Source organism: Phyllobates terribilis, unplaced genomic scaffold (genome assembly GCF_046119375.1).
Source record: "Phyllobates terribilis strain yellow unplaced genomic scaffold, ASM4611937v1 Scaffold_2__4_contigs__length_985480577, whole genome shotgun sequence".
Taxonomy (NCBI): Eukaryota; Metazoa; Chordata; class Amphibia; order Anura; family Dendrobatidae; genus Phyllobates; species Phyllobates terribilis.
This window is the reverse complement of record NW_027362762.1, coordinates 438,441,895-438,586,073: the sequence shown is the minus strand read 5'-3', so window position 1 is coordinate 438,586,073 and position 144,179 is coordinate 438,441,895. Positions and strand designations below refer to the sequence as shown.

The following is a 144,179-nucleotide window of genomic DNA, read 5'->3' as shown; positions in this document are numbered from 1 at the left end:
TTTAGTTTGCTGGTCACATGACCATTTTGCCTATTTAATCCGGCTCCGCCCTCCTGGCTTTGCTGGACTTCATTTGTATTTACTACTGTTGAGCTAGCTTGTTACTCTATTGCCGTTCTCTGTTAGTTTTGCTAGGTCTTCTGACCTCTACGCTTTTTGTTGTGTGTTTGTCTTTGACTGCTTCTATTTCTGCTAGGAGGTGTCCAACTAATCCCAGTCCTTAGATCTTGTAGGGATCCCTCCCCCACATCTATAGGTCTGCGTTCAGACTAGCCGAGGACTTTAGCGGGTCTGATCGCAGGATCAGGTTCCCCGTTATATCGTAGGGATCTAGTTTAGTTCTATTGTAGGGACAGATCTCCTGCCTTTCCTTAGTCTCTGAAGCAGATCATAACAGTATTGGAGTGCCTCGAAATTTTTGTTATGCATTGCACTCACTGCATGCCCTATAACTGTGTAGCCGAACCGCTCCTTTTGGTACAGAAACATATCCTACAAGACATGTGTGGTTGACTGGCCTGATATTGATGTGAATGGTCCCTGTTCCTCCTGCTCTTTCTCCTTTGCCACCACCTCATCCATCATTCATCACCTGAAGCTTTGTTTTAACGGGAGTCATAGAACTGGGATAGTAGCAGGAAAACATCCAGCAATCCTCGGAGGAGGTAGGATATGCGCCAAAACGCTGACCACCTCAGGCCTAGCCGCTACTACATACATGCGCTTGCATTCCAAGAAAACAAAGCAGATGCTAGCTTCTATCATCATCATCATCATGCTCCTCACCTTGGCACTCTCAACTCCCCTTATCGAGAAGCTAGGGCCCACCGGAGGAGTCTGGTTCTATGGTGGGCTCGTCCAATGCTGCCCTAAAGCAGGCCAGGCTAAGAAAAGTGTGGGGGGGTGTTCCAAGGAGAAATAGGGGCGGCTGGGGACAGTTTATGGACACCCGGCCACTCCCAGGCGGCTGGGGACCGTGTGTGGACACCCGGCCGCGGGGCGGCTGGGGACCGAGTATGGACACCCCGCCGCCCCCTTGCGGCTGGGGACCGAGCATGGACACCCTGCCGCCGGGCAGCTGGGGACTGAGTATGGATAACAGGCCGCCGACACAGCCATGACATGGTGGCTGGCGTCTGCCTCGACATGCCTAAAAGGCCCAATTTCAAGTGCAAGCAAGCTAGCAGTATGGTATTGCAGCCTGGGGGTGGGTGGGTGGCAGGTTGCACACTTACGCTTGCATTCCAAGAAAACAAAGCAGATGCTAACTTCTATCATCATCATCATGCTCCTTACCTTGGCACTCTCAACTCCCCTGATGGAGAAGCCAGGGCCCACCGGAGGAGTCTGGTTCTCTGGTGGGCTTGTCCAATGCTGCCCTAAAGCAGGCTGGGCTAAGAAAAGAGTGGGGGGAAGTTCCAAGGAGAAATAGGGGCAGCTGGGGACCGTTTATGGACACCCGGCCACCCCCAGGCGGCTGGGGACCGTGTGTGAACACCCGGCCGCGGGGCAGCTGGGGACCGAGTATGGACACCCGTCCGCCCCCTCGTGGCTGGGGACCAAGCGTGGACACCCGGCCGCCGGGCGGCTGGGGACTGAGTATGGATACCTCGCTGCCAAAGCAGCCATGAGGTAGTGGCCAGCTTCGGCCTCCTCCAAACTAAAAGGCCCCATTTCAAGTGCAAGCTAGCAGTATGGTATTGCAGCCTGGGGGTGGGTGGGTGGCAGGCTGCATATTTGCGCTTGCATTGCAAGGAATGGGGGAGGTACAATTGAACACTGCCCTGGGACAAGGACTTGCACGGGGATAGTTGCAAGTCTGCATCTTTTGATGCGGCAAGGATCACTTCTGATGGGCACACTTTTAGGCAGTGACCTGGGTGTCAGAGATGCTTCCAGGGGTCGTCCCCATGCTGTTCTCATGTCTTTTCAGCACTGTATGCATGTGTCACACAGCACATGGCCGGATATTTTTGTAAAATGTTAAAATGACATTTTCCGTGAATGCCTTTGTCACGGTTGAAAGCAATACAAAAGTGCAAAAACGCATAAAAAATGCTACTTGTGAACATAGCCCAAGGTGTGGAGGAGTATTTTTGTTTTTGCTTATTTATTTTACCTTATACACAAGTCTTTACCCTGGAAAGGAAGTTCCTTAACATATTTCACAGGAAAACCATTTCAGTTTAGTTTTTGAACGTTTTATTTTGAGCCCATAAAAGTGGCTTAATACCATTGAATGTCCTGTCTGCTGCTGCTGTAATAATTACAGATATTTCTAGACATAGAAAGGCAATTTTTTTTTATCTTAATCCTGGTTATTTTCTTAAAAAGCAATTCAGAGTACCATTTTTCTGCTTCATTTGCTGGTTCTCACTGCAGAATAAAACCAGATCTGTTCCATATTTCAGCGATAAAAATCTAGAAATTTGAACTGAACATGGAAAATATTGGCCTCATTTTCCATTCTGTTGCAGTGTGTCGGTCAAGCTATTAATATTAGTAAATTACAGGCCTACTAATTTAAAACCGTGGTTCTCTGTCAGACATATCACCTCTAAGACTGTTCAAAAATCATACATTTCTTCCATTTTCATTCCGTTGCAGTGTGTCGGGGAAGCTATTCACACTAGGTCTCTATGTAGAACAATATTAGTAAATTACAGGCCTACTATTTAAAACTGTGGTTCTCTGTCAGACATATCACCTCTAAGACTGTTCAAAAATCATACATTTCTTCCATTTTCATTCCGTTGCAGTGTGTCTGTCAAGCTATTCACACTAGGTCTCTGTATAGAATAATGTTAGTAAACAGGGTTGGACTGGGCTGGCGGGGTACCGGGAATTTTCCCAGTGGGCCCCGACCCCTGCTGCAGAGGAGAGGGGAAGGAGAGAATGAAAAAAAATCCAAAACCTGCGGATTTAAGTGGCACGGTCCCTTTAAAAGCGCAGGCACAGTGTATGCAGGGACGCTCGCACGCGGTGTTCTTTACCTGAACCGCCGCAGCACACATCCCAGTGAAGCAGTTGAAGCTGCTCGTCTCCCTTTGCCGGCCAGCGTATGACGTCATCGTCATGCGCCTGCTGTGAAGAAGGCGCACAACTCAGCCGCCGGAGAAGGAGGACACCGCACGGGAGCGCAGGAAGGTGAGAGGTATCTGTGTGTGTGTGTGTGTGCACGCAGAATGGGATGGCTGGACGCAGAAGGGGAGGCCCAGCTGGACACACAAGGGGGAACCCTGGCTGCACACGCAAGGGGCAAGCCTGGCTGGACACACAAGGGGGGAGCCCGGATGGGCACATAAGGGGGGGAGCCCGGTTGGACACATAAGGAGGGGGAAGCCTGACAGGACACATGGGAAGGGGGGGCAGGATGGGTATATGGGGGGCAGCCTGGACACATGGAAGCCAGGATGGATATATGGGGGGGCAGACTGGACACATGAAGGCCAGGATGGATATATGGGGGGGTAGGCTGGACACATGGAGGCCAGGATGGATATATGGGGGGCAAGCTGGACATATAGGGCACTAGGATGGATATATGGGAGGGGGCAGGCTGAACAAATGGAGGCCAGGACAGATATATGGTGGGGCAGGCGGGAAACATGGAGGCCAGGATGGACATGTGGGGTGGGCAGGCTGGCCATATGGGGGCGAGGATGGGTATATGGGAGGGGGCAGGCTCGATACACGTGGGCTAGGATAAATATATGGAGGGGTCACACTGGACATATGAGGGCCAGAAGGGATATATGGGGGGTGTCAGGATGGATATATGCAGGGGGGCAGGATGGATATATGGGGGGCAGGCTGGCCTCATGGAGGCCAGGATGGATATGTAGGGGGGCAGGCTGGACACATGGAGGCCAGGATGGATATGTAGGGGGGCAGGCTGGACACATGGAGGCCAGGATGCATATCTGGGGGGGCAGGCTGGACATATGGGGCGCTAGGATGGATATATGGGAGGGGGCAGGCTGGACACATGGAGGCCAGGATGGCTATGTAGGGGAGCAGGCTGGACACATGGAGGCCAGGATGGATATATGGGGGGGCAGCCTGGACATATGGGGCGCTAGGATGGATATACGGGGGGGCAGGCTGGATATGTAGGGGGGATGGCTGGACACATGGAGGCCAGGATGGATATATGGGGGGGTGCAGGCTGGACATATGGGGCGCTAGGACAGATATATGGGAGGGGGCAGGCTGGTCACATGGAAGCCAGGACAGATATATGGGGGGCAGGCTGGAAACATGGAGGCCAGGATGGATATGTGGGGGGGCAGGTTGGCCACATGGGGGGCTAGGATGGGTATATCGGAGGGGGCAGGCTTGATACACGTGGACTAGGATAAATATATGGAGGGGTCACACTGGACATATGGGGGCCAGAAGGGATATATGGGGGGGTGTCAGGATGGATATATGCAGGGGGGGCAGGATGGATATATGGGAGGGAAGGCTGGACACATGGGAGGCTAGGATGGATATATGGGAGGGGGCAGGCTCGATACATGTGGGCTAGGATAAATATATGGAGAGGCCACCCTGGATATATGGGGGTGTCAGGCTGGACAAGGGACTTAATTACTGTTTGGTGGCCACATTGAGGAACATACTTTATTAGTTTATGGTGGCCAGTGGCGAACATTATTACTTTAGAGTCCAATTAGGGACATTATTACTTCTGTAATATAATTTACTTTTTAGGAAATTGTTTTCCATGGGATGGAACAAAAGAGGGGTCCTGTTACTGTGCAGGGTGGCACTATATCACTTCAACTGGTGTAGTGTAGAAGCCAGGGGAATAGTGGGAATGTGCTCTTGAAGAGATCAGTTATTGATAACTGTGTGTTATTTTCTGCAGAGATGATTCCTGGCTGGAAGAAGTGATGGCGGTCTGTGCCTGATGAAGAAGAGAAGTGAAGATGAAGGACTTCACCTGGAGACATCACTGGTGAGTCAGTGTAATACATGTACACTTACACTACACACGTGGTCAAAATTGTTGGTATCCCTCATTTAATGAAAGAAAAACCCAAAATGGTCACAGAAATAACTTGAATCTGACAAAAGTAATAATAAATTAAAAATCTTTGAAATGAAAGTCAGACATTGCTTTTCAACCCTGCTTCCACAGAATTTAAAAAAAAATAAAACTCATGAAATAGGCCTGGACAGAAATGAAGGTACTCTTGTTAACTTAATATTTTGTTGAACAACCTTTTAAGGCAATCACTGCAATGAAACGATTCCTGCAACTGTCAATGAGACTTCTGCACCTCTCAACAGGTATTTTGTCCCACTCCTCATGAGCAAACTGCTCCAGTTGCCTCGTGTGTGAAGGTTGCCTTTTCTAGACGGCATGTTTCAGCTCTTTCCAAAGATGCTCATTAGGATTTAGGTCAGGGCTCATAGAAGGCCACTTCAGAATAGTCCAATGTTTTCCTCTTAGCCATTCATAGGTGTTTTTAGCTGTGTGTTTTTGTAGCGCCGGCGTCCCTGCCCTCTGCTAGGCAGGGACGCTGTTCCCCTCACCCATCTGCTCTGAGCCCGGCGTCCTCCTCCCGCTCTGCTGGCAGCGCGCGCTCCTTCCCGGCCACTGTGCTTAGGGCGCGCGCGCTCCCTCCCTCTTAAAGGGGCCGCGCGCGCCGTCCTAAGGAGTCCCCGGCCAATGGCCGGAGGACTTCACCATATTTAAGGCACCTCCTCCACCTACTCTGCTTCAGCCCTCAGGTCCCGTTGCCAGTTACCTGCCAGTTACCTGCCAGATTCCTGCCAGTTTGCTGTCTGATTCCTGCCTGATATTCCGCTTACCTGCCTGCTAGCCTGAGGTCCGACGGTCTGCCTTCCAACTCCTGTCAGTCTGTCTATGGACCAGCTTGCCCGCTCACCTGGGAGCGCACATCTGCTACCTGCCTGCTAGCCTACCTGGAGGCTCCGCCGTCACGTGCTGTGACCACCCGCCTGTCCAGGGACACCTGCCCGCTCACCTGGGAGCGCTCATCTGCTGCCTGTCTGCTAGCCTACCTGGAGGCTCCGCCGTCACGTGCTGTGACCACCCGCCTGTCCAGAGACTCCTGCTCGCTCACCTGGGAGCGCTCATCTGCTGCCTGTCTGTTGGTCTACCTGGAGGCTCCGCCGTCACATGCTGTGACCACCCGCTTATCCAGAGACTCTCGCCTACTCACCTGGGAGCTCACGTCTACCATCTGCCTGCTAGTCTACCTGGAGGCTCAGCCATCACAGGTCGTACCAACCCTTTACCCAGAGACTGCCCCGGTCACTTGCCGTGACCTCCTGCCCGTTCACCCAGAGACTGCCCCGGTCACTTGCCGTGACCTCCTGCCCGTTCATCCAGAGACTGCCCCGGTCACTTGCCGTGACCTCCTGTCCGTTCACCCAGAGACTGTCCCGGTCACCTGCTGTGACTGCCTGCCCGTCTTCCCTGGTCGCCACCCGCTCCCTTACAAGGACCGCCCCCTTGTATAGTAGCTCAGAGGTTCCGCCTCCCAGACCCGTTACAGTTTTGGGTCATTATCCTGTTGCAAGACCCATGACCTGCGACTGAGACAAAGATTTCTGACACTGGGCAGCGCATTTCTATCTAGAATTCCTTGACAGTCTTGAGATTCATTGTACCCTGCACAGATTCAAGACACCCTGTGCCAGATGCAGCAGAGTAGCCCCAGAACACAACAGAGACTCTCCCATTTTACAGTAGGGACAGTGTTCTTTTCTTGATATGATTCATTTTTCTGTCTGTGAACATAGAGCTGATGTGCCTTGCCAAAAACTTCCATTTTTGTCTCATCTGTCAATAGGACATTCTCCCAGAAGCTTTGTGGCTTGTCAACATGTAGTTTGGCAAATTCTAGTCTGGCTTTTTTATGATTTTTTTCAACAATGGTGTTCTCCTTGGTCATCTCCCATGAAGTCCACTTTGGATCAGACAACGAAGGATGGTGCGATCTGACACTGATGTTCCTTGAGCTTGAAGTTCACCTTTAATCTCTTTAGAAGTTATCCTGGGCTCTTTTGTTACCATTCGTATTATCTGTCTCTTTGTTTTGTCATCAATTTTCCTCCTGCGGCCATGTCCAGGGAGGTTGGCTATAGTCCCATGGATCTTAAATTTCTGAATAATATGTGCACCTGTATCACAGGAACATCAAGCTGCTTGGAGGTGGTCTTATAACCTTTACCTTTAACATGCTTGTCTATAATTTTCTTTCTAATCGCCTGAGACAACTCTTTCTTTTGCTTTCTCTGGTCCATGTTGAGTGTGGTACACACCATGTCACCAAAAAGCACAGTGAGTATCTGTAGCCCTATATAAAGGCCCACTGACTGATTACAAGATTGTAGACACCTGTGATGCTAATTAGTGAACACAACTTGATTTAACACGTCCCTTTTGTCACATTATTTTCAGGGGTACCATCATTTCTGTCCTGGCCTATTTCATGAGTTTAATTTTTTTTAAAATTCTGTGGAAGCAGGGTTGAAAAGCAATGTCTGACTTTCATTTGTTGATTTTCAAAGATTTTTAATTTATTATTACTTTTGTCAGATTCAAGTTATTTCTGTGACTATTGTGGGATTTGCTTTCATTAAACGAGGGGTACCAACAATTTTGACCACGTGTGTATATAGTATATACAGAGCTCCTGTGTATGTCACTGGTAATCACTGTATTACCTATACACTATATACAGAGCTCCTGTGTATAATGTCGCTGGTGGTAATAACAGTGTTGTTAGTATTGTGGTTTGTAATCATGATCAGTATTGTAGTATTTGGTCACTTTGGGGTGGTAATATGTGGTCTGGTCATGGTGTGGCCGTATTTGTTCCTTGTATGTGGTATTATTCGGTCACTATGTGGTGGTAATATGTGATCTAGTCATGGTGTGGCGATATTTGTCCCTTTTGTATGTGGTATTATTGGTGTTGATATAGTGGACTGTGTTGTGTATGACGGTCATTTTGTTCTCGCTGATATTAACTCCGAAAAGATTTTTTTCCATTAGGCCACAGCCCCACCATCAGTATTTGGTCAGTATTTTTTCTCAGGAGTGGCTGCCAAAACAAGGAGTGGGTGATAAATGCAGAATTGGTGCAATTGTGTCTATTATACCCTTTCTCTGATTGTTCCTCACCTGGTTTTGGCTCCCACTCCTGAGAAAAAATACTGACCGAATACTGATAGTAGCGCCGTGGCCTTAGAGATTAAATACTTGGACCAGAGCTGCAGAGATGCACTTACAGGGGTTCTCCAGTGAAAACAAGTAATCACCTCTCCACAGGATCAGTGATAATATTGATTGGTGGGGGTCTGACTGCTGGCGCACAATTGGCAGAATGTGGAGCTTTACTCCCCATTAGACTGGCGCTGCATGGGAGATGCGACCACATTTTAAAATGGGGATAAGTGTCCTGTCAGGAATAAAACTTCCCCATTCTTCCGATAGGTGCGTTTTCCAATGTTCGGAGCCAAATGATCAATAAGTGATCACCTATCCTGTGTAGCCCATGGATCGGTGGTAACTTGTTTTAACCAAAGAACCCCTTTAATGCAAACTACAGTAATTGTACATCCCAGTTATAGTGTCGCACAGTAGATCTGCAGGAGCCGCCAGTCAATGCTCCACTATAACAGGGATAGCGGATAACAGATATTTGCATATACCTGTAGGTGGGCCCCTAGAATCAATTCCCCCTGTGGGCCCCAGACACCCCAGTCCAACCCTGTTAGTAAATTACAGGCCTACTATTTAAAACCGTGGTTCTCTGTCAGATATATCACCTGTAAGACTGTTCAAAAATCATACATTTCTTCCATTTTCATTCCATTGCAGTGTGTCATGGAAGCTATTCACACTAGGTCTCTGTGTAGAATAATATTACTAAATTACAGGCCTACTATTTAAAACCGTGGTTCTCTGTCAGACTTATCACCTATAAGAGTGTTCCAAAATCAGACATTTCTTCCATTTTCATTCCGTTGCAGTATGTCGGTCAAGCTATTCACACTAGGTGTCTGTGAAGGATAGTATTAGCAAATAACAGGCCTGCTATTTAAAACCGTGGTTTTCTGTCAGACATAAGACTTATAAGAGTGTTCCAAAATCAGACATTTCTTTCATTTTCATTTCGTTACAGTGTGTCGGTCAAGCTATTCACACTAGGTGTCTGTAAAGGAAATTATTAGCAAATTCCAGGCCTGCTATTTAAAATTGTGGTGGTTCTCTGTCAGACGTATCACATATAACTGCGTTCCAAAATCATCCATTTCTCGTGAACGTGGAAAATATTGTCCTCCATTAAAAATGGGCAAGGCGCAAGGCAAGGGACAGGGAACTGGACGTGATGGTGATGATGCATGCAGAGGCCGAGGATGTGGCCGTAGGCAAGCTGAAATTGTGCCACAACAAACACCCTCATCTTGTTGCTCGACCTTCCTGTCCCAATTACTAGGGGACTGCAGAACACCATTATTGAACACAGAGCAGTGTCAAAAGGTTATTGGTTGGATAGCAGATAATGCTTCCAGTCACTTAGCCACCACCAGCCTGTCTTCCACAGTCAAGTCTCAGTAGCCGTGAGTCTGGACCGCATATTCCTCACCCTGATCCTCCTTCCTCCCACCATGCAGAGTGCCCGGAGACAACTTATCCCATACTTGGACACTCAGAAGAGCTGTTCACTTTTCCATTTGAAATTCGGGCCTCTCGTCCGGCCAGCTACAAGCGAGTCAAGAGGAGAACGCATATAGCGATGCCCAACTATTGGAGCAGCCACGGTCACATGAAGGCGACGGTGATAAAGTTCAATTACTGTCGCAAGAGGTGGATGATGATGATGATGAGACACAATTGCCAGAAAGTCAGTAGGAGGACCAGGGTGCGGAAGTGGAAGACGAGGTGGTGGATGATATAGTAACTGATCCAAACAGTGGCAGTGGGACATACAGAGCGAGGACAGCAGCACACAAGGGTAGGAAGGCGTAGCACCACAACAGGCAGGAAGAAGCAGCGTGGAGGCCGCAGACACAAGGCGGGAAAGCGTACCTCGTAATGCCAACACGACGGAAGTTGCCAGTACAACTGTTAGGTCTTCCCAAGTCTATTTATTTTTTAAAGACTCTACAGATAACCCCAAAAAGGCCATTTGCACCACCTGCCAGGCCAGCATCAGCAGGGGTAGCGAAACTAGCAGCCTGACCACCACCAGCATGATTAGGCACATGGCAGCAAAGCACTCGACTAAGTGGGCCGAACCCCAGGGTCCAGCAACAGTGTCTGCGAGTGATACCACTGCTTGTTCCTCTGTTGTGCGTGCACACCAATTCCCTGTCCATGGTGCATGCAAAGATGCCTCCTGCCCTGCACCTGTCGTTGCACACTCTCAACTAGCACCATCAGCAAGCACGTCCACGTCCTTGTCCCAGCGTACCGTTCAGTTGCCCCTACCACAGTCCTTGGAACGCAAGCACAATACGCAGCCAACACCCCACAGGCCACACTACTAAATTCACACATTTCGTGAATGCTTGCACTTGAAATATTGTCTTTTAGGCTCGTCGAGACAGAAGCTTTTCACAACCTGATGGCGGTGGCCGTCCCTCTGTCCCCAGCTGCCACTATTTCTTCCTTTGTACCGTCCCCGCATTACACTAGCACGTGTCCCACAACATTAAATGTGCCCTCAACAATGCAGTTACTGGGAAAGTCCACCTAACCATGGACACGTGGACAAGTGCTTGTGGGCAGGGGCGGTATATCTCGCTGACAGCACACTGGGTTAATATAGTGGAAGCCGGGACCCAGTCGGACCTTGGGATGGAACACATCCTCCCGATGCCGAGGATTGTGGGCCCTGGGTCAGTCAGGGTTGCCCCCACATTCTACAGCTCCTGCACCTCCACCTCCTCCTCTTCAGCCTCCATCTCTGAAATGACCACATAAGTCGCAAGCTGTAAGCACTACATCACTGCCTCGGCCAAGCGGCAACAGGCCGTGCTGAAGCTAATATGCTTAGGTGACAAACCGCACAATGCTGAAGAGTTGTGGACAGCTCTGAAACAGCAGGCAGATTGGTGGCTGACACCGATGAACCTACAGCCATGCATGGTCATGTGTGACAATGGCCGGAATGTGGTGGCAGCTCTGAGGTGAGGGGAGCTCACACACGTACCATGCCTGGCCCATGTGCTTAACCTCGTGGTTCAGCAGTTTCTCAAAACCTACCCGGATCTCTCGGATCTGCTTGTCAAAGTACGCAGTCTTTGTGCCCATTTTAGATAGTCAGCTACAGCTTCTGCCACCCTTGCCGTGCTTCAGCAGCATTTGCAGCTTCCAGCTCACCGACTGATCTGCGATGTTCCCACGCATTGGAACTCTACATTGCAGATGTTGGGAAGGATTTGTGAGCAGAAGAGGGCAGTTGTTGACTACCAGCATCAACAAGGTCGTTGGTATTCAGGTCAGACTCCACATATAAGACCTCTGGAGTGGGCATAGATATCAGACATATGTACCATCCTCCAAAACTTTGAGGACTCCACCAAGATGGTGAGCGGCGATGGCGCCATAATTAGTGTCACCATCCCGCTTCTCTGTCTTCTGAAATGCTCTCTGCTCACAATTAAAGAGGATGCATTGCAGGCGGAGCATGATGAGATGGAGCAAGGAACCATACAGGGTGATTACACACAGCCCAGCGTCATCTCATCCCAACGTGGATTGGGTGACAATGAGTAAGAGGAGGAGGAAGAATAGGAGCTAGTTTCCTGTGCCATAGACGGTACTACCTGCACAACTGTCATAACGTCTGTTCAGCATGGATGGCCTGAGGACAGGGAGGAGGAGGAGAATTGATAAGGCAGCTTTATTCTTCGGGTCAGTACAGCGATACTACATTTATATAGTTTTTTTATGTTTTGGCGCTTTTACACAATAAAAAACTATGTTATAGAAAAAAAATTTTTTTTTGCATCGCTTTATTCTGAGAGCTATAACTTTTTTTTTTTTTGGCTGATGGAGCTTTATGGTGGCTTGTTTTTTGACAAGATGAAGTTTTCAGCTGTACCATCTTTATTTACATTCGTCTTTTTGATCGCGTTTTATTCCATTTTTTGTTTGGTGGTATGATGATAAAGCCTCGTTTTTTGCTTAGTTTTCTTTTTTTTTTACCGTGTCCACTAAAGGGGCTAACTAGTGGGATAGTTTTATAGGTCAGGTCGTTCAGGACGCGGCGATACCAAATATGTTTACATTTCTAATTTTTTTCACTTTCTAACACTTTTTTTTCACTTTTACATTTCGTTCCACTATGGGACTTTCATTTTTTGCAGGCTGATTGCTTGCATAGCATAGGGATGCAGCAGCATCTCTGTGCTATGCAGGCTGTCAGCTCTGCACTGGCACAAGTTAGATAGATCGTGCACTGAGCACGATCTATCTAACTTCCTGATGCCTGGTGACCCAGATGTCATCATGACGACATTGGGTCATCATGGCAATGATCAGAACCCTGTGCACACAGCGCAGGGACACCAATCCAAGGTAAGAGGGGCGTTCTTACCTCTGCTTGCTCCGGAAATGCAGCATTTTGTGGTTTAATGTGCCGTGTGGGACTGCTCCAGGCACATATTACCAGGTGTCAGCTGTGAGAATCAGCTGACACCCGGCAGCGATCGCGCCCGCAGCCTCTGTGCAGGCACGATCGCCGGGGCGTATTGATACATACCTGGTCAATAAGGCCCAGAGCGCAGGAACATATTATTACCAAGTCAGAATGGAGTAAAGGATAACAAAGTCAATGTTTTGGAGTGGCCATCACTAAGCCCTGATCTCAATCCTATTGAAAATTTATGGGCAAAGCTGAAAAGGCAGGTGCGAGCAAGGCGACCTACAGACCTGGAGCAGCTACACCAGTTTTGTCAGGAAGAATGCGCCCAAATTCCAAATTCCGACCAACTATTGTGAGAAGATTGTGGAAGGGTATCCCAAACGTTTGACCCAAGTCATTCAGTTTAAGGGCAATGGTACCAAATAGTAATGAAATGTATGTAAACTTTTGACTGCAGTAAGTAATAAAAATGCTTTAAAACATTCTCTCTCATTATTCTGGCATTTCGCAAATATTAAAAATTATGGTAATCCCAATTGACCTAAAACGGGAAAGATTTATTCTGATTTCATGTCCGATATTGAGAAAAACATGCATATGTGTCTTTTTATATAGTGTATGTAAACTTCTGGTTTCAACTGTATAACCTATTAATATGGGCATACAGGTGATAGAAATGTTAAACTAATCCTACCTGTATGCCTCATGTTAGCAATCTTGTTGTTGAGAAATCTTATTTTATTTCTTTATGCTAATGATTCCTTCCAGGCTCTGGAGCGTAGTATGCCTGGAAGAAATCCCCACCTCCTCTCTTCATTATAATACCACCCCCTCCCATGCATGTCACACTGTCCTGAGACCTGCAGTTCTGGCACCGGAATCCCGCACCTGCGGCCTGCACTCCCTCCACAATCCGTATCTTTTCATCCCTTCTATGGGCAGTGTATTCAGGGATCTACTGCGCCGGTGCCGGCGAGTCACTGCGACTTCCGCTCCAATGACCTCCGGTGACTGTAAGGTGCTCTCCCCACTTCCTGTATAGTCATTGCTAGGAACCATATGTATATGTGTGTGTATATATATGTAGCACACTGTAACACTGAGTATATAGATATGAAATATGAAATATGAATAGCATAACTGCTGTAGAAAATAGAAATAAATGAAAAAAAAATGTGAAAATTTTTTTTAGCGCATGTAAATATGAAGTATGAAAAATGAATAGCATTACTGCTGTAAAATAAATGAGAAATCTTAGCGCATAAATTGGCCAATTCATGTGTACCTGACAGCTGCGGTAAGGCGTTTCTCGATGTCAGGACCTAGCCATGTGAATACCTCTCTAAGAGACCTCCGTCTGCTTATGTGTGGGAAAGTCAGATCCTGATGCATTTAAAACCACCTGCGGCATGGGGGTGGAGTGCTCAGTCAATGCTAAATCTAGTAACAAAGAAAATGACGGCACTTCCACTACAAAAAATAGCAAAAAAAATAGCTTCCACTCCTGCAAAAGCAACATTTTCTTGAAAAGAATGAAAATTTTAAATATGACGACGTACAGTTATATGAAAAAGTTTGGGCACCCCTATTAATCTTAAGCTTAATGTTTTATAAAAATTGTTGTTTTTGCCACAGCTATTTCAGTTTGATCTATGTAATAACTGTTGGACACAGTAATGTTTCTGCCTTGAAATGAGGTTTATTGTACTAACAGAAAATGTGCAATCTGCATTCAAACAAAATTTGACAGGTGCATAAGTATGGGCACCTCACCAGAAAAGTGACATTAATATTTAGTAGATCCTCCTTTTGCAAAAATAACAGCCTCTAGTCGCTTCCTGTAGCTTTTAATGAGTTCCTGGATCCTGGATGAAGGTCTTTTTGACCATTCCTCTTTACAAAACAATTCCAGTTCAGTTAAGTTTGATGGTCGCCGAGCATGGACAGCCCTCTTCAAATGATCCCACAGATGTTCAATGATATTCAGGTCTGGGGACTGGGATGGCCATTCCAGAACATTGTAATTGTTCCTCTGCATGAATGCCTGAGTAGATTTGGAGTGGTGTTTTGGATCATTGTCTTGCTGAAAGATCCATCCCCTGCGTAACTTCAACTTTATCACTGATTCTTGAACATTATTGTCAAGAATCTGCTGATACTGAGTGGAATCCATGCGTCCATCAACTTTAACAAGATTCCCGGTGCCGGCATTGGCCACACAGCCCCAAAGCATGATGGAACCTCCACCAAATTTTACTGTGGGTAGCAAGTGTTTTTCTTGGAATGCTGTGTTTTTTTGCCGCAATGCATAACGCCTTTTTGTATGACCAAACAACTCAATCTCGGTTTCATCAGTCCACAGGACCTTCTTCCAAAAAGAAATTGGCTTCTTCAAATGTGCTTTTGCATACCTCAGCCGACTCTGTTTGTGGCGTGCTTGCAGAAACGGCTTCTTTCGCATCACTCACCCATACAGCTTCTCCTTGTGCAAAGTGCGTTGTATAGTTGACCGATGCACAGTGACACCATCTGCAGCAAGTTGATGCTGCAGCTCTCTGGAGGTGGTCTGAGGATTGTCCTTGACTGATCTCACCATTCTTCTTCTCTGCCTTTCTGATGTTTTTCTTGGCCCGCCACTTCTGGCCTTAACAAGAACTGTCCCTGTGTTCTTCCATTTCCTTACTATGTTCCTCACAGTGGAAACTGACAGGTTAAATCTCTGAGACAGCTTTTTGTATCCTTCCCCTGAACAACTATGTTGAATAATCTTTGTTTTCAGATCATTTGACAGTAGTTTTGAGGAGCCCATGATGCCACTCTTCAGAGGAGATTCAAACAGGAGAACAGCTTGCAAGTGGCCACTTTAAGTAGCTTTTCTCATGATTGCATACACCTGGCTATGAAGTTCAAAGCACAATGAGGTTACAAAACCAAAAAAAGTGCTTTAGTAAGTCAGTAAAAAGTAGGTAGGAGTATTTAAAACAAGAAAATGATAAGGGTGCCCATACTTATGCACCTGTCAAATTTTGTTTGAATGCAGATTGCACATTTTCTGTTAGTACAATAAACCTCATTTCAAGGCAGAAACATTACTGTGTCCAACAGTTATTACATATATCAAACTGAAATAGCTGTTGCAAAAACACCAATTTTTATAAAACATTAAGCTTAAGATTAATAGGGGTGCCCAAACTTTTTCATATAACTGTAATGTTACCAATTTCTGTGTACTACATGTGAGTTCAAAATGCTCACTATACCCCTGGATAAAATCCTTGAGTGGTGTAGTTTCCAAAATAGGGTCACTTGTGGGGATTTTCTGCTGTTTTGGTGCCCTAGGGGCCCTGCAAATGCGACATGGCGCCCACAATGTATTTCAGCCAAATTTGTGTTCCTAAATTCAAATGGTGCTCCTTCCCTTCTGTGCCCTCCTCAGGTTTCTGGCCACATGTGAGATATCAGCATGGTCAGAAGAAACTAGCTAACAAATTGTGAGGTCCATTTTTGTGCTATTCCATGTAAAAGTGGAAAAACTGGAGCTAATGCAACATTTTATAGCAAAAATAAAAAAAATGTTTTCATTCGACTTTGCATTAATTCCTGTGTATCACCTGAAGGGTTAAAAAAATTCCTGACAGCAGTTTTGAAGTATGTGAGGGGTGTAGTTGTTAAAATGGCATCATTTTTGGGGAATTTACAATATATAGGCCCCACACAGTACATTTAAACCTGTATAGGTTCCTAAAGAAACAGGTTTGGTAAAAAAAAAAATTTTAAAAATGAGAAATTTCTACTAAACTTTTAACCCTTCTAACATCCTAACAAAATAAAATGACTTTTGAAAAATAATTCAGATGTAAAGTAGACATATGGAAAATGTTATTTATTAATTGTTTTATACAGCATGACTAACTGGTTTAACCCCTTTACCCCCGAGGGTGGTTTGCACGTTAATGACCAGGCCAATTTTTACAATTCTGACCACTGTCACTTTATGAGGTAATTACTCTGGAACGCTTCAACGGATCCCGCTGATTCTGAGATTGTTTTTTCGTGACATATTGTACTTCATGATAGTGGTAACATTTCTTCGATATCACTTGCGTTTATTTGTGAAATATCCAAACAATCTTCCTGCTGTCTGGTGACCCGGATGTTGTCATGACGACATCGGGTCGTCATGGCAACACTCGGGAAGCCGCGGCAGACAGCGCTGGAGGCCGGAAGAGGAGGTGAGTATACCGATCACCTCCCCTTGCCACCGCAATGCTGCGGTCGACTTCGAAGTGTTCCTTATTTATTACCACTTAAAGTGACACTGGTCAGATTTCAAACATTTGACCTGGTAATTAAGCTCAAAATTGGCTCAGTCACTAAGGGGATAACATTTTTGTTTACAATATAAAAATGTGAGGCTGTTTAAAATAGCAAAATTATGATATGAAACATGCCTTAAAATTACAGAATGACTGCTCTTCCATTCAAAAGATACTTGCTCCAGTTTGTAAAGCAGAAGGGTAAATCTAGTATTTGGGTTTGGTCCTTTTTTATGTTTTATAATCTATGGATTTTATACCTTTTCATTAGGGTGATGCAATGATTTCAATACTACTGACCTGATGAATTCCAACACTTATATGATTGTATCCACTTCTAAGCTGAAAGGAGAACTGAGTATATAGGAGTTTGCTATCCTCAAATGTACGCAATAGTACTATTTATTCATTGGTAGCAAACAAATAGCTGAAGAATTACTGTAAAACGAAAAGTATATTAGCAGTAAAGCTTCATTTATACAGTGATTGAGCTTTATTTACGTTAACCCAGAAAACCTTTAATATACCGGTATGTAGAAACCAAGAATAGTGAGTCATTGTAGAACATAGTACAAAGTGAATCCTATCTAGATATGATCGAGTCATTTCATAGGACCCTGATCCAGCTGCCACATCAGTACACCGTGGCCGCTGGACAGGACACCTGCAAACCACCTGCTACATGCTTGAATGCTCTGCTCCTCTTCTGATTTGTAGACCTGGTGTGATGTCATCATTGCCTTATGATGCAGGCATGATGTCACGGCAGGCTTACCAATCAGAAGAGGCGCCGATAATGTCACGAAGTGGCAGGCGGTTTGCAGAACTTCCGTCTGGAGACCATGGAAAACTGACATGGACGTTGGACCAGGGTCTTGCAAATCGATTTGTTCATTTCTAATCAGCACACTGACAACAGTAAATGTTACTGAAAAACAGTAAAGGGGTGATCCACTACTAAAACTGCTGGAATCCCTGGCTGACTCCTGGCTTCATCTTTCAACGGGTGGCGTCAGGTGATCGTTGCTTACAAGCAGTGATCACTTTATGTCTGAACTGGCAGAAAGAGCAAGGAGACAGTATTTTCCTATTCAGACGGAATGTAAGCACTGCAGTCAATCAATGACCACTAATTAGCTGCTGCAGTCAACTGAAGGTACCCTGCCAGAAGAGAAAGCCAGAAGACAGATGAAGAGTGGAATAAGCAAGCGCCGTGTGCTCCAGTGGGGTAGTATGCTTTTGTCTTCTATTTTAGCACCCTCATGGGCCTAAATTTGAAAAGTGTTTAGTAGTGGACAATCCCATTAATGTTCCATGTAGCCTGTAGAAGTATCAGCAGACTCAACTTGGCTGTAACCTGCTGTTGTTTGCCTGTACTTTCCTCACCTGATTTTTATTGCTTGCTATGAAGTAATAAAGAAGATTTTTCCATGATGCGGTGATTGCCTTCCTCTTCTATTACTTGGGACTTTCAGTGACTTTGTGTATAATAACAGAGCACCACTGATTATCATGGCAGTTACAGTAGCTATGAATATGAACTATATCTGTGTATATCATCACGCATTTATGGGAGGAAGACCATAGTGGAAAGAGGATTCCTTTTTGCCTTTTCAGAATCCATTTAATATTACTTAATCAGCGTTGGGAATAGTTATGTTACAGATCAGCAGCAAAAGGTGTGGCAGCACTGTGAACCTTTCCCTGCAATTTAACATTGCTGTGCGATGATAGATTAAGTAGGTTTCATGTAAAACAGGTTTGACTACCTATTCATATACTAGTAAAAAGTAAAGCACCTTAATTGCAAGTTCATCAGTGTTTCCTATGATTTCAATATAGTGTTCAAGAGAAAAAGGCTGGAAGAAGACAAAGCGCAAATAGGGTTTCATCTGGGAAACAGATTTGGAAAAGATAGCGCAATTTCGCTCACCTGGTTTGGGTTGTGTGCACACAACTACTGAAAACGCTTGAGGCTGCTGCAGACCTACGAGGAGATAAAAGCATGAGTAATGGAAAAAACAAATGAGCTATTTCTGCACTGCCGTAGGAGAAAGAATGATGGATGCTAATCTAATTGTAAGTGGTTTGTTCGTCAACGCGTTTCGAAACATATAGCTTCTTCAGCAAGACAACCACAATTGGCATCTGTCATTCTTTGTCCTACGGCAGCGCAGAATTAACCCATTTGTTTTTTCTAATACTTATTCAACATAGTATTAAATCATTACAGTTATGGCCATTTTAGGCTGAGGCTACACAGTGACTTTGGCTGTGATACAAGTCGCGCAACCAAAGATAGCGCTATGCCACTGCTATATCGCAGTATAATGCAGGTTAATAGGGTTGCAAAGTACTGCGACCAGGACATGCAAGCTACAAAAAATCCAACAAATTATATTTTTTTCAGATTGCTTGTCACAGTTACTATACCTTAAGGGACACAGCACGACCCCATTTACCTTGATTAAATGCTTAAAATACTTAGAGTTAGTCCCATCTTCTTAAATGTGTAGTGTTGGATAGTACTTGTAAATATAAGCAATTTTTGGAATTGACTTGCTTATTAGATTTTTCAGCCATTTTTGTTCAAATGTTTCTATTAAGATTTTTTAACATGTTAACAGACAAATAAACAAAAATACAAATTATAAACCAGGTAAGAGGGGGAGGAGATATGGTGGGAGGAAGGAAAGCAAAGTTTTATTGGGAGGGAAAAAGGGGGAAGGAAATAGGATGCAAAGGAAAGGAAAAATTCCCTATATATATAGCAAGAAGACAAGTGCACATTATAGTGCTAACCTATGCAAATTAATCATAGTATGTAATATAGTTTAAAGATATTAACATTTTACTTTTGCTTACAGCTCATTGCTTTGGCAACCGACTACTGCTGCTAGACATCAGACAATGTGCAGTGCTTCATCCAGAAGATCATTTATGAGATCAGTCACTGAAGTTGTATGAAAGGTTCTGGCTTGCAAATTTTGTTCTAATCTATTCCAAAGGTGTGGGTGGAGATCAGGGCTCCATGCTGGCCTGTCAAGTTCTTCCATACCAAACTCATCCAACCATACGTTTATGGACCTTGCTTTGTGCAGAGGAGCACAGTCATGCTGGCACAGAAAATAGCCTTCCCCAAACTGTTTTCACAAAGTTGAAAGCAGACAATTGCTAAAATGTTATTATATGCTAAAGCATTACGATTTCCCTACACCGGAAATAGCGCCATCCCCTACAGATCAGCAACATAGCATTATACCTGCTCCAATAAACTTTACCTGTCTGATTGCATTGTGCCATCTGTAGTATTTTTCTGGCATTTATCAAACATAGACTTGGCCATCACACTGCCAAATAGTGAAGCGTGATCCATCATCTGACCCTTGCCATTGTGTTTGATGATGTAACGCTTGCTTGCAGATGCTCTGCCATGGAAACCCATGCCATAAAGCTCCCAACACACAGCTTTTGTTCTAATATTAATACCAGAAGAGGTTTGGACCTCCAGCTGCAGAAGAGAGGGCATGTGCACAAGCAAGCACTGTCAGTCAAGTTACAGGAAGGCGGCAAGACATGCTAATTGATGGGGCACAACGATGCACTGAACTCTTGGTCACATCAAGGGTACACCCTAATTACATATATTTCTGGAGTTCAAACTCTTTGAAAAGTACACTACAGGTATGCTTTTTATAGAGATAAGTCCCTATATGACTATGTTCTTAGTTTTTGGGGAGACAGACTACCTTTAAAGTAACGACATGCAATGCACTAAAGATTTAAATTCTTTAAGTTCCATAGCACTGTGGAAAGTGGTTTAAATACATAATACATAATGTAGCATTCCAGAGGAAGTACCAATTTAGCTATAAAACAACCCGCCAGCCTTCATTGACAATATGTGCGGTTTAGTTAGGGGCTCATCTGGTCCCAAGATCTCTTGTTCACAGTCTGGTCCATTGATTGAGTCCCTGGACAATATCTAAAACTAATTGAAGGGTTCAGTTGCTGGAAATAATAGCAACTTAAAGGCTCTAATTCATCAAGACCAGCATTGTTCATAACGGTCTTGGTGAGGGATTGTGTTGAAGTCACACACTCCTGATTCGCCTGTCTCTTAATCAGAAGCATCAAACAAAAGACGTGCACTTTACCACAAATCTTACAACAGTCAGTGCCTGTGTCGTTGCAGGGGATTTAATGCACTGAATCAGAAATTAAACTAAGACTGCAATCAAGATAAATCCTAGACGACATATAGTGGGAAAGGACAGCCACCATATTTATTATTATAGCGCCATTTATTCCATGGTACTTTACATGTGAAAAAGAGGGTTTACATAGCAAAAACACTTGCAATAATCGTGAACAAAATGAGTCAGCGACTGGTACAGGAGGAGAGAGGACCCTACCCGCGAGGGCTCACAGTCTACAAGGGATTGGTGAGGATACAGTAGATGAGGGTAGAGCAGTTCATGCAGCGGTTTGGTGGAGCAGTGATTACTGCAGCTTGTAGGCTTGTTGGAAGACGTAGGTCTTCAGGTTCCTTTTGAAGATTTCAACAGTAGGTGAGAGTCTGCTATCTTGGGGTAGAGAGTTCCAGAGTAGGGGGGATGCATGGGAGAAATCTTGTATGCGATTGTGGGAAGAGGAGATAAGAGGAGAGTGGAGAAGGAGATCTTGTGAGGATCGGAGGTTGCATGTAGGTAAGGACCGGGAGACTAGGTCACAGATGTATGGAGGAGACAGATTGTGGATGGCTTTGTATGCCAAGGTTAGGGTCTTGAAGTTGAGTCTCTGGGTAATGGGAAGCCAGTGAATGGATTGACAGAGGACAGGTGGATTAGTTGAGTAGCAGAGTTTAGGATAGATTGGAGGGGTGCAAGAGTGTTAGAAGGGAGGCCACAGAGCAGGAGGTTGAGGTAGTCGAGACGGGAAATGATGAGGGTGTGCACTATTGTTTTTGCAGAGTCTTGGCTGAGGAAAGTGCAGATCCGGGAGATATTTTTGAGTTGGAGTTGGCAGCAAGTGGAAAGGGCTTGGATATGTGGTTTGAAGGAGAGATCAGAGTCCAGGGTTACCCTGAGGCAGCGAGCTTGTGGGACTGGGGAGAGTGGGCCATGAGAAGGGATTGTCAGCTGTGAACTTCAACTGACACTCTGGAACAACCACTGGGATCAAAAAAGTCACTGATCTTGGCCTTTTAAAGAGGATCTGTCACCAGGTAAAAAGTGGCCAAGAAGAGCCAAGAGAAAAATACTGGCACGCCCAGCCAATAAAATAAAAAACCTTTATTTAGATACCCATAAAATTTGGTCTGGTGACGTATCGGTTGTTTAGGATTTTGATGAGTACCTAAATAGAAATGAATACAAGATGCAGTTTACTCTTGGACCGCTCAATATTCAAATACCTTTCCTTGACATTCAGACAATCCTGAAAAAGGCAGAGTACAGACATCTCTATATAGTAAGGATATGGCTGGGAACACCATTTTACAATCTACCAGTTGCCATCCACATCACACAACTCAGGCCATCCCATATGGTGAATTTTTACGTGCCAGACATACCTGTTCTGATGCTGCTGCTTTCCTTAGTGACGGTACCATCATTAGTAACAGACACCATGATAGGGGTTATGGTAAACATTTAATCAAACAAACATTTTACAGAGTTAGAGACAAACCCAGAAACATTGTTTTATATGATTATCCAGGAAATGCAAAGCCTCATTTTTCTGTTACTTTCACCATGCCTTTCAGCCCACAATATGGCCAAATAAAAAATATTTTCCTAAAATACTTACCAGTGGTGAACTCGGATGATGTTCTTAGGAGGATAATTGAAGTTAGCTGTAAGTGTGTGGTAAGGAAGGGTTATTCTTTGGGCAATATACTCTCAGTCAGTCTGTTCCACAAGACCACCTCTGAATCTCCTTGGATATCCATCAAAGGATTTTTTAAGTGTGGTGGCAGTCGTTGCAATGTGTGTGCTTTTGCCCAAAACAGAAAATTTAGTTTCTTTGTGCATAGTGGTGCGAATTGCGAAATTGATTCTTTATCAACTGCGATTTGTATGTCATTTATTGTATTGAGTGTAACGGCTGTCATATGTTTTACATAGGATATATTACCAGAAATCTTAAAAAACCTTTCTAACAATAAAATTGGAACATATTCGGGTGCGGGCAAGTATTTTTGTTAGCACACATAATGGTGACACTTCACATTTCATTTTTTTCACCATTGAAAAAGTGTGATACCCCATAAGGGGAGGTAGATGGCAGAAACACCTTGCATTAAGGGAAGCGTTTTGGATTCTGATACGTAACCCCAAATATCAACATGGTATGAACTACAGAAATGATTTGCTCTACATTTATTAGTTGATTCAGTATTAATTTGTTATGTTTGCTTTATGTTTGCTTTTGTAGGTGTATTGTTATATCATGGGTAGCTTTTTCCCATGGGTTTATGTATTCAAGTCTATGATTGGTTTCTCATCATTTAAACAGATTTACCATAGCCCCTTTCTACATCCTATGATTAAGGGCATTTGTTGCTCCAATAATGTGGCGCCCCTGCGGGTTCAGTCACCGCAGACGTACTGCATCTCACCCAGAGGTGTGATATCTCACTCTCAGGTAAGGAAGGAGTACTGCCCGGGACCCTAACACCTGCATCCAACACTACACTACTCCAGACGAGCAGGAGGGGCAAGATGCGTCGCTTCCCTGATGAGCCCTGTCCCTGGCTGGAGTGGGGGGAACCAAAGTAGGGGGAACCATATAGTGGGTGTGGGTGGAGGAAGAAGTTCAGGAGAGCACTTGTTAGGAATTGTATAAAAAGGGAAGCCATCTTGAAAGGACAGGTCAGTCTGAGAGAAGAAGTAGAGGGAGCCGGAGCTCTGTAGGAGCTCTGCTCAGAAGGAGGTCCTGGAGAGAGGCCCAGGACAGACTGAGGAGGAAAGGAGCAGGAGAAAGGCTCCAGGAATGTGGAAGGGATCCCAGGGGTACGGGCAGTGCTGGAGGCCACCCGTACGCCCGAATCTGCCAGGCGGTGGAGGGATCAAGCCGGAGAGGGGACCAGCCCCTAATCAGTGAGAATTACAAAGTTCAACAGGAAACCGGAGGCTTCTGTACTTTCAGGGTGCAGTTGCCAAATCCGCACTCAAGTCGCCAAAAAGGTAACCACATAGGATCCAGGGAACTCCAGGTTGCCCAGAAAGATCCGAGGATACCGGCTTGGGACATTGTTTGGTGAGGCGCAGGGCAAGAAGGGTGAGGGCCAGCGCAGTAAGACAGCTGAGAAGGGCATGTAGAAGGGGGTCCTGTCACGCACTCTTGAAACACCTGGGAGTTTGCTGAACCCCTGCCTGGTGAATTCAGCATGACGTGGGAGGTCGCAATCTGGAGAGTGTAACCTGAGGAACTTATCAACTGTGAGTAAACTCTGAAGACTGCACCCCACTGTCTCTGTGAAATTATTGCTGCCCCATCACCCCCTGCATTACACCGCAACATCTTTAACATCTACACTGCCCTGGAGCTAAGCTCTACCTGTGGAGAGCTAAACCAACTCTGCTGCACTGACATCAGCTCCAGAGGACCTGCTCCGCAGCAGCGGCTCCCTTTAGCCGCATACCACAGGTGGCGTCACGAACAATTCATAAAAATTATAAATCCCCTGTAAATATTCCCCTTTTGATTGACCACTCTGGGTCACGAACCGGGTCACCGCCACTGTGACATCTCCCCAAGCAACGACCGACCCGGCACCGAGTACCTCACGGCCCAGGGGGCGCATCATCTTTGGCGTCACGAACAGGATATGAACCAACCCGTTATCACCAGGTATTGTGCGCCTAGAGACTGTGTTCTATACTGTATGTGGCGCCCGCCCCAGAAGAATGGGCGCCATTATGTGCGTTATCAAGGACGACGAAGAACCTCCCATCGTGGGTCGGGTCCCAGAATGGTGCCAAAAGCGCAACCCGCCCCATGCGCCTGTGGCTATATACCTGGATCTGTCCATCAGTCTGGGGAAGCCGTCTCCGGGTGTGGCCGACAGCAAGCATCCATGGGACCGCCCCAGAAAGGGGAGAGGAGAGAAGAAACCTTTGAGACAGGGTGTGGTCTCCAGCAAACAAGACAAACCGCACCGGGCAGGCAAGATGGAGGGAGGTGAGCCTGGAACTCCTGCCTGTGGCATGCAGCAACGCGAGACACCTCTCACCCTGGAGGAGGTGGTCTACAAATTGTCCTTGGAGGATGCGGGGTTCCTCCACGCCGAGATGCAAGAACTCGGTCGGCAGGTGGTGAAGGCCCAGCAGGCAGCCATCGCCAGTTGGAAGGAAGAGATGCCGGGGAGGATGATGATCAGGCGGCAGCCAGTGCTGCGTTCCACCGGCAGCGCCTCAGCCCTGGCGGAGCCTGACCAGAACCGGGAGGCAGCGTGCAGCACAGGAGCGGCCGCGGGAGCAGGTAAGAGGAGTCTCCCTGTCCCGGGCGCTGACGCCGCTGACCTGCTCCTGGGCCTCCTGGCGGAACTGCCGTACCCGGACGCGCACGCCCCCGCTCTGCTCCTGGGCCCGGAGCCTTCTACCCTGGGCGCTGGTGAGGAAGACCTGCTCCTAGGCCCCCTTCAAGAGCCATTTGCCCCCACACCCGAATGGTTGTACGGGCACGGGCCTGGGACTGTTCCGCGGAGGTGGAGGACCAGAACCTCCCATTGCTGCCCGCTCCTGTGCCCCCAGTTGTCCACCAGGGAGAGGAAGATCCATTTCTGTATGATAATCAGGAGGGGGGGCCTTATGGTTTTCCCCGCGAGACCCGAAGGGAAGCTGCCCGACGGGAGGAGTACTGTCGGAGGGAGCTCCGGAAGCTAGAAAAAGAGCGGCACCTCCGGCGGGTGCACTGGGATGAAATGGAAGTGAGAAACATGGAAAAGACCCGGGCCCGCAAGGCAAAGTCGACCACGCCTGAGCCACGCGCAGAGGGGACCGTAGTGAAATTTGACTTAGAGGCCGGGTGGGGATTCATAAGAGAGCCCCACATGGCGCGGGACTTCTTCGTTAATTGGCGGGATGTGGAGTCCCATCTCCAGCAGGGACACCCCGACCGAAATTTGTACCCCGGTGACCGAGTCACTTACACCCAGCACAAGGGGGAACGGGGTTGGTACGCTCTCCGTGTACACAGGGTAGTGGAGGAGGAGGAGAGTGTACCCTCGCAGTCTGAGGCTGATGACCCGGCTGGGTCAGCCTGTAAGAACCAGGTGTTCCCCAGGAGGGGGCACCACTGCTGAACTGCTAAAATTGAGTAACGTGCATAGTTACCCGGAAGGGTACTGCAGCATTTAAGTGTGTGTATTTATCTAGTTACCCAGTAAGGGTATAGAGACATTAAGGTTATGGACGGTGTTTAACCGAGAAACTTTACTGTAAATAGTTGCACTTCTTAAATTGCCCCTTATTGGTTTTATACAACAAGTCTGACCTCAGAACAAAAACCCATTTGGCGTGGCCGTAGACGTGGTCCAACACCTGGATCACCTATGCCCTGGAGTCACGCCCAGGGCCTATGTTGAGGGTTTTCGGACGGGTCCCTCATGTTGCTCAAATTGCACCTTTACCAGTGAAAAGGACATTCGGCTGTAAATTTCACTGTATTTGATTGAAAATGTTTGATATAAGAAATGTTTATCTGCTTGAAAAATGTTTTATAAGTGTGAAGAAGAAAAATGTGTTCTTTAAAAAGTTCTATATGGTAACCTGCAACGTTTAAGTAATGTGCCTCCCATAAAGGGAAGAAAAAGTTTGTTCATCATCTTCTATGCGAATGCATTCTAAAAATATTGTATGTCTAAAATGTGTTTTTACTCTGTTCCAGCCCACGGACGTGCTGTGTTTTACCAGGGGGGTATGTGGCGCCCCTGTGGGTTCAGTCGCCACAGACATACTGCATCTCACCCAGAGGTGTGGTATCTCACTCTCAGGTAAGGAAGGAGTACTGCCCGGGACCCTAACACCTGCAACCAACACTACACTACTCCAGACCAGCAGGAGGGGCAAGATGCGTCGCTTCCCTGATGAGCCCTGTCCCTGGCTGGAGTGGGGGGAACCAAAGTAGGGGGAACCATGTAGTGGGTGTGGGTGGAGGAAGAAGTTCAGGAGAGAACTTGTTAGGAATTGTATAAAGAGGGAAGCCATCTTGAAAGGACAGGTCAGTCTGAGAGAAGAAGTAGAGGGAGCCGGAGCTCTGTAGGAGCTCTGCTCAGAAGGAGGTCCTGGAGAGAGGCCCAGGACAGACTGAGGAGGAAAGGAGCAGGAGAAAGGCTCCAGGAATGTGGAAGGGATCCCAGGGGTATGGGCAGTGCTGGAGGCCACCTGTACGCCTGAATCTGCCAGGCGGTGGAGGGATCAAGCCGCAGTGGGGACCAGCCCCTAATCAGTGAGAATTACAAAGTTCAACAGGAAACCGGAGGCTTCTGTACTTTCAGGGTGCAGTTGCCACATCTGCACTCAAGTCACCAAAAAGGTAACCACATAGGATCCAGGGAACTCCAGGTTGCCCAGAAAGATCCGAGGATACCGGCTTGGGACATTGTTTGGCGAGGCGCAGGGCAAGAAGGGTGAGGGCCAGCGCAGGAAGACGGCTGAGAAGGGCATGTAGAAGGGGGTGCTGTCACGCATTCTTGAAACACCTGGGAGTTTGCTGAACCCCTGCCTGGTGAACGCAGAGTGACGTGGGAGGTCGCAATCCGGAGAGTGTAACCTGAGGAACTTATCAACTGTGAGTAAACTCTGAAGACTGCACCCCACTGTCTCTGCGAAATTATTGCTGTGCCATCATCCCCTGCATTACACCGCAACATCTTTAACATCTACACTGCCCTGGAGCTAAGCTCTACCTGTGGAGAGCTAAACCAACTCTGCTGCACTGACATCAGCTCCAGAGGACCTGCTCCGCAGCGGCGGCTCCCTTTAGCCACATACCACAGGTGGTGTCACGAACAATTCATAAAAACTATAAATCCCCTGTAAATATTCCCCTTTTGATTGACTGCCCTGGGTCACGGACCGGGTCACCGCCACTGTGACATCTCCCCTAGCAACGACCGGCCCAGCACTGAGTACCCCACGGCTCAGGGGGCGCGTCAATAACACGTCAGATTTTTCAGCTGCTATGTATTCTTCCTTGCAGACCCTCTCCACTTCCGTCAGGTTGGATGGTGAACGTTGGTGGACAGCCATTTTCAAGTCTCTCCAGAGAAGCTCAACTGGGCTTAGGTCAGGGCTCTGGCTGGGTCAGTCAAGAATGGTCACAGAGTTGTTCTGAAGCCACTCCTTTGTTATTTTATATGTGTGCTTAGGGTGGTTGTCTTGTTGGAAGGTGAACCTTCGGCCAAGTCTGAGGTCCAGACTACTCTGGAAGAGGTTTTCATCCAGGATATCTCTATACTTGGCCTCATTCATGTTTCTTTTAATTGCAACCAGTCATCCTGTTCCTGCAGCTGAAAAACACCCCCATAGCATGATGCTGCCACCACCATGTCTCACTGTTGGGATTGTATTGGGCTGGTGATGAACAGTGCCTTGTTTTCTTCACACATACCGCTTAGAATTTTCACTAAAAAGTTCTATCTTCGTCTCATCAGAGAATCTTATTTCTCATAGTGTGGGAGTCCTTCATGTGTTTTTGAGCAAACTCTATGTGGACTTTCATATGTCTTGCACTGAGGAGAGGCTTCCATCGGGCCACTCTGCCATAAAGGCCCGACTGGTGGAGGGCTGCAGTGATAGTTAACTTTGTGGAACTTTCTCTCATCTCCCTACTGCATCTCTGTAACTCAGCCACAGTGATCTTTGGGTTCTTCTTTACCTCTCTCACCAAGGCTCTTCTCCCACGATTGTTCAATTTGGCTGGACGGCCAGGTCTAGGAAGACTTCTTGTGGTCCCAAACTTCTTCCATTTAAGGATTATGGAGGCCACTGTGCTCTTAGGAACCTTGAGTACTGCAGAAATTATTTTGTAACCTTGGCCAGATCTGTGCCTTGCCACAATTATGTCTCTGAGCTCCTTGGGCAGTCCCTTTAGGGTATGTGCACACGATGCAGAAATGAAGCAGAAAATTTCTGCATCATTTCTGCATCTCCCTGGCAGAAAAAACGCATGCAGATTGTGCATGCATTTTTTCCTGCAGAATACATGCGGATCCACATGCAGATTCACATGCGTTTCCGCATGCAGATTGACAAGCGCTTTCCAGGCGATTTTAGCATCACTTGGAAAGTGCTTGACAACTAGGTCACACTATATAAATCCATGCAAACAGCATGGATTTATATAGTGTGACCCGAGAGAGTGTATATACTTACCTCCGATGGCCCGCGCTGTCCTGCTTTACAAAGTTCCCGGCTGCCGGCAACTTTGAATTGAAAGACCTGCCGACGTCAGCGTCACGTGACCCGTCACATGACTCTGACGTCAGCGCAGGTCCTACAACTCACTGCAAGTGCCGGGAACCAAGCGGGAGCGCTGCGTGGGCCGACAGAAGGTAAGAATACATTTATTTTTTATTTTATTCTTTTTTTACAGCTTTTTTAATGGTACCTGGGTGTGGATGAGACTCTCCTCTCCTCCACACCCGGGTACCATCCGCATATTCGAACGCGCCAAAAGCGCAAGTACAGATGCTGTCTTGCGGAATTGGCGCGTTCTAATGCAAGTCAATGGCGGCGAAATCGCCGCATTTCCGCAAAATTAATTGACATGCTGCGGATTTTTGACCGCAGCGTTCACGCTGCGGAAAAATCCGCATCATGGGCACAGCACATGCGGATTTCCATTGGGGAACATTGCTTCCCTTCTACCATGCGTTTTTCATGCGTTTCCGCGGCGTTTACGCAACTGCAAAAACGCCGCGGAAACGCATGAAATACGCATCGTGTGAACTCAGCCTTAAGCTCATGATTCTCATTTGGTCTGACATGCACTGTGAGCTGTGAGATCTTATATAGACAGGTGTGTGCCTTTACAAATCAAGTCCTATCAGTTTAATTAAACACAGCTGGACTTCAATGAAGTAGTAGAACCATCTCAAGGAGGATCACAAGGAAATGGACAGCATGTGACTTAAATATGAGTGTCTGAGCAAAGGGTCTGAATACTTATGACCATGTGATATTTCAGTTTTTCTTTTTTAATAAATTTGCAAAAATTTCTACATTTCTGTTTTTTTCAGTCAACATGGGGTGCAGATTGTACTTTAATGAGAAAAAAATGAACTTTTTAGAATTTACCAAATGGCTGCAATGAAACAAAGAGCGAAAAATTTAAAGGGGTCTCAATACTTTCCATTCCACTGTACAAAAGAGAATAGTGCATGGTGTGATTTTTTTCCACACGGACGCTGGGTCCATGTGAAAAAAAATTAAGTACAGGGAGGGCTATTTATATGGATAAACCTAAATTAAATGGGAATGGTTGGTGATATCAACTTCCTGTTTGGGGCACATTAGTATATGGGAGGGGGAAAACTTTTCCAGATGGGTGGTGACCATGGCGGCCATTTTGAAGTTGGCCATTTTGGATCCAACTTTATTTTTTTCAATGGGAAGAGGGTCATGTGACACATCAAACTTATTGAGAATTTCATAAGAAAAACAATGGTGTGCTGGGTTTTAACGTAACTTTATTCTTTCATGAGTTTTTTACAAGTTTATGACCACTTATAAAATGTGTTCAAAGTGCTGCCCATTTTGTTGGATTGTCAATGCAACTCTCTTCTCCCACTTTTGACACACTGATAGCAACACGCCAGAAGAAATGCTAGCACAGGCTTCCAGTATCCATTATTTCAGATGCTGCACATCTCGTATCTTGATGATATAGTGTGGTATATGGGGTACAAAGGTAGTGGGGCCATTCTTCATCAATGAAGACCTCAATGCCACTGGATATCTGAAATTGATACATGATGATGTGTTGCCCTCTTTATGCACTGAAGATGGCACGTTCCCTGAGTTTTTCTAACAAGATGGTGCACCACCACATTATGGGTGTCAAGTCCAAGCATTCCTACATGAACAGTTTCCTGGAAAGTGGATTGGTCGTCATGGGCCAGTTGAATGGCCACCAAGGTCTCCCGATCTGACCCCCTTAGACTTTTATCTTTGGGGTCATCTGAAGGCAATTGTCTATGCTGTGAAGATACGAGATGTGCAGCATCTGAAACAATGGATACTGGAAGCCTGTGCTAGAATTTCTTCTGCAGTGTTGCTATCAGTGTGTCAAGAATGGGAGAAGAGGGTTGCAATGACAATCCAACACAATGGGTAGCACTTTGAACACATTTTATAAGTGGTCATAAACTTGTAAAAAACTCATGAAAGAATAAAGTTACGTTAAAACCAAGCACACCATTGTTTTTCTTATGAAATTCTCAATAAGTTTGATGTGTCACATGACCCTCTTCCCATTGAAAAAAATAAAGTTGGATCCAAAATGGCCAACTTCAAAATGGCCGCCATGGTCACCCATCTGGAAAAGTTTTCCCCCTCCCATATACTAATGTGCCACAAACAGGAAGTTGATATCACCAACCATTCCCATTTAATTTAGGTGTATCCATATAAATGGCCCACCCTGTATAGCAAAATACCACGGCTCTGCCAAATTCAAGAAGATATTGCAGTAAATGAAATAAATACAGTAAGTTTGTGCAGAAGAAAGGGCCAACATTTAGGTCTTACGACCTTGTTCACAGCGTATGCACGTCTGGCTCCCAGCTTGGCCGTGAACAAGGTCAAATGATCAAAACGTTGGCCCTTTCTTCTGCACAGACTTATTGCTGTATTGATTGCTCTGCCCTTTTTTATATTAAGGTCGATTGACGCAAGGTGAGCTTTTAATACTAGAAATAAGATCATCCCAATTGGGTATAACTTGTCACGGTGGGATGGCTTTAATGCTTTTTGGATCAAAATACTATTAACGAAGTACCCTATGTTATTTACATGTACTATTACTATTTACTTACTGAAGGGTATATGCTCATTTTGTTTTTTTTCTTTTAGTTTTGTCTGTGAAATGGCCACAGTGTGAACGTGTTCCTAGACATTGCATGCACACCAATTTATGTTCCGGCTCATTTCTTTGGTTTTGCACCCATAGACTTGTATAGGCGAGTCTTATTTGATATACAGAAAATAATAGTGTATGCTGTGATTTTTTTTCCACTCAGACACTGGGTCCATTTGTAACAGGTTCCCTTGAAGGGGATAATAATTAGTGTTGAGCGAGCATGCTTGTTTAACCCTTTAAACGCCTGTTTGTTAGGCAATCTCTGCATGTGTCACAGCTGTCTAACAGCCGCGGCGGCTCAAACATAGATGCCGAGCACGCCGAAACTACTCGGTGAGCACCCGAGCGTGCTTGTTTAAAGGGTTAAACGAGCACTCTCGCTCAACAATAATAATAATTAATAATGTATTCTAATCAGTCAGAAAAAGGAGAACACTGACTTAAAGACAGAGAGAAACAGGTCAAGGGTTTCGCCTTGGAACGAAAATAAAGGTTTCACATTTTTTCTAGAGAGATATTTTAGATGACTGGACAGGTTTGGTGACATTTCAATGGAGACAAAACAATGAGCAAATGCAAGCCTCTTGCTAACAGAGCACTAGTACAATGGCTTAAAGAGCAAAAACAAGTAGAACACGTTTACTATCAGCATGAATGGTGGGAATGTAGATATTTGAGGCATTTCTCCAAATATGCAGAGCTCTTCTATACTGAAAGGTGTTGGCATGTTTTTCTGAATTTAGTTGCAGTTACCTTAGTGGCTCTATTCATCGGCACCTCAAGCACCGAAGAGAGAACACCACCATAATGTCTTTAAAGATGCAACTGTGGCTGCTTGTTACATTATCAGCTGTTGCTGCAGGTAAGTGTATTATTATCATATTCTTATATGGCTGCTTGATGAATGAATGTTGAATAGAAATATATTTAAAGTGGTTGTCCAAAGAAAATAACTTGTATCACCTATCCAAAGGAAAGGTGAAAGCAGCTCACCATCTATCCAAAGGAGAGGTGATAACTTATTGATCGTGAGGGTTGCAGAATAGTGAATTTTTATCCCCTTCAGAGAACTTTCATCCCTTTATAAAATGGAGATGCAGGTCAGATACTCAAGGAATTTAAATGAGTAATATGGAAAATGGATAATATAACATAGGGAATGACTGGAGTGGTGGTCACTGCTGCTCCCTTCTATAATGGAGATAAAAGTACTCTGTTCTGCTGATCGGTGGGGGTCCCAGAGGTCGGGCCCCCACAATCAATAAGTTCTGAACTATCCTGCGAATAGGTAATAACTTATTTTCGCCAAACATCCCCTTTAATTTACTTTTATAATGCAGATGGTGTAGATTCAAATTACAAGAAACAGCGGAGTGTGAAATTGAGGATAATCTGGCAAGGGCCCCAATAATTTAGTGAGGGCACCCTTCCCAGCAATAGTAACATAATGCATGCATGAGTTACTCCTGTGATAATTATCCGTCTCTGGAAAGAGTTGGAGGAAAGCGAATGGTCATCTCGGGCAATTGCTCCATTTGGTTATCCCTAAGTGGCAGATTTACTAACACAAAAAGCAATGGATGGACTGTTTTTCAGTGCTTTTTGAGTGTATGATTTGCTTACAGCTTGTACTCTATGATGGCTATACTACACTATACAATACAAAAATGTACAGGTATGCCATGAATAATGTGGTGAAATTTCTCTTGTTGCTTTCAGAAGCTTGTATTGCTTTACTTTTGCATTGCGGTTTGTATTACATATATAGCCCAGCTATTTTGATGAACAAGCAAATGAATTGTAGATCAACTCACATGTCAACATGGCTCTTATAGCAGCTACCCTGAGGCACAGAGGTTTAGGCACTTTGGATCTTTGCCCCTTTTTGTGAGAGAAAAATAACGTGACATATTTTTTCTCTCTAGCTCTGTTATGTGGTTTACTACTAATAGGGCATGTTCACAAACAAAAAATATCCCCAATGACGCATTAGCATTGTAGATGAGATTTTATTAAATGTACACACAGGCATGGAGAACAACTACGCCCAATTGACCGACACTGTAAATTTGACATCTGCAACCTTTATGCTGTGGATTTTCAATTTTTTTTCCACATATTTTCCCCTATGAAATGCAAAACAAAATCTGCACAATTTGGAGTGAATTTTGCAGCCATGGATTCACTGTGAAATTCAGCTGTAGAAGCATTACGGGGGATGTGTCCCATGTGCACATACCCAGTCATGAGAAAGATTACGTCCTCGATTCATTAGGACTGGCGTTATGTGCATGTGCATAGACTTTGCGTTGTGCAAAAATTTGGCAACTTTTCAAAGTGTTTTATGACAGTTTTCTGGCATAAACACTCTGACGTATGGGTTCCTATTTTTTTTTTTTCATAAGCAGGTACAGTAGTAGGGACTGCTATATTGTACAACCAGCATTTAGGAGCACATCAAGCTAGAAAGGACAGTAGAGAGTATCATTGAGCAGAGCGCCCCATATGCTAACCACAGCTCCCAACCATTCTAGATCCAGTGGAATAGTCTTATATTGGAGAACATGTCCCTCTGACCCCAAAGGTCAGGGTTATGTTCTGAGTTCCACTTTCCATCTGCAATGTCTCCTGGCCATGTGGATTCATTCCATGTGTCACTGAGGAGCGGACGCGCTGCGATTGTTCAGTTCCTCCTCCAGTCTGGGGGTGGAGCCAACATCAGTTGTGCTCTGTACACATTTTACATATTTACATTCAATCATTTAATTAATTCTTCACTTGTTCAATTGTCTGTACCAGAATTCAAACTTAAAACCTATAGCATTGCAGGAAGCAAACTCTGTCTGAGTTGGTACAGTGGAACATGGTATAGGCCTCAGCCAGCCAGAAGCAGTGGTATCACCACAATACTAATGAAGGAGCTTATGAAGTGGGTCAGAAAGTGTGGGTGCTAGTCCCCATGACCCAAAAAAACTGCAGGCTGCTTGGACACGCCCATATCTCATCCACCAACACCTACATGATGTCAATTATGTTGTCATTGTGTATTATGCCAGGAAAAAGCAGAATGTTTAACATGTAATTATAATGAAGGCCAGCTATGACAGGGAAGCCTGTGTCCTGCCAAAGTGCAGTTTGCCAAATGAGGGGAAAATAGATGCCCTTGCAGATCTTGTGGCTGCCACCCAAGAGGTTGGGTCAATTGAGGATGTCCAGTTTAACCCGAAGCTCTCTGCGGACCAGAAAGTCCACCTGCACAAGGTAATCCAGCTCTTCCTACCCACTTTCACTGGGAAGTCCAGGAGGACCCAGCTAGCCATCCACCATATGGACACTGGGCAACAGCCTCCTATTAGGCAGCATATTTACCACATTTCTCTAGAGGTGCAGGCAGGTTTTAAATGAAAGACAAAATGCTAAGTTTGGGTGTAATCCGGAAATTGTAGAGTGCATGGACCTCCTCTGTAGTCCTTGGACTATAAGAGACTAAATGCCATCACTGTCTCTGATGCATACCTGATGCTTCACATAAATGAGCTTTTGGATCAGTTGGTCAATGAATGACCAGTACCTAACTACACTGCTCAAAAAAATAAAGGGAACACTTAAACAACAGAATATAACTCCAAGTAAATCAAACTTCTGTGAAATCAAACTGTCCACTTAGGAAGCAACACTGATTGACAATCAATTCCACATGCTGTTGTGCAAATGAAATAGACAATAGATGGAAATTATTGGCAATTATCAAGACTCACTCAATAAAGGAGTGGTTCTGCAGGTGGGGACCACAGACCACATCTCGGTACCAATGCATTGTGGCTGATGTTTTGGTCACTTTTGAATGTGGATTGTGCTTTCACACTTGTGGTAGCATGAGACGGACTCTACCACCCACAGGAGTTGCTCAGATAGTGCATCTCATTCAGGATGGCACATCAATGCGAGCTGTGGCAAGAAGGTTTGCTGTGTCTGTCAGCGTAGTGTCCAGAGGCTGGAGGCGCTACCAGGAGACAGGCCAGTACACCAGGAGACGTGGAGGGGGCCGTAGGAGGGCAACAACCCAGCAGCAGGACCGCTACCTCCGCCTTTGTGCAAGGAGGAACAGGAGGAGCACTGCCAGAGCCCTGCAAAATGACCTCCAGCAGGCCACAAATGTGAATGTGTCTGCACAAAAGGTTAGAAACCGACTCCATGAGGGTGGTATGAAGGCCCAACGTCCACAGATGGGGGTTGTGCTCACAGCCCAACACCGTGCAGGACGCTTGGCATTTGCCACAGAACACCAGGATTGGCAAAGTTGCCACTGGCACCCTGTGCTTTTCACAGATGAAAGCAGGTTCACACTGAGCACATGTGACAGATGTGACAGACTCTGGAGACGCCGTGGAGAGCAATCTGCTGCCTGCAACATCCTTCAGCATGACCGGTTTGGCAGTAGGTCTGTAATGGTGTCGGGTGGCATTTCTTTGGAGGGCCGTACAGCCCTCCATGTGCTCGCCAGAGGTAGCCTGACTGCCGTTAGGTACCGAGATGAGATCCTCAGACCCCTTGTGAGACCATATGCTGGTGCGGTTGGCCCTGGGTTCCTCCTAATGCAGGACAGTGCCAGACCTCATGTGGCTGGAGTGTGTCAACAGTTCCTGCAAGGTGAAGGCATTGAAGCTATGGACTGGCCTGCCCGTTCCCCAGACCTGAATCTGATTGAGCACATCTAAGACATCATGTTTCGCTCCATCTACCAACGTCATTTTGCACCACAGACTGTCCAGGAGTTGGCGGATGCTTTAGTCCAGGTCTGGGAGGAGATCCCACAGGAGACCATCCGCAACCTCATCAGGAGCATGCCCAGGCATTGTAGGGAGGTCATACAGGCGCGCAGAGGCCACACACAATACTGAGCCTTATTTTGACTTGTTTTAAGGACATTACATCAAAGTTGGATCAGCCTGTAGTGTGTTTTTCCACTTTAATTTTGGGGGTGACTTCAAATCCAGGCCTCGATTGATTAATAAATTTGATTTCCATTGATGATTTTTGTGTGATTTTGTTGTCAGCACATTCAACTTTGTACAGAACAAAGTATTCAATGAGAATATTTCATTCATTCAGATCTAGGATATGTTATTTGAGTGTTCCCTTTATTTTTTGAGCAGTGTATAATGGATTTTAATCTGAATTATGGGCAGATCCCTATGTGAGAGTAAGATCAGGAACGGTCTGCATTCATTACGCCTTTTGGATTGTATAAATCCAGGGTCATGTCCTTTGTCATAAAAAATGCTCCTGCCACTTTCCAGGGCTTGGTTAGCCAGCTGCTTGAAGTACCCTTGAAGGTTTGCAGTAATATACCTGGATCACATAGCAGTGTTTAATCTCACTTGGGAGGAGCACCTGCCCTATCTGTCTCAGGTGCTCCAAGCTGCTAGCCTGACCATCAATTCTGGAAAGTGTCACATAGGCATGATGGAGATGCAGTACCTAGAACAGTGAGTGGGTTGGGGAACTCTGAAGCCAGAGGCTGGGAAGGTAGATGTCATTGCAGCCTGCCTCCCACACCCCATTTCACCCCACTTATCCCCCACCCCCCAAAAAAAAAAAAAAAATAGGTTATATAATTTTTGGCTATAGTTGAAGTTGGGGGCTACCTATAGTGACTGTGTGCAGCGAGTTGGCAGTTTTTGTGACAATTCAATTGATCTGAAATACATGAAAAAATAAGCTATAATTTCACATTATATCTGGAGAAGAACGCTGATATGAACATATGAGAAGCAGCAATGGAAACTATAAAACAATGTTGTTTACCAACACAATTACCAGTAAAATCACCCACAGTTTAAAAAAAATCATGGACACATCAAAAAAATATATTTTTCTGGACCATGGGAAAAAGTTCCCTATTTTTACATATGGTTCAGGAATTTATAGAATATTAGTAACCATGATTATGGCTTTATTTGGTACGGTGCTTTAATAAGTATTCAGCTATAATAGAAGCCTAAAGAAGATCTATACAAATTACATACCGATAAATTCTCAGATCTGTGCAAAAACTTCAATAGTGCAATTGTGTTTAAAGTCTTGATCTTGGCTGATTTTTCTGATATAATACCATTATAATGAGTATTTTTAACAGGAGGTAAGATGTTTACATGTGTTTTGTTCTTTTTAGATTTTACCAGCTACATCCCACAACTGGCTAGCACAGCTTTGCAAGGAAGGTTGACAGCTACAACATTTATTCTGTCCAAACCAAAGTGTATCTTTAACTTGGCCACAACTAACAATGTATGGATAGTTGTTGCTAACAATGCAGGTAAATAATTATTGCACTCCTCAATAAGAATTGCAATGTTGTCATGAAAAAAAGTATTTTTTTCTAAATTTTAGTTCTTTTCTTATTGTCGCGTTTCCCTCCTTGCAGTACAATTGAGTGACAATGACTTGATAAACAAAGATGCTAAGTATTCTACATTTTCAACTTTGGGCTATTATCACACCCTTACCAACACTGAGAACTCATATTCCTGTGATAACATAGCTGAATACATTCAAATTGGTAATGACATGTCCTGTTTTGGCAACTCTGACAGCTGCAACGGACCATTAACTTCCACTGGCCCATACCGGTAAGTACAGACTGTCATTTCAGGTAACTCTTTGTAATGAGCTGTTGTGTATACAGGAACAATAACACTATTCCTGGCCATTATATCATTTGTATCCTGTATTTTTCAACCGGTTTCCACTCTTCAGGCTCTATCTCTAATTTTAGTTGTCTCTGTGCAAGTAGGCAGAGACTAGCTGTTATGATATCTCCCATATAATGCACACACTGAGACATGGATTCCTGCTCTTCTCTCTCTGTAGCACTTAAACAAAAACAGTAGAAGGATGGAGGAAAATAAACAGCATTACATTTTTTTTCCACCGACTGAATCTGGTTGTAAAAAAATTACAGCGTCCTCTAGTTTCTACTGTAAATCAGATGAGTCTTACCCATTCAAGTCTATGGGTGAGTTAAATAAAATCGGATGCCATATAGAGCCACAGTGTAGCAGCCAATTTTTATAAATACAATACAATAAGGTTGCGAAGGTATTGAGGCAGCTCACTGGTTTTACCCACCATAAGATGATTCTTGTACGGAACCTTGGTAAAGAGACACCTTTTTATAGGCCATCAGTTGAACCAGCTGATATTAATTTTCACTAAGTGGCAGGATAGCTTTCTAATTATTTAATTTTTATATATTTTATTCACTTATATAGCGCCATTAATTCCATAGCGCTTTACAGACATTATCGGCACTGTCACCATTGGGGCTCACAATTTAGATTCCCTATCAGTATGTCTTTGGAGTGTGGGAGGAAACCGGAGAACCCAGAGGAAACCCACACATACATGGGGAGAACATAATTACTGATAGATTTCAGCTGGTGTCATGACTTTCCATGACTTTTTGCACCTCTCTTTCTTCATCTGTTCAATACTTGTTCCCTGTGTCATTTCTCATTATTACACATAACTTAATTTATGGATATCTATGGTTTGATTTCTTTGCATGTGTGGATTGGATGGGTTCTTACTAGTGATGAGCGAGCACTAAAATGCTCGGGTGCTCGAAGCTCAGGACGAGCACATTGGAATACTCGGGTGCTCGACCCGAGCAACGAGCCCAATGTAAGTCTATGGGAAACTCAAGCATTTTTCTGGTGGTCCCCCCCAGCGGTCTGCAGAAGGTCAAAAATAACCCAAATCGATGGGAACGGTGCTCAATTAAACGTCAGGCAGGCAGAATATAAAGGCAGACAGGCAGGCAGGGTATATAGGAGGGTGCATGAAAAACATAGCAGGGCACTTGGAACACACTAGTGCCCTCCGATTTTCATGCACCCATCTCTTTAAAAAAGCCGGCCGGCAATTCATCAGCGGCATACACCGGTACCCGACAATTTAGAACAGAAAGAATAGAGCATCACATATAGATTAGATAGATAGAAACATGTCAGTCACATATATAATAAGTACAGTGACAGTGTTGGTTACTGTACTTGTTATTTAGTGTTAAAATAAAGGATTTATTAAAAAAAAATAATAGTGTTTTTGTCTCTTTAAAAAAGCTGGCCGGCAATTCACCAGCGGCATACACCGGTACCCGACAATTTAGAACAGAAAGAATAGAGCATCACACATAGATTAGATAGATAGAAACATGTCAGTCACATATATAATAAGTACAGTGATAGTGTTGATTACTGTACTTGTCATTTAGTGTTAAAATAAAGGATTTATTAAAAAAAAAATTGGCGTGGGGTTCCCCATAATTTTCGTCTCTAGCGGAGGTTAAGCAGATGGCTGGGGCAGATGTTTGAAGCCTGGGAAGGGGGTAATACCCACGGAGCTTCCCAGGCTACTAATATCAGCCCCCAGATGAATACCTAGCCTTTACTAGCTATTAAAATGGGGGACCCAAAAAAAAAATGACGTGGGGTCCCCCCTATTTTAATAGCTAGCAAAGGCTAAGCAGACAGCTGGGGGCTGATATTAATAGCCCAGGAAGGGTGCCATGAATATTGGCCCCCTCCCAGGCTAGAAACACCAGCTATCAGCCGCCCCAGAAATGGCGCATCCATAGGATGCGCCAATTCTGGCACTTAGCCTCGCTCTTCCCACTGCCCTCTAGCGGTGGCAGTGGGGTAATAGTGCTGGGGTTGATGTCAGCTTATAATGCCAGCTGACATCAAGCCCAGGTTAGTAATGGAGAGGCGTCTATAAGACACCCCCATTACTAACCCCATAGTCAAAGTTAAAAAAACCCCACAAACACCCAGAATAAAGTCCTTTAATTGAAATAAACACACAATTCTTTAATGTTCTAAATTAAACCATACTTACCATTACGCCCATTCCAGCTGAAGCCAACGATCTCCTGCAATAAGAATAAAATAATAAACCAACCTCATCCTTACCTTTCCATGGTTCCCAGGACAGCTTCAGCTCTGCTACATTCACATGAACGACGGGTGCATGAAAACACTATTATTTTTTTTTTTAATAAATCCTTTATTTTAACACTAAATAACAAGTACAGTAACCAACACTGTCACTGTACTTATTATTTATGTGACTGATATGTTTCTATCTATCTATCTAATCTATGTGTGATGCTCTATTCTTTCTGTTCTAAATTGTCGGGTACCGGTGTATGCCGCTGATGAATTGCCGGCTTTTCATGTTTCACTGTGAGCACTGTTCCCATCGATTTGGGCAATCACTGTAATGCCACAACCATCATGGCTGTGACATTACAGTGAGTGGTAGACAATCCCTGCATGATTGGTGCTCTAAATAGCGCCAATCATGCAGGACGGGGATCCGAGCTCCCGCCCGAGCATCTCGAAAGTATTCAGCGAGCTCCGAGCATCTCGAGTACTAAGATGCTCGGGCGAGTACCGAGCACTGGCGAGCATGCTCGCTCATCACTAGTTCTTTCCAACATCTGGTGAGAATTCCATATAGCAATAGTCAGTAGCACCTTTCGAAATATATTTACTTAGAAAATTAGTGATATGTGTTCAATACTTATTTCACCTGCTATATATATTTGTTATTTTATGAAACGGTGGTACTTAAAGGGTTTTACCATTTGTTCATCACTGGACAATCAGTTCTTTACAGCTCCACAGACCATCATAAAAAAAGAACTTCCTACTTACTTTCTATACTAATGCCATTTGTCTGTCAGAGCTGTGTCCCCCAATGGTCAGGTGACACTTTTATGCAATTTGATTACTGTAGCCAATCTGCAACCATGGATTGGCAGCAGGGTTATGTGACTTATGTCAATTGATCACTGGGGAACACAATGCTGCGATCGAGGGAAAGATGCTAGCCCAGGAGCCCCTGTGGAGCTGTTAAGAAGTGGTTGTCTAGTAGTAAGATAACCTCTTTTAGTACCACCTTTTGGTCAAATAGCCCAAATAGAAGTTTTCATTTTGATATTACCTGTCCTTTCAACAAATGTTATATAAATCAATAGTACATGCCAATATAAGAAACATTGTAAGATATCTTATCAGAGAAATCTGCACTACTGAACTGAACTGTAGCTTTTTTTAAAACGCATTTAAAGGCTGTTTCTACCTTTGCACCAAATGTTATTGGTTTGATACATCTAAAATACACAATGAAGCAGATTAATAATAGTCCTTGATGTAACATCTCTTGTCGTTTTTTTCTGTCCATAGCTCCTTTGCAGACCTATGAATGTCTATGGTTACAAACTACAAACAAACTTTGTTTAGTATGATTCTTTAGCCATGCTCTCTTCCTTATGTCCCCTAATTTATGCTAACATACGGAATGTATATTATCAAGAATTAGTGAATGGGTGATGTTTGACTGTGGAATCAAACTATATAAGGTTTGTTTGTAGTCTGTTACCATACAGCTACATAGCTCTACCAAGAGTTGTAGATACTATGGCTAGTGTTATAACCAACCTGTTATGCACGTAACACACTCACATATGGGTAAAGGGAGTAAGGAAGACTTACTATAGAGAGAAATCGCACCTACACCCAACTGGTCCCTGTACAAACTAGTCAATCCCTAACCGCACAACTTAAACACCACCTCGCACCTGACTCCCTAAAAGGTTGTGGAGGGGTTTCTCGTTCCTCCTGAGGAACTAGAGGGAAGGCCACAACACACTGCCAACAAAGGGAGAGGAAGGTGTGCAACTGGACATGAAGATTCATGGTGAGAAGCTTAAAACACATTCATAAAAGGGGAGAGAGGGAATACTAAGGAGAACTAAAAATAAATGAAACTAGAATAACTTCCCATAAACTTAAAAGTGGTAAAAGGAAATGGTGCTGGGTAGGTAGAAAAACAGACACACAGCAAGAATATAAGCGGTGTAAATCTAGCATGGTAAATCCCTTCGCTAAAGTACTGGAACTCCTTAGCACAAATCCACCTTGAAGTATAGTCAGCAAGGAAGTGCAGTGAAGGGTTAATATATAAAGCCCCATCCAGAACGTGATAGCGCAAACCAATATGGGAAAATAGAAAACACCTGGAAAGGAGTAAACCAAGATGGGAGAAAAAAGACAATAGAAAAAATTAGCATTTGGACAGGGAAGGAAAAGAGCAATAGCTCAACAGACAGAAGAAATGACCACAAAGCAACAGGTCTCTGGATCGAATCCCCAAACCGAGTCATGTCACAACCTAGAGGTATCTAAGCTATTTCCCTTGTAGCATGGCATAAAGCAACGCTGTCGATTTTCCCCCTATTATTTGCCATAAAGATTGAGCCCTCAGTAGTGGCAGTGAAACAGTTAGCATCCATTATGCGGATTCCTAGTGGGTTATTTACTACTAAAAATATTATTGTATGCCGACGATACCCTTGTCTACCTGGTGAATAATGGATGGTTATGCCTTGGTTTCGCTATTAGAATTAGTTAAGAGATTTTGCTCCTTTTCTAGGTTAAGGGTGATTTGGACTAAATCTGTCCTGTTCCCATTTGAGAGCCTGATGTGACGGCTACTAGTCTACTATTCTCGTGTGATCTGTTCCTTATGTTAATCAATTTAAATATGTAGAACACAAAAAACATGAGTACAAAATGGCATAAAAAGTTAAAGTTTTATTTATTCAATCTGTAAATGAGTTACATTAATATATTCATAATATAAATATAATCCATGACAAGAAAGTGCAAGTGCTTTTTGCAAGCGAAACGTGCATCGAGACACCTTTACCACCTGTCCTCCGCGTCCCCCTTGAACCCATATACAATTGTGGTAAGCATCTGGTGAACCTGGCTTTGGTTTAAACATTTTTATGTGCTCCGATTGGAATATATAGCCATATTTTATCCAGTATATCTCTGGAAAGATACCACACTATGTATATGGACTCTATCTTGTTAGCTTGGGTATGATATGCCCTTGCAGGTGGGACTGCGTTTTTCTTCCAGCACATTGCACTTTCTTGTCATGCATTATATTATGGATATATTAATGTAAGTTATTTACAGATTGACTAAATAAAACTTTAACTTTTTATGCCATTTTTGACTCATGTTTTTTTGTGTTCTAAATTCTATATGAGTAGGCTATTCTGGCTGACCTTGGATTTACCGGGGTTTCAGCCTGTAGTTTTCATACACTATATAAAAAGACACATATGCATGTTTTTCTCAACATCTGACATGAAATCGGAATAAACTTTTCCCGTTTTAGGTCAATTAGGATTACCATAATTTTTAATATTTGTCAAATGCCAGAATGAGAGAGAGAGGATGTTTTAAGGTATTTTTATTACTTACTGCAAAGTCAAAAGTTTACATACGTTTCATTAGTATTTGGTACCATTGCCCTTAAACTGAATGACTTGGGTCAAACGTTTGGGATATCCTTCCACAAGCTTCTCACAATAGTTGGTCGGAATTAGGGCCCATTCCTCCTGACAAGACTGGTGTAAACTGATCCAGGTTTGTAGGTCGCCTTGCTCGCACATGCCTTTTCAGCTTTGCCCATAATTTTCAATAGGATTGAGATCAGGGCTTTGTGATGGCCACTCCAAAACATTGACTTTGTTATCCTTAAGCCACTTTGTTACCATTTTGGCAGTATGCTTCGGGTCATTGTCCATTTGGAAGACCCATTTCCACACAAGCTTTAACTTCCTGGCTGATGTCTTGAGATGCTACTTCAGTATCGCCACATAATCTTCTTTTCCCATAATACCATCTATTTTGTGAGGTGCACCAGTCCCTCCTGCAGAAAAACAACCCCACAACATGATTATGCCACCCCCATGATTCACAGTTGGGATGGTGTTCTTAGGCTTCCAAGGTTCAATTTTAGTTTCATCAGACCACAGGACATGTCTCCAAAAATTAAAGTTTTTGTTCCTGTGTTCATTTGCAAACATTAATCTGGCTTTTTTTATGTTTCTTTTGGAGTAATGACTCCTTCCTGGCAGAGTGGCCTTTCAGCACATGTTGATACAGTACTCGTTTCACTGTGGATATTGACACAATTTTACCAGCTTCAGCCGTCATCTTCATAAGGTCTTTTGCTTTTGTCCTTGGGTTGATATGCACATGTCGGACCAAAGCACATTCATCTCTGAGACACAGAACCAGTCTCCGTCCTGAGTGGTATGCTGGCTGGACATTCCCATCTTGTTTGTATTTGCATATAATTGTTTGCACATATGAACAAGGCACCTTCAGGTATCTTGAAATTGTGCCCAAGGATGATCCAGACTTTTACAATTCTACAATTCTCTTCCTGATATCTTGGCTGATTTCTTTAGACTTTCCCATGATCCTACACAAAGAAGCAGTGTGTTTCAGGTGTGCATTAAAATACATCCACAGGTGTGTCTCCAATTAACTAAGATGTTGCCAAAAAAAAACTATCAGAAACTTTTGACTTTGCCGTAAGCAATAAAAATGCCTTAAAACATTCTCTCTCTCTCTCATTATTCTGGCATTTGGAAAATATTAAAAATTATGGTAATTCTAATTGACCTAAAACAGGAAAGGTTTATTCTCATTTCATGTTAGATATTGAGAAAAACATGCATATGTGTCTTTTTATATAGTGTATGTAAACTTCTGGTTTCAACTGTAGGCAGCTCAATCTAGTCCCCCTTATAAGCTCTACAAACAAAACTTGAAAGTGCAGTAATCTCTTTCCTTGTCACTTATATTGGTCACATAAATATTTACAAAATTGTTAATTTTCCTAAGTTTCTAGATCTACTTCATAACTGACCAATGCATCTAACATTATAATTTCCTAAACAGCTAGTAGGTGTCCTCCATTCCTTCTACTGGCAGGGTAAACCACTTAGGTTCAATCTGGCTACCCTACAGGCCTTAAAGGGACAGGGAGGGCTGGCAGCTTCTAATATGTACAACTACTTTTTAGCATCCCAGTTATTTTACCCACATTGCTGGTGAGACATTGTCCTTAGCAATGCTGCAACAGCCCTGTATGAGTCTCTCTGTGGGTTATATGAAGGATTAGAAAACTTCCTGTTTAGGTATAAGACTGCCATATCGCTCCTCTACTTCCCATTAACGATTAAGGGGGCAGAACAAGGAAGAGGGCTTACTCAAAGCTAGATAGTAATCTCTCAACCTATCCCGAAACTCCTGTTTTCCTCAATCTTAAAGGAGTAGTCCAATACATAATATGCCCTATATAAAAATCTACTTTTAAACCACACCCACTTTTGTAATTTGCTTTTTATGAAAATTGCCTATTGTAATCCTTATATAGCCAATCCCTATATCTGTTTTCTTTTTTTACTGCACTTCCTGTGACATTTATTTTGAGGAAATCTGAAAATTAAATCAAGTCACTGAGTATATTCTTTTGAGGGGCCCTGCAGTCTGTTCCCCAAAGCTTCTGTCATCTTCCCCCTTAAACAGGATGCTATCAGAAGGTGTCATTGCATACACTTAGCACAGCTTCTTTCACCACCGCCACACAGCATCTGTCATAACCCACAGCTTCTTTCACCTCAGCTACACTGCCCTGCAATTTCTATCACCACCGTCACACAGTTTCTTTCACTGAAACTAGACATCATCAGGGAACGGTAATAGACGCAGGATCAGTTACAGCAGTGCTGCCCCCTGATGATAATCCGTTTCAGGGAGCTGATGTCACTTACCCTGCTTCTATCACTGTTCCCTGATGAAGCTTGCTTATGAGGCAGATATCTCAGGTCAGGAAACCCAGTGGTGAGGCCGGGTGATTTGAGCATGGTACATCTTACACAGCGTGTGAGAAACTGGTCTAAGAATAAGGAGGCACTCTGGTAGCTTCACAGCAAAAGTTCTCTGGCGAATAAAACTAAAGGCGGATTAGGAAATAAAAAAAAACCAAATGATTTTCATCATTAGAATAGATAACAATGTTTTTTTTGTGTGTGTTTTTCAGAGTTATATTTGTTGTTATGGATTCAACTGGTGCATTTGTGGATAAAACTGGCTGGTCTGGCCCAATCACACTTCGCCAAGGTAATGCAAAATAAAAATTTTCGATAAATATGTCATATTCAATGTAAGGCTCTGTTCACTTCACATAATAACTCTGCATTTGGCAAAATGCTGGCAAAGCATTTTTAACATGTGCTCAGGAGTTACGTAAGCTGGAGCATGCCTACAAAGTGCTGGATCCTGGGCTGTGACGTGCGGTGAAACGCCGCCCGCAGCCCAGGCAATCGGGGGTACGTGCAACTGGGTCACACCAGGGTGATGCAAGGGAGTCCAGAAGTTGACGTGAATCAGCGGATGTCAGCAGCAGCTGCAGTCGGGGTCGCGTGATGCGGACTGAGCGAGAAGCGATAGCGCCGCTCACAGGCTCATATGGAAGCAGAAGATATTTACAAAAATACTTAGTTACAATGTTTAAATGGATGAGGGAATTATACAATGTAGTGACCCACCTCTTTAATGGGATTTTAGCAAAAAACATATGTTTAATTACAATCACTTTTGTTTTCTTTCTGCACTGAACAGGTAAGGCATCATCATTAATTGATACATGGCCTGGAAGACGGAGCGGTGGAATGATTGTCATTACCTCCATCCTTTCAGTCCTATTGGCTACCTTTCTGGTTTGTCTTATTGGGACATTTATTGTGGGAAGGTAAAGAACAACTTCATACTCAATAACACATTATATATTTCTATAGTGAAACTATGTTTCTTGTATATGGTGTCACAATTTTGTAGATATCACTTGGTACTGAGCTGTATATAATTCAAACTATAGATATATGGAAAAGCATTTCATGTGGTAGAAAGGCCTGTAAATCCCTCAAAACTGGATGTAGAATCTGACACGAATTTGTGGTTGAGACAAAAGACAAAATTACAGTTATATGAAAAAGTTTGGGCACCCCTATTAATCTTAAGCTTAATGTTTTATAAAAATTGGTGTTTTTGCAATAGCTATTTCAGTTTGATATATGTAATAACTGTTGGACACGGTAATGTTTCTGCCTTGAAATGAGGTTTATTGATTGTACTAACAGAAAATGTGCAATCTTCATTCAAACAAAATTTGACAGGTGCATAAGTATGGGCACCCTTATCATTTTCTTGTTTTAAATACTCCTACCTACTTTTTACTGACTTACTTTTTTTGGTTTTGTAACCTCATTGAGCTTTGAACTTCATAGCCAGCTGTATGCAATCATGAGAAAAGATACTTAAAGTGGCCACTTGCAAGTTGTTCTCCTGTTTGAATCTCCTCTGAAGAGTGGCATCATGGGCTCCTCAAAACAACTGTCACCTCCAGAGAGCTGCAGCATCAACTTGCTGCAGATGGTGTCACTGTGCATCGGTCAACTATACAACGCACTTTGCACAAGGAGAAGCTGTATGGGAGAGTGATGCGAAAGAAGCCGTTTCTGCAAGGACGCCACAAACAGAGTCGGCTGAGGTATGCAAAAGCACATTTGGAGAAGCCAATTTCTTTTTGGAAGAAGGTCCTGTGGACTGATGAAACCAAAATTGAGTTGTTTGGTCATACAAAAAGGCGTTATGCATGGCGGCAAAAAAACACAGCATTCCAAGAAAAACACTTGCCACCCACAGTAAAATTTGGTGGAGGTTCCATCATGCTTTCGGGCTGTGTGGCCAATGCCGGCACCGGGAATCTTGTTAAAGTTGAGGGACGCATGGATTCCACTCAGTATCAGCAGATTCTTGACAATAATGTTCAAGAATCAGTGATAAAGTTGAAGTTACCCAGGGGATGGATCTTTCAGCAAGACAATGATCCAAAACACCGCTCCAAATCTACTCAGGCATTCATGCAGAGGAACAATTACAATGTTCTGGAATGGCCATCCCAGTCCCCAGACCTGAATATCATTGAACATTTGTGGGATCATTTGAAGAGGGCTGTCCATGCTCGGCGACCATCAAACTTAACTGAACTGGAATTGTTTTGTAAAGAGGAATGGTCAAAAATACCTTCATCCAGGATCCAGGAACTCATTAAAAGCTACAGGAAGCGACTAGAGGCTGTTATTTTTGCAAAAGGAGGATCTACTAAATATTAATGTCACTTTTCTGGTGAGGTGCCCATACTTATGCACCTGTCAAATTTTGTTTGAATGCAGATTGCACATTTTCTGTTAGTACAATAAACCTCATTTCAAGGCAGAAACATTACTGTGTCCAACAGTTATTACATATATCAAACTGAAATAGCTGTTGCAAAAACTTTTTCATATAACTGTATCTGTCGCAGTCATATAATGGATACCCTGCAAGAGGAGATCTTTTAAAAAAATCTACAAGAATTGACAAACCTTATTAAAAAACATCACAACTTTTTATTAAATTATAAAGAGGCTTTATTAGTGGAAACCATTATAGCATGCATTGGCAGCTTGAGCTCCAATAAATGCTCACTTGTTTATCATGTTGGTACTCCCATTAAAGGGAATTTGTGAACAGGTTTTTGCTATATAATATGAGAGAAATATGATGTAGTAGCAGAGAGCTGATTCCAGTGATGTATCACTTACTGGCCTGCTGGAGTAGTTTTGATAGAATCCCTGTTGTCTCTGCCAAAGATATAGTAGTGGTCAGACTGCTGAGCTCTGTATAACCCGCTCACACCCATGATTGGCAGCTTCCCATGTACACTGCACATTATCAGCTAGTTGCCAATCAGTGGTGGGGGCGGGGTTAAATAGATTAGCTGGACTGCCTTGCATGCCACACCTAGTCCGGCAGTGATAATCTCCTGTTGAGTAACGCTGATTGTATTGAAATTACAATAAGCTGCTTAGCAAGTGACACATCGCTGGAATCAGACTCTCTGGCCCTACATTATGCTGCTCTCAGATTGAATAGTAAAAAGCTGCTGACAGATTTTTTTAAAGATATACAGGGCTTAAATGGGGAGAGCACTGACAATATAATACACTTCCCCAAAATGGTAAGAAGAAGACCTACAGATTGCCCTGCAAGAACAGGGCTGGCATCAGCATCCGGCACACCCGGGCAAGGGCCAGGGCCCTGGACCATCAAGGGGGCCCACTAGCCCTCGGGGCTCAAGCCGCTTCCCCAGCATCTGTGCAGGACCGCCGGTGCTGTTTGAGTGGTATCACTTTCCAGATATGGCCGCACACAGTGTGCTGTACGGCTGTGTCTGCTTAGCTAGTAATGACACGGCAGGGTCGACACTGCTCCTTTAATTGTGCTTGTGTGCCCCTGCCGCATCATTACTACCACACAGTGTACTGCGTGCGGCCATGTCTGGAAAGTGACAGCGCTCAAATAGCGCTGGCGGTCCTGTACAGATGCTGGGGGAGCGGCCGAGGCCCCGTTGGCGAGTGGGCCCCACTGATGGTCCAGGGCCATGTCTGTGATGGCCATCAAAGACACGCCGGCGGCCCTGCACAGCCACATGCCTGAGAAACTGAACGGGACACAGGCCGGGGGCAGGTGAGCGAGGCTTCCCCAACCCCCATATTAAAAATATTTCTAATGTGTGTGTGTATGTGTGCATGTATGAGGTGAATGTCTGTATGTCAGTGTGTATGACTGTGTATATATATATTTGTCTGTTTTATGTGTTTTTAAGAATTTGTGTTCAAATATGTACGTATGTCTGTATGTGTCTATCTGTGTATATGTTTGTGTATGTGCATGTCTGCGTATTGTATGTGTGCATATCTGTGTATGTGTGTGCATGCCTGCATGTGTGCACATGTCTGCATACTTTGTGTGTGCGCGCATGTCTGCCTACTGTGTGTGTGGATGTCTGCGCACTGTGCGTGTGCATGTCTGCGCACTGTGCATGTCTACGTACTGTGCGTATGTCTACATACTGTGCGTGTGTGTGCATGTCTGCATACTGTGTGTATGTGCGTGTGCATGTCTGCATACTGTGTGTGTGTGCGTGCATGTTTGCGTACTGTGTGCGTGCATGTTTGCGCACTGTGTGTGTGCATGTCTGCGCACTGTGCATGTCTACGTACTGTGCGTATGTCTACATACTGTGCGTGTGTGTGCATGTCTGCATACTGTGTGTATGTGCGTGTGCATGTCTGCATACTGTGTGTGCGTGCATGTTTGCGTACTGTGTGCGTGCATGTTTGCGTACTGTGTGTGTGCATGTCTGCGTACTGTGTGTGTGCATGTCTGCCTATTGTGCGTGTGTGTATGTCTGCATATGTGAAGGATGAGGGGGCAGGCTGGGCCTTGTGTTGTATACCTATATTTCTCCACCATATCTGTGCATCATGAATCGTGGTATGTGTTAAAGGGGCCCATGAAAACCTGGAGCCGGCCCTGTGCAAGAAACAAGCTTTTTGACAGCTCCATAGGAGGAAGATTAAAAAAAAAAAGTTGCGGCTCTTAGGATATGATGGCAAAAGCCAAAAGTTTTTTTCCTTATAAAAACTATTACAACATAAAAAGCCATGTAGTTTTGTATTCCTGCAATTGTACTGAGTGGCAGAATAAAGTTAATATGTCAGTGAAAGCAGAAAAAAAACAAAACCCAAAAAATAATGTTTCCAACAAAGATATTTTTTCCATTTCTAAGTACATTATTGGTAAATTACATGATGCCATAAAAATATAAGTCATTCTATAAAAAAAAAAAACCTCTCATATGAGTAAAAAATGATGGCTCTTGAAACACAGGGATAAAAAATATAAGTGAGTACCTGGAAAATAACTGTTGTGCCAATTGGTGAAGCTAAAATAAAAATGAGGATGAGGGAAATTATTTATTAGAAAAAAAAAGACTATGAGGTTTCATTTACCCAAGTGCTGACAAAATTATGGGGATTTTCTAGGTCAATTAGAATATTAAAAAAAATCTTATTGAAAATGTATTTGAATTCCGTAATTCTGTCATAAAATATTATTTATTGATGTCTTCATTTATGTTTATTTTTTTAGGCAAAACATAATTTGTTGCAAGAAGACTGAAAAAATAGAAAACACTGTTCCACAAGCACAAAATCTGAAGAATTATAAGACACATCATGCACCTGAAAATACTGAACTATACTCTCAGCCAATTGCCTAATCAGCAGCTCTACTGGCAATCCCTGAACCTTGGCAATGTTGGTTTCCAAATAGTGACCCAGTATATAATGTCATTTCATTATTATACCCAGTGTATAATGTAATTTCATTATTGTACCCAGTGTATAATGTAATTTCTTTATTATCCCTAGTATATAATGTCATTTCATTATTATACCCACTATATAATGTCATTTCATTATTGTACCCAGTGTATAATGTAATTTCTTTATTATCCCTAGTATATAATGTAATTTCATTATTATACCCAGTGTATAATGTCATTTCATTATTATACCCATTGTATAATGTCATATCATTATTATTCCTAGTATATAATGTCATTTCATTATTGTACCCAGTGTATAATGTAATTTCTTTTTTATACCCAGTATACAATGTAATTTCATTATTATCCCTAGTATATAATGTCATTTCATTATTGTACCCAGTGTATAATGTAATTTCTTTATTATACCCAGTATATAATGTCATTTCATTATTATCCCTAGTATATAATGTCATTTCATTATTGTACTCAGTGTATAATTGAATTTCTTTATTATACCCAGTATATAATGTCATTTCATTATTGTACCCAATATATAATGTCAATTCATTATTATACACAGTATATAATGTAATTTCTTATTACATCCAGTATATAATGTAATTTCATTATTATTCCTAGTATATAATGTCATTTCATTATTATACCCAGTATATTTCAGTTTTTACTACACCCAGTATATAATGTTATTTCATTATTATACGCAGTATATAATGTCAGTTTTTATTACACCCTGTATATAATGTCATTTCACTATTACACCCAGTATATAATGATATTGCTTGATATGATTCTGCATATCTTACAAAAGTATGAAATAGTGCTGGAGGATTTGTAAAGCAAAACTTGTGTTTTATTTTTAATTTGTGTTGAATGATCTGTATGTTCTACTACTTGACAGCAATGTATATATTAATTGTGGAAATAACAGATGTGATTTTGTGCCACTCTTATCACATTGGGAAGCTAAACACGTGACAAAGGAGGCAGAAGGGTGGCTGTCCTTCTATAGTGGCAATTTAATACAGGCAGAATTATTAGCTCTAAGTCATTTATATGGAAAAAAATGTGACTCCATTAATTGTTTTGGCTCTACGAGCTACTCTCATTTCCAAATAACAATTTGGGCTTGAAGAAGATTTAATAGCTTGAAAATGTATATAGTGAATCTGTCATCACTAATTTTACGTTGTGACAATAAAGTTGTTCTCCTTTTGCTGAGAATCCATCTACCATATGTAAAATTTATAAAACAGTCTGACTCATGGAGATATTTTTAAAAGGCAGTTACAGAATTGTGTGTGTCATTGTGCATGGCACATCATGATATCTCATTATGTGAATTTAGAAATGTGTACAAGGTTAATTCAAAGTTGGTGTTGGCTCATAAACGAAATAAAATTTGATGATGGGCACTGCCATAAGAACTATCACCTTAGTTATCCTAACTTAGTCGTACTCATAACATGATTTTTGGCAGATTCTGCCAATGTTGTCATCATTTTATGACAATCTAATATATATGTCTCCCGATTTCTATAAGGATACATTGCTAAACATGAGCAGAACAGGTGTCTTGCTGTTGTACCCCCTGTAATATAAAATGTAACCCATGTTAGACAGCTTTTGCAATACCCCACACAAAAACTATCAAACTTACCCTGTATGCATGTGTACTGTATGAATGTATGCTAAACAGGAGGCAATTAGGGGCATACCTGGCATATTTAGTAGTCATAGTCACCTGTGGGTAATAATGGATAAAATGCAGTATAAATGATTAGTCAGAGCTTATCTTTATAAACTACAACAATAAAATTATTGATGTCATTATCAAAATAGCATTCACAGCAGTAATTGCTCTCTTCACAATGTGGCATCATAACTATTTATTGGGATTCTCTTGTAAGGAATGCACTTCGTAGAGAAATATAAGGTAACCTATTATGTTTATGATATAAAGCTCTAGATGAGACCATGGATTGATATAAGGATACCAGGAGACCCATGCCTTTGATAAAGCAATGTACAAGTCATTTGTAAAGAGAGCTGTGACAAACAGTAGACATGTCACAGGAGAAGTAGATATTATAAAATTAATTTTACATTTAGGCAGATTAGCAAATTTTAGATTAATCCAGGGCCGCCGCCTACACCAGGTGAATCTGTGCAAGTGTCAGGGCAACGGTGCCCAGTGAGATCATTCTGCCCAGATTTCAATCTGTACATGTATAGCGCAGGTTCAGGAGCTGATCATGCACCAAATAGCATGGGCGCTGGCTGTGTTATAAAGCTGGCACCTGAGTCTAACAGCTACGATTGGAGCTTATGCTGATGACAGAAGTTTAACCTCTTAGATGCCGCTCTGAATTATGACAGCAGCATTGAAGAGGTTGGAAATGGTTGAAGGTGTCCTTTCAGAACCCCATTGGCCCCAACACAACAAGATTGTCATTGCAGATGGGGGCCTGATGATGACCTTTGTATTTGTGATGTTTGCTGCTACGCAAACATTTACAAAACTGAACATGAGGTTCTTAGTTTAACATTCTTGATCAGACTGTATGTGTAGAGAGATGGACAAGAGAGACAAAGTAACTGTAAGTGAACACCACCCTCTGCTAGAACAAACTGAAAACGAAAGTAAAACAAAATATTGTGTTAGCAGAAACCAAATGATGCTAGGAGATTTGCAAGGGGGTGACTTTGTGCGCTGAACCTGATCAGGTGACCCAGAGGGTTTCCCAGGTATAAAAGCCCTGTGTGCCAGATTGCAGGGGGGCTTTTGGTGCCAAGAGAGCGCAAGGTGCAGTTATGCATCGGAGAAGACGCTGCAGCCAGAGATTTGGCACCAAGCTGCAGAGCAGACGTGCTCTAGAAGTGCCGCAGAGCCCAGTATGACAGGCCTCAGGCACAGGCTTGCATCCCTAAATCCCTAAAGTGTCGGACGCCGCCTGATAAGCTCCGGACCCCTCACAGAAGTGCCCCGAGTTCTGCACATTCTGGTCAGAGCCAGGACCCGCACTCTGTACTGATTAAGTTCCCGGAACTCGACGTCGCCTGTCAAGAGCCGAGGTCTGGATCCCCTTACCCCAAATGTGAGAGACTACCGTCGACGGTCAAGCCAAGAAGAGCTGAGAAAGGACTGCAATAGGAGAGACATGCCAGCAGAAGCGGAGGAACCGGGCAAGTGAGCAGGGCCGTCACTTCCAACTTTCACCTACGGTATCGGGGACAGTTGAGATTAGGACTTCAAATTGGGAGGGGACCAGTTAGTGCATGAGAGGCTAAAAGGGATCTGATTAACTATATCCGGAAGAGACTTGCGGCCTAGCGGGAAGATCCGGCGACCTCTGCTAGACATAGAGAAAGAACTCACGAGGTGACTCCCACGACTGGGTGCATCACAATTTTGCAAAGAACTTAACTGTTACTTGCTGAAAAGACCTTTTATTGTTATTTCTAGTTACTGTTGATTCCAATTGTTACTAACCCTTTAAAATAATTGTTATATCTATAAAGTGGTTATATCAATCCCTGACTGTTTTCCGCCTCGTACAGTACTTCACGAAATATGGCAAATATATCGCTCCCCCTACTGGTGCGCTGTCACTTCGGTAGTGGTCGGCACATGGCGCCACACTTTTTAGGCTGGGGACCCAGTAAGAGTTGCACTGTGGTGATATGGTGGGCTTTATATGTAACACAGGTGCTGGAATGCAACGCACAGATACCACGAGGCGGAAAACAGTCAGGGATTGATATAACCACTTTATAGATATAACAATTATTTTAAAGGGTTAGTAACAATTGGAATCAACAGTAACTAGGAATAACAATAAAAGGTCTTTTCAGCAAGTAACAGTTAAGTGCTTTGCAAAATTGTGATGCACCCAGTCGTGGGAGTCACCTTGTGAGTTCTTTCTCTATATCTAGCAGAGGTCGCCGGGTCTTCCCGCTAGGCCGCAAGTCTCTTCCGGATATAGTTAATCAGATCCCTTTTAGCCTCTCACGCACTAACTGGCCCCCTCCCAATTTGAAGTCCTAATCTTAACTGTCCCCGATACCGTAGGTGAAAGTTAGAAGTGACGGCCCTGCTCACTTGCCCGGTTGCTCCGCTTCTGCTGGCATGTCTCTCCTATTGCAGTCCTTTCTCAGCTCTTCTTGGCTTGACCATCGACGGTAATCTCTCACACTTGGGGTAAGGGGATCATAGCACTCCTGCCCTTGAGAAAGCGGACGTTTGGGCCATGAAACGCGCGTTGGGCGCACTCTCTTTCTTTACCTGCCTTTATTCTTCCCTGGTAAGCATACTGGTATTTATATTGCTCCATGTACAGTCATGGCCAAAAGTTTTGAGAATGACACCAAAATTATATTTTCACATGATCTGCTGGCCTCTGGTTTTTATTAGTGTTTGTCTGATGTTTATATCACATACAGAAATATAATTGCAATCATATTATGAGTACCAATAGGTTATATTGACAGTTAGAATGAGTTAATGCAGCAAGTCAATATTTGCAGTGTTGCCCCTTCTTCTTCAAGACCTCTGTAATTCTCCCTGGCATGCTCTCAATCAACTTTTGGACCAAATCCTGACTGATAGCAGTCCATTCTTGCATAATCAATGCTTGCATTTTGCCAGAATTTGTTGGTTTTTGTTTGTCCACCCGTCTCTTGATGATTGACCACAAGTTCTCAATGGGATTAAGATCTGGGGAGTTTCCAGGCCATGGACCCAAAATCTCTATGTTTTGCTCCATGAGCCATTTTGTTATCACCTTTGCTTTATGGCAAGGTGCTCCATCATGCTGGAAAAGGCATTTTTGGGCGCCAAACTGCTCTTGGACGGTTGGGAGAAGTTGCTCTTGGAGGACATTCTGGTACCATTCTTTATTCATGGCTGTGTTTTTAGGCAAGACTGTGAGTGAGCCGATTCCCTTGGCTGAGAAGCAACCCCACACATGAATGGTTTCAGGATGCTTTACAGTTGGCATGAGACAAGACTGGTGGTAGCGCTCACCTCTTCTTCTCCGAATAAGCTGTTTTCCAGATGTCCCAAACAATCGAAAAGGGGATTCATCAGAGAAAATGACTTTGCCCCAGTCCTCAGCAGTCCACTCCCTGTACCTTTTGCAGAATATCAGTCGGTCCCTGATGTTTTTTCTGGAGAGAAGTGGCTTCTTTGCTGCCCTTCTTGAAACCAGCCCTTGCTCAAAGAGTCTCCGCCTCACAGTGCATGCAGAAGCACTCACACCAGCCTGCTGCCATTCCTGAGCAAGCTCGGCACTGCTGGTAGTCCGATCCCGCAGCTGAAACAGTTTTAAGATACGGTCCTGGCGCTTGCTGGTCTTTCTTGGGCGCCCTGGAGCCTTTTTGACAACAATGGAAGCTCTCTCCTTGAAGTTCTTGATGATGCGATAGATAGTTGACTGAGGTGCAATCTTTGTAGCTGCGATACTCTTCCCTGTTAGGCCATTTTTGTGCAGTGCAATGATGGCTGCACGTGTTTCTTTAGAGATAACCATGGTTAACTGAAGAGAAACAATGATACCAAGAACCAGCCTCCTTTTAAAGTGTCCAGTGATGTCATTCTTACTTAATCATGACTGATTGATCGCCAGCCCTGTCCTCATCAACACCCACAGCTGTGTTAATGGATCAATCACTAAAATGATGTTAGCTGTTCCTTTTAAGGCAGGACTGCAATGATGTTGAAATGTGTTTTGGGGGTTAAAGTTCATTTTCTGGGCATATATTGACTTTGCAAGTACAGTAATTGCTGTTAAGCTGATCACTCTTTGACATTCAGGAGTATATGAAAATTGCCATTACAAAAGATGAAGCAGTAAACTTTGGAAAAATTACTATTTGTCTCATTCTCAATACTTTTGGCCATGACTGTAGTGTCTCCCCCTCACTAACTTAGACTGTTGCCTTGATTCCTCCTGCGCACCTGCATCCACACTACACATGATGGGCCATTGTGCCCCCAGGTGTGTTTCCCACTAGCTACCCTTGCGTGTGGGAATCAATTTGAGGTCTTTAGGGCATAGTGCAATAATGGTAGATTCTGACCTTATTTGTTCTTGTTAGGGTATTTTCCTAGACCCATTTGGAGTGCAATATAATGAAATTTCTCTAGATAACTGACCTTGTCTTAGGGCTACTAACTGTTATAGGTTTCCAGTTGTGCTTCCATCTTGTGTACTGTCTTTTCTAACTTTTTTAATATTATAAATTAATAAAATGAATTTTTAAACTTAATACCAGGTTGTCTGTCTTGTTCTCCTAATTTTTCCATTTCTAATTGTAGGTATTTGCTAATATTATTATTATTATTACACCTACTACATATTGGGATAGGATCTTGGAGATGGGAATACCCCTTTAAGATATTTAACTACTTTTTGTCAAGGAGACAGACAACCAGACCTTGGTTGAGTATGGACAATAGTTACATTCCAAGCTGAGGCATTAACTCCTGAAATTCCAGTTGGCTTGCTACAGCCCATTGATTTCTATATAGCAGTTATCTGCCGCCCCCCCCCCCCTCATTCTCAGCTCCTGATGTTGTTTTGAAGGGTTATTCTCAACTTGTATATTCAGCAGTACACTGCTGCACAGCCTTTCATTTCCTTGTTCCAGGGGAGCAGGGGCAGGCACTCCTTATTGAGTGACAAGTCTGATTCAGTAGTTTTGTCCTACTGCTGAGTTTCTGTGTGCTACTGCAACACATTAACCGTCTGTCATTGCTTTCTATCACTATATTTACAGAAGAAGTTAAAGAGGTTTTCCCCAGAATGAAAGTTGATTTTAATCAATAGATCTTGGAATAATAATAACTTCCACAATTGGATGTGTTTAAATAAAATGTTCCTGTGCTGAGATAATCTTATAAATGTGCCCCTGCTGTGTACTGTGTAATGGCTGTGTCTGACCATGCAGGAACACAGTCTGATCGTATCACCTTTTCCATTTTTGTGCTTTCGTTTTTTGCTCCCCTTCTTCCAAGAGCCATAACTTTTTTATTTTTCTGTCAATATTGCCATGTGAGGGCTTGTTTTTTGTGGGACAAGTTGTATTTTTGAACGACACCATTGATTTCACCATATCGTGTACTGGAAAACAATTCCAAGTGTGGTGAAATTACAAAAAAAGTGCAATTTCACAGTTGTTTTTTTTTTTTTTTTACCATGTTCACTAAATGCTAAAACTGACCTGCCATTATGATTCTCGAGGTCATTACAGGTCATTACGAGTTTGCAGATACCAAACATGTATAGGTTCTTTTTTATTTAAGTGGTGAAAAAAAAAAAGAAGCCATTTTCCGAGACCCATAGCGTCTCCATTTTTCTGGATCTTGGGCCGGGTTAGGGTTTATTTATGTGTGTCGAGCTGACGTTTTTATTGATACCATTTTGGGGTAGATACGATGTTTTGATCTCCCATTATTGCATTTTATTGCAATATTACAGTGATTTTTTTTCTCATTACGCCGTTTACCGATCGGATTAATTCTTTTTATATATTGATAGATCGGGCAATTCTGATAGTGGCAATACCGGGGAGTGATTTGAACTTTTATATTTTTTAATTTTTTAAATGTTTTTAAAAACATTTTTTTTTCTTTCCACATGCTTCAATAGTCTCCATTGAAGTCTCCATAGTCTCCACAAGAAGCTGCGATCTTCAGATTGCCTGTGTTACACATAGCAGGGCTCCAGCCCTGCTATGTGTAACAAAAGGGCTCATCTGCTATGAGCGCTGACAACTGGGTGGCGCTCATTGCATCCCAGGCAATGACAACCTCAGGGGTCTCCTGCAGACCCCGGGTTGTCGTGCCAGCCCATCGGCGACCCACAATCATGTGACACAGGCACCGATTAGTGACGCGCTACGAGCGCGGCCATGTTAAATGCCGCTGTCAGAGATTGACAGCCCCATTTAACATGTTAACAGCTGCGGGTCGATCGCGATTCCACCTGCGGCTGTTAGGGGCACATGACAGCTGATCAGATCCCGGGAAAGGTGCGGGCTAATCGCCGGAGCCCACATCAAAAGGTGAGACACGCTATGCGCCGTACATGTACGGCGCATGTTGTGAAAGTGTTAAAGGAATGCTGCAGGATTTGAAAAATATAGCTGCTTTCCTTTTGAAACAGCACCACACTTGTTCATGGATTGTAATTGAGATTGTGGTGGCGTTTCTAGAAGAATGGAGCTAATTCTGGCCAACTCCTTTAAAATTATGCAGTCATTTAAAGGGGTTATTCAGGACTATTCTCTGCCTAATATGGGCTGTTCTGTTGATGGAGTGTGACTACCAACATCATGAAGATTGTCAGCTTGCTTCCCCCAGTTATGCAATGGGGAGTCAGCTGTCAATCAGTATGATATTAGCAGTCACGCCCCATCAACCAAGCAGAGTGAAAGAGAAGCATTTGTCAACGTTCTCTGAGTGAGCAGAGATCGGCGCTGAGCACTACAGGCAGGTAGTGAGCAAGTACCTGCCTGTAAATTCTTAGGCCCATAATAAAAAAATGAAATAGAACCCATAATTCCTACAAAAGTAGTATACCGTCAGAATAGTTGTGAGGGCCACAGGGTGGTAGTGATGGCGAGGGACTGCTGTGTTCCTACACCCTGGCTCCCTGACAAAGACAAATGTCCCAATTCTCCTGTGCTCTGCTGGTGGTGCAGAACACTCCTGTTTCGATCGCAGATCTCTGCCGTCTTCGATTCTTCCACTTCAGGAACCGCCGCACACATATTTAGAGACTTTCACTCAGTTTTATAAAAAAGAACTGTACTTGAACGTTTGGATTCAACTTCATACAGCATACAGCATTGATCACATACAGTAGTTTTCCAGGGTTACAGTCCATTCCACCGCACGTAGTGATGTTCACTGTCCGTTTGTCCAGAGTAGTGATGAGCGAGCACTAAAATGCTCGGGTACTCGTTGTTCGAGTAGAGCAAATTGGAATGCTTGAGTGCTCAGTCCGAGTAACGAGTCCTATGTAAGTCTATGGGAAACTCAAGCATTTTTCCGGCAGCTAACCCCCGGCGGTCTGCAGAGGGCCTAAAAATTGGCCAAATTGATGGGAACAGTGCTCAAATGGCATGGGAACAGCATGGGGAAGACCCCTGGAAGCATTTCTGACTCCCAGGTTACTGCTGTCAACAATGTTGTCAGAGGAATTATGCCACTTTTATGGACTCCCAATAAAACATACAAAAACGAAACCAAATGGATTTTCCTGGGAAATATGTTAAGGAACATCCTTTCCAAAAGGGGGCTGGAAGCAAGGGAAACTAGAAGGAAGCCTCACATGACCGGGATTGGCCAGGAGGGTGCAATTTTTGAAACAAAGAGATCCGGATTGGGTGTAAGAGTGGAGAGGGCGGACATTTGGGGGGGGGGATGTATATTAAGGAAAAAGTGCAGGAAATAGTCAGTCCGACAGGGGAGTCATAAAAGAAAGTTACGTACTCGGTTCTGGGGTGATATGGTAGGGTTTAGACTTACCCTGAGGTGGACCTGTTCTGTTTTGGGTGTAATAGTTATAGTTGTCCTTTTAAGAGATGCAGCAGGAGGCTCTGACTTGTCCCTGTCCCTGTAAGAGAGGTGCAGCAGGATGCTTCTGGCGGTACTGGCGGTGTTGCGCCTATGGTGTACCCTATGTCCTGCTTAAAAATTAGGGAGGGTTAGGGTCTGTGGTATTGTTAGATTGGTCCACAGTTTCTGTGTTTATTTACCTTGTTATTTGCCTTATTTCATTTATTGGTGGCACAACTGGACGGGTGGCACAAGAGGACAGGTGCAGCAGGTGTTCTGGCCGCAGGGAGGGTGCAGCAGGAGGCTCTGGCTGAGTAGTTGGTTAGTCAGGCGGCAATTGTCCTGTAATAGGATGCTCTGGTGCAGCAGGTCCACCTCAGGGTAAGTCTAAACCCTACCATATCACCCCAGAACCGAGTACGTACAACATTAAACCTATTTTCTCTATGTCCCTAGGACCTCGACCATATTTGAAAAAATTTTCCCCGACCAGTCCACCTCAATAGCTGGCTCCCTGTGGATCACGGTCCAAGAAATACATTCGCACGTTGTTGCTCTTGTTGCCTGCTGATTGTCTTACCAATAGCAGGTAAAGTACAACTTTCACTAGTAATCTTTGGTCAATCACTCTTAAGTTCTAACGAATTTTGTCCTGCACCTCAGGTATCTACCATCATCTCCTATTGACACTATACAGCCCACCGCCAAAAGGCCTTCCCAGTTGCTACAAGAAGAAACATATCGATCATAACAGGTAACCCAGATAAAACCAACTTACCAAAGAATCGATACCTAAAGTACCGTATTACTATACCCTAACACGGTTCCTCTCCCACCAGGTCCACCCTTCTGCCTCCCAAGTATCGACTACCTCAAGACAAGATAGAAACCCGTTCTATCAACTAATCAATAACCATATTTCTTTATTTATCTATTTATTCATTTTACTAATTCTTTATATTGTACTATTTTAAGCATTTTAAGAAAAAAATTTTAAGCACTTGCATCAATAAAGAACATTTTAGCTATTTACTCTCCCGATTTCATTCATTCACTACCGTTAGAGCGAATTTTAAACCATAGGTTAATTTATTTAGTATATCTACTACGGACACTCAGTGGTTCCCTGTCCAAAAAATTCGCTGCCATTGATAGTGAGTAGCCTAATAGCGCCTCTCACACCTACAATATGTCTATTATAATTGTATAAAAAAAATAAATAAATAAAAAGAGGAAGGGTGTTTGTCGCAGTGGCTTGGCGTGGGGTGGGGTTAGTGGAGTTGGCACAGAAGTGTCGGTGGGAAGAATTTGGTAAAATTACAGGCAGTTGGTTAATTGAGCGGGGTGATCTGGCATTTGGTTTTGGGCTCTGGATGGGGTTTGACCCTGGGAGCTTTTGGTGCCCTTGAGCTGGTGATGGACGGCTGAGGGTAACATGGTGGTTCGAGTTCGGTTTAATTTATGCCAGATCTATTTTTAACTCCAAGAACCCTCCCTTCTTATTTATTTTATAACACTGTTACTATGTTAATGTTGTTTGTTAATAAAATGGCCGCTGTGGCCAAATTTATCCAAAAGAAATACAGGTGCAGTGTTTTTATTTGTTGGGAAAGGGTGAGTGCTGGAAGATGGGAGGGGCATCCCGGTGGAACCCGGGTTGGCCGTACGCGGTCAAGGGTAATGACTTGTATATGACTCATCCCCTGGGCCGTGGGGCACTCGGAACCGGGCAATAGGGAGATGATGGGGGTAGTAGTGGCAACCCGGTCCCGTGGCTCAGGGTGGTCAGACCAGTGGTAGTCCTTAGATGTTTTAAGTGATGTCCGACTACGCCACCCGTGGATTGCGGTTATTAGGAACCGCAGCTGCAACGCTGTCCCCTGAGGTTGATGGTGTGTGCAGCTGAGATTGTATAACTCCCCACGGGAAGAGTGTAACCCCAGGGCAGTGCGGTGGATGGTGGGGATGATGGTGAAGAGAGTCCCAGTGCCATTAGTGCTGGAGGAGCGAAAGAGTACACAGACAACGTACTACAGTCCAATGCCTTTTACTCACAGTTCAGATTCTCCGGGTCACTTCTGTACAGGTAGTGACCACTCAAGCCGTGCGGTGTCCACCAGGTGAGGGGCTCGGTCAACCCCCAGGCAGTTCAGGAGCATGGCACAGGGCCCCCTTCTATCCTTTCTCTGGCCTGTCTCACCAGTGACCCACTTTTGTCCGGCTGCCGCGAACTTGTGCAGGTAAACGTGGATCCCGTTCCCCGCTGTTCTATATGGTGCCTTCCTAGCAGGTTTAATGAGGTGTCGCACCAATAAATGATCACGACCTCCGGTCTTTGGCTGAGGGTTGTTTCTCCTCCACCAACTTGGGATCCGGTACCCTTAATCTGCCTGACCCTTCACCCTGTATTCTCGTGGGTTCTTAGGGTCCCTTCTGCCTTCTTGTTCCTGAGCCCTTCTGTTCTTCTCTCTCTCTTTCCCTGCTGTTCCTTGCTGTTTCTGTTCCTTTCTGTTCTTGTTCCTCTCTGTTCATGGCCTTTTCTCTAGGCCTGCCTCTGGGCAGAGCTCCTTCAGAGCCTCTGCTCCCTGTCCTCTCTCACTGGACAGAACTGACTCAACTGACCCAAGGAAAATGAAGACTTCCTGGACAGAACAGAAGCGTCACTACTGGTCACTGAAAGTCAAGGAAGCATCAGAAAACCTCCAGAGGCAGACAAGTGGAGGCAAGTGACCAAAAGAAGCAAGAAGACCATGGAGACACCACCAACCACACAACTGAGAAACAGATTCCAAGGACTTGTGGAGGACGAAGATGGCACACCTAAGGATGAGGAACTACCAGCAAGCAAAAAAGAAAAGAGCACCCAGAAACACCCAGAAGCAACAAGAAAAAGGACAGCCAAGAAGGGAAGAAGAGTGGTGGTGGTGGGAGACTCACTACTGAGAGGAACAGAAGCAGCTATCTGCAGACCGGACTTAACCGCAAGAGAAGTATGCTGCCTCCCAGGGGCGAAGATCAAGGATGTTACCGATAGGATACCGAAGCTCATCAGTTCCAAGGATGTCCACCCATTTCTTCTGATACATGTTGGCACCAATGACACGGCAAAGAAGGACCTACCGACAATCTGCAAGGACTTTGAAGCATTGGGGAAGAAAGTAAAAGAACTGGATGCGCAGGTAGTTTTTTCTTCTATCCTTCCAGTAGACGGGCATGGCGTCAGGAGATGGAACAGGATCCTTGATGTGAACAACTGGCTGAGACGATGGTGCAGACAACAAGGATTTGGATTCCTGGACCACGGTGTGAATTACCTCTATGACGGACTCCTTGCCAGAGACGGACTACACCTCAACAAACCCGGGAAGCACACATTCGCGAGGAGACTCGCAACACTCATCAGGAGGGCGTTAAACTAGAAAAAGAGGGGATGGGAAGAAAAACGCCGGACACGAACATGCAACCAGAGAACATACTAATGAAAGATATGAAGTGCGACAAAGAAGGTCTAAGACAAGATACTTAGAAGGGAGGTAAGAAAATTTCTAATACAATCCACAGGGAGGAGATTGGAACAAAACAAAATCGTGTAAACTGCGTGCTAGCAAATGCCAGGAGCCTGACAAACAAGATGGATGAACTGGAAGCAGAAATATCTACAGGTAACTATGACATAGTGGGAATAACCGAGACATGGTTAGATGAAAGCTATGACTGGGCAGTTAACTTACAGGGTTACAGTCTGTTTAGAAGGGATCGAAGAAGTCGGAAAGGGGGTGGAGTCTGTCTATATGTAAAGACGTGTCTAAAGCCTACAATAAGGGAGGATGTATGGGAGGGAAATGAGGAGGTCGAGTCCTTATGGGTGGAGATACATGGGGCAAAAAACAATAATAAAATTATCATAGGAGTCTGTTATAAACCACCAAATATAGCAGAAGCCACGGAAAGTCTATTAATGAGACAAATAGACGAAGTAGCAAAAAATAACGAGGTGATTATTATGGGGGACTTCAACTACCCCGATATAGACTGGGAAACCGAAAGCTGTAGATCTCAGAAAGGAAACAGGTTTCTGTCAATTATCAAAGACAATTATTTGTCACAACTTGTGCAGGAACCAACTAGAGGGACGGCCCTTTTAGACTTAATATTAACTAACAGGCCAGACAGGTGCAGGTCGGGGGGCACCTGGGAAATAGTGACCATAACATTATACAATTCCACATGCGCTTCAGTTGGGTGCCCAGCAAGGGAGTCACAAAAACACTGAACTTCAGAGGGCAAAGTTTGATCAGCTAAGAAATGTCCTTCACCTTATAGACTGGGATAGTATCTTCAGTAATAGGAGCACGGATAGAAAATGGAAAATTTTCAAAACAGTTCCTACATAGTCACTGTAGAAGGTACATACCTTATGGGAATAAAAGGGCTAGGAATAGGAGGAAGCCAATGCGGCTAAATAAGGAAGTCAAGAGGGCAATGAAAAACAAAAAAAGGGCTTTCGGTAAACTTAAACAAGAAGGCAGCGAGGAAGCGCTAATATCTTATAGGGAAAAAAACAAAATCTGTAAGAAACAAACAAGAATAGCAAAAGAGGAGACAGAGAGACTAATTGCCAAGGAAAGTAAAACAAATCCCAAACTGTTCTTTAACTATATAAACAGTAAAAGGATTAAAACTGATGGCGTTGGCCCATTGAAAAATAACCTGGGTAAAATCATAGAGGGCGATGAGGGTAAAGCAAACCTACTCAATAGCTTCTTCTCCACTGTTTTCACAAAAGAAAACAATTTATCGGAGGAAATGCAGAGTGATAAAGTAAACCCTCCGCTAAATATCACCCACCTAACCCAGGAGGAAGTTCAGAAATGCCTAAATAATATCAAAATAGACAAGTCACCAGGCCCAGATGACATACACCCCCAGGTACTAAAAGAATTAAGTAATGTGATAGACAGGCCGCTGTATCTTATATTCAAGCACTCTTTATGGACAGAGACTGTCCCACTAGACTGGCGCCAAGCAAATGTGGTACCAATATTCAAAAAGGGGTCTAAAAGTGACCCTGGAAACTATAGACCAATAAGCTTAACGTCTGTTGTGGGTAAATTGTTTGAAGGATTTCTTAGAGATGCTATTGTAGAATATCTTAATGATAATAACTGTCTAACTCCATATCAACATGGATTCATGAGGTATCGCTCCTGCCAAACAAACCTGATCGCCTTCTACGAGGAGGTGAGCTCACAGCTGGATCGGGGAGCGTCAGTGGATGTTGTATACCTTGACTTCGCCAAAGCGTTTGATACCATGCCACACAAAAGGTTGGTATATAAAATGAGAATGCTTGGTCTGGGGGATAATGTGTGCAAGTGGGTAAATAGCTGGCTGAGTGATAGAAAGCAGAGAGTGGTTATCAATGGAGTAAGCTCAGGGTGTGTCAGGGTTACTAGCGGGGTGTCTCAAGGGTCTGTCTTGGGCCCTATATTATTTAATATATTTATTAATGATCTAGTGGAAGGGTTGCATAGTAAAATAGCAATATTTGCAGATGATACTAAACTTTGTAAAGTAGTTAATACAGATGAGGATAGGGCACAGCTACAGGAGGATTTAGATAAATTGGGGAGTTGGGCCAAAAAATGGCAAATGGGGTTCAATGCCGATAAATGTAAGGTCATGCACATGGGAAAGAAGAACAGCAGTCACCCATACATATTAAATGGGAAACCGTTGGGGAAATCTGACATGGAGAAGGACTTGGGCGTCTTGGTTAATAGCAAATTAAATTGGAGTGCCCAGTGTCAGGCAGCAGCTGCGAAGGCAAATAGAGTCATGGCATGCATCAGAAGAGGAATAGGGGCATATGATGAGAACATTGTTTTTCCTCTGTATAAAGCGTTGGTAAGGCCGCACTTAGAATATTGTGCACAGTTCTGGGCTCCAGTGCTCAGAAAAGACATATTGGAGCTAGAGAGGGTACAAAGGAGGGCAACTAAGGTAATAAAGGGAATGGAGGGACTAGAATACCCAGAGAGGTTGTCAAAATTAGGCCTATTTACATTGGAAAAGAGAAGGCTTAGGGGAGACCTCATAAACATGTATAAATACATCAGGGGGCAGTACAGAGATCTCTCCCATGACCTATTTATACCAAGGATGGTGACAAAGACGAGGGGGCACACTATGCGTCTGGAGGAAAGGAGGTTCCTGCACCAGCATAGAAGGGGATTCTTTACGGTCAGAGCCGTGAGACTCTGGAACTCTCTGGGAGAGGAAGTGGTGATGTCCAACTCACTTAATGAGTTCAAGAGAGGCCTGGATGCCTTTCTTGAGAACAATAAAATTACATCTTATGCTTAGATAATTAATCCAGGGATTTAATCTGACTGCCAGATTGGTGTCGGGAAGTGAATTTTTCCTCAATGATGTAAATTGGCCTATACCGCATGGTATAGGAATAGCGGAATAGCTGCAGTGCACAAGAAATAGGCTGAACTGGATGGACGCTTGTCTTTTCTCGGCCTTATAAACGATGTAACTTATAAACTATGACCCAGATCTAAGATGGTGCCCACCTTATATACCTTCCCCTAGAACATGAGCCCAGGTGACCAGCAACCAATGGGCTCCTATCTACGCTCAGGAACCAACCCCTATCTGCTCCTACATCACTGGGTATTCCTCCCCCCTCCCCACTCCAGCCAGGGACATGGTCTGTCGTGCCTGCATTTCTGTCTAATGGGAGCACCGTTGAGCTGTCCCTCGGAAATGGGGTGAGTGTGCTGTATGCAGCTAACTGAGCCCTGGTCCATACTCCATCCTTACCTGGGAGTGGAATAACACACCTCTGGCAGAGGTGCAATACCCCTGTAGCGGCCGAATCCTCGGGGCGCTACATATATAAGGCAAAATAAATAACCAAAAATAAAAATGCTCCTCCACACCTTGGGCTATGTTCAAACGTAGCTTTTTTGATGCATTTTTGCAATTTTGCTTTGCTTTCAACCAAGACAAATGCATTCACCGGGAAATGTCATTTAACATTTTACAACCTTATCTGGCCATGTGGTGTGTGACATGGGAACAGCATGGGGAAGACCCCTGGAAGCATCTCTGACTCCTAGGGCACTGCCTAAAACTGTGGTCATCTCATCAGATGTGATCCTATATTACTGCGGTAATAATAGACATTTTTGGCAACGTGACAAATCTTAAACTCTATTTCAAATGGGCAAGGTGTGTGTTAAGGGACGGGGAAGTGGACGTTATGATGATGGTGATAGTGCACGCAAAGGCCGTGGGAAAGATGAAACTGTGCCTGCTGAGGGAGCACAACAAACACCCACGTCTTGTCGAACTACCTTCCTGTCCCAATTTCTATGGGGCCGTGTAACACCACTATTGAAGCCAGAGCAGTATGAAAAAGTTAGTTGGATAGCAGATAAAGTTTCCAGTCAGTTTGCCACACTACCACTCTGTGTTCCACATGGTCTAGTCTCAGTAGATGTGAGTCTGGATCACATTGTTATTATTACCTTATCCCCATTTATTCCATGCCGCTTTACAGTACATATGAAAAAGGAGTATACTTCGCAAAAACAATTACAATAATCTTGCACAAAAATGTGACAGCTACTGGTACAGGAGAGTAGAGGACCCTGCCCACGAGGGCTCACAGTCTACAAGGCATGGATGAGGATACAGTAGGTAAGGATAGAGCTGGTCTTGCAGCAGTATGGTGGAGCGAGGGTTACTGCAGGTTGTACGCATGTCGCAATAGGTGGGTCTTCAGCTTCCTTTTAAAGGTTTCAACAGTAGGCGAGAGTCAGAAATGGTGGGGTAGAGAGTTCCAGAAAAGGGGGGATGCACGGGAGAAATCTTGTATGCGATTGTGGGAAGAGGAGATAAGAGGGAAGTAGAGAAGGAGATCTTGTGAGGATCGGAGGTTGCGTGCAGGTAAGAACCGGGAGACTAGATCACAGATGTATGGAGGAGACAGGTTGTGGATAGCTTTGCATGCCAAGGTTAGGGTTTTGAACTGGAGTCTCTGGCCAATGGAGGAGAGGCCAGGGAATAGTGAGGGGACAGGTGGATTAGTCGGGCAATAGAGTTTAGGATAAATTGGAGGAATGCGAGAATGTTAGAAGGGAGACCACAGAGCAGGAGGTTGCAGTTGTCGAGAAGGGAGATGCTAAGCGCGTGAATTAGTGTTTTTGTAGATTTGTGGTTGGGGAATGTGCAGATCAGGGAGTTTTTTTTTACTTGGAGTCGGCATCTTCCTTACCTCGATCTTCCTTCCTCTCACTATTCCGAGTGCCCTGAGACAACTGATCCCACACTTGGACACTCCGAAGAGCTGTTTTGTTCATCTTTCCATTTATAGATCCTGGCCTCTCGCTCAGTCCGCTCGGAAGTGGAAAGAGCTTGGATATGTGGTTTGAAGAAGAGGTTAGAGTCCAGGGGTACCCCAAGAGCTGTTCACTTTTCCATTGATAAATTTGGGCCTCTCGACCCGCCAGCTTTGAGCTGAGCAACAGAAAATCACATGTAGAAATTTGAGGAGCCATGATCACCCGAAGGTGACAATGGGAAAGTGCAAATACTGTCGCAAAAGGTGGATAATGATGAGACACAATGGACAGAAAGTCAGGAGGAGGACCAGTGTGCGGAAGTGGAAAACGAAGCGGGGGACGATGAAGTCACTAACCCAATCTGGCAAGGGGACATGTAGAGCAAGGACAGCAGCACAAAGGGGGAGGGAGGCGTAGCATCACAAGAGGCAGGAACAAGCAGTGTGGTGGCCACAGACACAAGGTGGGCAATCGCTCCCCTGAACACCAACATGACAGAAGTTGCCAGTACAACTGTTAGGTCTTCCCGAGTCTGGTTCTTTTTTAAAGACTTTTTAAATAACCCCAAAAAGGCCATTTGCAACATCTGCCAGGCCTGCATCAGCAAGACCACCAAAACTACCAACCTGACCACCACCAGCATGCTCAGGCACATGACAGCAAAGCCCCTGACTAGCTGGGCCGTACACCAAGGTACAGAAACAGTGTCCCCGAGTGACACCACTGCCTCTTCCGCTGTTGTGTGTGTGCACGCTAATCCCCTGTCCATGGCACATGCGAAGATGCATCCGGCCCTGCACCTGTCATCACCGTCCACGTCCTTGTCCCTTTGCAGAGTTCAGTTATCCCTACCGTAGTCCTTGGAATGTAAGCTCAAGTATGCAGCCATCCACCCACAGGCCGCAATACTAAACTGCCACATTTCTGGACTGCTTGCACTTGAAATGTTGCCTTTTAGGCTCGTGGAGGCGTAAGCTTTCCACAACCTCATGGTGGCGGTCAGGACCCATACTTAGTCTCCAGCCACCACTATTTCTCCCAGTATGGTCTCCACCTTCCACAAGCGCGGGTCCCAGAAAATTACTTGTGCCCTCCCCAGTGCAAATTACTGGGAAGGACCGCCTAACCACAAACACGTGGATAGGTGAATGTGACCAGGGACGGTACGGAGCTAGTCCACAGTAAAAAAAAACAGCCATAAAGTGTTCGGGAAACTACCCACACACTTTTCTTAGCCAGGACTGCTTCTTGGCAGGGTTGGACTGACCCACCAGAGAACCTGAGAATCCTCCGGTGGGCCCTGGCTTCTCCATCAGGAGAGTTCATAGTGCAAACCTTTCAGGTTGTGATAATGATGAGGCCATCCATCTTCTTAGTTTTCTGTTACTTGGAATGCAAGCGCAAGTATGCAGCCAGCCACCCACCCATAGGCCGCAATACTATGCTGCCACATTTTTGGACAGCTGCTGGCACTTAAAATGTTGCCTTTTAGGCTCGTGGAAGTGGAAGCTTTTCACAACCTCATGGCGGCGGCGGCCGGGTTTCCATACTCGGTCCCCAGCCGCCACTATTTCTCCCGGTGTTGTCTCCGCCTCCCACAAGCACGGGTTCCAGTGAATGTGGCCAGGGATGGTACGGAGCCAGTCCCCAGTAAAAAAAACAGCCATAGAGTGTCCGGGAACCTTCCCACACACTTTTCTTAGCCAGGGCTGCTTCTCGGCAGTGTTGGATGGGCCTTCCACAAGGCTCTGAAGCTAGGCAAGCTCGGACATGTACATGGCCCATGAGCTCAACTTAGTAGTTCTGCAGTTTCTCAAAATCTACATGGATCTGCCAGAGCCGCCTGTGAAAGTACGCCACGTGTGTGTCCATTTCAGAAAGTCAGCCACAGCTTACGCCGCCCTGGCGGGGTTTCAGCAGCGTTTGCAGTTTCCAGCTCACTGTCTGACTGGTGTGCGATGTGACTACGCGTTGGAAATCCACGTTGCAGATGTTTGGAATGATTTTGAGCAGCAGAGAGCGGTTGTTGAGTACCAGCTTCAACACGTCCGTCGGCATTCAGGTCAGCCTCCGCACATAAGAGCTGATGAATGGGCATGGATGTCTGACATCTGTGCCCTTCTCCAAAACTTTGAGGACTCCACCAAGGTGGTGAGCGGCGATGATGCCATAATTAGTGTCACCATCCCGTGTCTCTGTCTACTGAAACGCTCGCTGCACACAATTAAAGAGGAGGCATTGCAGGCGGAGCAAGGAACTATACAGGGTGATGCTACCTAGCCCAGCCTCATCTCATCTCAACGTGGATTGAGTGATAATGAGGAGCAGGAGGAAGAGAGCATAGACAGTCATACTCTTGGTGAGAACAGGGAAGTCTTGGCTGTTGGAAATTGCAAAGTCAGGTATAGGTAGGTTAGTAGAGGGAGGAAAATGAAGGAGTTAATTTTTGGAGATATTAAGTTCAGGCTCTTGTCGAAGAATTATAACAAAAAAAAAATTCCCATCTGACAACGCTGGCAGCAGAGGTCACAGTCAGACAGTTCATTGGACAACCAAGGAGTCAAAGCGAGGAAGACATAAACCAGGAGAACACTGTCTAAGGTCTGGGACAGTTTTCTCAGACTTTCCCAGCACCCAGGCCCTGATACACGGGGTACTCTGACAAGGAGGGAAAAGTTTTGGAAAATGCAAACTGGACACGTGGCATGAACTGTCTTTCTACACCTTGGAGGTCCTGGCCGCTAGCGTTCAGTCAGGGATAGTTTTTAGTGCCGCTGGGGGCATTATAACTGATAAAACTGATAGGTGCATCTGCCTGTCAGCTGAAAATGCTGATAGGCTGACTCTTATAAAAATGAACAAGGGCTGCATTGGGCCAGACTTCTCAACACCACCAAATGATAGCATCAAACATAAACTCAAATCCAGTGGTTATTTTTTGGGGGGTCTATTCGAATGCACCCCTTCACGCTCAGACATGGGTATACCCTTCAGAAATTGTTTTATTTTATGTCGCCCTCCTCCTTCTCTTCATCCTCCACCACCATATCACCAGGGAGACCATGATGCAACACCCACATAATTTTTTTAAGGATGTTTCTGATTAGAGATGAGCAAATATTTGAATATTCGTTTCGGATTACAATCGCCGTTTTTGTAATATTCGCCAATGTAATTGTCGAATATTCGCCGGACATTGCCAAACACCATTGGATTCAATGGGTGTCAAAACCAAACTCACTAGGCTTCAACTCGTGCTGTAGGCCTGGGCTCGCCTAAGCACAGCAGCCAGCATGCTACAGCTTCACTGCTCTCCTAGCGTCAGCACACTCTGACCACCTAACTCCACCCTCCAGTTTACATATCCCTAATGGGGCTCCCTCTGGTGGTTTGAGGTGGTAGGGTGGAGGTGTGTGAATGTGTGAGGGCCTCTTGTGGAGAAGTCCATCCATGCACCCTCCTGGGTTCTGTGGCACCTGTTTGCAGCAGGGCGCCACAGGAGTAGAGAAGGAGATCTTGTGAGGATCGGAGGTTGTGTGCAGGTATGTATCGGGAGACTAGGTCACAGATATATAGAGCAGACAGGTTGAGGATGGCTTTGCAAGTCATGGTTACGGTTTTGAATTGAAGTCTCTGGCCAATGGGGAGCCAATGAAGGGATTATAAATTGCAATCTTATAGATTGCTGGAGCCAGTCCACAGTAAAAAAAAGCAGCTATAGAGTGTCCGGGAACCTTCCCACACACTTTTCCAGCCAGGGCTGCTTCTCAGCAGGGTTGGACGGTCCCACCAGAGAATCCTCGGGTAGGCCTTGGCTTCTCCATCAGTAGAGTTCATGATAGTGTGAACTTTGAAGCTGCTATGGGGTTCTTGAGCGGGGGAGAAAGGTGGGCCCTCAGAATCAAATCCTCTGGTGGGCCCAATGTTTTTTAGTCTGACTCTGCTTCTCAGTGAGAGTTGTATTTCACCACAGCCATATTCTTTAGCTCGTTGAAAGGACTGCCATAGAGGGAAACCATATCTACTCCGGCTGTTATTTCTCCGCCATCAGGTTCTGCCTATTGTCACACACGACCATGACTGGCTGTATGGTGGACGGTTTGTCACCTAAGCATTAAGCATGTTATCTTCAACACAGCCTGTTGCCGCTAGGCCAAGGCAGTGCTGCAGTGCTTTCAGCTAGTAACTGATGTGGTCATTTCGGAGATGGAGGCCAAACTGGAGGAGGAGGTGCAGGAGCTGAACCATGTGATTGCATTGAGGTTATATTGGCGAGTCTGGTTTTTATACTAAAGAAAGATCCTACTGTGTTTTTATTTTATTTTTAATTTTTTTTATGTCTATTCAAATGTGTATTGGAGTGCATCCTCATTTTTAGCAGCCCTTGAAATTGTTGCATATGCAATAACAGTATAGGAGACACGCTTCTTAATAATGGGAAGGACAATTCAAATAGATTCTATATTCTAGTATATTAACTGTCTTATCTGAAATTCTTTTACGGGTGAGGTATCGCAGTATGGATAGCGTATTACACAGATCCAGCCAGGTATTATTGCCTTATACTGCGTGCTGCTGGTGCTGCCCAAAAAAATTTCAAATATATTCTATTCCCTATCGATAACGTTGTTAAATACATTTACAATAGGAACATGTGCTGCTGATAGGTGGTATCATCACCAGCTAGAGATGAGTGTTCATTCTGGTCGCATAAATGTCTTCCACAGTCCATAACTTTATTTTTTTTTTTTATTTCTTTGACTTTATATACAAGTCATTACCCTGGAAAGAATGTTTCTTAACAGTTTTTCCATTTTAGCTTGTTTTTTGTATGTTTTATTTTGTCAGTCCGCAAAAGTGGCGTAATACTCTGACAACATTGTTCATAGATATGCTATTTGTCAGCGGCCAACTGAGAATAGGTTTGAACCCTCAACTGCAATACTTTAAATGGAGTGTAATATTTGACACGCTCACAATAATTGCTGGATTACTAGGGCAGTCATATGGGATAACGTCTGATGGCCACGGTTTCAAACAATAGCCTAATAGTATGGTATTTGTCAGTGACCAAGTGTCAATTGCTTCAGCAAAACACAGGTGGCTGAGTTTAAAAGGAGTGAAATATTTGGCACGCTCCACAAAATTTCTGTATTATTACGGCAGTCATATGGAGCACGTGCATCTGATCATTGAAAAAAGTTCCTCTGCTTCCACAATGCAGTAATATGAATACAACAAAAAAAATCTGGCTGTATTCTGCAAACAAGCAAATGGAGCTGTAAAATGGTGTACACTGACACACTGACAAAATTTTCCATGCTCACTACAAATGGCTGTATTTGAACCGCAGTTATATGTGATATGTCTAACAGAGAACCACGGTTTTAAATAGCAGACATGTAATTTACTAATACTATTCTTCTCAGATACCTAGTGTGAATAGCTTCACCGACACACTGCATAAGAATGGAAATGGAAAAAATGGCTGATTTTGGAACACTCTTATAGGTGATATGTCTGACAGAGAACCATGGTTTTAAATAGCAGGCCTGTAATTTACTAATACTATTATTCACAGACACCTAGTGTGAATAGCTTGACCGACACACTGCAACAGAATGGAAAAGGAGGCCAATATTTTCCATGTTCAGTTCAAATTTCTTTATTTTTATAGCTGTAATATGGAACAGATCTGGCTTTATTCTGCAGTGCTATTAAGCAAATGGAGCAGAAAAATTGTGTACTCTGGATTGCTTTTTAAGCAAATAACCAATATTAAGATAAAAAAAAATTGCCCTGTCCCCTGATATCTGGGGCTATGTCTATAAATATCTGTAATTATTACAAAAGCAGCAGACAGGTCGTTCAATAGACCCTCTTGTGCTGTATCATACACTGCAGTCTGCCACATACATGGCCTGTCTGCCTAGCACTGATTATACGCAGCTCGATTAGTCCTCAGAAGGACTGTTAGTTCAGATATATATATATATATATATGCTGTGGAATACCTATACTAACAGGACATTCAATGGACCTTCTTGTGCTGTATCACGCACTGCAGTCTGCCACATACCCTGCCTGCCTGCCTCCTGCTATCACCACTGAATATATGCAGCTGGGTTAGTCCTCAGAACGACTGTTAGTTCAGATAGATATATGCTGTGGAATACCTATACTAACTATAAACAAGTAATTCTCTTCCTGACTCAGCAGCACCTCTCCCTACTCTGCCTGTTTCTGGGGTAGACTGTGATGAGCATAGCGACGCCAGGTCTTATATAGAACTGATGATGCTGTGCCGCCAGCCAATCACTGTAATGCCTACAACCAACATGGCTACTGCATAACAGTGCGTGGCAGGCAATCCCTTTATGTTCATTGGCTCTCTAAAGAGTGCTAAACATGCAGGGAGGGGACCCGAGTTCCCGCCCGATCAACCTGAAAATACTCGCCGAGCTTGTCGAGCACAGTGATGCTCGGGCGAGTACCGTGCACAGTGGCGAGCACGTTCGCTCATCACTAGTCCTGAGCTGTCCCTTCCATAGTCGACCTTTTTGGCCTATGAGACACTCACAGTTCTAAGAGTCCCATCCTGTCTTTTCTGTACTATTTCCCGTCCGACTTACCCTTCTGGAAAGGTTTTTGACACAAGCTTCTCTGCTGGCTCCTGTTGACCTTAGGCCCCAATCGTTAAGGGAAAGTCTGTTTCAGAGTTTCTGACTGACGTTCCTCTGCTGCTGGACAGACTGTGCTTATGGTGGCCTCCCTGGACGTCCAACTGCTGCTCTGTCACATCTCTCAAAACTCTCCAACTTTCACTAGAACTAGCTGCAATCAGGAAGTCACCTTAGTTGTACACAGAACCTGTTCCTCCCACACTGGAGCAGACCCTAAACCCCTTAATTCTTTCCTAGCTTATAACTACATACTCTCTATGCTATAGTGCCCACCTCTGCACTGCCCTTGTACTAATCTAATATTCTACCTGCACTTTAATCAATATTAACCCAGTAACTAACCCATCAGACATAAGGTCATATACAGTACAGACCAAAAGTTTGGACACACCTTCTCACTTAAAGATTTTTCTGTATTTTCATGACTATGAAAATTGTACATTCACACTGAAGGCATCAAAACTATGAATTAACACATGTGGAATTATATACTTAGCAAAAAAGTGTGAAACAACTGAAAATATGTCTTATATTCTAGGTTCTTCAAAGTAGCCACCTTTTGCTCTGATGACTGCTTTGCACACTCTTGGCATTCTCTTAATGAGCTGCAAGAGGTAATCACCAGAAATGGTCTTCCAACAATCTTAAAGGAGTTCTCCGAGATGCTTAGCACTTGTTGGCTCTTTTGCCTTCACTCTGCAGTCCAGCTCACCCCAAACCATCTCGATTGGGTTCAGGTCTGGTGACTGTGGAGGCCAGGTCATCTGGCATAGCACCCCATCACTCTCATTCTTGGTCAAATAGCCATTACACAGCCTGGAGGTGTGTTTGGGGTCAATTTCCTGTTGAAAAATAAATGATGGTCCAACTAAACGCAAACTGCATGGAATAGCATGCCGCGGCAAGATGCTGTGGCAGCCATGCTGGTTCAGTATGCCTTCAATTTTGAATAAATCCCCAACAGTGTCACCAGCAAAGCACCCCCACACCATCACACCTCCTCCTCCATGCTTCACGGTGGGAACCAGGCATGTAGAGTCCATCCGTTCACCTTTTCTGCGTCGCACAAAGAAACGGTGGTTGGAACCAAAAATCTCAAATTTGGACTCATCAGACCAAAGCACAGATTTCCACAGGTCTAATGTCCATTCCTTGTGTTCTTTAGCCCAAACAAGTCTCTTCTGCTTCTTGCCTGTCCTTAGCAGTGATTTCCTAGCAGCTATTTTACCATGAAGGCCTGCTGCACAAAGTCTCCTCTTAACAGTTGTTGTAGAGATGTGTCTGCTGCTAGAAGTCTGTGTGGCATTGACATGGTCTCTAATCTGAGCTGCTGTTAATCTGCGATTTCTGAGGCTGGTGGCTCGGATAAACTTATCCTCAGAAGCAGAGGTGACTCTTGGTCTTCCTTTCCTGGGGCGGTCCTCATGTGAGCCAGTTTCTTTGTAGCGCTTCATGGTTTTTGCAACTGCACTTGGGGACACTTTCAAAGTTCTCCCAATTTTTCGGACTGACTGACCTTCATTTCTTAAAGTAATGATGGCCACTCGTTTTTCTTTACTTAGCTGCTTTTTTCTTGCCATAATACAAATTCTAACAGTCTATTCAGTAGGACTATCAGCTGTGTATCCACCAGACTTCTGCACAACACAACTGATGGTCCCAACCCCATTTATAAGGCAAGAAATTCCACTTATTAAACCTGACAGGGCACACCTGTGAAGTGAAAACTATTTCCGGTGACTACCTCTTGAAGCTCATCAAGAGAATGCCAAGAGTGTGCAAAGCAGTCATCAAAGCAAAAGGTGGCTACTTTGAAGAACCTAGAATATAAGACATATTTTCAGTTGTTTCCCACTTTTTTGTTAAGTATATAATTCCACATGTATTAATTCATAGTTTTGATGCCTTCAGTGTGAATGTACAATTTTCATAGTCATGAAAATACAGAAAAATCTTTAAATGAGAAGGTGTGTCCAAACTTTTAGTCTGTACTGTACATGTTCATATATAAACACAGAGTACGACATTATGTGCACAAAAGAGGGAAGAGGCGCATGACCGTACCGGTCACCCTCTTACATAGTGATATATCAACATTGATGTCACAGAATAAGGATACTGCTCCTGATTTCATAGCACAACAATAAGTCGCTAAATCCTCAAGACACTAATGCTAGGGTCACACAAACATATAAAAGACAGTCCTATTCTCATCTAGAAGAGTGAGACGATTTTTTTCTCACGCCAAATACATGTGAGAAAAAATATGCTGAACAGCTCTGCCTCATTGAATAACATTAGTCCAAATGCAATCACCTTTTTTATCAGATTGCACATGTCCAATTTGTACAGTTATGTGAGTGATCCCTTAGATGTAGAGGTGGTGACACTGGGAAAGGATACACACGAATGGGACCTGACCAATCAGACATAACTGACATACCCTGTTCATATGCCATTGTCATGTTATTCCACAGCGATGACACTGGGGAAATCACGCAGTATCTCACCGCTCCGTCACGGTGTCACCGATTTTGACTGGAATTGCAAGCACTCGATCAAGACTACTCACTCCTTAGGAATCAGCAAGTGATCAGTGAGCATATAGGCGTCACACCTCTGGATTACAAATCATGGAGTATGTGTTTACGACTTCTGTACGGTCACTGTCAGCTTCACGATAGCCCAATTATTAATATTATTCGCTACCACCACCGTCCAGCTTTGAAATATAATACAGGCCTGGGTGGATGCCTGTATTTTGGTAGCGTATATGGCTTCGGGGGAGGGAACGATTACAGGACAAAAGAAACAGAACTATTAAATTTTATATTTAATCCAACAGGGATGCAGTGTTTAGGAAAAATATATACAAGTATTTTACAAAGGGGACATTAAAATACATAAGCAGTTACACAAAATAATAAGGATTAAAGAAGAAACTCAGTTTGCAGGGATGAATCAGAATAGGTGGAGGGAAGACACTCTGCTTAAACTGTTATTGAACAGGGTCCTTCGCTATGATAAACATCTACTCCCGGACAAAGAACACTGATCAATCTTCCTTCGGCTCTCTTATGCCGAGGGGGAAGATCAGCCCACACACCCCCAAGATGACATCATGTGGGCTCGACTCCACCCTTCATGTCTGTATTAAAAAACTATAACTTATGGGATAACTTATCGCGCTTTGATCCCAGAAGCCCAAAAGTGATACCATAATTTCTATTATGATTTTCCCTTCATTTAGAGATCACACATGACGTATTTGCGAACCGTCATTCTAGTGCTTGTGCTCTATGGCTCCACACAGGGTTTTACAGTGACAGGGAAATATGCATATTGCTCCTTGGCTGACCCTGCCACTAAAAATATAGGTTCCATTATTATCAGACTTATGGAACTTACAATATTCCATATTCTGTATCGGAGTCAGCATGTCTATAGATTTTCTTTTGAAGCTCGGGAAGCAGCTTCCACAGTTACACGTAAATTCTTGCAAGCCTGCATTTTAATCACCCCCTGCCTTTTCCAGGGAAAAATCTACTCACATTTTAAGTAGGCTGGTGGCACCTATCTGGCCAGCATTTGTGTACAAGGCCTTACTCATGAGTGTGTTAATTGGGGCTTTGTGCTGAGATTTTTATGGAGACAGTTCTTGTACTGACAAGTGGTGAGGGGGGCTTCATGGGGGAGAAATCGTTAATATTTTCCTGACATTAATATCTCCCTGACATTAATATCTCCCTGACAGCTATAATATGTTTTTTGCTGGGAAAACCCCTTAATTTACATTACATGTCATCAGAAAATAGATTTCTGTCTGATTGGGTTTAACAATTAATTCTTATGAGAGAGCCTGGAAATCAGCATTTCTGAGTATCTTTATGAGCTAGATTCCATAGTTTATACTTTTATAAATGTATTTATATCATTCATTTACTAATTGTATTGCAATGACTACTATATAATTTGCTTTTAATAATATTCATTGCTCCTGTTATTAAACCTTCTGGTTCTGCGAAATCCATCTTCAAATCCAATAAATACTTCTCATAAACTTGAATATGAATGTGTATCAATGAAACACTATTTTGCTACAGTATCATTTAAGTTTTTATAATATTCGGTACTGGTTATTCATCAGTTTATTATATCAGTATATAGCAGTGCACCGGATTCTCATATTACTAAAAATTATACTTTTAAATTATGTTATAATTGTAAAATCATTCCTATACTATTTTCATGATGTTGAGTTTTAAAGCCGATTCTTGGCTCTAACACAGGAGTGAGCAATTTATTTTTCCAGGCGGGACACATGAGATACGGTGACTGTTGTGGAGGGCCGAATCAACGGGCTAAACTTAATTATGCTTATTTTTATTGTTTTATATTGATTTTTATCACTTAACCTCTTAAGAACCCTGGGATTTTCCGTTATTGCATTTTCATTTTTTGCTCCCCTTGTTCCCAGAGCCATAGCGTTTTTATTTTTTTGTCAATATGGCTGTGTGAGGGCTTATTTTTTTGCGGGATGAGTTGCACTTTTGAACGACATTACTGGTTTTACCATATCGTGTATGGGAAAACAGGAAAAAAATTCCAAGTGCGGTGAAATTGCAAAAAAAGTGCAATACCACAGATGTTTTTTTTTTGGTTTTTTTTACCACATTCACTGCATGCTAAAACTGACCTGCCATTCTTATTCTCCAGGTCATTACGAGTTCGTAGATACCACATGTCCAGGTTCTTTTTTATTTAAGTGGTGAAAAAAAATTCCAAAGTTTGCTTAAAAAAATAAATAAATAAAAAAATGGCGCCATTTTCCAAGACCCGTAGCGTCTCCATTTTCCGGGATCTGTGGCCGGGTGATGGCTTATTTGTTGTGCGCCGAGCTGAAGTTTTTATTGATACCATTTTGGGGTAGAGCCGATGTTTTGATTGCCCGTTATTGCATTTTATTGCAATGTTGTAGCAACCAAAAAACGTAATTCTGGCGTTTAGAATTTTTTTCTCGTTACGCCGTTTACCAATCGGATTAATTCTTTTATTATATTGATAGGGTGATTCTGAACGCGGCGATACCAAATATGTGTATGTGGGTGTTTTTTTTATTATTTTATTTTGAATGGGGCGAAAGGGAGGTGATTTAAACTTTTATATTTTTTAAATATTTTTAAAAACATTTTTTTTCACTTTTTGCTTGCTTCTATAGTCTCCATAAAATCCCCCACACAGTATGATGTCCCTATACAGCCCCCCGGCAAAGTATGATATCTCTATGCAGAATGATATCCTCAAAATGCCCCCTTACACAATATTATGTCCTAACACAGCACCCTTACACATTATGATGTACTCGCAAAGCCCCCTTACACAGTATTATATCCTCACATAGCACCTTTAAACAGTATTATGTCCCCCACAGCCCCGCACCTTGTTACCACATATCCCCCACTAAGAATAATGTCCCCAATCAGCCCCCTTTATAATAAAAATAATAATTTTTATTTATATAGCACCAACATATTCCGCAGCACTTTACAATTAAGTAGGGACATATACAGACAATATAAACAATACAAGGTATCACATTTCAATAGTTAAGGCCCCGTCACACTAAGCGACGCCACAGCGATCCCGACAACGATACAACCTGTCAGGGATCGTTGCTGCGTCGCTATGTGGTCGCCGGTGAGATGTCAAACAGTCAGATCTTCCCAACGACGCAGCAACGATACAGCGACCCGTAACGATCTGTATAACGATGCACGCCTATGTGTTTCTGTGTCCGAGTCGTCAACAAGGTCGTTGGTAAAGGTGTCAAACACAGCGATGCATGCTACACAGCGGGACTTCAATAATCAAAGAAATGTCCAGACCATTCCGACATGACCAGTGATCTCACAGCAGGGGCCTGGTCGCTGCTAAGTGTCAAACGTAACGAGATCGCTACTGAGGTCGCTGTTGCGTCACAAAACTTGTGACTCAGCAGCGATCTCGCTAGCGATCTCGCTTAGTGTGACGGGGGCTTTAGTGTGACAGGGGCTTTACAGGAGGAGTGAGGGTCCTGCTCGCAAGCTTACAATCTATTAGGAAATTGGGGGACACAATAGGTAAAACATGCTTGTTATGTACGGTCCGGCCATCATTATAATAAATAGTTTTCATATAAAACTTCATGATCCGGTCATCAGCCAAGATCTGTCTAAGTGCAGTTACCGTGTTTTATTGGGTTCATGGCGGTGCAGAACTGTGGAGAGCTTTGTGGGTGAGAGATGAGTTTATATTGGGCCCTGTAGCGAATGGGTAACCAGTGTAATGACTGGCACAAGATGGAGGCCTTGGTGAAGCGGCCTGATAGAAATACGACCCTGGCTGCCGCATTCAGGACGGATTGGAGAGGAGAAAGTTTGGTAAGAGAGAGACCGATCAGAAGAGAGTTGCAGTAGTCCAGATGAGAGTGAATACGAGTGACAGTAAGAGTTTTTGCAGTTTCAAAGGTTTCAGATTCTGGAGATGTTTTTAAGGTGCAGGTGACGAGCGAGTGAGTGATCGGATATAGGGAGTAAAGGAAAGATTAGTGTCGAATATGACGCCAAGACCGCAAGTGTGCTGCTTGGGAGTTATGGTTGCACCACCCAAGGAAATTGCAAAGTCGGGTATCGGTAGGTTAGTAGAGGGAGATTAGTTTTGGAAAGATTCAGTTTCAGATAGAGGGAGGACATGATGTTAGAGACAGCAGACAGACAATCACTGGTATTTTCTATTAGTGTGGGGCTGATGTCAAGTGAAGATGTGTATAATTGGGTGTCATCAGCATAGAGATGACACTGGAAACCATATCTGCTAATGGTTTGTCCCTTACACAGTATTATAGCCCATACTGTTCACTTACACACTATTATGTCCCCACACAGCCACCCACTCAGAATGATGTCCCCACACAGCCCCCTTACACAGTATTATGTCAAACCTCCCCCACAAAATGATGTAAAAAAAAAAGTTGACTAAACCCATTCCCTCGCAGCTCCAGTCTGTGCTGTGTACTAAGGCACAGCTAACGTGATGCAGTGACACCCACTATATCAGCTAGCGCTACATGCCGGAGGGCTACATAGGCACTTCGTACATGTACCATCCACAGATCAAGAACGCCCATCATTGACACACTAGGAAATCAACAGCTGACAGGCGAATAAGTTTACTTATATTTTTCCGTTCACTGGAAACCAGATTGCGGGCATATTGGAGATCTTTCACAAGGTGAACATCAATCAGATTTAGGCAGGACATGTATCTGCATACCTACCTACATTATACATGCAGGTTTTTATTGCAGGAGTACTGTGCCATTTGATTTTAGGTGAATTTTGGCGCGGTTTGCCTTATTACATCAGTATGTTAAAGAGATTTTCTTGGGAAAAATATGCAGCTATTAAAAGTAAGTTTGTATTTAACTTAAAAATATAGTCTTATTATCCTAGATACCAGATTAGCTTGTGGCTGATCCTATCCCACGCGCTTTATATCAGGTACTATGTAAAGATATGGAAGTCGGTTTAGCTATTAAAATATGCAGTCGGCTGACTTTTTCACTGCTCTGATCATATGCTTTCTCAGAAATGCGGTCTTGTGTTAAACACAGGATCAGAAGCAAAGCGGTCAGGAATCAGGTTGAAGCAGTTGCTTAAGGTTTGGCGCCTCTGGTAAAATGTCAAAAGTAGAATGAAAGTTTGCAATATACAACGTATAGCCAAAATTAACAATTATGGGTGATGAAAATAGATAGGGTAGGGGTAGACAATGTGACCAGAGTGCAGACGATTCTTCGACAAATCGTGATAGGCCAATGTCCACACGAACATGAAACAAATTTGTGTGGAAATCGGTCATCATGGTAGATGGCTCTTTGGCCATATGCAGCTGGCTGCACTGTCTGACCATGCCCAAACAGAGCAGTTAACTGCTTAGGCACATAGCAGAGCTGTGTGCACAGTGATAGTACGGCAGCAGATTGAGGCTAAATGCATCCTAGTTATGGAGCCACAATTTCACTGTGTGCTGCTATTCCATCAAATCCCATATATACAGGGATATTCTTTTATGCCACAGTTCACATAGAGTCAGACAGATTTATAAAGAACACAGATTTATAAATATGAACGCCATGTAAAAACCTCTGTATGCATCCATAGGAAATCTACCATTTAAATGGGCTGATAATCGGGAACGAGCATTTCTAGGAATGTTCATTTCACGATTATTGGCATATCTAAACAGGCCTTTTGATGACGCTTATTCATCAAATAAGGTGATTTTTAAGCAAGCCTAAAAATTATCATTCTCAGCAGCACATTGTCCTGTGTAAACATGTCATGTGCTGTAGAGAAAATGAAGTTCTATGCACCCAGAACAATCATTCTGTGAGCTGTATCAAACTATCAAGAGACCATTGAATGTCTGCCTATTGGCTTGTGCGCAGCCAATTAGCGGTTGTTTTATGGCCGTGGTCATCCACTCTAAATAGACCCTCATATATTACAAGACAGGTTTTTTTAGAATGTTTGCATGAGTCCGTATTGATGAGTGTTACAGCAGATTAGAGGGAGATCAAAAAATCCTTGGAGTATAGTTCCTTCCCACTGAAGTGTGTAGTAAAAGCATAATTAGTAGATTACGACGCATCACACAGGTACAACTGGTACAAACACGTCTACTATTTATTTTTGTGAAGTCATTTTAATGACTCCACTATTTCCTGAGGGCAGAGACTTGACCTGAATGTGGAGCAATTAATATGGAGCAATTAATATTTTATTTGTTTTTGAGAGTTTATATCAACTGAAAATAGCAACAATCTTATATTTAACCAAGGTAAAGGGTAGAAGAAACAGAAGAGAACGAGAAAGATGCAGTCCTGTAGAACAGCAATGTGGTGCCTGGCAATACTTGTAATACTTGGTGCCTCCACTGTACATGGCCAGGGTAAGTTAATTTCACATTTTATTTTTTACCTTATTTTTTCCCTAAGTTTATTATTTTATTTTAAACATGATGATGCTTTTAGATGTGTTCTCTAGTTAGCGCAAGTCTTTAATTGTAGATTGTATAACTAACGTATTAGCATACCCAGTTTTTAGGCTTAGAACAAAGTTTCCTGTTCCCATCATAGTTAATCACGTATTGCTTTTGCTATGTTTAATATATAGTATAATACAGAATAATTTTTGAACCCTACAAGAATTAATAAGCAAGAATGGTCTTAGAAAATAGTTTTTATGTGAAATATGGTGATCGCCTAAACAATCTTTCATGTATTAAGGCCTTCCATTAAACATCATGTTAGAATTATGAAAGTATTTTTCTATAGACATGAAAAATAAGGGCTTTAATATTATTAAAGTGCTTGAAAAATTTACAGGAATTTATGTTATATAACGAAGCCAAATGTTAAAATTTATAATAGTGATTTGTTGAATCAAATGACTACCTATGTTTAGTAAAGAGGAATTTGGATGCTATCTAGTATGAAATACAACATGCCACAATTCCGTTTCTAGTGGAATCCATGCGCCTTTGTGCAAAATCAGGCACACACTGTGGTACAGTATAGTACCATAGATTTCTATGAATGCTATATTTGCTTTTCATGCAAATCCTGAATTTATCATATTGTTTGAGATTGCGTTTAAACTGCTGTATACTCAATCAAGCTTTTGCACATTGTGATAGTTTTCACAAAATATTCAATTATAAATGATTGTTATGTGATTTTACAGCCATGGACAATTTACGGGGAATTTCTGAACACAGCTTACTAAAACATTGCAAAGGCTACAAGAAATGAAGAAACTTCATGATTTACTTAAAATTCTGATTTGTTCCTGAGCAGTCTCATCTGGAGATGTGACCCCCAGCTCCACACTTCCTGCTACTGCCCTTTCAAAGCACAGAGTAGAGAGATTTTCTGTCTGTGCTTTAAAGCATCTGCCTGTGCTTTAAATGGCTTTGCCAGCAGCTCTGCAGTGTGCTCTGAATGGTGATGTCATAGAGGCCATCGACTGTGATCCTGAGCCTGTTTAACAGGGATATTGTTAGATTGTGTTAGTATAGCACAGCACAAACCAGGTAAAATAGGAGGGATAGTAAGAAGGAAACTGCATGTGCAGCGATTTATCCATCTTGAGACTATATACTACCAGTGCCAGGATGATGCTTTGTAGGTGGAGTAAGCAGGCAGTTAGTGAGGGAGTATGTCAGCTGTGGGATGGAAGGATTGCGATTCCACCCACGGCTGTTAGGCTATGTGCCCACGTTGCATTTATGAAGCAAAAAATTTCTGCTGCATAAATGCAAGTTCTCTCCCGGAAAAACGCATGCGGAATTCCGCACGCGTTTATCACGCGTTTTCCACATGCGGAATTGCCTTGCGTTTTTTATGCATTGGACAAAGGCAATTCCGCTTGCGGAAACGCAAAATTAAATGACATGCTGCGGATTTTTGAACGCGGCATAAACGCTGCGGAAAAATCCGCAGCATGTGCATAGAACTTGCGGAATCCCATTGGGGACCATGGGGTGCGGATATACATGCGTTTTTCAAGCGTTTACGCTGCGGAAATTCCGCAGCATATACGCTTGAAAAATGCTACGTGGGCACACAGCCTTAGGGGCACATTACAGATGATCAGATCCTGCAATGAGCCCGCATCAAACAGGGGGAGACGACCTTGGATATAACTTTACATCCAAGGTCATAAAGGGGTTAATATGCTATACTTGCTATAATTCCGAATGGTCTTCCATTTTATAGTCCAGAGCATATATGTGTCATATATTCAATCCCACATTTATATTATATGGGTAATTATTGTGTGGACATATAGTAAATGCCAATTCCAGGAATTGTTCTAATTTCTTGTATGTGCAGTCTCCTATTCTAAACTATCCCAGTGCACCTACCAGATACCAGCCAGACAACACTTTTTTTTTTTTAAGGCTAGTGTCTTACTATCAGTATTTGGTGAGTTTTTTACCTCAGTATACGTAAGCCAAAACCAGGAGTGGAACAATCAGAGGAAAAGTATAATAGAAACGTCACCACTTCTGTATTTATCACCCACTCCTGGTTTCGGCTTACAAATACTGATGTGAAATACCGAATAAGTACTGATAGTAAATCCGTAGCCTAAATCTGTCAATTCTTTCAGTGTTTTTTTCTCTATTTAAATGAAAGTGAAACAAAAACGCAAGTAAAAAGGCTGCAAAAACGCATATAAAAAAACATATAAAACCTCCGTACTGTGTGCAGAATTTTTCCTGCCAACACTCTGGATTTTGATGTAGAACAATCTGCAACAAAAATGATTTGTGTGAACATACCTTAAAGGGGTTTTCAAAGTATATAAAAAAAATTAGCATGAAAAGATAAATCCCCGTGGCTCCAGCCCCGATGCTGCAGTGGCCTCTGTCAGTCCTGGCTCTTGGCTGCAGTGATCTTGTGACTGTATCTTATGTTATAGCTTTGAGGGACATATGGGTCTTTTTTTTAATCACGTTTTATTCTGGTGTTTGTGAGGTAGGCTGTATAAAAAAGACATTGTGCTAATTATTTCTATTCTTTGATTGTTAGGGTTTATTCACATGACAGTATTTTCGGTCCGAGCGATGTCTGTGAAAAAAAACAACGGACAGCTCTCGGCCCAATATTATTCAATGGGGCATTGCAGATGAGATTTTTTTTTTTTTTTACACTGACTGAATCTGCATGTAAAAAATTCACAGCGTGCTATAGTTTCTACTGTAAATCAGATGAGTCTCACCCATTCAAGTCTATAGGTGCGTAAAAAAAAAATTGAATGCCATACAGAGCTACAGTGTAGCATCTGATTTTTATAGATACAATACAATAAGGTTGCGAAGCTATTGAGACAGCTCACTGGTTTTACCCACCATGAGATGATTCTTGTGCTGAACCTTGGTAAGGGTATGTGCCCACGACGCTGCAGAGGAGCTGCCTGCGGATTTTGCTCATTTTATGCAAAAGTAGCGGCGGCCATTTTTTTTTCACCCGCGGACTTTCCTCATAGAGGTTAGGTCTATGGGGAAAGCCCGCATGCGGACCCGCAAGAGAAGTTGACATGCTGCAGTCTGGAAAGACTCGCCGCTTGTCAGTTTCTGCGTGTGCCGCAGACGCATAGTGGACATGGGATTTCTACAAATCCCATCCACTATGCTTTAACCTCTGACCGCTGTGGGTTTGACCCTGCATAAGTCTGCAGCGTCAAACCCGCAGTGGCTCTGGATCGTGGGCACACAGCCTAATGAGACACCTTTTTATAGGCCTTCAGTTGTACCAGCTGATATTATTTTTCATTAAGTGGCAGGATTGCTTTCTAATTAATGATAGATTTCAGCTGGTATCATGACTTTTCATGGCTTTTTCACTTCTCTTGCTTTATGTGTTCAATACTTTTTCCTTGTATCATTTCTCATTATTATACATAATTTATGGACATCTATGGTTTGATTTCTTTGCCTGGGTGGGTTGGATGGGTTGTTACCGACATCTAGTGAGAATTTCATGTCAAGAGCACCTTTAGAAATATATGTACTTAGAAAATTAATGACATGTTCAATGTTTATTTCACTTGCTGCATATATATACATATATATATATATATATGCATACATACAAATCTTTTATATAGACATATATATATAGCGTAGTATGAACATTGAGTGCTCAGTTCAGCAAATTACCTGAGAACTTCAATTATGTATATTATGTACATCTATGGCATGTATGTCAATAAAATATTTTTTCACTGACTTATACCTGTCTGGTAATTTTCTTCTTTAGTAACTTTAATTAACTGTCCTCCGACCCTGGTTTCATCTGATCTGCTTGGAAGAATAACGAGTTCAACTTTCACAATACAAGCCCTTTGCTGCCTTGTTCAGAATCATCAAATTTTATCAACTGACAACGTGGTAATTCTAGTGGGTTTAAGCAATGGTAAGTGAAAAAAATACATTAAAATAAAAATAAAAATAAAAAAATAAATATATAAATATAAATATATATATATATATATATATATATATATATATACAGTACAGAGCAAAAGTTTGGACACACCTTCTCATTTAAAGATTTTTCTGTATTTTCATGACTTTGAAAATTGTACATTCACACTGAAGGCATCAAAACTATGAATTAACACATGTGGAATTATATACTTAACAAAAAAGTGTGAAACAACTGAAAATATGTCTTATATTCTAGGTTCTTCAAAGTAGCCACCTTTTGCTTTGATGACTGCTTTGCACACTCTTGGCATTCTCTTGATGAGCTTCAAGAGGTAGTCAACGGAAATGGTTTTCACTTCACAGGTGTGCCCTGTCAGGTTTAATAAGTGGGATTTCTTGCCTTATAAATGGGGTTGGGACCATCAGTTGTGTTCTGCAGAAGTCAAGTGGATACACAGCTAATAGTCCTACTGAATAGACTGTTAGAATTTGTATTATGGCAAGAAAAAAGCAGCTAAGTAAAGAAAAACGAGTGGCCATCATTACTTTAAGAAATGAAGGTCAGTCAGTGCGAAAAATTGGGAAAACTTTGAAAGTGTCCCCAAGTGCAGTTGAAAAAAATATCAAGTGCTACAAAGAAACTGGCTCACATGAGGATTGCCCCAGGAAAGGAAGACCAAGAGTCCCCTCTGCTTCTGAGGATAGCTTTATCTGAGTCACCAGCCTCAGAAATTGCAGGTTAACAGCAGCTCACATTAGAGACCAGGTCAATGCCACACAGATTTCTAGCAGCATACACATCTCTACAACAACTGTTAAGAGGAGACTTTGTGCAGCAGGCCTTCATGGTAAAATAGCTGCTAGGAAACCACTGCTAAGGACAGGCAAGAAGCAGAAGAGACTTGTTTGGGCTAAAGAACACAAGGAATGGACATTAGACCAGTGGAAATCTGTGCTTTGGTCTGATGAGTCCAAATTTGAGATCTTTTGTTCCAACCACAGTTTCTTTGTGCGAAGCAGAAAAGGTGAACGGGTGGACTCTACATGCCTGGTTCCCAAGGGTGAGGCATGGAGGAGGAGGTGTGATGGTGTGGGGGTGCTTTGCTGGTGACACTGTTGGAGATTTATTCAAAATTGAAGGAATACTGAACCAGCATGGCTACCACAGCATCTTGCAGCGGCATGCTATTCCATCCGGTTTGCGTTTAGTTGGACCATCATTTATTTTTCAACAAGACAATGACCGCAAACACACCTCCAGGTTGTGTAAGGGCTATTTGACCAAGAAGGAGAGTGATGGGGTGCTACGCCAGATAACCTGGCCTCCACAGTCACCAGACCTGAACCCAATCTAGATGGTTTGGGGTGAGCTGGACCGCAGAGTGAAGGCACAAGGACCAACAAGTGCTAAGCATCTTTGGGAACTCCTTCAAGATTGTTGGAAGACCATTTCCGGTGACTACCGCTTGAAGCTCATCAAGAGAATGCCAAGAGTGTGCAAAGCAATCATCAAAGCTAAAGGTGGCTACTTTGAAGAACCTAGAATATAAGACATATTTTCAGTTGTTTCACACTTTTTTGTTAAGTATATAATTCCACATGTGTTAATTCATAGTTTTGATGTCCTCAGTGAGAATGTACAATTTCCATAGTCAAGAAAATACAGAAAAATCTTTAAATGAGAAGGTGTGTCCAAACTTTTGGTCTGTACTGTATATATGGAATTAATTTAGAGATGCTTCTAGAATTTTCACCCAAAATGTATTATTGGACCTTTGTTAGTAATTCAAAAGATAAGTAATGAGGTTCGAGGTGCAGAGTGATTAAAAATCACCAATGCTTTTCTGACTCAATGATTGCAGAGTGCCTTACCTTCACTTCCATTAAAATCAGCGCAAAAACTGCCTACCGGAAGCTTCTTGGCAAGGGTTTCCATAACCAAGTAGATACACACAGGCATTACATCATAATGCCAAGCGTCACGTGGATTGGTGCAAAACATGCCACCAATGGACTCTGGAGCAGTGGAAAAGTGTTGAATCAGGTTTCTTTATCTGGCAGTCTAATGGACAGGTCTGAGTTTGGTGAATGCATTGAGAACTTTACCTGCTAACTCCATAGTGTGAACTGTAATGTTTGGTGGAGGAGGGATAATGTTATGTGGTTTGTTTTCAGGGGTTGGCCTGCTTTCAGGGGTTGGCCTGCTTTCACCTTTGTGGGCACCGTTTGGGGAAGGCATTATTGTCGTGTTCCTGTATAACTGTGCCCCAAAAGGGAAAACCATGAAGGCATGGTTTGGTAAGTTTAGAGTGGAACTTGATCGGCCCACAAAGAGCTATGACTTCAATCCCTCGTAACATCTTTGAGATGAACTGAAACAGAGATTCCAACTAAACCCTTGTCCAACATCAGTGTCTAATCTCACAAATATACTTCTGGATTAATGGGCAAGAATTCACACAGATATATTCCCAAGTCCTTTAGAAAGGCTTCCCAAAAGAGTGGAAGCAGTTATAGTCTCAAGAGGGGACCAAATCCATATTCATGCCTATGAATTTAGAATGTGATATCATAATAGCTCCTGGAGGTTTAATGTGTATGTGTCCTAATACTTTCATCCATGCAGTGTATATATATTTGTGTAAAACATATGTTGTATTGTATTATTGAACACTTACTTACTGTGAATATCTGCCATTTCTTCCTGTTTTTCAGTTATCAGGAGTCTTATCCCCACAACCATCGATATAAACAATCCACCATTATACTCCAATTTTTCTCAAAGTGGGTTATTTGCTGCTGCAAATTTTCCCGCTGGTTCCCTTTGCCCCTTACAGGCAAGTGTAGGAGGAATACAATTTGGAAGTAATATTTTATGCCTAACAAATCCAAGATCACCATTTTGTAATGGCCCCCTATCAGGTGGGCCTTTGAGGTAAGTGATTGTAAATGGTTATTGATCTTTAGACACAATGGGCCCGATTAATCTAGACCAGCATTGTTCATGCCGGTCTTGGTGAGGGGGCATTCTGGAGCTAGCCTCTTATTGAATCTGGTGCATCTGATGAGTGCTGCTACGCCAGAAATCTTACTCCAGTCAGAGACTGCAGTAAGATTTGTGGTGTAGGGAACGCCACAGCTCATCATAAATTACACGAGATGAAGCACCATTGCCAATTATACGCCCCTGTACTTCATCCATCAGCTCTTTGTAAAAATAAAGTATTCATTAACCTGTTAGCACTTTAATTCTGGTATTATTTTTTTCTTCTGCAGTGTAACAGTATTAGTTTATCGTAACGGCACACTTATTGCTGTAACTGACCCATCAGCTGATATCTCCCTAAAGACCCGTGAGTACACATACAAGTTATTTTAAAGTTATATACTGAATGAAAAATACCATTAGTATTGATTCTATGTGTAAAATATGGTCCTGTGCCTTTTCTTTGTTTCTCCCCACCAGTCTTAGTTTATAGGGCTGCAGCAATGATGTCTCATTGACAACACTTAAGCGGAGCAGCTAATTTCTGGCCTCTGCTGTCTTGTGCCCAGACCAGTGATTGTCTGCAGTGGTCATTTTTTGTAGCTGGAGCGTCACCACTACACCACGATAGCGTTACTGCTACAGTTTACACAGGACGATGTGCTGCCAAGAATGATCATTTTCAAGCAAGCTTAAAAATAATTTCACTCGATCAACAAGCGTTTTGCTTGTTCACTTGTTGATCTGCAACCTGTTTACATTAGCTGATAATCAGAAAGTTAGCAAAAAAATGAGAAAATACTAAATTTTTTTAAATTTTTTTTTCCTAAGACCAGAATCTTCTTTTAATATAGCAAATTATGGAATGCACCTTGCACCTAGTTGGGATTCCATATTTCTCCTTGTATAATGTATTCATGTTGGTTCTAAAAATTAAAGGAGTTATCTGAGACTTTGGTTATTTTTCCCTATGGGGCTAAGAACTTAAGACTCAGGTTGTTGCTAACTCCCTACCTGTTCTACCCAGCGCCACTCTCTCATGGACTGCTCCTGTTGGAAATCATGTGGCTTCAGCTGACATCAAGTTGAATGCGCAGCTTATTCTCTTTCGCTCTGCTCTGTCAATGGGGCGTCACTGCTGATTGACATCTGGCCAACCGCTGCCTAACTGTGGGGAGCAGACAGTCAATGAGCATGATGTCAGCAGTGACGCCCGTCAACAGAGTAGATTGGAAGAGGAAGAGCTGCTCCATTGACGTGAGGTCAAATAAAGCAGCAGAACTGCTGGCAGGAGTGGTCCATGATAGCTCCTAGCCAGCAGAGTTTGGCTCTGGGTAGAGCACGCAGGTAATTAGCAACTACCTTCCTATAAGTTCTTAGCCCATTAGGGAAAAATAACCAAAGTCCTGGAAAACCCCTTTAATTTACAGCTCTGAACAGTGAGGGCATTAGAATAAGGGGATTATATAATTTATAACTTACCCTATGTTGTTACAAAAGTGTACTCATATTTCTAATGCTGACCACTTCTGCCTTGCAGCTGCAAATTTCCGCTCAATTGACACTTCAGTTAAGACTCGCAGCGCTAGCATGATTGTCATTACGGTCATCTTGCCTATTCTATTTGCACTGTTATTGGTCATCCTTACTACTATGCTATTCTTGAAATGGTAAGTGCTAGTGCTATCTAAAGCTCTTCTAGTTAGGGCCCATAATACTCAAACTTTTTCCTTTTTTGAGCACCTAGTAACCCATCAGCAAGAGTTTGTATGGCACACCCATCTGCAACAATGGCTTCTTTGAGTAATATTATTCATGATCTAAAAAAGGAACGCAGCTGCCGCAACTTACAACTTTAAAGATTGCAAATCATAACTGTAAAGGCAGCTTGTCTCTAATTTTTCACATTGTGTTCTATTCAAGGATTTTTAACTTAGAGGAGGTCTCCAGTCAGATGATAACTTCAGCAGTGGGCAGACAGAGGGTTATAAACAATTATAGAATGCTCCTTTCTCCATTGCTGCCATTATGCCTGTCTCTGATGTGCTTGGAATGCTGATGTCATCGACCACCAGTCACTTGACTGTTCCTGATTGGCCAATCCTGAACCTGCAGCCAATCAGCAACGCAGCGGTAAGGTCATTGCTGGTCCATGATGTCACCACTCTTGGCCTTGAGAGACAGCCTGATTAGTAGCTCTGGAATAGGGAGCTGGATATGAATTCTTGCAATATTTATACCTTCTGGATTTCCACTGCTGAATTTACCTTTTGACCGAAGAACCTTGGAACAGCTGTTGCTCCTACTGTTTCCAGTTTATTACGGTGGATCTAACAGGAAAGGAGTTTAATATGTTACATTGTTGGACAAAGGATATCATACAACATTTCAATCTTGAAATTTACTAATCTATTAAAGGGGTTCTTTACTTTGGACAATCTCTAATTTTAAAAGGGTCCCTTAATAAGCCATTCGCTAAGTGTCCCTATGATTGGTCCCCCAGCAATCAGCTGTAGCCTGTGGTAAAATATGGTAGTATGTGTTCAACCCCAGAGGGGAAAAATAAGTATTACAGAATTTCCGTTCAAATCAGTGGGTTGTCTGTATAATGGAGGACATTTTGTCCAAGGCAGAAGGGACGCTATCCTTAGGGCCAGAATCCTTATTAATTAGGAAAAATCTGCTATTACAAAGTAAAATGTACAGTTTCTAATTTTCTTTATGCTGATTTTACTAATGAACAATGCAGTGACATGGGAACCAAACATAATAGAAGTAGAAAAAATAGAAAAAAAACCTTCTGATTACATTGATAACATTTTGTATCTTCCACATTTTAAAAGTAAACCTAACTTTCTATATGAATCGTGTTTCTTCTCTTTTAGTTGCTGTTGCCGTGTCTTCACACCATCAAAATGTCAGCAGGAGTCATAAATAAGAATAAATGTTCCGGAGTTGCCGGCATCAGCGACCTGCTAGTTTTGTTTATTATCTACATGTACATGATATCTTTCAGAGACACAGCCAAATTCACTCGTGCTCTAAAAAAATTACATTTTAGTTCAACAAAATGGCATATGTGAAATATTTGTTATTCATTCTATTTCCCACATATTATAATAGAGGTCCCCAAACTTGTATAGGACACAGGGAACTTTTTAATGTGACAGGTGTTCGTTCACACTAAATACTAACGTGACCATCCAATACCAGGACGGTCATTCTTGCCCTTATTGCTCTATTTTAACATTGGTGAGTGTGTAAGGCTACAGTTCTAACCACTGAGCCACTGTGCTGCCCGCTTACACTGTGCTTGTGTTTAATATGTCTATCGCTTCCCCCATATTGCTAATGAGTAGAAATATGAGACTGAAGGATAAGGCTATCATGAGTCTGCAGAAGAGATGATGTAATAGCTAAATATAGATATTCAACTGTGACATCATATTTTAAGTGACTTTAAGGTGAAAATCCGCTGGTTAGAAAACACTGGAATCTACTATCATGACATACTGTAAGTAATACATTTGGATTCTATTATCATAGCCTAAGTTATATATTTGGATCCTACCGTGATTAACTAAGGCATACATTTATAATACATATACAAATGTATTATTTAGGTCATTATATTATAATTCAGCAAAACCCTTCATATATATATATATTTCTATAGTGAATAATTATTACTTACATATATAATAATTTAAGGAAACTCATCATCTAAAGTGGTTAATCTGTGTGTATGTACTGTATATATGATGTATGTAAATACATATATATATCACTTTAGAAGAAAAACTATGTATACATAAAAAGGATAGATAGTTACATAGGTAGATAAACACATTGATCCCTTTAGAAATTGACATTTCCTGAATTCTATTACATCTGTAGCTTCAATATTCGTTAATCTTTTTCTCAAACTATGTATTGCTGATTTTTCTGTACATTTGTTGTGGCATTGAGAATTAAAGTAGTCAACTAAAAATACACAAATATGGCTCTTGTGTGTTTTTCGCCAATTAAAAAGACATACTGGGGCAAAGGGTAATTTTTTTTATTTTTTATGTGTTTAGGATAACTAAAAATTTCGCAGAAAGGTTGTGCTTCTAATACGTTTGTCTAATTTTGCTGAATACTTTAGTTTTAAGTTTCTTCCAAAGTATTCTTGTTTCCCTCTTTCATTGAAAAAACATGCCCACTCAACAGTTTATGGTGAAGTCAAGAGAAAAAGGTCTTGGCCAAGTGTACATTTGGGTGATACCAAGCTAAACCTTATGGTCAGTTTTAGGATATGGCCAGACAGCACAGTTATGACAGGGTGATGACGCAATAGATGCTGTCAAAAAATCACGTGCAGTTGACTACATGCAATTTTTGCATAAACGAACGTGCTTATACAGTGCGTTTTTTGATTGCATGTTGTTTAGAAGATTCATTCATTACCACTTGTGTTCAACATTAATTAAATTCACCTTATTAACCCATTAAGGACTGAGCCATGTTGTACATTAATGACCGAGCCACATTTTCCTCATCTGACAAGTGTCACTTTATGTGGTAATAACTCTGGAACGCTTTAACATATCCCAGTGATTCTGAGCTTGTTTTTTTCGTGACATGTTGTACTTCATGTTAGTGGTAAATTTTGTTCAATATGATTTGCGTTTATTTATGAAAATATCAAAAATTGTACAAAAAAATTTAACATTTTGCAGTTTTCAAACTTTAAATCAGATAGTTATATCACACAAAATAGTTAATAAATAACATTTCCCACATGTCTACTTTACATTCTGCATAATTTTTGAAACATCATTTTTTTTTTATTCGGAGCTTACAAGGGTTAAAGGTTTATCAGCAATTTCTCATTTTTCCAACAGAATTTACAAAACCATTTTTTTTTGCACCATGTCACATTTGAAGTGACTTTGTGGGGCCTATTTGACAAAAAATACTCAAAAGTGACATCATTCTAAAAGTTGCACCCCTCAAAGTCCCCAAAACCACATTCAAGAAGTTCATTAACCCTTCAGGTTCTACACAGGAATTAAAGGAATGTGGAAGGAAAAAATTTACATTTTACTTTTTTTCACAAAAATGTTACTTAGCCCCAATTTTTTTATTTTCACAACAGTAACAGGAGAAAATGGATCTCAAAATTTGTTGTAAAATTTCTCCTGAGTACGTAGATAATATGTAGTGAAAACTACCATGTAGCATTTGGAGAACCTCTGATGTGCCTAAACAGTAGAAACCCCCCAAAAGTGACACCATTTTGGAAACTAGACCCCTCAAGGAATTTATCTAGATGTGCGTGGAGCACCTTAAACTCACAGGTGCTTCACAGAATTTTATAACTTTGAGCCATGAAAATAACAAATCAAAATTTTCCCACAAAAATGTAGTTTTAGCCCTATTTTCACTAGGGGAACAGCAGAAAATGGACCTCAAAATATGTTGTGCAATTTTTTCTGATTACGCCGATACCCCATAAGTTGGGGAAAACTACTGTTTGGGTGCACAGCAGGGCTCAGAAAGGAAGGAGCACCGTTTGACTTTTTGAACGCAAAATTGGCTGAAATCTGTGACGCTGAGTCACTACTCGTGGGCAAGCTGTAACACAGGGTAGTAAGGAGGTCAGATAGTAGCGTGGCCCTGAAACAAGGCCATATTTATGCATAGAAACCAACAATTATATCCAGGGTCGGACTGGGGATTCTGGGGCCCACAGGGGGAATTGACTCTAGGGGCCCACCATACAGCTATATGCAAATACCTGTTAGCCATTATCCCCGTTATAGTGGAGCATTGACAGTAAAACACTGGCAGAGTTGCACATCTACTGTGCGCCATCATAACTGGGATGTACAATTACTGTAGTTTGCATTAAAGGGGTTCTTTGATGAAAACAAGTTATCACCGATCCACAGATTAGGTAGGTGATAACTTATTGATCGGTGGAATCCAACCATTGGAAACCGCACCGATCGGAAGAATGGGGAACTTTTATCCCTGACAGGGCACCTTTATCCCCATTTTAAAATGGAGCGGCAGGTGGAACGTCTGACCGCAGCTCCATTCATTCTCTTTGGGGGCTTCCAGAAAAACCCAAGTGCAGCCCCTTATTGAATGAATGGATCAGTGGTTGAGTCGTACATGCTGCTCCATACTAATGAGGATAAAAGTTACACATTCTGCAGATCGGTGCAGGCTCCAGCAGTTGGACCCCCACCAATCAATAACTTATCACTTATCCTTTGGCCACGTTCACACGTTCAGTATTTGGTCAGTATTTTACATCCGTATTTGTAAGCCAAAACCAGGAGTGGAACAATCAGAGGAAAAGTAGATTAGAAACTCGTCACCACTTCTGCATTAATCACCCACTCCTGGTTTTGGCTTACAAATACTGATGTGAAATACTGACCATATACTGAATGTGGGAATGGGGCCTTAGGATAGGTGATTACTTGTTTTCACCATAGAACCTCTCTAAGTGAATATTTGCTACTGTGTAATAGTCACAGGACAGGGAGGGGTTAAACGTCCAGGTAATTAATCTCTATTGGAAATCAAGAATCTTTCCCTTATCGATATCAGAGAACACAAATGGCCACCATACACAACACAATCCACTATACCAAGACCAATAATACCCCATACAAGGAACAAATACTGCCACACCGTGACCAGACTACATATTATCACCACACAGTGACCGAATACCACCACATACGATTAATACCGTCACACCATGACCAGAACACGTATTACCACCACATACAGGCGATTATTACCATCACACCATGACCAGACCACGTATTACCACCACATACAGGCGATTAATGCCGTCACACCATGACCAGACCACATACTACCACCACATACAGGCGATTAATACTGTCACACTATGACCAGACCAGGTATTACCGCCACACCAAGACCAGATCACATATTACCACTTCAAATTGTATGTCCTGCAATTGAGGCTTTGTCTTGATTAATATGAACTACAAAGTCCTGTATATCTATTTTGGAAATATGGATAGACTACAGCTATGATATATTAATATTTATACAATATGTAATCATATAAATATATTTATAAATATATTTAATGTGTTCCTCCATTGGGTTACTCTGTTTACGGTGTATTTGTTTTAATTATTTAAATCTAATACATTTGGTATTTTAAGAGGTTATATACACCTTCTTTGTTCTTTGGTGGTGTTCAAAAGAAAAAAAATGCAGCAATATAACACATTAAAGTAGTCATAACATCTTCAGGAGGATGCCAATCAATTTCATCTTCTTTACATCCTGAGCAGGCATTATTTAGTTTCTACAATGGAAATATTATCTATATTACACAACATCTCCTGGATAGCAGCTGTCCTACCACTGATAACATTGTGTTTCATGCCTGTAATAAGTACTTGCTTGTACAGGTTCTAGATTTATTAGAGCTCAACAATTAGTGCCTTTCTCTGAAAAACAAAGATAGAATGTGTTTAACCTGCCATATAAATCACCTGTTGAAATGGATGACAAAAGACTACTTGACTGATGCAGGGATGAATATATGCAACAACCATGCACATCAGTAATGGCAATGACTTAAGAGAACAACAAGAAAGGAGAATTTTACAGCAGAGAGAACCGGAGCATAAGGAATAAAGGTCAGTGTAATATTACATATACATTTTCCAATATTTATATGACACACCAAGTAGGTATACAAGACAAAACACTGAGAATGTATTTAGAACAACCACTTTCACATATTTTTATTTTACAACAGTGTTAACATGCCAAAACAGTAGGGAAGCCACAACACAAAACTTTTTAATATAATTTTTGCTATACAGGTTCATGGCTTTGGCTTCCCAATGTTCTTGCAAAAAATTGACTGACCCACTGACATGTGAAAGCGTCCTCAGAGCGTGCAGGGTCCACCATGAAACATTTTCCAGCTTGGTGATAAAAAAAACCCCTCCTTATATGAAATAATAAAATGAATATTAGGAGCGGGGGATTACACAGAGAGTAAAAGAAAGAGGGAGAAAAAGAAAGGATAAAATATGTTAGGTCTTTTGCCAAACATCCTTCCATGGCTTCCATGTAGACAGCACTTCTTCTTTTCAGGGTTTTTTTGTTTATGTTTTTTAATGGACTTTGGCTCAATCTCAAGACATGGCGACTTGATGGATGAATGATCTGTAGTAAGATCGATCTTGTGTAAGCCTAGATAGGTCCACCAGGGTCTTATCTGCCATTATCTTGATGGTATCAAGCCATCGGGTTGCTGGTCTTCCTCTTCGCCTTGTTCCTTCTATTCCGACTATGATGTCCTTCTCCAGTGATTCCTCTTTTCGTATGATGTGTCCAAAGTAGGCAAATCGTAGATCGTACTTGCTTCAAGTATCATGTTTGGCTTGATTTGTTCCAAAATTGATTTATTTGTTCTTGTCATCCTTGGTATTGATAACTTCCTTCTCCAGCACCACATTTCGAAGGTGTCGATTCTTCTTCTATCTCATTTCTTTATCGTCCAGTTTTCACATCCGTATGTTACCACAGAAACAACAGTGGTTACCCAAGCTAATTCTTCAAGACAGCATATTTGAGTGAATTTATTTGATCACATTACAGTCAACAGAAGATCTATTTTTTTATAAAATGATAATGTTTGATAGACATGATTCGCACATCCTACAATGTTTTCAGGACCTTATTACACTGAAAACCTCCAAGGAAATTGTCATTTTGGCTTCCGTAAGGTTTGCATACATCTATTCTGCACAGTCATCACACTAAAAATATACACAGTGTAGCATAATCTGCGGAATCCTGTGGATAATTATGTGTAGAATGACAATGAGTCCACAACTAGAAAAAACATAAGAAAGAATCTTTAAATATAAAAAACAGATGCAGGCCATTAAATAACCATATGCAAACATACAGTAACACTACCAAAAGTGCAAAATTATATACTCATACACATTACTGTCTAAATATTACCGTATATATATTATACAAGTAAACGGATCAAAAAGGTGAACCCAAAATCAGGGAGGAGAAATCATCAAAAAAATAAATTATTAAAATTCAAATAATGGCAACAGAGCAAGCAATATGACAACACAAATGCGATATCTGCACCCCTAATAAAGGGAGTAGCAAGAGAGGGGCCAGAGAGGGTGGTCATGAAGTACCCCATGCACAAAAGTATAACTTGAATAAAGAAAAAAACGACTGTTCCACTAAGCATTTTTCACCCACTAGATGGCAACATGGTCCCAAATTAAAAGATTTTAGCTATCTTGAATTGCAGATTGTGCCACATTTATTATCTAAACCAATGCAGGAAATATTTCCTATTAACGTTTAAAAAACCTTTAGCTTAGAACTGTAAACTGTGAAATACAAAAAAACAGTCATTTCACCAAGGCATTACTGATAGATTAAAGATGTTTTAATTGTGAAGTCATCTGACAGAACAAAGCTAAGACAGAGGCAAATCTAGGTTTTCCTGCACCCGGGACAAAAAATCAGTTTGGTGCCCCCTCCTATACACAGTTTAAGCAGTTTGAGTAATCGTCATATGTCGACTAGCTTCTCTTCCTAATTCTTTAAATGTCCAGTGATATACTGCAGCCCCTGCTTCATGTAGTAATTAGTGATGAGTAGTGTTGAGCGATACCTTCCGATATCAGGAAATATCGTATCGGATTGGATCGGACCGATACTCAAAAAGTATCGGATATCGCCGATTCCGATACCGGAAACCAATGCAAGTCAATGGGACACTAATATTGGAATGAAAATAAACCCTTTCTTTCCTTGTAGGTTAATTCTACATGAAGTAAAACAACTAAGAATAATGTAGAATGTATTATGCGAAAAGCCGGCAATTCATCAGCGCATACACCGGTACCCGACAATTTACAACAGAAAGAATAGAGCTTCACACATAGATTAGATAGATAGAAACATGTCAGTCACATATATATGAAGTACAGTGACAGTGTTGCTTACTGTACTTGTCATTTAGTGTAAAGGATTTATTAAAAAAAATAATAGTGTTTTCATGCACTGTCTCTTTAAAAAAGCCGGCCGGCAATTCAGCAGCGGTACCCGACAATTTATAACAGACAGAATAGAGCTTCACACATAGATTAGATAGATGGAAACATGTCAGTCACATATATATGAAGTACAGTGACAGTGTTGGTTACTGTACTTGTCATTTAGTGTAAAGGATTTATTTAAAAAAATAATAGTGTTTTCATGCACCGTCTCTTTAAGAAAGCTGGCCGGCAATTCAGCATCTGTACCCGACAATTTATAACAGACAGAATAGAGAATCACACATAGATTAGATAGATAGAAACATGTCAGTCACACATATAAGAAGCACAGTGACAGTGTTGGTTACTGTACTTGTCATTTAGTGTAAAGGATTTATTTAAAAAAATAATAGTGTTTTCATGCACCGTCTCTTTAAGAAAGCCGGCCGGCAATTCAGCAGTGGTACCCGACAATTTAGAATAGAAGGAATAGAGAATCATACATAGATTAGATAGATAGAAACATGTCAGTCACATATATATGAAGTACAGTGATAGTGTTGATTACTGTACTTGTCATTTCGTGTTAAAATAAAGGATTTATTTTAAAAAAAATTGGCGTGGGGTTCCCCTTAATTTTAGTCTCTAGCGGAGGTTAAGCAAACAGCTGGGGCAGATGTTTGAAGCCTGGGAAGGGGGTAATACCCACGGAGCTTCCCAGGCTACTAATATCAGCCCCCAACTGAATACCTAGCACTTACTAGCTATTAAAATGGGGGACCCCCCCAAAAAAAATGACGTGGGGTCCCCCCTATTTTAATAGCTAGCAAAGGCTAGGCAGACAGCTGGGGGCTGATATTAATAGCCCAGGAAGGGAGCCATGAATATTGGCCCCCTCCCAGGCTAGAAACACCAGCCGTCAGCCGCCCCAGAAATGGCGCATCCATAGAATGCGCCAATTCTGGCACTTAGCCTCGCTCTTCCCACTGCCCTGTAGCGGTGGCAGTGGGGTAATAGGGCTGGGGTTGATGTCAGCTTATAATGCCAGCTGACATCAAGCCCAGGTTAGTAATGGAGAGGCGTCTATAAGACACCCCCATTACTAACCCCATAGTGAAAGTTAAAAAAAAACCACAAACACCCAGAATAAAGTCCTTTAATTGAAATAAACACACAATTCTTTAATGTTCTAAATTAAACCATACTTACCGTCACACCCATTCCAGCTGAAGCCAACGATCTCCTGCAATAAAAGAAAAATAATAAAGCAACCTCATCCTTACCTTTCCATGGTTCCCACGACGGCTCCAGCTCTGCTACATTGAGATGACAGGCTGGACCGCAGCAGAACGCTGCCATCCAGCCTGTCATCCCGCTGACACTGAGAAGCGCAGGCATGCTTGCGCTCCTCAGTGTCTCTCTGTGACGGCATCCAGATGAGCCGACAATGAACTCGGCTCACCTCATGCACGTCACTGACAGCGTGGGAGAATTCTCACGCTGAAGCGCTGAGTGCAGGAGAATTTTCCCACGCTGTCAGTGACGTGCATGTGGTGAGCCGAGTTCATTGGACATGACCTCACCTCATGCACGTCACTGACAGCGTGGGAAAATTCTCCTGCACTCAGCACTTCAGCGTGAGAATTTCCCCACGCTGTCAGTGACGTGCATGAGGTGAGCTCATGTCCAATGAACTCAGCTCACTTCATGTACGTCACTGACAGCGTGGGAGAATTCTCACACTGAAGCACTGAGTGCAGGAGAATTTTCCCACGCTGTCAGTGACGTGCATGAGGTGAGCTGAGTTCATTGGAAATGAACTCGGCTCATCTTTATGCCGTCACAGAGAGACACTGAGGAGCGCAAGCATGCCTGCGCTTCTCAGTGTCTGCGGGATGACAGGCTGGATGGCAGCGTTCTGCTGCGGTCCAGCCTGTCATCTCGATGTAGCAGAGCTGAAGCTGTCGTGGGATCCATGGGAAGGTAAGGATGAGGTTGGTTTATTATTTTTCTTTTATTGCAGGAGATCGTTGGCTTCAGCTGGAATGGGCGTGATGGTAAGTATAGTTTAATTTAGAACAATAAAGAATTGTGTGTTTATTTCAATTAAAGGACTTTTTTCTGGGTGTTGTGTTTTTTTTAAATACTTTTTTTACTAGAAATTCATGATGGTCATGTCTAATATTGGCATGACCCCATGAATTTCGGGCTTAGGGCCAGCTGATAATGCCAAGCTGGCCTTAACTCCTTTATTACCCAGTGAGCCACCGCACCAGGGCCCTGGATGAGTTGGGTACAGCGCCAGAAGATGGCGCTTCTATGAACGCGCCATTTTCCGGGGCGGCTGCGGATTGCAATTTGCAGCGGGTGGGGCCCAGAAAGCTTGGGCCTCCCTGCGCTGCGGATTCCAGCCCCCAGCTGCCTAGTTGTACCTGGCTGGACACAAAAATAGGGCGAAGCTCCACGTATTTTTTTTTTTAATTATTTCATGAAATTCATGAAATAATTAAGAAAAAAAGGGCTTCCCTATATTGTTGTGTCCGGCCAGGTACAAATAGGCAGCTGGTGGTTGGGGGCAGCCCGTTCCTGCCTGCTGTACCTGGCTGGACCCAAATATAGTGCGAAGCTCCACGTCAATTTTTTTTAAATTATTTAATGAAATAATTTTTTAAAAAAAGGGCTTCCCTATATTGCTGTGTCCGGCCAGGTACAAATAGGCAGCTGGTGGTTGGGGGCAGCCCGTTCCTGCCTGCTGTACCTGGCTGGACACAAATATAGGACGAAGCTCCACGTCAATTTTTTTTAAATTATTTCATGAATTTCCTGAAATAATTTAAAAAAAATTGACGTGGGGCTTTGCACTATATTTGTGTCCAGCCAGGTACAGCAGGCAGGAACGGGCTGCCCCCAACCACTAGCTGCCTATTTGTACCTGGCCGGACACAACAATATAGGGAAGCCCTTTTTTTCTTTATTATTTCATGAATTTCATGAAATAATTAAAAAAAAAAATACGTGGAGCTTCGCCCTATTTTTGTGTCCAGCCAGGTACAACTAGGCAGCTGGGGGCTGGAATCCGCAGCGCAGGGAGGCCCAAGCTTTCTGGGCCCCACCCGCTGCAAATTGCAGTCCGCAGCCGCCCCGGAAAATGGCGCGTTCATAGAAGCTGGATGCTGTACCTGGCTGGCATACAAAAATATAGCAAAGCCCACGTCAAAATTTTTGGGAAAAATTAATTAAAAAATAAATAATAATTTAGGGACTGCATCTTTATTAACTCCTCAAATGTCATTTAGTGTTAAAATAAAGGATTTATTTAAAAAAAAAACTGGCGTGGGATCCCCGATAATTTTAGTCTCTAGCGGAGGTTAAGCAGACGGCTGGGGAAGATGTTTGAAGCCTGGGAAGGGGGTAATACCCACGGATCTTCCCAGACCACTAATATCAGCCCCCAGCTGAATACCTAGCCTTTACTAGCTATTAAAATGGGGGACCCCCCCAAAAAAATGACGTGGGGTCCCCCCCAAAAAAATGACGTGGGGTCCCCCCTATTTTAATAGCTAGCAAAGGCTAGGCAGACAGCTGGGGGCTGATATTAATAGCCCAGGAAGGGTGCCATGAATATTGCCCCCCTCCCAGGCTAGAAACACCAGCCGTCAGCCGCCCCAGAAATGGCGCATCCATAGCCTCGCTCTTCCACACTGCCCTGGTGCGGTGGCAGGGGGTAATAGGGCTGGGGTTCATGTCAGCGCCAGCTGCCATGAAGCCCAGGTTAGTAATGATGGGCGTCTATAAGACACCCCCATTACTAACCTACAAAGTGTTAAAAAGAAAAAACACACTACACCCAGAAAAAAATAATTTATTTGAAATAAAACACACCATTTTATTTAATTCTTAGTTTACTAAAAAAAAATAGTTACCTGTCCACGTTCCTGCGCTGATCTCCCATGCACAGCTGTCACATCTGGAGATGGTGACAGCTGTGCATGGCTGCTGTAAGTTCACACTGCCGGGAACACGTCCGCTCCCGGCAGCGGGAGCCACTGACTGAGGTCACCGGAGTGCATTCAGTCAGCGCTGCTCCGGAGAACTCCTGTACGGCACTGCTGTACCGTGGGAATTTCTCACGATACAGCAGGGCCGTAAAGGAGCTGACCGGAGCAGCGCTGCCTGAACTACGGTGAACCCGCTTATGCAATGACGGGGCTGCTTTACGGCCCCGTCATTCTAGCGGCGGCAGCGGTTCAGAGCGGTCACATTCTATGTGGCTGCTCTGAACTGGAGATCTTCGTGGGACACTCGTGGACTACTACGGAGGGGTAAGGATAAGGTTGTGGTTTATTATTTTATATTTTATTACAGGAGATCGATGGCTTCGGGGAATTAGGTGTCTAGGTGAGTATAGGTGTAGTTTTTTATTTTTTACTTTATTTTAGGTGGCGATCGGCGGGGACAGGTAATGTATGAACTAATTTATTGTAGGTAACCACTGGCCACCAATGACATGTATTTAACATTTATTGGGGACACAGTAGGGCAATTTAAATAGCAGGATCAGGTTGATGGGAAATACTGCTCCCATCAAGCTGATCCTGCTGGCACGAGTGGACGGGGGACAGACATAGGCCGATGGGAGTAGTAGTGTCACATCGGCTTATGTCTGCCTGCACAGACACCGCTCCGGTGACCTCAGTCAGTGGCTCCCGCTGCCGGGAGCGGACGTGTTCCCGGCAGTGTGAACTTACAGCAGCCATGCACAGCTGTCACCATCTCCAGATGTGACAGCTGTGCATGGGAGATCAGCGCAGGAACGTGGACAGGTAACTATTTTTTTTAGTAAACTAAGAATTAAATAAAATGGTGTGTTTTATTTCAAATAAATTATTTTTTTCTGGGTGTAGTGTGTTTCTTCTTTTTAACACTTTGTAGGTTAGTAATGGGGGTGTCTTATAGACGCCCATCATTACTAACCTGGGCTTCATGGCAGCTGGCGCTGACATGAACCCCAGCCCTATTACCCCCTGCCACTGCACCAGGGCAGTGTGGAAGAACGAGGCTAGGTGCCAGAATTGGCGCATCCTATGGATGCGCCATTTCTGGGGCGGCTGACGGCTGGTGTTTCTAGCCTGGGAGGGGGGCAATATTCATGGCACCCTTACTGGGCTATTAATATCAGCCCCCAGCTGTCTGCCTAGCCTTTGCTAGCTATTAAAATAGGGGGGACCCCACGTCATTTTTTTGGGGGGGTCCCCCATTTTAATAGCTAGTAAAGGCTAGGTATTCAGCTGGGGGCTGATATTAGTAGTCTGGGAAGATCCGTGGGTATTACCCCCTTCCCAGGCTTCAAACATCTTCCCCAGCCGTATGCTTAACCTCCGCTAGAGACTAAAATTATGGGGGATCCCACGCCAATTTTTTTTTTAAGTAAATCATTTATTTTAACACTAAATGACATTTGAGGAGTTAATAAAGATGCAGTCCCTAAATTATTATTTATTTTTTAATTAATTTTTCCCAAAAATTTTGACGTGGGCTTTGCTATATTTTTGTATGCCAGCCAGGTACAGCATCCAGCTTCTATGAACGCGCCATTTTCCGGGGCGGCTGCGGACTGCAATTTGCAGCGGGTGGGGCCCAGAAAGCTTGGGCCTCCCTGCGCTGCGGATTCCAGCCCCCAGCTGCCTAGTTGTACCTGGCTGGACACAAAAATAGGGCGAAGCTCCACGTATTTTTTTTTTTAATTATTTCATGAAATTCATGAAATAATAAAGAAAAAAAGGGCTTCCCTATATTGTTGTGTCCGGCCAGGTACAAATAGGCAGCTGGTGGTTGGGGGCAGCCCGTTCCTGCCTGCTGTACCTGGCTGGACACAAATATAGTGCAAAGCCCCACGTCAATTTTTTTTAAATTATTTCAGGAAATTCATTAAATAATTTAAAAAAAATTGACGTGGAGCTTCGTCCTATATTTGTGTCCAGCCAGGTACAGCAGGCAGGAACGGGCTGCCCCCAACCACCAGCTGCCTATTTGTACCTGGCCGGACACAACAATATAGGGAAGCCCTTTTTTTAAAAAATTATTTCATTAAATAATTTAAAAAAAATTGACGTGGAGCTTCGCACTATATTTGGGTCCAGCCAGGTACAGCAGGCAGGAACGGGCTGCCCCCAACCACCAGCTGCCTATTTGTACCTGGCCGGACACAACAATATAGGGAAGCCCTTTTTTTCTTAATTATTTCATGAATTTCATGAAATAATTAAAAAAAAAAATACGTGGAGCTTCGCCCTATTTTTGTGTCCAGCCAGGTACAACTAGGCAGCTGGGGGCTGGAATCCACAGCGCAGGGAGGCCCAAGCTTTCTGGGCCCCACCCGCTGCAAATTGCAATCCGCAGCCGCCCCGGAAAATGGCGCGTTTATAGAAGCGCCATCTTCTGGCGCTGTACCCAACTCATCCAGGGCCCTGGTGCGGTGGCTTAATGGGTAATTAAAGGGGTTAAGGCCAGCTTGGCATTATCAGCTGGCCCTAAGCCCGAAATTCATGGGGTCACGCCAATATTAGACATGACCACCATGAATTTCTAGTAAAAAAAGTATTTAAAAAAAACACAACACCCAGAAAAAAGTCTTTTAATTGAAATAGACACACAATTCTTTATTGTTCTAAATTAAACTATACTTACCATCACGCCCATTCCAGCTGAAGCCAACTATCTCCTGTAATAAAAGAAAAATAATAAACCAACCTCATCCTTACCTTCCCATGGATCCCACGACAGCTTCAGCTCTGCTACATCGTGATGACAGGCTGGACCGCAGCAGAACGCTGCCATCCAGCCTGTCATCCCGCAGACACTGAGAAGCGCAGGCATGCTTGTGCTCCTCAGTGTCTCTCTGTGACGGCATAAAGATGAGCCGAGTTCATGTCCAATGAACTCAGCTCACCTCATGCACGTCACTGACAGCGTGGGAAAATTCTCCTGCACTCAGCGCTTCAGCGTGAGAATTCTCCCACGCTGTCAGTGACGTACATGAAGTGAGCTGAGTTCATTGGACATGAGCTCACCTCATGCACGTCACTGACAGCGTGGGGAAATTCTCACGCTGAAGCGCTGAGTGCAGGAGAATTTTCCCACGCTGTCAGTGACGTGCATGAGGTGAGGTCATGTCCAATGAACTCGGCTCACCTCATGCACGTCACTGACAGCGTGGGAAAATTCTCCTGCACTCAGCGCTTCAGCGTGAGAATTCTCCCACGCTGTCAGTGACGTGCATGAGGTGAGCCGAGTTAATTGTCGGCTCATCTGGATGCCGTCACAGAGAGACACTGAGGAGCGCAAGCATGCCTGCGCTTCTCAGTGTCTGCGGGATGACAGGCTGGATGGCAGCGTTCTGCTGCGGTCCAGCCTGTCATCTCAATGTAGCAGAGCTGGAGCCGTCGTGGGAACCATGGAAAGGTAAGGATGAGGTTGCTTTATTATTTTTCTTTTATTGCAGGAGATCGTTGGCTTCAGCTGGAATGGGCGTGACGGTAAGTATGGTTTAATTTAGAACATTAAAGAATTGTGTGTTTATTTCAATTAAAGGACTTTATTCTGGGTGTTTGTGGTTTTTTTTTAACTTTCACTATGGGGTTAGTAATGGGGGTGTCTTATAGACGCCTCTCCATTACTAACCTGGGCTTGATGTCAGCTGGCATTATAAGCTGACATCAACCCCAGCCCTATTACCCCACTGCCACCGCTACAGGGCAGTGGGAAGAGCGAGGCTAAGTGCCAGAATTGGCGCATCCTATGGATGCGCCATTTCTGGGGCGGCTGACGGCTGGTGTTTCTAGCCTGGGAGGGGGCCAATATTCATGGCTCCCTTCCTGGGCTATTAATATCAGCCCCCAGCTGTCTGCCTAGCCTTTGCTAGCTATTAAAATAGGGGGGACCCCACGTCATTTTTTTGGGGGGGGTCCCCCATTTTAATAGCTAGTAAGGGCTAGGTATTCAGTTGGGGGCTGATATTAGTAGCCTGGGAAGCTCCGTGGGTATTACCCCCTTCCCAGGCTTCAAACATCTGCCCCAGCTGTTTGCTTAACCTCCGCTAGAGACTAAAATTAAGGGGAACCCCACACCAATTTTTTTTAAAATAAATCCTTTATTTTAACACTAAATGACAAGTACAGTAATCAACACTATCACTGTACTTCATATATATGTGACTGACATGTTTCTATCTATCTAATCTATGTATGATTCTCTATTCCTTCTATTCTAAATTGTCGGGTACCACTGCTGAATTGCCGGCCGGCTTTCTTAAAGAGACGGTGCATGAAAACACTATTATTTTTTTAAATAAATCCTTTACACTAAATGACAAGTACAGTAACCAACACTGTCACTGTGCTTCTTATATGTGTGACTGACATGTTTCTATCTATCTAATCTATGTGTGAAGCTCTATTCTGTCTGTTATAAATTGTCGGGTACAGATGCTGAATTGCCGGCCGGCTTTCTTAAAGAGACGGTGCATGAAAACACTATTATTTTTTTAAATAAATCCTTTACACTAAATGACAAGTACAGTAACCAACACTGTCACTGTACTTCATATATATGTGACTGACATGTTTCTATCTATCTAATCTATGTGTGAAGCTCTATTCTGTCTGTTATAAATTGTTGGGTACCGCTGCTGAATTGCCGGCCGGCTTTTTTAAAGAGACAGTGCATGAAAACACTATTATTTTTTTAAATAAATCCTTTACACTAAATGACAAGTACAGTAAGCAACACGGTTACTGTACTTCATATATATGTGACTGACATGTTTCTATCTATCTAATCTATGTGTGAAGCACTATTCTTTATGTTGTAAATTGTCGGGTACCGGTGTATGCGCTGATGAATTGCCGGCTTTTCGCATAATACATTCTACATTATTCTTAGTTGTTTTACTTCATGTAGAATTAACCTACAAGGAAAGAAAGGGTTTATTTTCATTACGATATTAGTGTCCCATTGACTTGCATTGGTTTCCGGTATCGGAATCGGCGATATCCGATACTTTTTGAGTATCGGTCCGATCCAATCCGATACGATATTTCCTGATATCGGAAGGTATCGCTCAACACTAGTGATGAGTAGTGTTGAGCGAGCATGCTCGACACTGCTCGGTACTCGCCCGTGCATCACGCTACTCGGGATGTTCGGCCAGCACCGAGCATTTCCGGGTTACTCGGGCGGGAGCTCGGGTCTCCGCCCTGCATGTTTGCCGCTCTTTACAGAGCCAATGAACATGCAGGGATTGCCAGCCAGTCACTGTAATGCCGCAGCCATGTTGTTTGTGGGCATTACAGTGATTGGCTGGCCGCACAGCATCACCTCGAGTATTTAAAACCGGACGCCGCCATCTTGGACACAGTCGCTCCGGATCAGACAGTGTAGGGACAGCGCTGCTGATTTAGGGAGAGATATATCCTGCAAAATAGTTAGTGTAGGGTCTGTAAATGCTGCCAGATCAAACAAACAGTCCTTCTCAGGACTAATATCCATCCCAGTTATATCAGGCAGGCAGGCAGGCAGGCTGTATAGGAGACGCAGTGGTTATACCAGCAAACGCTGCATTACAGTCCTGTGTGCTGCTCCTGTTGCTGAAATTGCTGGACTTAGCTCCAGGTCCCGGGGGCCAGGAAAATTCCTTTTTTTTTATCTAAATCCTCTTTTTTTTTTCCTCCTTCACAATGTACAAATACCCATCTTATTAACCTTTTGGTGTCGTCCCCCCCCAAAAAAAAAAAGTGTGCCTCTGATTTTTCAGACACAAATATATCTGTTGAAAATAGTCTGGTGTAGGCCAGAGAAATAGAAGTGTGGTTTTGCAGTTCTATGGGCCATTTGTATCTAAAAAAAACAGTTTGAGTGTGTCGCTCACTGTTCAGCCACAAATATATATATATTTTAAAAAGCCTGGTATACACCAGTAAATTATTACTGTGGTTTTGATGTTCTACGGTAAAACATCTCTATTATCCTGTTTTTGGCATTTTTTGCTGTATAAAAATAATAATAGTGTCTCCCTGATTTTTCAGACACAAATATATCTGTTGAAAATAGTCTGGTGTAGGCCAGAGAGACAGAAGTGTGCTTTTGCTGTTCCACGGTAAAAAATCTCTATTATCCTGCTTTTTGCATTTTTTGCTGTAAAAAAAAAAAAATAGTGTCTCCCTGATTTTTCAGACACAAATATATCTGTTGAAAATAGTCTGGTGTAGGCCCAAGAAATACAAGTGTGGTTTTGCAGTTCCACGGTACAAACCTCTGTATTATCCACTTTTGGGCCATTTGTATCTAAAAAAAACAGTTTGAGTGTGTCGCTCACTGTTCAGCCGCAAATATATATATATATTTTAAAAAGCCTGGTATACACCAGTAAATTATTACTGTGGTTTTGATGTTCCACGGTAAAACATCTCTATTATCCTGTTTTTGGCATTTTTTGCTGTATAAAAATAATAATAGTGTCTCCCTGATTTTTCAGACACAAATATATCTGTTGAAAATAGTCTGGTGTAGGCCAGAGAGACAGAAGTGTGCTTTTGCTGTTCCACGGTAAAAAATCTCTATTATCCTGCTTTTTGCATTTTTTGCTGTAAAAAAAAAAAAAATAGTGTCTCCCTGATTTTTCAGACACAAATATATCTGTTGAAAATAGTCTGGTGTAGGCCCGAGAAATACAAGTGTGGTTTTGCAGTTCCACGGTACAAACCTCTGTATTATCCACTTTTGGGCCATTTGTATCTAAAAAAAACAGTATGAGTGTGTCGCTCACTGTTCAGCCACAAATATATATATATTTTAAAAAGCCTGGTATACACCAGTAAATTATAACTGTGGTTTTGCTGTTCCACGGTAAAAAATCTCTATTATTCAGGTTTTGGTAGTTTTTTCCGTAAAGAAAAACAGTAGTGTCTCCTGACTGTTGTGACACAAAAATATATCTGTTGAAAATAGTCTTGTGTAGGCCCGACATCCCAGTGTGGTTTCGCAGTTCCACGGGTCAAATCGCTGTACTATCCAGTTTTGGGCCTTTGGTATCTAAAAAAAAAGCAGTTTGAGTGTGTCGCTCACTGTTCAGCCGCAAATATCTCTATTTAAAAAAGTGTGGTATACCCCAGTAAACAATAACTGTGGTTTTCCTCTTCCACGGTTCTAATCTACTCTTTATTACCCTTTTTCCATTGATAGTGCAAGTGTAAGCTATTTTACTTCATTTACAATGGGCAAGGCGCGTGGCAAGGGACGTGGAAGTGGACGTTCTGGTGATGGTTCGTGCAGAGGACGGGGCCGTGGACAAGGTGAAAATGTGCCACAACTAGTGTTGAGCATTCCGATACTGAAATATCGGGTATCGGCCGATATTCGCGGTATTGGAATTCCGATACTTAATTCTGATACTTTTACAATATCGAATACCGGAATCGGAAGTTCCCATAATGCCTGCGCTCTGCAGTGTCTCTGAAGGATGACAAGCTGGGTGGCAGCGCTCAGCTGCTATCCAGCCTGTCATCAGAATGCCATCCCAGCGTGAGAGAATTCTGATTGTTTAAAAGCCGTCGGGCGGTAAAAAGCCGCCGGCTTTTAAACAATCACACAGCCCCATACTGCTTCCCCGCAGCCTCCCACCCCGATCCTCCGCTCCCCTCGCCACCTCCCATCCCGATCGTAAGTTAGGACCGGGTGGGGAGCACAGCACCAAGGAGCGGGGAGCGAAGGACCCGCGCGGGGAAGCCGGCAGTGAAAAGACTTCACCGCCGGCTTTCCTGTTCTGTGCTGCGCTTTCCCGCCGGTTATTTCAAATGAACAGCTGAGGTATCAGGTGATGCCGATCAGCTGTTCATTTGAAGTAGCCGCGGTGCCCTCGGAGGGTTCATGTGAGTTCATGCTTGACTGCATTGCATGAACTCACATGAACTTTCCCACGGCCTCACAGGTCAGCCTCACCTCCCAGACGATCAGACCCATCATGATTGGTGTGTGTGGGTGTCTGTGCGATGTGTGCGGGTGTGCGCGGTGTCTGTGCGATGTGTGCGGGTGTGCGCGGTGTCTGTGCGATGTCTGCGGGTGTGTGCGGGTGTGCGATGTCTGCGGGTGTGTGTGGTGTCTGTGCGATGTCTGCGGGTGTGTGCGTGCAGGCAAACATAGGCCGATGTGACACTACTACTCCCATCGGCCTATGTCTGTCCCCCGTCCACTCGTGCCAACAGGATCAGCTCGATGGGAGCAGTAGTTCCCATCAGCCTGATCCTGCTATTTAAATTGCCCTACTGTGTCCCCAATAAATTTTAAATACATGTCATTGGTGGCCAGTGGTTACCTACAATAAATTAGTTTATACATTACCTGTCCCTGCCAATCGCCACCTAAAATAAAGTAAAAAATAAAAAACTACATCTATACTCACCTAGACACCTAATTCCCCGAAGCCATCGATCTCCTGTAATAAAATATAAAATAATAAACCACAACCTTATCCTTACCCCTCCGTAGTAGTCCACGAGTGTCCCACGAAGATCTCCAGTTTACAGCAGCCACATAGAATGTGACCGCTCTGAACCGCTGCCGCCGCTAGAATGATGGGGCCGTAAAGCAGCCCCGTCATTGCATAAGCGGGTTCGCCAGCGTTCAGGCAGCGCTGCTCCGGTTAGCTGCTTTACGGCCCCGCTGTACCGTGAGAAATTCCCACGGTACAGCAGTGCCGTAAAGGAGGTCTCCGGAGCTGCGCTGCCTGAATGCACTCCGGTGACCTCAGTCAGTGGCTCCCGCTGCCGGGAGCGGACGTGTTACCGGCAGTGTGAGCTTACAGCAGCCATGCACAGCTGTCACCATCTCCAGATGTGACAGCTGTGCATGGGAGATCAGCGCAGGACCGTGGACAGGTAACTATTTTTTTTTTAGTAAACTAAGAATTAAATAAAATTGTGTGTTTTATTTCAAATTAATTATTTTTTTCTGGGTGTAGTGTGTTTTTTATTTTTAACACTTTGTAGGTTAGTAATGGGGGTGTCTTATAGACGCCCATCATTACTAACCTGGGCTTCATGGCAGCTAGCGCTGACATGAACCCCACCACTATTACCCCCTGCCACCGCACCAGGGCAGCGTGGAAGAGCGAGGCTAAGTGCCAGAATTGGCGCATCCTATGGATGCGCCATTTCTGGGGCGGCTGACGGATGGTGTTTCTAGCCTGGGAGGGGGCCAATATTCATGGCACCCTTCCTGGGCTATTAGTATCAGCCCCCAGCTGTCTGCCTAGCCTTTGCTAGCTATTAAAATAGGGGGGACCCCACGTAATTTTTTTGGGGGGGTCTCCCATTTTAATAGCTAGTAAAGGCTAGGTATTCAGCTGGGGGCTGATATTAGTAACCTGGGAAGCTCCGTGGGTATTACCCCCTTCCCAGGCTTCAAACATCTGCCCCAGCCGTCTGCTTAACCTCCGCTAGAGACTAAAATTACAGGGAACCCCACGCCAATTTTTTTTTAAATAAATCCTTTATTTTAACACTAAATGACAAGTACAGTAATCAACACTGTCACTGTACTTCATATATATGTGACTGACATGTTTCTATCTATCTAATCTATGTGTGATTCTCTATTTCTTCTATTCTAAATTGTCGAGTACAGATGCTGAATTGCCGGCCGGCTTTTTTAAAGAGACGGTGCATGAAAACACTATTATTTTTTTTTATAAATCCTTTACACTAAATGACAAGTACAGTAATCAACACTGTCACTGTACTTCATATATATGTGACTGACATGTTTCTATCTATCTAATCTATGTGTGATGCTCTATTCTTTCTGTTGTAAATTGTCGGGTACCGGTGTATGCCGCTGCTGAATTGCCGGCTTTTCGTGTAATACATTCTACATTATTCTTAGTTGTTTTACTTCATGTAGAATTAACCTACAAGGAAAGAAAGGGTTTATTTTCATTCCGATATTTGTGTCCCATTGACTTGCATTGGTTTCCGGTATCGGAATCGGCGATATCCGATACTTTTTGGGTATCAGTCCGATCCAATCCGATGCAATATTTCCTGATATCGGAAGGTATCGCTCAACACTAGCCACAACCAATAGCCACATCTTCTCGCTCCCACTTCTTGACCGAATTACTAGGGAAGCACAGAACAACACCAGTATTGAGAACTGATCAGTGTGAACAGGTTATTAATTGGATAGCAGATAATACTTCCAGTTACCTGGGCACCACCACCTCCGGTCTGTCTTCCACACGGTCAACTCTTAGTAGCCGTGAGTCTCGACCACATACTCCTCCTCACCCTGATGCTCCTTCCTCCCACCATGCCGAGTGTCGTCAGACAGCAAGTGAACCCACACTTGGACACTCTGAAGAGCTGTTCACTGGTCCATTTCCATATTTGGGCCCCTCGCCTGATACGCTTGAAGTGGTGGAAGAGGAGATTCCATGTTGCGATGCCCAAATATTTGAACAGCCACAGCCACAGGAAGTCGACGTTGGCAATCTGTCACAAGAGGTGGACGATGACGAGACACAATTGCCAGGAAGTGAGGAGGAGGATCGTGGTGCGCAAGTGGAAGAGGAGGAGGTGGTGGATGATCTAGTAACTGACCCAACGTGGAAGGAGGACATGCAGAGTGAGGCCAGCAGCACACAGGGGGAGGGAGGCAGAGTACCCCAACAGGCAGGAAGAAGCAGTGTGGTGGCCGCAGACAGAAGGCAGGCAACCGTTCCCCGTAACACCAACATGAGGGACGTTGCCAGTACAAGCGGTAGGTCTTCCAGAGTCTGGAATTTTTTTAAAGACTCTGCTGATAACCCCAAAAAGGCCATATGTTCCACCTGCCATGCCAGCATCAGCAGGGGTGAAAACTACCAGCCTGACCACCACCAGCATGATCAGGCACATGGCAGCAAAGCACCCGACTTTGTGGGGCGAAACCCAGGGTCCACGACCAGTGTCAGCGGGTGTCACCACTGCTTCTTCCACTGTTGTGCATGCAATAGAACCCCCTGTTGTGTGTGCAAGGCAATCCCATGTCCATACTGCATGTAAAGATGCCCCCTCCTCTCAGTCTTCACTTGTTATGGCAGTTTCTCAAGAAACAGCATCAACGTCCACGTCCATGTCCCACCGCAGCGTTCAATTATCCATATCCCAGACAGTTGAAAGAAAGCGGAAATTCGCAGCTAAAGCCCTACAGGCCACAGTCCTAAATTCTCACATTTCACGACTGCTTGCGTTGGAAATGCTGCCTTTTAGGCTGGTGGAGACAGAATCCTTCCTCAACCTTATGGCGGTGGCCGTCCCTCAGTACTCGGACCCCAGCCGACACTATTTTGCCCGGTGTGCCATCCCCGCACTACACAAGCACGTGTCCCAAAGCATCTGCCGTGCACTCAACAACGCAGTTACTGGGAGAGTACACCTGACAACGGACACGTGGACAAGTGCTTGTGGCCAGGGACGGTACATCTCTCTGACGGCACACTGGGTAAACATAGTGGAAGCCGGGACCCAGTCGGACCTTGGGACGGAACACATCCTCCCCACACCGAGGATTGCGGGCCCTATGTCAGTCAGAGTTGCCCCCACAGTGTACAGCTCCTGCGCATCCTCCTCCTCCTCCTCCTCATGTTCAGCCTCCATCTCAGATATCACCACATCAGTTACAAGCTGGAAGCATTGCAGTACTGCCTCCGCCAAGCGGCAACAGGCTGTGCTGAAACTCATAAGCTTAGGTGATAAACCTCACACTGCTTGTGAGTTGTGGACAGCTGTGAAAGAGCAGGCAGATCTGTGGCTGAGACCGCTGAACCAACGTCCCGGCATGGTCGTGTGTGACAATGGCCGTAACCTGGTGGCGGCTCTGAGGCGAGGTGAGATCACACACGTACCATGCCTGGCTCATGTGCTTAACCTCGTGGTTCAGCGGTTTCTTAAATTGTACCCTGAGTTGCCAGATCTGCTCGTGAAAGTACGCGCCTGTCAACTCATTTTCGCAAGTCGGCTACAGCTTCCGCCGCCCTTGCTGTGTTGCAGCAGCGTTTGCAGCTTCCGGCACACCGACTGGTGTGTGATGTCCCCACACGTTGGAACTCTACCCTCCACATGTTGCAAAGGATTTGTGAGCAGAAGAGAGCAGTTGTGGAGTACCAGCTGCAACAAGGCCGTCAATATTCAGGTCAGACTCCACACATAGGACCTCAGGAGTGGACCTGGATGTCTGACATATGTACCATCCTGACAAACTTTGAGGAGGCCACCAAGATGGTGAGTGGCGATGACGCCATCATTAGTGTCAGCATCCCACTTGTCTGTCTTTTGCAACGCTCTCTGCAGAGAATTAAAGAGGAGGCATTGCAGCCTTAGTATGATGAGATGGATCAAGAAGCCGTAGCGGGCGATTACACACAGCCCAGCCTCATCTCATCCCAACGTGCATTGGGGGACAATGAGGGAGAGGAGGAGGAGGATGAGGAAGAACAGGAGCTGCTATCATGCGTTGTAGACGGTAGTACCTATACAAGTGTCATACCGTCGGTTCAGCGTGGGTGGCCTGTGGACAGGGGGGAGGAGGAAGAGGAGGAGGAGGAGAGCATGGTCAGTCGTCATCTTGGTGAGGACACGGAAATCTTGCCCGTTACCAGTCTGGCACGCATGGCTGACTTTATGTTACGCTGCCTTAACCGTGACCCTCGCGTTGTCAAAATGTTGGGTGACAGTCATTACTTGTTGGTGACACTTGTAGACCCCCGCTACAAGGAGAACTTTCACTCTCTTATTCCTGAGGTGGAGAGGTCTACAAAAATGGGGCAATACCAGAAGGCCCTTGCTGCAGAACTCTTAAAAAAATTCCCATCTGAACACGCTAGCGGCAGAGGTCACAGTTCGTTGCCCAACCAAGGCGTACAGGCGAGAGAGATGCAACTCCAATCCAGCAGAGGCAGGGGAACACTGTCAACGTTCTGGGACAGTTTTCTGACACCCGTCCAGCTTACAGGCCCTGAGGCGCGGGGTACTCTCACAAGGAGTGGAAAGTTTCAAAAGATGGTGAGGGAGTACCATGCCGATCGTACCAGCGTCCTCCGTGATTCCTCTGTGCCTTTTAATTATTGGGTATCCAAGCTGGACACTTGGAATGAACTCGCTCTGTACGCCTTGGAGGTCCTGGCCTGCCCTGCCGCTAGCGTGTTATCGGAGCGTGTTTTTAGTGCCGCTGGGGGAATTATAACTGATAAGCGCACTCGCCTGTCAACTGACAATGCTGACAAGCTGACCCTTATCAAAATGAACAAGGGCTGGATTGGGCCAGACTTCTCATCACCACCAAATGACAGCAGAGTAACATAAAGTCAAATCCACTGTGTTATTTCGGGAGGTGTATTCCCATGCATCGCTTCACACCCACACATGGGTATACGCTTCCTCATTTCGGCTGTTTTTTGCTCTTCTCCTTATCCTCAGTCTCCACGACCACTATACCACCAAGGTGACCGTGGTCCATGTTGCCAGCATTGCAAGTTCCTCTGTCCTAATTTTTGGCAGCTTTTGCTTGGAAGGCATAGGCAAAGACTATGGGAGACCCACTCCCCAATAATGGGAATAATGTTTTTAATATGCTGTACTGCATGGCTCTTGTAAGGGGCATTAAAATCGTCTTGTTAAGCTACTGTGACCTCCACGTCTCTTCCAAGGGTCGTTAATATTGTCTTTTTATTCCACTGCGACCTCCACCTCTCTTCCAAGGGGCATTAAAACTGTCTTGTTAAGCTACTGTGACCTCCACGTCTCTTCCACGGGGCATTGATATTGTCTTTTTATTCCACTGTAACCTCCACCACTCTTCCAAGGGGCATTAAAACTGTCTTGTTAAACCACTCTGAACTCCACGTCTCTTCCAAGGGGCATTAAAACCATCTTGTTAAGCTACTGTGACCTCCACATCTCTTCCAAGGGGCATTAAAACTGTCTTGTTAAACCACTCTGAACTCCACAGCTCTTCCAAGGGGCATTGACATGTTGCTTTTAATTACCTCTAACCTCCACGACTCTTGCAACGGGCATTGCATTTCCTCCTAATTTTTGTCAGCTTTTACTTTTCAATGCATAGGCGAACACTAAGGGAGACCCACTCCCCAATAATGGGTAGAAGGTTTTTCAAACGCTGTAATCCACGTCTGTTTCAAGGGGCATTGCCGTGCCTAATAATTTTTGGAAAGCCTTCCATTCCCTGCTTAGGCCAACAGTGTACAGGAGACCCAGTTGCTATAAATGGAAAAAACGGTTTAGTTAAGGCCCTCTGACCTCCATGTCACTTCCAAGGGGCATTGGAGTGCCTCGAAATTTTTGGTAGGCATTGCATTCACTGTATGCCTTATAACTGTGTAGCTGAACCGCTCCTTTTGGTACAGAAACATATCCTACAAGACATGTGTGGTTGGCTGGCCTGATATTGATGTGAATGGTCCCTGTTCCTCCTGCTCTTTCTCCTTTGCCACCACCTCATCCATCATTCATCACCTGAAGCTTTGTTTTAACGTGAGTCATAGAACTGGGATAGTAGCAGGAAAACATCCAGCAATCCTCGAAGGAGGTAGAATATGCGCCAAAACGCTGACCACCTCAGGCCTAGCTGCTACTACATACATGCGCTTGCATTCCAAGGAACAGAAAGCTAAGGAGGTGGATGGCCTCATGATCATGAATAATTTACTCGTTGTGTAGGAGGCCGACCACTGCTGCTGTCTACCTTCTGAACTTTGTGTTGAAGCCTGATTGACCCAGGACCCGCAATCCTCTATGTCTGGAGGACGTGTTGCATCCCAGTGTCCAACTGTGTCCCGGCTTCCACAATATTAACCCAGTGTGAAGGCGTCAGTGAGATGGACCATTCCTGGCCACATTCACTTGTCCTCGTGTTTGTGGTTAGGCTGTCCTTCCCACTAAATGCACTGGGGAGGGCACAGGTAATGTTTTGGTATGCGCGCTTGTGTATAAGGCGCACCGGGACAAATAGGGGCGGCTGGGGACCGTTTATGGACACCCGGCCACCCCCACGCGGCTGGGGACTGTGTGTGGGCACCCGGCCGCGGGGCGGCTGGGGACTGAGTATGGACAGCCGGCCGCCGGGCTGCTGGGGACTGAGTATGAATACCAGGCTACCGATGCAGCCATGACGTGGTGGCCAGATTCCACCTCCACATGCCTAAAAGGCCCAATTTCAAGTGCAAGCAAGCTAGCAGTATGGTATTGCAGCCTGGGGGTGGGTGGGTGGCAGGCTGCATACTTGCGCTTGTATTGCAAGTTATGGGGGAGGTACAATTGAACACTGCCCTGGGACAAGGACTTCCACGGGGATAGTTGCAAGTCTGCGTCTTCTGATGCGGCAAGGATCACTTCTGATGGGCACACTTTTAGGCAGCGACCTGGGTGTCAGAGATGCTTCCAGGGGTCTTCCCCATGCTGTTCCCATGTCTTTTTAGCACTGTATGCATGTGTCACACAGCACATGGCCAGATAAGGTTGTAAAATGTTAAAATGACATTTCCCGGTGAATGCATTTGTCACAGTTGAAAGCAATACAAACGTGCAAAAACGCATAAAAAATGCTACTTGTGAACATAGCCCAGGTGTGGAGGAGTATTTTTGTTTTTGGTTATTTTTTTTTACCTTATACACAAGTCTTTACCCTGGAAAGGATGTTCCTTAACCCCTTTCCGACCTGGTCAGTAATAGTACGCACCAGGTCGGGAAGGCCGGTTCAGCGGGGGCTCCGGCGGTGAGCCCGCACTGAAGCGAGCACATGTCAGCTGATAATTGGAATCGCAATCCACCCGCGGCTGTTAACATGTTAAATCTCTGACAGTGGCATTTAACTCGCGCTTCCGGGAGTCCTAAGCCCCGCCCATCAGTGACCCCGTCACGTGATCGCGGGTCACCAATGGGTGGGCATGACAACTCAGGGTCTGCAGCAGACGCCTGTGGTTGTCATGTCTCAATTGCTATGAGCGCCACCTAGTGGTCAGCGCTCATAGCAAGTGAGCATTTCTCCTGCATACAAGCGATCTGCTCATCGCTTGTATGCAGTAGAAGCAATCAGACAACTGCTGCTTCTAGTCTCCTCTGGAGACTATAGAAGCAAGCAGAAAGTGTAAAAAAAAAAGTTTTTTAAAAAATAAAAAATATATAAAAGTTTAAGTCACCCCCCTTTCGCCCCATTCAAAATAAAATATATATATATATATATATAAAAAAAAACACATACACATATTTGGTATCGCCGCATTCAGAATCGCCCGATCTATCAATATAAAAGAAGAATTAATACAATCAGTAAACGGCGTAACGAGAAAAAAATTTTAAACGCCAGAATTAAGTTTTTTTGGTCGCTACAACTTTGCAATAAAATGCAATAACGGGCAATCAAAACATCGGATCTACCCCAAAATGGTATCAATAAAAACGTCAGCCCGGCACGCAAAAAATAAGCCCTCACCTGGCCCCAGATCCCGAAAAATGGAGAAGCTAAGGGTCTCGGAAAATGGCGTCATTTTTTTTTGTTTTTTTAGCAAGCTTTGGATTTTTTTTTCACCACTTAAATAAAAAAGAACCTATACATGTTTGGTGTCTATGAACCCGTAACGACCTGGAAAATAATAATGGCAGGTCAGTTTTAGCAATCTGTGAACGTGGTAAAAAAAGGACCCAAAAAACAACTGTGGAATTGCATTTTTTTTGCAGTTTCACTGCACTTGGAATTTTTTTCCCATTTTCCAGCACACGATATGGTAAAACCAGTGATGGAGTTTAAAAGTAAAACTCGTCCCGCAAAAAATAAGCCCTCACATGGCCATATTGAACGAAAATTAAAAAAGTTCTGGCTCTGGGAAGAAGGGGAGCAAAAAAGGAAAACACAAAAACAGAAAGACCCATGGTCGTTAAGGGGTTAACATATTTCACAGGAAAGCACTTTCACTTTCGTTTTTGAACGTTTTATTGTGAGCCTGTAAAAGTGGCTTAATACCTCTGACCACGTTGTTGACAGCAGTGACCTGGGGGTCAGAAATGCTTCCAGGGGCGATCCCCATGCTGTCCCCATGTCATTTGAGCACTGTCACTATCGTTTTGGGCACTTTTTAGGCTTTCTACAGACTGCCAGTGGAGCCGCCGCAAAAATGTTCGGGTCTCCCATAGACTAACATTGGGCTCGTTGCTCGGGTCGAGCACCCGAGTATCACAGTGAGCTCGGCCCGAGCTTCGAGCACCCGAGCATTTTAGTGCTCGCTCAACACTAGTGATGAGCGATCAGTAGAAGGCTCGAGTGCTCAGTACTCGAATCGAGCAGGCCAGACGCTCAGACGGGCTCCAGTATAATGGAAGTCAATGGTAAACTGGAGCATTTTACCGGAAGACCCTAACAGAAGGGCTGGGGAGGCAGTCAAATCGCTGAACTGGTTAGAAACAGATGGAATGGGAACAGCATGGGGAAGACTCCTGTATAGTGTTGAGCGATACCTTCCGATATTGGGAAATATCGGATCGGATTGGATCGGACCGATACCCAAAAAGTATCGGATATCGCCGATTCCGATACCAGAAACCAATGCAAGTCAATGGGACAGAAATATCGAATGAAAATAAACCCTTTCTTTCCTTGTAGGTTAATTCTACATGAAGGAAAACAACTAAGAATAATGTAGAATGTATTGGGGGAGGTGGGGGAGACAATAAAGGCATAGAGGTTTAGCCCAATCAAATGGAATAGCAGGAATTCATATTTTTTTAAGACGTTCTGAGTTACGGAAATATTGACTATGTTAAGTATTTTTATATTTTGTCAGATATTTATGTTTCACTACTTCCATGCTCTTCACCTTCTTTTTTACTTCTCCCATACTTTCTCTTTCATCATCCTCAGCATCAGCATCTTTTTCATCAACTTCTTCTTCACCTTCTTCATCTTCTTCTTTTTCACCTTCTTCGTATTATTCTTTTTTCTTACATTCTTCATATTCTTCTTATTCAACTATTATTCTTCTTCATATTCTACTTCTTCATCTTCTTCATATTCTTCTTCTTCATCATATTCTTATTTGTGACAGGCATTCCTGTAGTTGCTATCTATAAAAGTTTGAACATTACACCTTTCGTTCTGCCCGTCACAAAAGATTTACAACAGGATTTGTCCATGTTCAGTTTGGCCTGCAGCAGCAGGTCTTTTCCAGGGGCACCACGAGGAGGAACGGACTCACCCCCATACACTGCTTAGTCATCTTCTGCTTATAATTTAGATATTATCTTTTGCTCTGATTTTTAGTCTTATGCTTAATGTTCTTCCGCTTTTTGTTCTGCAGCTTCTTGTACTTCTGCTTCTTGGTTTTCTGTCTCTTGTTCTTCTGTATCTTGGTGGTTGTCTTCTCTTCTTTGTCCTCTTGGTCAACTTCTTCAGGGTCATCTTCTTGGTCTTCTTCGGGGTGGTCTTCAGGGTCGTCGTCTTCGGGGTCCTCGTCTTCAGGGTCGTCGTCTTCGGGGTCCTCGTCTTCAGGGTCCTCGTCTTCTTCGGGGTGGTCTTCAGGGTCCTCGTCTTCAGGGTCCTCGTCTTCGGGGTCCTCGTCTTCTTCGGGTTGGTCTTCAGGGTCCTCGTCTTCAGGGTCCTTGTCAGGGAGATCCAGAGTGATTACCAAGAACCATTTCCAAAAGCTTGAACTTGGAAATGTAGCAGAAGGTACAGGAAGGCTGAGGAACTACCGAGAACCAGCTGACGGTACTGGAACCCGGATGGGTAGCAGAAGGTACAAGAGCCAATGGAACTACCGAAGACCAGCTGACAGTACTGGAACTCGGTTACTAAGCAGGAGGTACCTGTGCCAGAAAGCACTACCAAGGACCAGCAGACGTTGGTGGAACTTGGATACCGAGAAGGAGGCACCTAATCCAAAGGCACTGATGAGAACCAGCTGACGGTACTGGAACCCGGATGGGTAGCAGAAGGTACCCATGTAAAAAAAAGTTTCAAGGCCGCGAGCCGGCCGCAGTTACCAAAACCCACAGTCCTACAGGGGGTGCTTGTCCTATTGGCACTATGGAACCAGCCTTCATTGCCAGATCCCGCAGCCCACATAGGAGTCACCTAAACTGCAGGCACCATAGAGTCAGCTAACCCGACCGCAACACGACAGGACAATGCATTGGAGGCAAAGTGACGTTGACACTACCCGGAAACAGCTAGTGTGCTGGAACCAGGCTGGGCAGGAGGGAGTACCCGTGCCAAAGACACTGCTAGGAAACAGCTGGCGGTGCTGGAACCCAGGGTAAATACTAAAAACAGAGGAGCCAGAGGTGTAATTGGAGCAAGTTTTAAATCAGTAGTACAGTGGATGTGGACAAAGCAGGAGAATTTGCCGGACACACAGCTGGGGAACAGCTGACGTTACCCAACCCCAATAACACGGCAGCAAGTGTTGACTGTGCAGACGGCACTTCCGAGCGCCAACTGGGCGGTGTTGGAGCTCAGGGATAATACTGAAAACAGCGGAGCCAGAGGTGTAATTGGAGCAACTTTAAAATCTGTAGTGGTGAGAATGTGGACAGAGCAGGAGAAATTGCCGTCCGAACAGCTGACGTTACTGAACCCCAATAACACGGCAGCAAGTGTTGACTGTGCAGACGGCACTTCCGAGCGCCAACTGGCGGTGTTGGAGCTCAGGGATAATACTGAAAACAGAGGAGCCAGAGGTGTAATTGGAGCAAGTTTTAAATCAGTAGTACAGTGGATTTTGACAAAGCAGGAGAATTTGCCGGACACACAGCTGGGGAACAGCTGACGTTACTGAACCCCAATAACACTGGAGCAAGTGTTGACTGTGCAGACGGCACTTCTGAGCAGCAACTAGCGGTACTGGAGCCCAGGGTAAATACTAAAAACAGAGGAGCCAGAGGTGTAATTGGAGCAACTTTAAAATCTGTAGTGGTGAGAATGTGGACAGAGCAGGAGAAATTGCCATCCGCACAGCAGGGGAACAGCTGACGTTACTGAACCCCAATAACACGGCAGCAAGTGTTGACTGCGCAGACGGCACTTCCGAGCGCCAACTGGCGGTGTTGGAGCTCAGGCATTACAGTTCAGGTGGTAGAAACATGAACACAACAGGAGACCTGGATACTGTTGCCAACCAATTATTTATTCTGGAAGAGGACTGGCAAATTCATGAGAGATCCAGGCCTTGTTCATTTTGAGAAAAGTAAGCCGGTCAACATTATCGGAGGATAGTCGCATGCGACGGTCTGTTAGTACACCACCTGCGGCACTAAAGACGCGTTCCGATAATACACTAGCAGCAGGGCAAGCTAGCACCTCCAATCAGGGCCGGCGTCAGCACCCGGCGTACCCGGGCAAGTGCCGGGGCCCTGGAAAATCAGAGGGGCCCACCGCCCACTCACTGTCGGGGCCCTGGCCGCTTTCTCGGCACCTGTTCAGGGACGCAGGCGCTGCTTGATTGCCGGCACTCCCCCCAGACATGGCCGCGCGCTGTCCGGCTGTGTCTGCTAGTAATAACGCGGCAGGGTCGACGGCACTGCACCTTTAATTGTGCTTGTGTGTCGCCCCTGCCGCGTCATTACTAGCAGACACAGCCGCACAGCACGCGGCCATGTCGGGGGGGAGTGCCGGCAATCAAACACCGTCGGAGCGGAGGTCCTGCACAGATGGGGGGGAGCGGCCCGGACCCGACCGCAAGTGGGCCCCTCTGATGTTCCAGGGCCATGAAGTCTGTGACACGCTGGGCGCCCTGCACTGCCCCATACCTGAGGAGCTGCTGGACAGGACACTGGACCGGGGACAGGTGAGTGAGGCTTCCCCAATCCCCATATTAAAAATATTTGTAATGGGTCTGTGTGAGTGCATGTATGTGAATGTCAGTGTGTATGACTGTGTATATATATTTGTCTGTTTTATATATGTCTTTAAGAATTTGTGTAAAAATGTGTGTATGTCTGTATGTGTACATATCTGTGTACCGTGTGTGCGTGCATATGTCTGTGTACCATGTGTGCGTGCATATGTCTGCGTACCGTGTGTGCGTATGCATGTCTGCGTAATGTGTGTGCGTGCGTATGTCTGCGTACCGTGTGTGCGTACGTATGTCTGCGTACCGTGTGTGCGTACGTATGTCTGCGTACCGTGTGTGCGTACGTATGTCTGCGTACCGTGTGTGAATACGTATGTCTGCGTACCGTGTGTGCGTACGTATGTCTGCGTACCGTGCGTACGTATGTCTGCGTACCGTGCGTGCGTACGTATGTCTGCGTACCGTGCGTGCGTACGTATGTCTGCGTACCGTGCGTGCGTACGTATGTCTGCGTACTGTGCGTGCATACGTCTGCGTACCGTGTGTGCGTGCGTATGTCTGCGTACCGAGTGTGCGTGCATATGTCTGCGTACCGTGTGTGCGTGCATATGTCTGCGTACCGTGTGTGCGTGCATATGTCTGCGTACCGTGTGTGCGCGTGTCTGCATATGTGAAGGATGAGGGGGCAGGCTGGGCCCTGTGTACTATATATATATTTCTCCGCCGTATCTGTGCATCATGAATCGTGGTATGTGTTAAAAGGGCCCACTGAGACTCTTTCGCCCGGGGCCCAGAAAAACCTGGAGCCGGCCCTGCCTCCAATGCATACTGACTAAGCTCTGGCCATGTATCCAGCTTACAGACCCAAAACTTGAAGGGAGAAGAGCTGTCTGGGAGTACACTAAGAGGGCAAGACATGTAGTCTGTCACCATCTGACGGAAACGTTGCCTCCTGCTGACTGGAGCCGTCTGTGATGGTGTAGACATTTGTGGCGGCGGGGACACAAAACTTTGCCACATTTCGGCCATACTGGTCTTGCCTTGTGCTGAGGCGCTGCTTCTGCTCCCTCTTTGTGCAGAGCTTCCTCCACTGCCTCGACGCACTGAGCTGCTTTGTAAAGCACTAGCAGCACTGCTCTCGGTTGGAATGGAGAACATGATGGAATGCACCAGTGCGTCTTGGTACTCCCGCATTTTACGCTCCCGGTTCAACGGTGTTATGAGGCTTTGTAAGTTGTCCCGGTAGCGAGGATCTAGGAGGGTGGACACCCAATAATCAGCCGTGTTGAGAATGTGGGCGATGCGGCGGTCATTTCTCAGGCATTGCAGCATGAAATCAACCATGTGCTACAGACTGCCAACTGGCCAAGAAACGCTGTCCCCTGCTTGAGGCGTGATCTCTGCCTGCTCTGCATCACCCCACCCTCGCTCTAGATACTGACTACTAGAGCATTGTGTACCTCCCTCCTCTGGACAGATGTCTTCCTCATCCATTGACTCCTCCTCATCCTCCTCACAAAGTGTCCCCTGCCTAGGCCTTTGTGAGGAACCACATTGCGCAGACTGTAGAGAAGCAGATGGCATTTATGACTCCTCATCCTCCACCTCTTCCAAAACCTCGTCCCTTAGTGCTTGCAGTGTTTTTTCAAGCAGGCAGATAAGGGGGATAGTCATGCTGACTAGTGCATCATCTGCACTCGCCATCCACGTGGAATAATCGAAGGCACGCAAAACGTGGCAAATGTCCTTCATAGAGGCCCACTCAGTGGTGGTGAAGTGTGAACGGCGCGCACTGAGACTTGTTTGCGCCTGCTGCAGCTGGTACTCCATTACTGCTGCCTGCTGCTCACACAACCTCTCCAACATATGTAACATTGAATTCCACCTGCTGGGTAGGTCACATATGATGCGATGTTCCGGAAGATGTAATCGGCGCTGCAGAGCTGCAATGCGTGATCTTGCGTTGCTGGAAGTGAGCGCACTCTATGCGGACCTTGTGAAGCAGTGCATCAAGATCCGGATAGTCCCTCAAAAAACTCTGCACGACCAAGTTGAGCACATGTGCCAGACATGGGATGTGAGTGAGGTTGCCTAGGCCCAGAGCTGCCACCAGATTTCGGCCATTGTCACACACTACCATGCCTGGCTGGAGATTCGCTGGCACAAACCACACGTCGCTCTGCTGCTTGATGGCATTCCAGAGCTCCTGCGCTGTGTGGCTTCGATTCCCCAAAGAAATTAATTTTAATACGGCCTGTTGACGTTTGGCCACGGCTGTTCTCATATCGGTCATCATAACAGGTAACCGTTCACGGGTCGATGTGGAGGTAGACCGTGACGGCTCCTGCAACGCTGATTCAGAGGAACTGGAGTATGAGGGGGAGTCAATGTGTACAGACTGGATTCCTGCAATCCTTGAGTTGGCAGAACACGTACAGCGCCACTCTCAAGATCTGTACCCGGCTCCACAACATTTACCCAATGGGCAGTGAGGGAAAGGTATCGTCCCTGTCCATGCTTACTGGTCCACACGTCGGTGGTCAGGTGGACCTTGCTACTGACGGCGTTTTGTAGCGCATGTTTAATTTTTCCCTCCACATGATGTTGCGGGGCAGGGACGGCTTGCCTGCTGAAATAAAAGCGGCTGGGCACGTTGTATTGTGGGACTGCCAATGCCATAAAGTTACGGAAGGTGTCAGTCTCCACCAGCCTGAATGATAGCATTTCAAGGGCCAGTAGTTTAGCAATGCCAGCATTCAGAGCCTGTGCTCGGGGGTAGTTTGCCGAGTATGGGCGCCTTTTCTCCCATGCCTGTGCTAACGATGGCTGTAGACTGGCCTGGGAGTGTGAGGATGACTGGGAAAGTGGTGCTGTGGGTGGAATTACACTGTGTCTCTGTACAACAGTGCCAAAGATTCTTCCATGGCGATCCTGTGAGGAAGCCGAACCAGCTGTGTGTGAGCTGGAGGAAGAGGCTACAACATGAGCTGAAGAGGTGGTAGGTGGCGCTGTAGGTTGGCCTAGGTCTTCAGTGTGTTTTTGTAACTCCACCACGTGCTTGGTCCGCACATGTTTCCACATATTTGTGGTATTGAGGTTGCTGACACTTTTCCCTCTTTTCACCTTCTGATTACACAGCTTGCATTTGACAAAGCAAATGTCATCTGCAACTGTGTCAAAAAAGGACCAGGCACTGCAAGTCTTGGGAGCGCCTGCTTTGGATTTTGGAAGAGCCATGCTCCTAATGGGTGCCGAAGTGGAGGCTACAGGCAACCAAGTCTGCCCCCTCCCCCTCCCTCCTTTTTGGGCTGTTCGGGGAATCTCTTCCTCAGAGCTGCTCCCACCACCTTCCTGTCCCTCACACCATGATGGGTCAAGGACCTCATCATCTACACCACCCTCTTCAAACAACTGCTTCTCCTGGGTAGTCTCGACAGCACAGTACGCACCAGAAAGTGGCACCTGAGTCTCATCATCAGATGCGTACTGAGGTGTGCTGCTGACCATAGGCACTGGCCCACCCGCCTCTTCAGATTCAGAGAGACAAAACGGTTGTGCATCACTGCATACTACCTCTTCTTCAAATTCTCGAATTCTGCTTGGCTGGCCCCCTCTTTCCAAGCCAAGAGATTCAGAGAACAGAAGTAGAGATGGCTCCTGTCCAGGGCTCTCTGACTGCCTGGGCAATTTGGCAGGAGGTGAAGAGACAGATGGGTGCTCTTCAGTGCTCAGGACCTGAGAGGATCTGGAACTAATTGAAGTCGATGTGTTAGCTGCCATCCATCCGACAACGGCTTCAATTTGGTCCTCCCGCAGCAGTGGGGTACGGCTAGCTCCTACAAAGCTGCGCATAAAGGACTGTTCCCTGGTAAAACTGGGGGATGCTGAGTCACTGGTGCCCGCAGCAGGCACAGAATCCCCACGTCCTCTCCCTGCAGGCACAGAATCCTCACGTCCTCTCCCTGCAGAAACTCCACGCCCACGACCACGACCACATGCCTTACTCCCTGCCTTCTTCATCTTGGTAGACTGATAAAGATAGGCAGAAAAGTACTAAGGGCTTAGTGTGCTTATTCCTGAACAGCTGCTAACAGGTATAAGAAACACTAATTTTATAAAGTGTGGACTAGACTTTAATATGAGCTAATGTGGCCTACACAACTGTAAAGTGGAGTGTTTGGTGAACTTTATTTAGGTTTTTTTTTGTCACAAAAAGACACTGGATGTGCCCAAAGATGTAATACCGATAGTATCACAAACTTTTTGTAGCTATTACAATGTAGGAAGGTAACCTATAATGCAATAGATGAGGCTACAAAAAATAGGCTAATACTAATCTGGCTGGGGCTGCAGGGCACAATGCTGCAGAAAGGCTCCTCTAACTACTCCTATATAGTGTGTTTGGAACCAATGTTGCTGAATACGGATGGAATCACCACACTAATAGGAGAAATCAGGATAAATTATGAATTGGCAAAAAAGGACAATGTATGAGGCAGTGACACACACTGAGTGCACTACAACCAGACGTGGCTGAAGCACACACTACAGGGTGAGCTGCACTCACACACACAGACCTTGCAGACAGCGGTGAACAGTGCAGATGCAGAGCACTGTGCACTAGCGCTGCAAGACAAAAAAAAATTCTCTATCTACTCCTATATAGTGTGTTTGGAACCAATTTAGCTGAATACAGATGGAACCACCACACTAATAGGAGATATCAGGAAAAATTATGAATTGGCAAAAAAGGACAATGTATGAGGCAGTGACACACACTGAGTGCACTACAACCAGACGTGGCTGAAGCACACACTACAGGGTGAGCGGCACTCACACACACAGACCTTGCAGAAAGCGGTGAACAGCACAGAGAACTGTGCACTAGCGCAGCAAGGCACAGCGATTTATAAAGTAGCTTGGGTAAAGCAGAATAGACCAAATAGGTAGCTAAAACTGTCCCTCAGAACAACAGCGTCCTATCCCTAACTGAATTCACAGCAGAGTGAGCAGAAAATGGCGGCGGCGGCTTTTATAGTGCATCATGACATCATTTCAGCAGCCAATCACAGCCATGCCATTAGTTAAGATGCCTACATGCCTAACAGGATGTGCCCACACTTCTTAGGATCCTCATTGGCTGAATAAAATGAAACTGGCTCACTGCATTATGGGAACTTCCGATTCCGGTATACGATATTGCAAAAGAATCGGAATTAAGTATCGGAATTCCGATACCGCGAATATCGGCCGATACCCGATATTTCAGTATCGGAATGCTCAACACTACTCCTGTATGCATCTCAGACTCCCAGGTCGCTACTGGGAACAATGTTGTCAGAGTAGTACTCCACTTTTACAGGCTGGGAATAAAACATATAAAACCAAAGAAAAAATGGATTTTATAGGAAAAAATGTTAGGAAACATTCTTTCCTGTATAATGACTTGTTTATAAGGCAAAATTAAAAAGAGGAAAACAAAAAATGCCTCCTCCACCCCTTAATTGCCAGGCCATCTATCACCGTATTTCCCCGTCGCCTATGACTACAGTAGATGACATAGTAGAGGGGAAAATAAAACTACACCCACCGGTAAATGTAATTTTAACATTTTACTACCTTATGTGGGCTTGTGCCATGGTCAGACACATCCTGTTTAATTTATGAAGGAAGGACTCTGAAACTCACAAAGCCTATGCGGAAAATGCAAGAACTGCCATAAATTAGAAGAAAACAGGGACTCCAATACTCCCTGTATTAGACATAAAGGCGAGCCTCATATATATTCTGTTAAAATTGTTATGAAGTGGGACTCCTATGCACTAAGTGCAAGGTCTGCCAAAAATTAGAAGGAGGGACTGCAATTCACCCTGGAAGACACATAGATGAGGGCCCCAGAAAACATGACCCTCTAAAAATTATGAGCGACATCCACCTGTTTAGCCTCTAAAAATTTGGAGCAAGGGCCGCATGATGACCCTGTAAAAGTTTGGAGTGAGGGCCGCATGATGACCCTAGAAACATTTTGAGCGAGGGCAGCATGATGATCCTGTAAAAGTTTAGATTGAGGGCCGCATGATGACCCTGTTATTATAGTGGAGGAGGAGGACAAGAAAAAAAAGCTATGAACTTGTATACCCTTTGTTGGGTAGGAAGGGGTGCATGGGAATACACCAGAAAAAAAGGAACATTTGAACTAGCTTTATGTTCCACTGTTGTCAACCGGTGGGGTTGAGAAGTCTGGACCAAGCCATGCCTTGTTCATTTTGATAAGAGTCAGCCTGTTAGCATTTTCAGTTGACAGGTTGATGCGCCTATCATTTATTATGCCCCATATCCAATAGTTGTATGGCAGAGAGGAATCACTGAGGATGCTGATACGGTCGGCTAGGTACTTCTGCACTATCTTCAAAAACGTTTCCCTTCTTGTCAGACTACCCCGTGCATCATGGCCTCTGCGCTAGGACAGTCTAATGAAACTGTCCCAGACCTTTGATAGTGTTCTCCTGCCTCTATTGAACCTGGTGTGGGTCTCCCTCATCTCTCCTACTTGGTCGCCCAATGATCTATGACCTCTGCCTCTGCATTGTCAGGTGGGAATTTTTTTTACTAATTGTAGAACCTTCTGGTATTTCACCATTTTACTAGCCATCTCTGCCGCAGGAAGAAAATATGAAAAGTTCTCCTTGTAGCATGGATGGAGAAGGGTGAACAACCTACAATCAATATTGACCAAAATGCGTATAACGCAAGGGTCACGGGAAAGGCAGTGAGACATAACGTCAGCCATGTGTGCCAGACTCCCAACAGGCAAGACTTTCCTGTCCTCACCAGGAGGTCGACCCTCCATATCCTCCTACTCCCTCTCCTCCTCCTCTCCAGCCCATCCACGCTGAACAGACTGGACGAAGCTGGTGTGGGTAATAACCTTTGTATCACAGGCAACCATCACCTGTTCCTCCTCCTCCTCAGCTTCCTATTCCTCATTATCACCCAATCCTCGCTGAGAAGATGAGGCTGGTCCGGATAGTATTGTGGCGCCCCTGCGGGTCCAGTTGCCACAGAGGTTCTGCATCTTAGCCAGAGGTGTGGTACTCCACTCTCAGGTAAGGAGGGAGTACTACCTGGGACCCAACCACTCACATCCAACACTACACCATTCCTGAGGGAGAGTCCAGATAGCTCCTGAGGGAGAGCACAGACCCTGTCCCTGTTTGGAGGGTGGAACTAAGTAGAGGAGGTGGGTGGAGGAAGTAGTTTAGGGGAGCACTGAAGGAAGAGTATAAAAAGAAGGGTAGAAACATCTAGAAGGAGTTATTTCTGAGGGGATTCCTGGTTCCAGTCCTTGGAGCAGGAATTCAGGGAGTGAGGACCATGGAGGAGAGGGGCCCTGTCAGAGAGGCCCAGTAGGAGAGTGAGGAGAGAAGACCGGAGCAGCAAGGAGGGCTCCAGAGAGAGAGAGGATCCTAGGGGCACGGGAAGTGCGGAGTCCAGCCGTGCGCCCAAGTTCACACTGACTGTGAAGGGATCAGGCTGCGGTAGGGGACCCACCCCAGACTAGTGGAGAACTGCAAGACTCAGCTAGAAAACTGGAGGTTGCGGTATCTTCAAGTGCCGTAGCCAACAACCACACACATTCGCTGAAAAGGTGGCCTTATAGGACACAGGGGACAGACAGGACGTCACCCAACAAGGCCCGCGGCCACTGGCTCGGGACACTGCGTGTGAGGCGCAGGGCAGGAGGGCGAGAGCCAGCGCAGAGAGACAACCTGGAAAGGTACACAAGAAGGTGGTCCCGATCAAGTGCACCCAAATTATCTGAGAGTTGGCTGGATCACTTCCCCGGATGACACTGGACGATGTGGGCAGTTATAATCTGGACGTTGTAACCTGGAGCACCTTAACAACTGTGAGTAAAAACTTGAAGACTGCACCCCGCTGTGTCCTTGACTTAATTGCCGCATCACCTGCCTTGCACCACAACACTAACATCCCAAATTCTCCCATTTATCTACCCTGGGGCCTAGCTCTACCCGTGGAGAGCTGAACAATCTCTGCTGCATCACCAACAGCCCCAGTGGATCTGAACAGCAGCGGCTGCCACCTATAGCCGCATACCACGGGTGGCGTCATGAACTTTGTCCCCAAAACTTTATTTTACCAATTGACTTTCCATTTGTTGACCCCCTGGACCACGGAACGGGTCACTGCCTCTGTGACTACCCCCAAATAGAACCGACCGGCCCGGCTACCGAGTACCCCATGGCCCCAGGGGGCGCATCAACTTCATCCTGTGTACTTTCTTTCTCCATCTGCTCCACATGCAAAGCTTCCTCTTTAATTGTGAGCAGAGAGAGTTTGAGTAGACACAGTAGTGGGATGGTTTTCCTGATTATGGCATCATTGCCACTCACTATCTTTTTTGATCCCTCAAAGTTTTGTAGAACCTCACAGATGTCAGACATCCATGCCCGCGGTTGTTATGTGCGGAGGCTGACTGGAATACCAACGGGCATGTTGTAGCTGATATTCAACTATGCTGCTCACAAAGCCTTGGCAACGTGTGTAATGTGGAGTTCCAGCACGTGTTCACATCGCACACCAGTCGGTGAGCTGGCACTTGCAATTGCTGTTTCAGCACTGTCAGACAGGCGGCAACTGTAGCTGACTTGCGTAAATGGGTGTACACACGGCATACCTTCAAAAATAGCTTAGGCAAATCTGAGTAGGTTTTCAGAAAACCAATAGGCTTGTTCTATACACACAAAACTATGGTTCTTCAACTCCTTACAATGTTATAAAATCTAAATATTTTTTTTTTTAAATCTACCTTGTCATAGAGGAATAGTCTTAAGTGTAATTCATTCTGATAAATTACTTGAGGTAACACAGCAGAATGTCAAACAGAAGAGCAGCAATCTCTCCAGGTTCACCTCTGGTGGGATGAGTCAGTGCTTAGCACATTTTATTTCCACTTGAAAGAAATAGATTTTCAGTCTTCTACTATGGTATAATTAACATTACTGCCACAATTTATCCCATCAATCTTTTACAGATTTTCTGTTCCATCTAAGATTATTTTCATTAGAAATAGAAAAGTACTGTAATCCCGTAGAAGATTCACACAGAAAAGTGGTTAGTAGCTTGGGCTTCGCTCAATTGATTCTCTGTAAATCACTTACATTTCACATGCAGTGATCATAAAGGCTCAGTGGGAAGGTATTCTGTATATGCTATTTTATATTTTTAGATTGGTATATTTAAAAATCAAGGTTTAAAAAAAAAAATGTCAGACTATATAAAAAGAATCATTAAATTGATGAAAAATAGATTACTCATTGATCACAAAAAAATAAATCCAAAAGTGCATAGAAATCCCTAATGCAGACCAAAAAAACACATAAAGATATTAAAAAATAAAAGAGGAAAAAAATTACACAATCTGTTATTAAGATCCAATATAAATAGTATATATAGTTGTTTCAACTACCAGCAATGTACTCAAAATAATATAAATAATATATGGATACAGCATGATTAATTACTAGCTGAAAGCAATCAACAGTCCGATCAGTAGCGTACCGCCAATGGAGGCAGGCCACATGGCCGCCATGGGGCTCGTGAGTCAGGGGGGCCCTGTGATAGCACCGGGCCCCCCCGTCATCACATTTTCAGCTGTATTGGAATCTTGGATGCCGATACATTTGAAAGCAATGATGGAAGAGGGAGGATAGAGGAGGGAACGTCAACTGAAGCTTCCTCCTGCATCATTCTTCCCTGGTGTCTGACATCTCAGCGCAGCAGGCGCAATGACGTCACTACATGCGCACTTCAGAATGCTCACTGCAGAAACTTTTTTTTTATGTGATGTCTGCATATATTTTTTATCAATCGTGTATTACATTATCTTTTCTTATATGTTTGTCTGATTTTTTAAAATTATTTCTATTTACAAATTGCTCGGGTGTGTTCAGCGTGAGACACTGTTGCGGACCGTGCATCCGCAAAAAAACGGACACGTCAGTGTGTGGAGCACATGGACACACGGTCCGTGGAAACACACTGGCATGTGCGCTTACCCATAGATTTGAATGGGTCTGCGTGTGACAGTGTCTCCAGTACGTGTGTAAACTGTTACCACACGTACTGGATACATGGACGTGTGAAAGAGCCCTGACATTGTGTGTGCAGAGATACAACCTTAAAAGAAAAGGGAAAAGGGAATCTGTCACCGTGCTTTTATCATCTGTCACCCTGATTTCAGCAATATGTCACTTACTGTTTTGCTTTCTGTCATTTTTATAAAATCACAGTTTTTTTGTGCTGCAGATCACCCAGTTCTCTGAATGCTGAGCTCTGTATAGCCCTGCCCACACAATTGATTGGCATCTTTCTGTGTACGCTGTGCATAGGCAGAAAGCTGCCATTTAATGGTGGGCACGGGGTTATTTAGAGCTAATGAGTATTGAAGATTACAAGCAGCAGGTTTACTAGTCCTCTAGTGATAATCTCCTGCTGAAAAATAGTGGTTTTATCAAAACTACAGCAAAAAGTCATATCATTGGTGCAACCCAGGGGCCCAAGAGGTAAGGGGACCCCTTTCACCTGCAAAACAGCAAGCAGCTTCTGTCAAAAACAAGAAAATTTGGCTACAAAGGGCCCATATACCGTTCTTACACAGGGGCCCTTCTCTGTATGTGTCCACCACTGAGCCCAAGTGATACATTGCTGGAATCAGGCTCTCTGCCTCTACATTATGCTGCTTTCAGATTAGATGCCAAAAACCTTGTGACAGATTCCCTTTAACTGGTAACACCCAGTTATCAATTTATTCATAAACTTCTAAGAGTAATAGCAGAGGAATATCACAAAACATAGTATAAGAAAATATGCTCCAACATTGTTATATTATGGAAATAACAAATATTTTATTAAACAGACATGTAAGGAGAGAGGCCAGATCTTCAAGTTACCGTATGTAGTCGGCTGATACCATGCACAGTAGGCAGTTGCAAAACCCTCCGGAGGCCGTCTAGTTGGAGTTTATTTAGAGTGCTCTGTTATTATGACAGAGATGTTTTGAATTATTGGAGAAAACATTCTGATCCATTACAGCCATATTTATACAATGTCAGTAGCAATTGTGTATAAAAAGATATAATTTACTTATAAAAGCTTTATATGGAGATAGTACTGTCATATGTGTATAACATTTGTCATTTAATTTATTTATATTTTTTTCTTTTTTACCTTAAGCAATGCAAACTCCCACAGGACAGGAAGACTGAATGCAGGGTTGTACACACTTGACTTCAAGTGACCTTCAGAATGCAACATTTTATCAACATAGAAAGTCCTTATACCCTCTGCATAAATAAATGAAGAAGGAGCTGAGTACATTCATAGCCATGTGTAAGAGATTCAGCCACCGTGGGATGTTGATTGGGACTCTGAAGAAGACACAGGATATATTAGGCCACGTACTTGTCATTTACACTCTTCTGCTGGGAGCAACTCTGTGTTCTAAGTTAATGATTAATGTGATGTTTTCAAATGCTAAAACTGATTGACGACAAACCGGCAATCATCCATGAATATATACATTCTGTAAAATTAACTATTTCTTGAGAATTGTTTTATTTTTTAGAAAACCTGTATAGTCCACCAATTGTTAATGTGAACAATAAAATACAAATTCATTGTCTTTGTTTCAAAAATTATTTATTTATCCATAGAAACCAAGTAAAAAATCCACTGAATATTTTTTGGATTAAAATAGCTAATACAGAATTGTATTTCCTATTCTTTTTCCTCCATTTCTCTATTCATACTTCCATTTCTATCGTTCCTTATTAGTCAATGCAAAATATGGAAATTCTAATGTGTTTGTGCAAATATGCATTGGAAGCAGTCTGGACTTATAGGGCATCGGTCAGTAGGATCAACCCTCCTAAGCTGTCTATATGTGCATGTAGGCCATAGGAAGCTGAATAAAATGATACCTTGATATCTGAAATCCGATGTCTTATTCCTGAGAAATCCATGTTTTTCTTAAAATGTAAATGAGCTGTTAAGATCTATGGGCAGAACACTGATCGGCATGAGAATCTGCCTGCAGAGCTTATTGTTAAAGGAGCACTCACAGTAAGTTTTTTATTAAAAATGTGTGTGTATGTGCAAGTAATGTAGTTTGAGTGTATTATATTATATCAACCTACTGCTGCTCTATCTGTCATCCACCTCCTTTCTTCTCCTCTTCTCAGTGACATCACTGCTCTGCAGACTGTTCAAGTCACACTGCGCTTTGTGTAACCCCGAAGTGACCTTTACTATGTAAGCCTATGGAGCATTAGAATGAGACTCCATAGACTTACATTGTAAAAGAGACTTCCGGATCATAGAGTATAGAATGAGCCGGCTATTCGGAATTGCAGTGACGCCACTGAGAAGAGGAACAGAACAGCGCTGTACACTGGAGAAAGCAGCGGTAGATGAGTATAATAATACACTCATTGTACATTATATGCATATACACACACATTTAATGAATAAAAAAATTAATGGGAGTGCATCTTTAACAAAAGGGGGTATGACCAGTGTGAGACATGTAATGACTGACAATCTTCTCTCATGAGCTACATGTCTCACATTGGTAACGCCCCCTTTGCTCTGGAGGCAGTTTCACGGGAAGATCTGTTCCCAGACCATAGATCTCAATAGCTGATTTACATATTTTAAAAAATAGACTTTCTCTGGAATAAGACATTGAATTGTATAATTTTATTCAGCTTCCTATGACGTACATGCCCATATAGATGGCTTAGGAGGGTAGATTCCCATTAAAAATGATTTTGAGTGATTAGAAAAACATGGCTGTTTTTTTCAGAAACATTGCCCTCTTTCCATGGGTTTCTTCATCTCCATTGAAGTGAATAAGGCTGAACTTCAAAACCACACTCAACCTGTGGACAGAAGAGGAGCTGTTTTTTAAATAAAGCAGTTTTTTTTAACAATTGTAGCAAATTTGTTTCGGATTTTTCTCCAAAAAGAAACAAGGTGATATAAAAGAAAGGCTAAATCTATTCACAATGTTTTTTTCCAGAACTAGAGGTCAATCTAGTTTCTTGTGCTACTTGAGAATTTTGCAAAAATTAATATCGGTCTTTGAGACTGTACTGCATAATCTAAATGACACTTATCTTAATATTTTGTGAAGTTTAACGTCATTTAATGGAGCATCTACAGATCCAGCTATCAGGTGAGCGGGATGAGTCACATAACTAGTTGTGAAACAGCATGCCTTTTTTAGTAATGTGACCCAGAAGATTTCACTTCCACAGCAGTCTCTTCAAAACCACTGTGACTTTTTTAGCATTGACCTACTTAGTAATCTTACTGATTCCAACAGCTTGAGTTCCATCTGGATGGAGATCACAGCCATCACGCTTCCTTGAGAAATAAATATTCTCTTCTTCACATTAACAAGAAATATGTCTGAGCAGGAAAGAAAATGCTTGGAATAGTGATTTGTGATCAGGAAAATGTTCCTATTAAACATGCTACACATATAGTGACTACACCAGAATGAGTCACCAGGAGTACTAAGAAAAAGCCCAACGCTACATCCATTATTTCTCAATCTGTAATCAGCTGTCATTTTCGTGGGGTCTTACTCTGTATTTAATAATGTTGCCTACATTCTCTCTGTCACGTGTTACAATTATACAAATTGTACACCAGATTTGACGCTGTGCTTGCCTGATACACAGCTCATTTGGAGCACAGAGATCTACTGTATATCTTCAAGATGTTGCCCGAAATAATCTAAGACAGAGATTTTGTATTCATACGAAGAAGCAATTGTATCCTAAGAAATAACGCTATCTGAATGACGGCATAATAATCCATAATCCAAGCTCAGTAATACAAATAGAAATCTCACCAGGTCAGTAATATACCAATTAGTTCATACAGAACATTCTAGTTCATACATATAGATATACATTTATAACGTGGTAGTTAGAAAAATAAATTACTAATGACTTACAAATACTGATGTAAAATACTGACCAAATGCTTAATGTGTGAACGTGGCCTTAGGAGAATATCTATGTGTGCATGATTATTGGGCGACTGTGACGATACAGCTTAAAATCTTAAATCTTAGAGATTTGCTTGCTGTGTTTTGTTAATGTTCTGCTTGCTCGTTAGTTTATGTACACTAATTTAACTTTTAAAGTGTTCAGCATTCCACTAATCTCAATAGTATCTCAGGAGCCTCTAACCATTGTTCAAAAATTGTCTAGGCCCATTTTGTAAGTGTTGAAAGAAGATCCGGAGGAGCCCTCATCACAGGGAGTCTCACATGTAGACCCAGGTGATGCGGTCAACCTGAGAAAGATACCTTCGCTAATGCACACTTAGCTTTTAGGGGGGAGGGTGAAAGCAATCCTACCCAGTCAGGGGGCTGATCCCAGAGAAGCAGAAAGGACGTGTGCTTCTGTAGCAGAGAGACTTAAAACAGAGAGTCAGAAAGACTTTAGAAAGAGAATGAGAGACATCCTTCAGGACAGTAGATGGATAGCATGGCGGCGCCATCTAAAGAGACACAGATTTACATTCTACATGATTCTAGTCTAAGGGTATCGGCCCTGATGTCAGGGTGTGTCAAAGGTGACAGACAGTCACCTTGCAGTTGGTTGCAGGAGATCTCTACGTTTGGCATTACAAACATCTTCCTAGAGGCTGGCTGTCTCTAGGACCCAGCGGCTACCTCCCTCTGGCTAATTTTCTCCCTGGCCTGGGTGTATAAATACCTGGTGTGTATGAGACGGAGGTGCCGGCAATATTCATTACTACTTGTGAGGCTTAGCAAGAGCAGTACTTCGTCCTCTCTAGAGCTTGAGGCCGTGTGCGCATTTGTTTGGATTTGTCTAAAGCTAAGCAATTCCCCCCTGTTTGGCTACCCTTGTTGTCTATAGATTTTATTGAAGATCGAATAGTACTCATCTCCTTCCTTCCCTAGCCTTAGCCATACCCCAGGCAAAGTCAGGGCAAGCCACAAATGCGGCGATTTGTGAAGAGCCAATATAGGGACAGTAGTTGAGACAGGGTGACACTAGACCAGACTAGGAGGTCTCAACTCCCCCCTTTCCCTAGTGTCTGGGCTCCCTTTCCCTCTTCCCTCTGTGTTGCACTAAGTCTTTCCAACACCTTGCGTGACACCTGACCGGAAAGATTTGGATCTGCTCCATTGACCATCAGAGAGACATGGATACATTTTGGGGAGACCAGGTTGGGATGAAGAAGTCACCTGGCCCCATGGATATGTTGTTTGGGGTTGCCAAGAGGGACCCACCAGTCGCCTGGAACTCATGGAGACATTTGGAGAAGCCAGATTGTGACCAGCTGGTCTTCTGGCCCCATGGAAAATCTCAGAGAGGCCAGGGTGGGAACCTGGGGTCTCCAGGCCTTGTACCTTGATGGACTGCTAGCTACCTAAGCTTGCCGCTACCTTCTCTATGTGGGGGCCCGCCAGAAAGGGGGGGGCCACTGGTTGAGGTAGTCGGCCCTGGAAGTCCTCAAAGTCGCAGCTGTTCTATCTCAGGCGGGCGGAGACGGAAGGGTGAGACTGTGTAATATTGTACCATCTTGGGTATTTGCTGGGACTCTTCCGTGTGTTTATTGTCCACTTTGTGGTTCAATAAAGTATTGCCACCCTGTTTTACTGTCACTCTGTGTTGTCTGAGTAGTGTTACGCCCACGCCAGGTCTTCACAGCGACTATTAGCGTGTAGAATTATTATGTAAATAAATGAAAAATGAAAATTTTCCCATCTCAATTGCTTTTGTTCATCTATTAAAGTGAGAATATTAACCAAATACCCTGGGGCGGATGAAGAGTAGCCAGGACCCCAGGCAGTTTAAAGGGTGTATACCCTCCCAGCAACCGATGTATTACGTGACATGTCACATAATTCCCCTTTTGAGAGATCATGTTATAGGTCACGTGATTATCACACAGGTGCTCTGGTGCACATCTGCAGATGCAAAACATCAGTGACAGCGGCACATGTAGCGCACTGTGCTAATTGTTTTCCCTTTTGTACAGCGCTATATATAACAAATAACACACATAATAGACGATATTATGTAATAAAATAGGTGCTATTTTTAACAAGAGGGACGGCGCTATACATAGCAAAAAGGAATGCTACGTAATAAGGGACAGCGCTATTGTATATATAACAACAGAGGATGCTATATAACATAGGATGGTTTGCTCATTGCACATCATGTAATCCTTCACGACTAGTGTTGAGCGATACCTTCCGATATCAGGAAATATCGTATCGGAT

General features: G+C 43.8%; 2 protein-coding genes and 1 long non-coding RNA gene across 6 annotated transcripts in view; 2 read left to right on the top strand and 1 right to left on the bottom strand.

Annotated features, from left to right (window-relative positions):
• The window catches only part of LOC141252800 (uncharacterized), a 139,412-nt gene extending 119,480 nt beyond the window's left edge, over nt 1-19,932 (bottom strand). Inside the window, exons 1-2 of the long non-coding RNA XR_012314115.1 lie at nt 19,823-19,932; nt 18,891-18,944 (exon numbers count right to left, since the gene is read on the bottom strand). This is a non-coding gene — a long non-coding RNA (uncharacterized lncRNA). The remainder of the gene's footprint in view (nt 1-18,890; nt 18,945-19,822) is intronic.
• UPK3B (uroplakin 3B) overlaps nt 1-55,345 on the top strand; it is a 165,022-nt gene extending 109,677 nt beyond the window's left edge. The window contains exons 1-7 of one of the 2 annotated variants that reach the window (XM_073670559.1): nt 32,609-32,704; nt 32,791-32,909; nt 38,223-38,366; nt 38,475-38,679; nt 47,030-47,109; nt 47,611-47,740; nt 52,027-55,345. In XM_073670559.1, the coding sequence (XP_073526660.1) occupies nt 32,613-32,704; nt 32,791-32,909; nt 38,223-38,366; nt 38,475-38,679; nt 47,030-47,109; nt 47,611-47,740; nt 52,027-52,156 (900 nt within the window). In that variant the 5' untranslated portion in view covers nt 32,609-32,612 and the 3' untranslated portion in view covers nt 52,157-55,345. Of the gene's footprint in view, nt 1-32,608; nt 32,705-32,790; nt 32,910-38,222; nt 38,367-38,474; nt 38,680-47,029; nt 47,110-47,610; nt 47,741-52,026 lie in introns of those variants that run through there. The other variant, XM_073670560.1, reaches the window with a different exon arrangement.
• Nucleotides 55,346-85,530: 30,185 nt separating this feature from the next.
• On the top strand, nt 85,531-139,471 carry LOC141252783 (uroplakin-3b-like). Of its 3 annotated transcripts, XR_012314105.1 has the most exons (8): nt 85,531-85,821; nt 89,699-89,854; nt 92,584-92,803; nt 93,145-93,221; nt 94,395-94,524; nt 95,740-96,368; nt 100,433-100,539; nt 139,079-139,471. XR_012314105.1 is itself a non-coding variant. In XM_073670558.1 (6 exons), exons 1-6 carry the CDS (start codon nt 85,746-85,748, stop codon nt 95,786-95,788), a joined length of 708 nt encoding a protein of 235 aa, XP_073526659.1. In that variant the 5' UTR covers nt 85,531-85,745; the 3' UTR covers nt 95,789-96,826. The 3 variants fall into 3 exon arrangements, 1 of the variants encoding a protein (XP_073526659.1); XR_012314111.1 differs by lacking the exon at nt 100,433-100,539; XM_073670558.1 differs by lacking the exons at nt 100,433-100,539; nt 139,079-139,471 and having other exon boundaries at nt 95,740-96,826.
• The last annotated feature ends 4,708 nt before the right edge of the window (nt 139,472-144,179 follow it).

Coding starts and splice junctions, on each gene's coding strand:
- LOC141252783 (XM_073670558.1), top strand. CDS start 85,746: ATGCAGTCCTGTAGAACAGCAATGTGGTGCCTGGCAATACTTGTAATA. Junction 85,822..89,698: donor CTCCACTGTACATGGCCAGG/GTAAGTTAATTT, acceptor TTTCTTCTTTAG/TAACTTTAATTAACTGTCCT. Junction 94,525..95,739: donor ACTATGCTATTCTTGAAATG/GTAAGTGCTAGT, acceptor CTTCTCTTTTAG/TTGCTGTTGCCGTGTCTTCA.